Below are 144,179 nucleotides of genomic sequence, written 5' to 3' on the forward strand. Positions count from 1 at the left end.
TGTCTGCTGTGGGATATGTGGATCCTTCAATGTTGGTTGTTTGCAAAGTTGTCTGTTTTTCTTGTGTTGTTTGAATTTCAGATATGGTTGTATCCTCTGTATTTGTTATTTCTAAAGTAGTACTTTCTGCCTCTGTTGTCTCAGAAACATCAGATTCTATTGTAGCAGATATTGTTATTTCATCTGTTTGCGGCGTAGACCATTCTGGTGTTTTTTCTATTGCAGTTGATGATGATTCTCTTGTGGTTCTAGAAGAATCAGGGTTCTGGGATGTGACCTCTACACCTGTAGTGTCTGCTGTGGGATATGTGGATCCTTCAATGTTGGTAGTTTGCAAAGTTGTCTGTTCTTCTTGTGTTGTTTGAATTTCAGATATGGTTGTGTCCTCTGTATTTGTCATTTCTAAAGTAGTACTTTCTGCCCCTGTTGTCTCAGTAATATCATCTGTTGCTGTAGCAGATATTGTTGATTCATCTGTTTGGGCCGTGGAAAGTTCAGGTGTTAATTCTATTGCAGTTGATGATGAATCTCTTGTGGTTCTAGAAGAATCAGGGTCCTGGGATGTGACCTCTACACCTGCAGTGTCTGCTGTGGGATATGTGGATCCTTCAATGTTGGCAGTTTGCAAAGTTGTCTGTTCTTCTTGTGTTGTTTGAATTTCAGATATGGTTGTATCCTCTGTATTTGTTATTTCTAAAGTAGTACTTTCTGCCTCTGTTGTCTCAGTAACATTAGATGCTATTGTAGCAGATATTGTTATTTCATCTGTTTGCGGCGTAGACCGTTCTGGTGTTGTTTCTATTGCAGTTGATGATGATTCTCTTGTGGTTCTAGAAGAATCAGGGTCCTGGGATGTGACCTCTACACCTGTAGTCTCTGCTGTGGGATACGTGGATCCTTCAATGTTTGTTGTTTGCAAAGTTGTCTGTTCTTCTTGTGTTGTTTGAATTTCAGATATGGTTGTATCCTCTGTATTTGTTATTTCTAAAGTAGTTCTTTCTGCCTCTGTTGTCTCAGTAACATCAGCTGTTGCTGTAGCAGATATTGTTGATTCGTCTGTTTGGGCCGTGGAAAGATCATGTGTTGTTTCTATTGCAGTTGATGATGAATCTCTTGTGGTTTTAGAAGAATCAGGGCTCTGTGATGTGACCTCTACTCCTGTAGTGTCTGTTGTGGGATATGTGGATACTTCAATGTTTGTTGTTTGCAAAGTTGTCTGTTCTTCTAGTGTTGTTTGAATTTCAGATATGGTTGTATCCTCTGTATTTGTCATTTCTAAAGTAGTACTTTCTGCCCCTGTTGTCTCAGTTTCATGAGATGCTATTGTAGCAGATATTGTTATTTCATCTGTTTGCGGCGTAGACCATTCTGGTGTTTTTTCTATTGCAGTTGATGATGATTCTCTTGTGGTTCTAGAAGAATCAGGGCTCTGGGATGTGACCTCTACACCTGTAGTCTCTGCTGTGGGATACGTGGATCCTTCAATGTTTGTTGTTTGCAAAGTTGTCTGTACTTCTTGTGTTGTTTGAATTTCAGATATGGTTGTATCCTGTGTATTTGTTATTTCTAAAGTAGCACTTTCTGCCTCTGTTGTCTCAGTAACATCAGATGCTATTGTAGCAGATATTGTTATTTCATCTGTTTGCGGCGTAGACCATTCTGGTGTTTTTTCTATTGCAGTTGATGATGATTCTCTTGTGGTTCTAGAAGAATCAGGGCTCTTGGATGTGACCTCTACACCTGTAGTGTCTGCTGTGGGATACGTGGATCCTTCAATGTTTGTTGTTTGCAAAGTTGTCTGTTCTTCTAGTGTTGTTTGAATTTCAGATATGGTTGTATCCTCTGTATTTGTTATTTCTAAAGTAGTACTTTCTGCCTCTGTTGTCTCAGTAACATCAGATGCTATTGTAGCAGATATTGTTATTTCATCTGTTTGCGGCGTAGACCATTCTGGTGTTTTTTCTATTGCAGTTGATGATGATTCTCTTGTGGTTCTAGAAGAATCAGGGTTCTGGGATGTGACCTCTACACCTGTAGTGTCTGTTGTGGGATATGTGGATCCTTCAATGTTGGTAGTTTGCAAAATTGTCTGTTCTTCTTGTGTTGTTTGAATTTCAGATATGGTTGTATCCTCTGTATTTGTCATTTCTAAAGTAGTACTTTCTGCCCCTGTTGTCTCAGTAATATCAGCTGTTGCTGTAGCAGATATTGTTGATTTGTCTGTTTGGGCCGTGGAAAGTTCAGGTGTTAATTCTATTGCAGTTGATGATGAATCTCTTGTGGTTCTAGAAGAATCATGGTCCTGGGATGTGACCTCTACACCTGCAGTGTCTGCTGTGGGATATGTGGATCCTTCAATGTTGGCAGTTTGCAAAGTTGTCTGTTCTTCTTGTGTTGTTTGAATTTCAGATATGGTTGTATCCTCTGTATTTGTTATTTCTAAAGTAGTACTTTCTGCCTCTGTTGTCTCAGTAACATCAGATGCTATTGTAGCAGATATTGTTATTTCATCTGTTTGCGGCGTAGACCGTTCTGGTGTTGTTTCTATTGCAGTTGATGATGATTCTCTTGTGGTTCTAGAAGAATCAGGGCTCTGTGATGTGACTTCTACCACTGTAGTCTCTGCTGTGGGATATGTGGATCCTTCAATGTTGGTAGTTTGCAAAGTTGTCTGTTCTTCTTGTGTTGTTTGAACTTCAGATATGGTTGTATCCTCTGTATTTGTCATTTCTAAAGTAGTACTTTCTGCCCCTGTTGTTTCAGTAATATCAGATGTTGCTGTAGCAGATATTGTTGTTTTATCTCTTTGGGCCGTGGAAAGTTCAGGTGTTAATTCTATTGCAGTTGATAATGAATCTTTTGTGGTTCTAGAAGAATCAGGGCTCTGTGATGTGACCTCTACACCTGCAGTGTCTGCTGTGGGATATGTGGGTCCTTCAATGTTGGCAGTTTGCAAAGTTGTCTGTTCTTCTTGTGTTGTTTGAATTTCAGATATGGTTGTATCCTCTGTATTTGTCATTTCTAAAGTAGTACTTTCTGCCCCAGTTGTCTCAATAATATCAGCTGTTGCTGTAGCAGATATTGTTGATTCGTCTGTTTGGGCCGTGGAAAGATCATGCGTTGTTTCTATTGCAGTTGATGATGAATCTCTTGTGGTTTTAGGAGAATCAGGGATCTGTGATGTGACCCCTACCACTGTAGTGTCTGCTGTGGAATATGTGGATCCTTCAATGTTGGTAGTTTGCAAAGTTGTCTGTTCTTCTTGTGTTGTTTGAATTTCAGATAGGGTTGTATCCTCTGTATTTGTCATTTCTAAAGTAGTACTTTCTGCCCCAGTTGTCTCAATGATATCAGCTGTTGCTGTAGCAGATATTGTTGATTCGTCTATTTGGGCCGTGGAAAGATCAGGCATTGTTTCTATTGCATTTGATGATGAATCTCTTGTGGTTTTAGGAGGATCAGGGTTCTGTGATGTGACCTCTACAGCTGTAGTGTCTGCTGTGGGAAATGTGGATCCTTCAATGTTGGTAGTTTGCAAAGTTGTCTGTTCTTCTTGTGTTGTTTGAATTTCAGATATGGTTGTATCCTCTGTATTTGTCATTTCTAAAGTAGTACTTTCTGCCTCTTTTGTCTCAGTAACATCAGATGCTATTGTAGCAGATATTGTTATTTCATCTGTTTGCGGCGTAGACCATTCTGGTGTTTTTTCTATTGCTGTTGATGATGATTCTCTTGTGGTTCTAGAAGAATCAGGGTTCTGGGATGTGACCTCTACACCTGTAGTCTCTGCTGTGGGATACGTGGATCCTTCAATGTTTGTTGTTTGCAAAGTTGTCTGTTCTTCTTGTGTTGTTTGAATTTCAGATATGGTTGTATCCTCTGTATTTGTCATTTCTAAAGTAGTACTTTCTGCCCCAGTTGTCTCAGTAATATCAGCTGTTGCTGTAGCAGATATTGTTGATTCGTCTGCTTGGGCCGTGAAAAGATCATGCGTTGTTTCTTTTGCAGTTGATGATGAATCTCTTGTGGTTTTAGGAGAATCAGGGTTATGGGATGTGACCTCTACACCTGTAGTCTCTGCTGTGGGATATGTGGATCCTTCAATGTTGGTTGTTTGCAAAGTTGTCTGTTTTTCTTGTGTTGTTTGAATTTCAGATATGGTTGTGTCCTCTGTATTTGTCATTTCTAAAGTAGTAGTTTCTGCCCCTGTTGTCTCAGTAATATCAGCTGTTGCTGTAGCAGATATTGTTATTTCATCTGTTTGCGGCGTAGACCGTTCTGGTGTTGTTTCTATTGCAGTTGATGATGATTCTCTTGTGGTTCTAGAAGAATCAGGGCTCTGTGATGTGACTTCTACCACTGTAGTCTCTGCTGTGGGATATGTGGATCCTTCAATGTTGGTAGTTTGCAAAGTTGTCTGTTCTTCTTGTGTTGTTTGAATGTCAGATATAGTTGTATCCTCTGTATTTGTCATTTCTAAAGTAGTACTTTCTGCCCCTGTTGTCTCAGTTTCATGAGATGCTATTGTAGCAGATATTGTTATTTCATCTGTTTGCGGCGTAGACCATTCTGGTGTTGTTTCTATTGCAGTTGATGATGATCCTCTTGTGGTTCTAGAAGAATCAAGGTCCTGGGATGTGACCTCTACACCTGTAGTCTCTGCTGTGGGATATGTGGATCCTTCAATGTTGGCAGTTTGCAAAGTTGTCTGTTCTTCTTGTGCTGTTTGAATTTCAGATATGGTTGTATCCTCTGTATTTGTCATTTCTAAAGTAGTACTTTCTGACCCTGTTGTCTCAGTAATATCAGCTGTTGCTGTAGCAGATATTGTTGTTTTATCTGTTTGGGCCGTGGAAAGTTCAGGTGTTAATTCTATTGCAGTTGATAATGAATCTTTTGTGGTTCTAGAAGAATCAGGGCTCTGTGATGTGACCTCTACACCTGTAGTGTCTGCTGTGGGATATGTGGATCCTTCAATGTTGGCAGTTTGCAAAGTTGTCTGTTCTTCTTGTGTTGTTTGAACTTCAGATATGGTTGTATCCTCTGTATTTGTTATTTCTAAAGTAGTACTTTCTGCCTCTGTTGTCTCAGTAACATCAGATGCTATTGTAGCAGATATTGTTATTTCATCTGTTTGCGGCGTAGACCGTTCTGGTGTTGTTTCTATTGCAGTTGATGATGATTCTTTTGTGGTTCTAGAAGAATCAGGGTCCTGGGATGTGACCTCTACACCTGTAATCTCTGCTGTGGGATACGTGGATCCTTCAATGTTTGCTGTTTGCAAAGTTGTCTGTTCTTCTTGTGTTGTTTGAATTTCAGATATGGTTGTATCCTCTGTATTTGTCATTTCTAAAGTAGTACTTTCTGCCCCAGTTGTCTCAATAATATCAGCTGTTGCTGTAGCAGATATTGTTGATTCGTCTGTTTGGGCCGTGGAAAGATCATGCGTTGTTTCTATTGCAGTTGATGATGAATCTCTTGTGGTTTTAGGAGAATCAGGGATCTGTGATGTGACCCCTACCACTGTAGTGTCTGCTGTGGAATATGTGGATCCTTCAATGTTGGTAGTTTGCAAAGTTGTCTGTTCTTCTTGTGTTGTTTGAATTTCAGATAGGGTTGTATCCTCTGTATTTGTCATTTCTAAAGTAGTACTTTCTGCCCCAGTTGTCTCAGAAATATCAGATGTTGCTGTAGCAGATATTGTTGTTTTATCTGTTTGGGCCGTGGAAAGTTCAGGTGTTAATTCTATTGCAGTTGATAATGAATCTTTTGTGGTTCTAGAAGAATCAGGGCTCTGTGATGTGACCTCTACACCTGCAGTGTCTGCTGTGGGATATGTGGATCCTTCAATGTTGGCAGTTTGCAAAGTTGTCTGTTCTTCTTGTGTTGTTTGAATTTCAGATATGGTTGTATCCTCTGTATTTGTCATTTCTAAAGTAGTACTTTCTGCCCCAGTTGTCTCAGTAATATCAGATGTTGCTGTAGCAGATATTGTTGTTTTATCTGTTTGGGCCGTGGAAAGTTCAGGTGTTAATTCTATTGCAGTTGATAATGAATCTTTTGTGGTTCTAGAAGAATCAGGGCTCTGTGATGTGACCTCTACACCTGTAGTGTCTGCTGTGGGATATGTGGATCCTTCAATGTTGGCAGTTTGCAAAGTTGTCTGTTCTTCTTGTGTTGTTTGAACTTCAGATATGGTTGTATCCTCTGTATTTGTTATTTCTAAAGTAGTACTTTCTGCCTCTGTTGTCTCAGTAACATCAGATGCTATTGTAGCAGATATAGTTATTTCATCTGTTTGCGGCGTAGACCGTTCTGGTGTTGTTTCTATTGCAGTTGATGATGATTCTTTTGTGGTTCTAGAAGAATCAGGGTCCTGGGATGTGACCTCTACACCTGTAGTCTCTGCTGTGGGATACGTGGATCCTTCAATGTTTGTTGTTTGCAAAGTTGTCTGTTCTTCTTGTGTTGTTTGAATTACAGATATGGTTGTATCCTCTGTATTTGTCATTTCTAAAGTAGTACTTTCTGCCCCAGTTGTCTCAATAATATCAGCTGTTGCTGTAGCAGATATTGTTGATTCGTCTGTTTGGGCCGTGGAAAGATCATGCGTTGTTTCTATTGCAGTTGATGATGAATCTCTTGTGGTTTTAGGAGAATCAGGGATCTGTGATGTGACCCCTACCACTGTAGTGTCTGCTGTGGAATATGTGGATCCTTCAATGTTGGTAGTTTGCAAAGTTGTCTGTTCTTCTTGTGTTGTTTGAATTTCAGATAGGGTTGTATCCTCTGTATTTGTCATTTCTAAAGTAGTACTTTCTGCCCCAGTTGTCTCAATGATATCAGCTGTTGCTGTAGCAGATATTGTTGATTCGTCTATTTGGGCCGTGGAAAGATCAGGCATTGTTTCTATTGCAGTTGATGATGAATCTCTTGTGGTTTTAGGAGGATCAGGGTTCTGTGATGTGACCTCTACACCTGTAGTGTCTGCTGTGGGAAATGTGGATCCTTCAATGTTGGTAGTTTGCAAAGTTGTCTGTTCTTCTTGTGCTGTTTGAATTTCAGATATGGTTGTATCCTCTGTATTTGTCATTTCTAAAGTAGTACTTTCTGACCCTGTTGTCTCAGTAATATCAGCTGTTGCTGTAGCAGATATTGTTGTTTTATCTGTTTGGGCCGTGGAAAGTTCAGGTGTTAATTCTATTGCAGTTGATAATGAATCTTTTGTGGTTCTAGAAGAATCAGGGCTCTGTGATGTGACCTCTACACCTGTAGTGTCTGCTGTGGGATATGTGGATCCTTCAATGTTGGCAGTTTGCAAAGTTGTCTGTTCTTCTTGTGTTGTTTGAACTTCAGATATGGTTGTATCCTCTGTATTTGTTATTTCTAAAGTAGTACTTTCTGCCTCTGTTGTCTCAGTAACATCAGATGCTATTGTAGCAGATATTGTTATTTCATCTGTTTGCGGCGTAGACCGTTCTGGTGTTGTTTCTATTGCAGTTGATGATGATTCTTTTGTGGTTCTAGAAGAATCAGGGTCCTGGGATGTGACCTCTACACCTGTAGTCTCTGCTGTGGGATACGTGGATCCTTCAATGTTTGTTGTTTGCAAAGTTGTCAGTTCTTCTTGTGTTGTTTGAATTTCAGATATGGTTGTATCCTCTGTATTTGTCATTTCTAAAGTAGTACTTTCTGCCCCAGTTGTCTCAATAATATCAGCTGTTGCTGTAGCAGATATTGTTGATTCGTCTGTTTGGGCCGTGGAAAGATCATGCGTTGTTTCTATTGCAGTTGATGATGAATCTCTTGTGGTTTTAGGAGAATCAGGGATCTGTGATGTGACCCCTACCACTGTAGTGTCTGCTGTGGAATATGTGGATCCTTCAATGTTGGTAGTTTGCAAAGTTGTCTGTTCTTCTTGTGTTGTTTGAATTTCAGATAGGGTTGTATCCTCTGTATTTGTCATTTCTAAAGTAGTACTTTCTGCCCCAGTTGTCTCAATGATATCAGCTGTTGCTGTAGCAGATATTGTTGATTCGTCTATTTGGGCCGTGGAAAGATCAGGCATTGTTTCTATTGCAGTTGATGATGAATCTCTTGTGGTTTTAGGAGGATCAGGGTTCTGTGATGTGACCTCTACACCTGTAGTGTCTGCTGTGGGAAATGTGGATCCTTCAATGTTGGTAGTTTGCAAAGTTGTCTGTTCTTCTTGTGTTGTTTGAATTTCAGATATGGTTGTATCCTCTGTATTTGTCATTTCTAAAGTAGTACTTTCTGCCTCTTTTGTCTCAGTAACATCAGATGCTATTGTAGCAGATATTGTTATTTCATCTGTTTGCGGCGTAGACCATTCTGGTGTTTTTTCTATTGCAGTTGATGATGATTCTCTTGTGGTTCTAGAAGAATCAGGGTTCTGGGATGTGACCTCTACACCTGTAGTCTCTGCTGTGGGATACGTGGATCCTTCAATGTTTGTTGTTTGCAAAGTTGTCTGTTCTTCTTGTGTTGTTTGAATTTCAGATATGGTTGTATCCTCTGTATTTGTCATTTCTAAAGTAGTACTTTCTGCCCCAGTTGTCTCAGTAATATCAGCTGTTGCTGTAGCAGATATTGTTGATTCGTCTGTTTGGGCCGTGAAAAGATCATGCGTTGTTTCTTTTGCAGTTGATGATGAATCTCTTGTGGTTTTAGGAGAATCAGGGTTATGGGATGTGACCTCTACACCTGTAGTCTCTGCTGTGGGATATGTGGATCCTTCAATGTTGGTTGTTTGCAAAGTTGTCTGTTTTTCTTGTGTTGTTTGAATTTCAGATATGGTTGTATCCTCTGTGTTTGTCATTTCTAAAGTAGTACTTTCTGCCCCAGTTGTCTCAATGATATCAGCTGTTGCTGTAGCAGATATTGTTATTTCATCTGTTTGCGGCGTAGACCGTTCTGGTGTTGTTTCTATTGCAGTTGATGATGATTCTCTTGTGGTTCTAGAAGAATCAGGGCTCTGTGATGTGACTTCTACCACTGTAGTCTCTGCTGTGGGATATGTGGATCCTTCAATGTTGGTAGTTTGCAAAGTTGTCTGTTCTTCTTGTGTTGTTTGAATGTCAGATATAGTTGTATCCTCTGTATTTGTCATTTCTAAAGTAGTACTTTCTGCCCCTGTTGTCTCAGTTTCATGAGATGCTATTGTAGCAGATATTGTTATTTCATCTGTTTGCGGCGTAGACCATTCTGGTGTTGTTTCTATTGCAGTTGATGATGATTCTCTTGTGGTTCTAGAAGAATCAAGGTCCTGGGATGTGACCTCTACACCTGTAGTCTCTGCTGTGGGATATGTGGATCCTTCAATGTTGGCAGTTTGCAAAGTTGTCTGTTCTTCTTGTGCTGTTTGAATTTCAGATATGGTTGTATCCTCTGTATTTGTCATTTCTAAAGTAGTACTTTCTGACCCTGTTGTCTCAGTAATATCATCTGTTGCTGTAGCAGATATTGTTGATTCGTCTGTTTGGGCCGTGGAAAGTTCAGGTGTTAATTCTATTGCAGTTGATGATGAATCTCTTGTGGTTCTAGTAGAATCAGGGTCCTGGGATGTGACCTCTACACCTGCAGTGTCTGCTGTGGGATATGTGGATCCTTCAATGTTGGCAGTTTGCAAAGTTGTCTGTTCTTCTTGTGTTGTTTGAATTTCAGATATGGTTGTATCCTCTGTATTTGTTATTTCTAAAGTAGTACTTTCTGCCTCTGTTGTCTCAGTAACATCAGATGCTATTGTAGCAGATATTGTTATTTCATCTGTTTGCGGCGTAGACCGTTCTGGTGTTGTTTCTATTGCAGTTGATGATGATTCTCTTGTGGTTCTAGAAGAATCAGGGTCCTGGGATGTGACCTCTACACCTGTAGTCTCTGCTGTGGGATACGTGGATCCTTCAATGTTTGTTGTTTGCAAAGTTGTCTGTTCTTCTTGTGTTGTTTGAATTTCAGATATGGTTGTATCCTCTGTATTTGTTATTTCTAAAGTAGTACTTTCTGCCTCTGTTGTCTCAGTAACATCAGCTGTTGCTGTAGCAGATATTGTTGATTCGTCTGTTTGGGCCGTGGAAAGATCATGTGTTGTTTCTATTGCAGTTGATGATGAATCTCTTGTGGTTTTAGAAGAATCAGGGCTCTGTGATGTGACCTCTACTCCTGTAGTGTCTGTTGTGGGATATGTGGATACTTCAATGTTTGCTGTTTGCAAAGTTGTCTGTTCTTCTAGTGTTGTTTGAATTTCAGATATGGTTGTATCCTCTGTATTTTTCATTTCTAAAGTAGTACTTTCTGCCCCTGTTGTCTCAGTTTCATGAGATGCTATTGTAGCAGATATTGTTATTTCATCTGTTTGCGGCGTAGACCATTCTGGTGTTTTTTCTATTGCAGTTGATGATGATTCTCTTGTGGTTCTAGAAGAATCAGGGCTCTGGGATGTGACCTCTACACCTGTAGTCTCTGCTGTGGGATACGTGGATCCTTCAATGTTTGTTGTTTGCAAAGTTGTCTGTACTTCTTGTGTTGTTTGAATTTCAGATATGGTTGTATCCTCTGTATTTGTTATTTCTAAAGTAGTACTTTCTGCCTCTGTTGTCTCAGTAACATCAGATGCTATTGTAGCAGATATTGTTATTTCATCTGTTTGCGGCGTAGACCATTCTGGTGTTTTTTCTATTGCAGTTGATGATGATTCTCTTGTGGTTCTAGAAGAATCAGGGTCCTGGGATGTGACCTCTACACCTGTAGTGTCTGCTGTGGGATACGTGGATCCTTCAATGTTTGTTGTTTGCAAAGTTGTCTGTTCTTCTAGTGTTGTTTGAATTTCAGATATGGTTGTATCCTCTGTATTTGTTATTTCTAAAGTAGTACTTTCTGCCTCTGTTGTCTCAGTAACATCAGATGCTATTGTAGCAGATATTGTTATTTCATCTGTTTGCGGCGTAGACCGTTCTGGTGTTGTTTCTATTGCAGTTGATGATGATTCTCTTGTGGTTCTAGAAGAATCAGGGTCCTGGGATGTGACCTCTACACCTGTAGTGTCTGCTGTGGGATACGTGGATCCTTCAATGTTTGTTGTTTGCAAAGTTGTCTGTTCTTCTTGTGTTGTTTGAATTTCAGATATGGTTGTATCCTCTGTATTTGTTATTTCTAAAGTAGTACTTTCTGCCTCTGTTGTCTCAGTAACATCAGCTGTTGCTGTAGCAGATATTGTTGATTCGTCTGTTTGGGCCGTGGAAAGATCATGTGTTGTTTCTATTGCAGTTGATGATGAATCTCTTGTGGTTTTAGAAGAATCAGGGCTCTGTGATGTGACCTCTACTCCTGTAGTGTCTGTTGTGGGATATGTGGATCCTTCAATGTTGGCAGTTTGCAAAGTTGTCTGTTCTTCTTGTGTTGTTTGAATTTCAGATATGGTTGTATCCTCTGTATTTGTCATTTCTAAAGTAGTACTTTCTGCCCCTGTTGTCTCAGTAACATCAGATGCTATTGTAGCAGATATTGTTATTTCATCTGTTTGCGGCGTAGACCATTCTGGTGTTTTTTCTATTGCAGTTGATGATGATTCTCTTGTGGTTCTAGAAGAATCAGGGTCCTGGGATGTGACCTCTACACCTGTAGTCTCTGCTGTGGGATACGTGGATCCTTCAATGTTTGTTGTTTGCAAAGTTGTCTGTTCTTCTTGTGTTGTTTGAATTTCAGATATGGTTGTATCCTCTGTATTTGTTATTTCTAAAGTAGTACTTTCTGCCTCTGTTGTCTCAGTAACATCAGATGCTATTGTAGCAGATATTGTTATTTCATCTGTTTGCGGCGTAGACCGTTCTGGTGTTGTTTCTATTGCAGTTGATGATGATTCTCTTGTGGTTCTAGAAGAATCAGGGTCCTGGGATGTGACCTCTACACCTGTAGTCTCTGCTGTGGGATACGTGGATCCTTCAATGTTTGTTGTTTGCAAAGTTGTCTGTTCTTCTTGTGTTGTTTGAATTTCAGATATGGTTGTATCCTCTGTATTTGTTATTTCTAAAGTAGTACTTTCTGCCTCTGTTGTCTCAGTAACATCAGCTGTTGCTGTAGCAGATATTGTTGATTCGTCTGTTTGGGCCGTGGAAAGATCATGTGTTGTTTCTATTGCAGTTGATGATGAATCTCTTGTGGTTTTAGAAGAATCAGGGCTCTGTGATGTGACCTCTACACCTGTAGTGTCTGTTGTGGGATATGTGGATCCTTCAATGTTGGCAGTTTGCAAAGTTGTCTGTTCTTCTTGTGTTGTTTGAATTTCAGATATGGTTGTATCCTCTGTATTTGTCATTTCTAAAGTAGTACTTTCTGCCCCTGTTGTCTCAGTAACATCAGCTGTTGCTGTAGCAGATATTGTTATTTCATCTGTTTGCGGCGTAGACCATTCTGGTGTTTTTTCTATTGCAGTTGATGATGATTCTCTTGTGGTTCTAGAAGAATCGGGGTTCTGGGATGTGACCTCTACACCTGTAGTGTCTGCTGTGGGATATGTGGATCCTTCAATGTTTGTTGTTTGCAAAGTTGTCTGTTCTTCTAGTGTTGTTTGAATTTCAGATATGGTTGTATCCTCTGTATTTGTTATTTCTAAAGTAGTACTTTCTGCCTCTGTTGTCTCAGTAACATCAGATGCTATTGTAGCAGATATTGTTATTTCATCTGTTTGCGGCATAGACCATTCTGGTGTTTTTTCTATTGCAGTTGATGATGATTCTCTTGTGGTTCTAGAAGAATCAGGGTTCTGGGATGTCACCTCTACACCTGTAGTGTCTGCTGTGGGATATGTGGATCCTTCAATGTTGGTAGTTTGCAAAGTTGTCTGTTCTTCTTGTGTTGTTTGAATTTCAGATATGGTTGTATCCTCTGTATTTGTCATTTCTAAAGTAGTACTTTCTGCCCCTGTTGTCTCCGTAATATCAGCTGTTGCTGTAGCAGATATTGTTGATTTGTCTGTTTGGGCCGTGGAAAGTTCAGGTGTTAATTCTATTGCAGTTGATGATGAATCTCTTGTGGTTCTAGAAGAATCAGGGTCCTGGGATGTGACCTCTACACCTGCAGTGTCTGCTGTGGGATATGTGGATCCTTCAATGTTGGCAGTTTGCAAAGTTGTCTGTTCTTCTTGTGTTGTTTGAATTTCAGATATGGTTGTATCCTCTGTATTTGTTATTTCTAAAGTAGTACTTTCTGCCTCTGTTGTCTCAGTAACATCAGATGCTATTGTAGCAGATATTGTTATTTCATCTGTTTGCGGCGTAGACCGTTCTGGTGTTGTTTCTATTGCAGTTGATGATGATTCTCTTGTGGTTCTAGAAGAATCAGGGTCCTGGGATGTGACCTCTACACCTGTAGTCTCTGCTGTGGGATACGTGGATCCTTCAATGTTTGTTGTTTGCAAAGTTGTCTGTTCTTCTTGTTTTGTTTGAATTTCAGATATGGTTGTATCCTCTGTATTTGTTATTTCTAAAGTAGTACTTTCTGCCTCTGTTGTCTCAGTAACATCAGATGCTATTGTAGCAGATATTATTTCATCTGTTTGCGGCGTAGACCGTTCTTGTGTTGTTTCTATTGCAGTTGATGATGATTCTCTTGTGGTTCTAGAAGAATCAGGGTCCTGGGATGTGACCTCTACACCTGTAGTCTCTGCTGTGGGATACGTGGATCCTTCAATGTTTGTTGTTTGCAAAGTTGTCTGTTTTTCTTGTGTTGTTTGAATTTCAGATATGGTTGTATCCTCTGTATTTGTCATTTCTAAAGTAGTACTTTCTGCCCCAGTTGTCTCAATAATATCAGCTGTTGCTGTAGCAGATATTGTTGATTCGTCTGTTTGGGCCGTGAAAAGATCATGCGTTGTTTCTATTGCAGTTGATGATGAATCTCTTGTGGTTTTAGGAGAATCAGGGTTATGGGATGTGACCTCTACACCTGTAGTCTCTGCTGTGGGATATGTGGATCCTTCAATGTTGGTTGTTTGCAAAGTTGTCTGTTTTTCTTGTGTTGTTTGAATTTCAGATATGGTTGTGTCCTCTGTATTTGTCATTTCTAAAGTAGTACTCTCTGCCCCTGTTGTCTCAGTAATATCAGCTGTTGCTGTAGCAGATATTGATGATTCGTCTGTTTGGGCCGTGGAAAGATCAGGCATTGTTTCTATTGCAGTTGATGATGAATCTCTTGTGGTTTTAGGAGAATCAGGGATCTGTGATGTGACCCCTACCACTGTAGTGTCTGCTGTGGGATATGTGGATCCTTCAATGTTGGTTGTTTGCAAAGTTGTCTGTTTTTCTTGTGTTGTTTGAATTTCAGATATGGTTGTGTCCTCTGTTTTTGTCATTTCTAAAGTAGTACTTTCTGACCCTGTTGTCTCAGTAATATCAGCTGTTGCTGTAGCAGATATTGTTGATTCATCTGTTTGGGCCGTGGAAAGATCAGGCATTGTTTCTATTGCAGTTGATAATGAATCTCTTGTGGTTTTAGGAGAATCAGGGTTCTGTGATGTGACCTCTACACCTGTAATGTCTGCTGAGGGATATGTGGATCCTTCAATGTTGGTAGTTTGCAAAGTTGTCTGTTCTTCTTGTGTTGTTTGAATTTCAGATATGGTTGTATCCTCTGTATTTGTCATTTCTAAAGTAGTACTTTCTGCCCCTGTTGTCTCAATAATATCAACTGTTGCAGTAGTAGATATTGTTGATTCGTCTGTTTGGGCCGTGGAAAGATCAGGCGTTGTTTCTATTGCAGTTGATGATGAATCTCTTGTGGTTTTAGGAGAATCAGGGATCTGTGATGTGACCCCTACCACTGTAGTGTCTGCTGTGGGATATGTGGATGCTTCAATGTTGGCAGTTTGCAAAGTTGTCTGTTCTTCTTGTGTTGTTTGAATTTCAGATATGGTTGTATCCTCTGTATTTGTCATTTCTAAAGTAGTACTTTCTGCCCCTGTTGTCTCAGTTTCATGAGATGCTATTGTAGCAGATATTGTTATTTCATCTGTTTGTGGTGTAGACCATTCTGGTGTTGTTTCTATTGCAGTTGATGATGATTCTCTTGTGGTTCTAGAAGAATCAGGGTTCTGGGATGTGACCTCTACACCTGTAGTGTCTGCTGTGGGATACGTGGATCCTTCAATGTTTGTTGTTTGCAAAGTTGTCTGTTCTTCTAGTGTTGTTTGAATTTCAGATATGGTTGTATCCTCTGTATTTGTTATTTCTAAAGTAGTACTTTCTGCCTCTGTTGTCTCAGTAACATCAGATGCTATTGTAGCAGATATTGTTATTTCATCTGTTTGTGGTGTAGACCATTCTGGTGTTTTTTCTATTGCTGTTGATGATGATTCTCTTGTGGTTCTAGAAGAATCAGGGTTCTGGGATGTGACCTCTACACCTGTAGTGTCTGCAGTGGGATATGTGGATCCTTCAATGTTGGTAGTTTGCAAAGTTGTCTGTTCTTCTTGTGTTGTTTGAATTTCAGATATGGTTGTATCCTCTGTATTTGTCATTTCTAAAGTAGTACTTTCTGCCCCTGTTGTCTCAGTAATATCAGCTGTTGCTGTAGCAGATATTGTTGATTCGTCTGTTTGGGCCGTGGAAAGTTCAGGTGTTAATTCTATTGCAGTTGATGATGAATCTCTTGTGGTTCTAGAATAATCAGGGTCCTGGGATGTGACCTCTACACCTGCAGTGTCTGCTGTGGGATATGTGGATCCTTCAATGTTGGCAGTTTGCAAAGTTGTCTGTTCTTCTTGTGTTGTTTGAATTTCAGATATGGTTGTATCCTCTGTATTTGTTATTTCTAAAGTAGTACTTTCTGCCTCTGTTGTCTCAGTAACATCAGATGCTATTGTAGCAGATATTGTTATTTCATCTGTTTGCGGCGTAGACCGTTCTGGTGTTGTTTCTATTGCAGTTGATGATGATTCTCTTGTGGTTCTAGAAGAATCAGGGTCCTGGGATGTGACCTCTACACCTGTAGTCTCTGCTGTGGGATACGTGGATCCTTCAATGTTTGTTGTTTGCAAAGTTGTCTGTTCTTCTTGTGTTGTTTGAATTTCAGATATGGTTGTATCCTCTGTATTTGTTATTTCTAAAGTAGTACTTTCTGCCTCTGTTGTCTCAGTAACATCAGCTGTTGCTGTAGCAGATATTGTTGATTCGTCTGTTTGGGCCGTGGAAAGATCATGTGTTGTTTCTATTGCAGTTGATGATGAATCTCTTGTGGTTTTAGAAGAATCAGGGCTCTGTGATGTGACCTCTACTCCTGTAGTGTCTGTTGTGGGATATGTGGATCCTTCAATGTTGGCAGTTTGCAAAGTTGTCTGTACTTCTTGTGTTGTTTGAATTTCAGATATGGTTGTATCCTCTGTATTTGTTATTTCTAAAGTAGTACTTTCTGCCCCTGTTGTCTCAGTTTCATGAGATGCTATTGTAGCAGATATTGTTATTTCATCTATTTGCGGCGTAGACCATTCTGGTGTTGTTTCTATTGCAGTTGATGATGATTCTCTTGTGGTTCTAGAAGAATCAGTGTCCTGGGATGTGACCTCTACACCTGTAGTCTCTGCTGTGGGATATGTGGATCCTTCAATGTTGGCAGTTTGCAAAGTTGTCTGTACTTCTTGTGTTGTTTGAATTTCAGATATGGTTGTATCCTCTGTATTTGTTATTTCTAAAGTAGTACTTTTTGCCTCTGTTGTCTCAGTAACATCAGATGCTATTGTAGCAGATATTGTTATTTCATCTGTTTGCGGCGTAGACCATTCTGGTGTTTTTTCTATTGCAGTTGATGATGATTCTCTTGTGGTTCTAGAAGAATCAGGGTTCTGGGATGTGACCTCTACACCTGTAGTGTCTGCTGTGGGATATGTGGATCCTTCAATGTTGGTAGTTTGCAAAGTTGTCTGTTCTTCTTGTGTTGTTTGAATTTCAGATATGGTTGTATCCTCTGTATTTGTCATTTCTAAAGTAGTACTTTCTGCCCCTGTTGTCTCAGTAATATCAGCTGTTGCTGTAGCAGATATTGTTGATTCGTCTGTTTGGTCCGTGGAAAGTTCAGGTGTTAATTCTATTGCAGTTGATGATGAATCTCTTGTGGTTCTAGAAGAATCAGGGTCCTGGGATGTGACCTCTACACCTACAGTGTCTGCTGTGGGATATGTGGATCCTTCAATGTTGGCAGTTTGCAAAGTTGTCTGTTCTTCTTGTGTTGTTTGAATTTCAGATATGGTTGTATCCTCTGTATTTGTTATTTCTAAAGTAGTACTTTCTGCCCCTGTTGTCTCAGTAACATCAGATGCTATTGTAGCAGATATTGTTATTTCATCTGTTTGCGGCGTAGACCGTTCTGGTGTTGTTTCTATTGCAGTTGATGATGATTCTCTTGTGGTTCTAGAAGAATCAGGGTCCTGGGATGTGACCTCTACACCTGTAGTCTCTGCTGTGGGATACGTGGATCCTTCAATGTTTGTTGTTTGCAAAGTTGTCTGTTCTTCTTGTGTTGTTTGAATTTCAGATATGGTTGTATCCTCTGTATTTGTCATTTCTAAAGTAGTACTTTCTGCCCCTGTTGTCTCAGTAACATCAGCTGTTGCTGTAGCAGATATTGTTGATTCGTCTGTTTGGGCCGTGGAAAGATCATGTGATGTTTCTATTGCAGTTGATGATGAATCTCTTGTGGTTTTAGAAGAATCAGGGCTCTGTGATGTGACCTCTACTCCTGTAGTGTCTGTTGTGGGATATGTGGATCCTTCAATGTTGGCAGTTTGCAAAGTTGTCTGTTCTTCTTCTGTTGTTTGAATTTCAGATATGGTTGTATCCTCTGTATTTGTCATTTCTAAAGTAGTACTTTCTGCCCCTGTTGTCTCAGTTTCATGAGATGCTATTGTAGCAGATATTGTTATTTCATCTGTTTGCGGCGTAGACCATTCTGGTGTTGTTTCTATTGCAGTTGATGATGATTCTCTTGTGGTTCTAGAAGAATCAGGGTCCTGGGATGTGACCTCTACACCTGCAGTGTCTGCTGTGGGATACGTGGATCCTTCAATGTTTGTTGTTTGCAAAGTTGTCTGTTCTTCTAGTGTTGTTTGAATTTCAGATATGGTTGTATCCTCTGTATTTGTTATTTCTAAAGTAGTACTTTCTGCCTCTGTTGTCTCAGTAACATCAGATGCTATTGTAGCAGATATTGTTATTTCATCTGTTTGCGGCGTAGACCATTCTGGTGTTTTTTCTATTGCAGTTGATGATGATTCTCTTGTGGTTCTAGAAGAATCAGGGTTCTGGGATGTGACCTCTACACCTGTAGTGTCTGCTGTGGGATATGTAGATCCTTCAATGTTGGTAGTTTGCAAAGTTGTCTGTTCTTCTTGTGTTGTTTGAATTTTAGATATGGTTGTATCCTCTGTATTTGTCATTTCTAAAGTAGTACTTTCTGCCCCAGTTGTCTCAATAATATCAGCTGTTGCTGTAGCAGATATTGTTGATTCGTCTGTTTGGGCCGTGAAAAGATCATGCGTTGTTTCTATTGCAGTTGATGATGAATCTCTTGTGGTTCTAGAAGAATCAGGGTTCTGGGATGTGACCTCTACACCTGTAGTGTCTGCTGTGGGATATGTGGATCCTTCAATGTTGGCAGTTTGCAAAGTTGTCTGTTCTTCTTGTGTTGTTTGAATTTCAGATATGGTTGTGTCCTCTGTATTTGTCATTTCTAAAGTAGTACTTTCTGACCCTGTTGTCTCAGTAATATCAGTTGTTGCTGTAGCAGATATTGTTGATTCGTCTGTTTGGGCCGTGGAAAGATCAGGCATTGTTTCTATTGCAGTTGATGATGAATCTCTTGTGGTTTTAGGAGAATCAGGGTTCTGTGATGTGACCTCTACACCTGTAATGTCTGCTGTGGGATATGTGGATCCTTCAATGTTGGTAGTTTGCAAAGTTGTCTGTTCTTCTTGTGTTGTTTGAATTTCAGATATGGTTGTATCCTCTGCATTTGTCATTTCTAAAGTAGTACTTTCTGCCCCTGTTGTCTCAATAATATCAGCTGTTGCAGTAGTAGATATTGTTGATTCGTCTGTTTGGGCCGTGGAAAGATCAGGCATTGTTTCTATTGCAGTTGATGATGAATCTCTTGTGGTTTTAGGAGAATCAGGGATCTGTGATGTGACCCCTACCACTGTAGTGTCTGCTGTGGGATATGTGGATGCTTCAATGTTGGCAGTTTGCAAAGTTGTCTGTTCTTCTTCTGTTGTTTGAATTTCAGATATGGTTGTATCCTCTGTATTTGTCATTTCTAAAGTAGTACTTTCTGCCCCTGTTGTTTCAGTAATATCAGATGTTGCTGTAGCAGATATTGTTGTTTTATCTGTTTGGGCCGTGAAAAGTTCAGGTGTTAATTCTATTGCAGTTGATAATGAATCTTTTGTGGTTCTAGAAGAATCAGGGCTCTGTGTTGTGACCTCTACACCTGTAGTCTCTGCTGTGGGATATGTGGATCCTTCAATGTTGGCAGTTTGCAAAGTTGTCTGTTCTTCTTGTGTTGTTTGAATTTCAGATATGGTTGTATCCTCTGTATTTGTTATTTCCAAAGTAGTACTTTCTGCCTCTATTGTCTCAGTAACATCAGATGCTATTGTAGCAGATATTGTTATTTCATCTGTTTGCGGCGTAGACCGTTCTGGTGTTGTTTCTATTGCAGTTGATGATGTTTCTCTTGTGGTTCTAGAAGAATCAGGGCTCTGTGATGTGACCTCTACACCTGTAGTATCTGCTGTGGGATATGTGGATCCTTCAATGTTGGCAGTTTGCAAAGTTGTCTGTTCTTCTTGTGTTGTTTGAATTTCAGATATGGTTGTATCCTCTGTATTTGTCATTTCTAAAGTAGTACTTTCTGCCCCAGTTGTCTCAATAATATCAGCTGTTGCTGTAGCAGATATGGTTGATTCATCTGTTTGGGCCGTGGAAAGATCATGCGTTGTTTCTATTGCAGTTGATAATGAATCTCTTGTTGTTTTAGGAGAATCAGGGTTCTGGGATGTGACCTCTACACCTGTAGTCTCTGCTGTGGGATACCTGGATCCTTCAATGTTGGCAGTTTGCAAAGTTGTCTGTTCTTCTTGTGTTGTTTGAATTTCAGATATGGTTGTATCCTCTGTATTTGTCATTTCTAAAGTAGTACTTTTTGCCCCTGTTGTCTCAGTAACATCAGATGCTATTGTAGCAGATATTGTTATTTCATCTGTTTGCGGCGTAGACCATTCTGGTGTTGTTTCTATTGCAGTTGATGATGATTCTCTTGTGGTTCTAGCAGAATCAGGGTTCTGGGATGTGACCTCTACACCTGTAGTCTCTGCTGTGGGATATGTGGATCCTTCAATGTTGGCAGTTTGCAAAGTTGTCTGTTCTTCTTGTGTTGTTTGAATTTCAGATATGGTTGTATCCTCTGTATTTGTTATTTCTAAAGTAGTACTTTCTGCCTCTGTTGTCTCAGTAACATCAGATGCTATTGTAGCAGATATTGTAATTTCATCTGTTTGCGGCGTAGACCGTTCTGGTGTTTTTTCTATTGTAGTTGATGATGATTCTCTTGTGGTTCTAGAAGAATCAGGGTCCTGGGATGTGACCTCTCCACCTGTAGTCTCTGCCACGGGATACGTGGATCCTTCAATGCTTAATTGTTGTAAAGTGTCCTGTTCTGTTTTAATTGTTTTTAAATCAGATATGTTTTTACCCTCTGTATTTGTTATTTTTATAGTAGTGTTTTCTACTTCTTCTAGATGAATATCAATACTTTCTTTATTTGCAATTGATACTTCTTTTGTACGGTCTGGGAATTGTTCATCTTTTTTACCTATTGCATTTGAAAAGTACCATAATTAAATTATCACACTTTAACTGTTGTACTTTGAAACATAACATTTTACAGCAGATAAAAACCATTTGTCCCATCTAGTCTTCCCTACCTTTAGTAATATCCATGTTTGATGTTTCTCATTGTGTGGTCAGGCTTGCTCCGTTTTTACTACCGAGTGCTATTCCCAGAACATAGACACCATCTTGCAGATCCCACAGATATCTTTCCAGATATCTCAGGTCTAGAATGTTTTTGTTTACATATACTGTACATTGAATGTGATCCAAAACATGAGTTCTGGAATGGTCATAGATGCTGTGTACCCTACTGGGATCTGCAATTTCCCAAAGGTTCAGAGCCAAATCTGATCTCTACAGATGGATCCACACTCATTGAGCGTGGATGCATCAACTAGGTGCACCTCGCCAGGTGCACTTAGTCACAGATGGATCCACGATTAGCGTGGCTCCATCTATAGTTCTGTCACTCTTGTAGATTTTCTGTATACACTTAGGGATATTTTTTAAGTACTACGTGTTTGTTAGATATATTAGAGTAGAGGTTCTCAAAGCGGTCCTCCTGGCACACCAAGGTAGAGTTGTATCTATGGGAGGCAATGGAGTCTGCTACCACCAGGCTGCTGCTCTATAGGGGGGCACCTCTCCTCCTTTACCATGACACCATTCAATTAAGTTAATTGATAGCTGCCACTGTACCTTATAAGTCATACCCTCTTTATTATAGATACATGTTTTACAAGTGTCATACCCATGATTAGAACCCACGACCTCTTACACTGGAAGCAGATACAGTACCTTACTGATGGAGCTATTTGCTCCTGTATAGGAAGCATGATAATTTTAACTATATGAGGTTACTGCTCTGACAATTACAACTTCATATAGTTAGAATTCTCTGGCTCCCTATAAAGGAGAAAATAGCTCAATCAGTAAGGTGCCTGTTTCCAGTGTAATAGGTCATGGGTTCTAATCCTAGGTATGACACTTGTAAACTAATTGTCAGAGAAATAATCAGCATTGTGAGTGATTGAGCAGATCTATTTAGTGTGTGGTTACACACTACATAGATCTGCCTAGTTGCCATGACTTTGAACTAACATATATTTGGTATCCAGACTCCAGGTCGACAGCAAAAAGGTCGACACACCTTAGGTCGACATGGACAAAAGGTCGACAGGAACAAGGTCGACATGGAAAAAGGTCGACATGACTTTTTCACAATTTATTTCTTTTTTGGAACCTTTTCATACTTAACGATCCACGTAAACTATGATTGGAACGGTAATCTGTGCCGAGCGAAGCGAAGGCACCATGCCCGAAGCATGGCGAGCGAAGCGAGCCATGCGAGGGGACGCGGTGCACTAATTGGGGTTCCCAGTCACTCTACGAAGAAAACTACACCAAAAAAACATAAAAAACTCATGTCGACCTTTTTCCATGTCGACCTTGTTCCTGTCGACATTTTGTCCATGTCGACCTTTTGTCCATGTCGACCTAAGGTGTGTCGACCAATTGGCATTGACCTAAGGTGTGTCGACCTTATTGCTGTCGACTTTCAGTCCCAGACCCCATATATTTATATATACAGTAGGGGGGGCACCAATATTTATCTTGCGAGGGCAACTGGGATGAACGTACGCCACTGCCCCAAGGGTCTAGGTTTTAAGTTTATCCATGCTTGGCCACAGGTGACTTAATTAGCACCTCAGTCATTTTGGTTCAATCATCTGTGCTGAACCTTGAGGATCACATTTGAGAACCTCTGTACTGCAGACGAAGCACTTACCTTTTGCTGATAAGACGCCCTCCTTCCATCTCTCCCTAGGCAGCCGTAGATCTGCGTCATGCCACCATTTATCACATGCTGGAATGTACAGAGGAGGTAATGTCAAAAATATTGTAAATTCTAAATCGTTTGTGTCTAAATAATATCCTTAGTATTCGGGTTTTGTAGCTGTAGTATGCAGTTTTTCATATCTGTCACATTTCTTAAATACTACCTAGATTAAGAAGTCACTAGGGCCATTGACATCCCTTTGTAATGCAACCTATACAGAGGTGTCCACTTACATCACACCTCCCTGTACAGATGGAGCCCATCTCATCTATCCCTTTAATAGGAATAACAGAGGCTGGGCAGTCGGACTTATCCCCTGCTGTAATGACTTAATCCCCTGCTGTATTGTATTGCAGCTGAGAACAATAGATGAAAGGCTTATGCTAATAAACCTTGGTGCACCTAGGCACAGCAGAGAAGCCTAGATGAGCATGGCGCAATGTGTATGTTAAACAGCCCTTCTATGCATGCCATGCCGTGGCGTTACTCCTTAGCGCCCAGCGTCTTTACATTTTGTTGTGTAAGCTTACTCGTGTTTTAAGAGATGCTATATTTCTCATACGTCCTAGAGGATGCTGGGGACGACATCAAGACCATGGGGTATAGACAGGATCCGCAGGAGACATGGGCACTCTAAAGACTTTTCATTGGGTGTGAACTGGCTCCTCCCTCTATGCCCCTCCTCCAGACCTCAGTTTTAGAAATGTGCCCAGGCTGACTGGATGCACTCTGAGGAGCTCTATTGAGTTTCTCTGAAAAGACTTATGTTAGGTTTTTTATTTTCAGGGAGAACTGCTGGCATCAGACTCCCTGCTTCGTGGGACTGAGGGGGCAGAAGTAGGAACCAACTTTCTAAAGAGTTTCATGGCTCTGCTTCTGGATGACAGGACACCATTAGCTCCAGAAGGGAACTGAACGCTAGCCGTGCCTAGATGCTCACTCCCACAGCACGCCGTCACCCCCCTCACAGAGCCAGAAGTCAGAAGACAGGTGTTTAAAGACAGATCTTCAATCAAGAAAGTGACGGCTAAAGGTACCGCGCGGCTGGCGGGAGCGCAGCGCGCCATGTTGCCCACACATACACAGGCACTGCAGGGTGCAGGGCGCGGGGGGGCGCCCTGGGCAGCATGAAACCTATGGAAACTGGCATAAATAAGGGGCATAAGTTGCTGAGGCACAGTCCTACCCCCGCCAGTATAAAAAATTACCTCATAAAAGCTGAGAAGAAACACACCATTGAAGAGTGGAGCTTCCTCCTCAGTCAGCCAGCATACTGCTCAGCGCCATTTTCTCTCTCTCTCCTCAGGCTGCAGAGACAACACTAGTCCTCCTCCACTACTGAATGAGTATCAGGGTGCAAAACAGGGGGGGGGGGGCCCACAGTGAATTTGGTGCTGTATAACTATGTGATTAACATTATAAAAGCGCTGAATATCAGTGGGCATTTTGTGTTCACCGACATTGTGTTACTGGCACTGGGTTGTGAACTGGCAAAATCCTATCTGTGTCCTTCTGAGAGATTTTACTGTGGGTCTGTCCCCTATAAATCCCGGAGTGTCTGTGGTGTGGTTCTGCACGTGTGTGACAAGTCTGAGGCAGGGAGCTCTTCCCCTGAGGGAGCCATGTTAGGGACACAGAGTTGTAATATGACACCAAGAGCCTGACTGGGTGAAAGGTTACATGATAGTGTGAATCACTACTGAATCTCATACAGAAAATGAAAATAATCTGTTGAAGATGTGATTTTTAATAGTTCTGCCTTTCATCCACAGGGACCTTTCTGGGTCACATACAAATTTACACAAGTAGTACAAACTGATACCGACACGGACTCTGATTCCTGTGTCGACACTAGTGATTCCAGGGGAATAGGTCCTAAGTTAGCAAAAAAGCATTCAAAACATGTTTTAGCTATAAAGGAGGTGTTAGAAGTTACGAAGCCCCCTCTTTTACCACAAGGAGAGGGTTTACTTTAGTAAAGAAGTAATGTAATTTTCCCTCCACCTCAGGTCTGATTTAACCTGAAAAGAAATTTCTGATTCCCAAAAGGATATCAGGCAGCTTACTTTTTTCCAAAAAAGGTGGGAGTCGCCCCGCATTTTAGACAGGGCCCTGTCATAAAAGAGAAAAGGTGTTTCTCCCTGCGCCTGGAATGGCTTCACGTAAGGAGCCGACAGACCGCAAGTGAGTGAGGTGATTTATTGATGTGGCCAATGGGACACTACTCAGGCCTACTATTGTCTGTGAGTGGGTGAGTAGTGCTAATGAAAAGTGGTCAGAAAACTTGTCATTAGACATTGACACAATAGATGGAGACGAGATACTCCTAACGTTAGGTCATATCAAAGATGCTGCTGCGTACGTACAAGAATTCATGAAATATATTGGTTTCTTGGGATCAAGAACTGCTACCATGGCAGTATCGGCTCGGAGGGCGTTGTGGATTCGCCAGTGGAATGCTGATGCAGATTCCAAAAGAAATATGGAGGTTCTCCCGTATAAAGGTGAGGCCTTGTTTGGTGATGGGCTGGATGCGTTAGTCTCGGCGGCTACCGCAGGTAAGTCGACATTCTTGCCTTATGCTCCTACACCGGCGAAAAAGACACATCACTCTCACATACAGTCCTTTCGGCCCAACAAATACATAAAGGCCAAAGGTCTCCCCTTTTTTTGCAGGTAGGGGAAGGAGAAAAGGAAAGAAATCCGCAGCGTCTCCCGGATCGCAGGACCAGAAGTCCACCCCTGCTTCTGCCAAATCTGCAGCATAACGTTGGGGCTCCCTTGCGGGAGTCTGCTCGGGTGGGAGCACGTCTGAAACTTTTCAGCCAAATCTGGATTCAATCTGGCCTGGACCAATGGGTCTTCCAAATAGTGTCCCATGGGTACAAACTAGAGTTTCAAGACGTCCCCCCATGCCGATTTTTCAAATCGACCTTGCCAGCTTCTCTTCCGGGAAGAGAGGCAGTAACAACGGCAATTCAAAAATTATGTCAGGATCAGGACATTGTCCTGGTACCCTGGGCACAGTAAGGAGAGGTTTTTTATTCAAGCCTCTTCATAGTTCCGAAGCCGGACGGCTTGGTCAGACCGATTTTAAACCTGAAAAATCTGAATCTCTACCTGAAAAGGTTCAAGTTCAAGATGGAATTCCTGAGGGTAGTGATTTTTTCCAGTCTGGAAGAGGGGGACTTCATGGTGTCAGCAGAGGTGACAAGTCTTTGGGGAGTTCCTCAAGTAGACATGATGGCATCTCGTCTAAAGAATACGCTTCAGAGATATTGTTCCAGGTCGAGAGACCCTCAAGCAATAGCAGTGGATGCACTGGTGGCCCAGTGGCTGTTTCGGTCGGTATATGTTTTCCCTCCACTTCCATTGATTCCATAAGTTCTCAAAATAATAAGAACAACAAGAGTTTGAGCAATCTTCATTGCCCCAGACTGGCCAAGGAGGGCTTGGTATCCAGATCTTCAGGAGTTGCTTATAGAAGATCCTCGGCCTCTTCCTCCTCGAGAGGACCTACTACAGCAGGGTCCGTGTGTGTATCAAGACTTACCGTGGCTACATTTAACGGCATGGCTGTTGAGTGTCGGATCCTAGCCCGAAAGGGTATTCCCAAGGAAGTCATCCCCACTCTTATTCAGGCCAAGAAAGGAGTAACGTCTAAACATTACCATCGTATTTGGAGAAAATATGTGTCTTGGTGTGAATCCAAGAAGTCTCCTACGGAAGAGTTTGAGTTGGGACGTTTTCTCCATTTTCTGCAGGCTGGTGTGGATGCGTGCCCTAGATTGAGGTCAATCAAGGTCCAGATTTCGGACTTATCAGTTTTCTTTCAAAAACAATTGGCCTCCTTTCCTGAAGTTCAGACGTTCGTGAAAGGGGTTCTGCACATCCAGCCTCCGTTTGTGCCTCCAGTGGCACCATGGGACCTTAATGTGGGGTTGCAGATCCTTCAATCGGGTTGGTTTGAGCCTCTACAAGAAATAGAGTTGAAGTTTCTCACTTAGAAAGTGGTGATGCTTTTGGCGTTGGCATCCGCAAGGCGGATGTCCGAATTGGGGGCCTTGATCTTCCATGAAGATAGGGCAGAGTTGAGAACTCGTCAACATTTTCTTCCAAAGGTGGTTTCCTCTTTCCACATAAACCAACCTTCGCTGAGTCAAAGTCTCTAGATGTGGTTAGAGCTTTGAAAATCTATGTTGCTAGAACAGCTTGTATACAGAAAACAGAGACTCTGTTTGTCCTGTATGATCACAACAAGATTGGCTGTCCTGCTTCCAAGCAGACTATTGCACGTTGGATTAGAAATACGATTCAGCAAGCTCATACTACGGCTGGATTGCCGTTACCGACGTCGGTAAAGGCCCACTCCACTAGGAAGGTGGGCTCATCAAGGGGGGCTGCCCAGGGGGTCTCGGCATTACAACTTTGCCGAGCAGCTATTTGGTCAGGGTCAAACACATTTGCTAAGTTCTACAAGTTTGACACCTTGGTCGATGAGGACCTAAAGTTTGGTCAATCGGTGCTGCAGGGTCATCCGCACTCTCCCGCCTTTACTGTAGCTTTGGTATAGACCCCAAGGCCTTGATGTCGTCCGCAGCATCGTCTAGGACGTATGAGAAAATAGGATTTTGACAACCTACTAGTAAATACTTTTCTCCTAGTGCGTAGAGGATGCTGGGGGCCCGTCCCAGTGCGTACTTTACCTGTAGTTTAGTTATTACAGTTACACAAGTTGTGTTATCTTGGTTTCAGCATGTTGCTGCAATTGGTTCATGCCTGTTGACGTGTGTTATGTTGAATGCCATGTGTGCGGCATGGTTAAGGGTGTGAGTTGGTAGATATCTCACCACTAATTTAAGTAATTCTTTTCCTCAAAATGTCAGTCTCCCTGGGCACAGTTCCTACAACTGAGATCTGGAGGAGGGGCATAGAGGGAGGAGCCAGTTCACACCCAATGAAAAGTTTTTAGAGTGCCCATGTCTCCTGCGGATCCCGTCTATACCCCATGGTCTTGATGTCGTCCCCAGCATCCTCTACGGACTAGGAGAAAAGGATTTACCGGTAGGTTATCAATATCCTATTTTACGGGAGCGCCTCATGGCGTCGTTCCTATTGTTTTGAATTATTGCACATAGGGGTTTGTGAAGGCTCTATTTGTGACCCCACATTTATTGTGAGCGCGGTTGAGACCTTTTTATCTGTTGTATATCTGTTTACTTTACATAGAGTGCAGCCTATCCAGTCACTAAGAATCAGTGATGTCGCATAGAATGCAGCCTATCCAGTCACTAAGAATCAGTGATGTCACATAGAATGCAGCCTATCCAGTCACTAAGAATCAGTGATGTCACATAGAATGCAGCCTATCCAGTCACTAAGAATCAGTGATGTCACATAGAATGCAGCCTATCCAGTCACTAAGAATCAGTGATGTCACATAGAATGCAGCCTATCCAGTCACTAAGAATCAGTGATGTCACATAGAATGCAGCCTATCCAGTCACTAAGAATCAGTGATGTCACATAGAATGCAGCCTATCCAGTCACTAGGAATCAGTGACATCAGTAATATGCAGCCTATACATTCACTAGGATCCAGTGACATCAGTAATATGCAGCCTATACATTCACTAGGATCCAGTGACATCAGTAATATGCAGCCTATACATTCACTAGGATCCAGTGACATTATTATTATTATTATTATTATTATTATTATAACATTTTATTTTTTAGGCGCCACAAGTGTTTTGCAGTGCGGTACAAAGGACAGTACAGGTAAATAACAAAAATGGAGCACAGGTAACAAAGAGCACCACAATTCTCAAGACATAATACAGCTTATATGTAAGCAGCGAGGGCGTAATCATCGTACTACTTGGGGCTGGCGGCCATAGATAGAGAGGAGCCTTTACCAGCAGGAGAGAAAGCGGTAAAGATGGTCGCTGAGTAGGAGAGAGCTGTGCGTAAAATGTGTGAGAAGAGGGCTTAGACAACAAGAGGAAAGAGGGCCCTGAAAAAATGTATGTATTAAAAATAACTAAGGGACAACATCTCATTAAGCCCATATGGGGTTACTGTATTAAATCGGTTAATCCACATTGCTTCTCTTTGTAACAACTTTCTATTCCTATCACCTCCTTGTTTGCTCTCTGGTACGTGATCTATCATTTTATAACGCAGGCTTGCCAGATTATGTCCATACAGCCATGACGTCTCTCCCATAGCGCACAGTGACAGAGCCGGAAGCCGGAGCTCAGTACTGAGCTCCTGCCTCCGGCTGACACTGTGGAGAGAGAGCCGGGCGCCCGCTGGTAACACAATCTCAGCGGGCACCCGTCATCTTCCAGCAGCAGCGGCACACAGCGAGTTAGGTGAGCCGGAGGCAGAACTGCGTTCCGTCTCCAAGTGGAACTGACGGAACGCAGTTCCGCCCCGTTCCGGCTCACTTTAACCCCTGGTAAGAATCATACGTAATAGACTTAAGAAAAAAATCTAAATCCGGCCCCTATATAGAGGATTATTCATAATTAACTCCTTAACCTCCTCTATACCTCTTTCATGTGGTATATTGGTGTATAAACTGACAACGTCTGATGTGCACATCCAGACGTCGTCAGTGACACCCTGCAAATTATTCAGTTTGTGCAGAAATGTAGTAGTTTCTTTCAAATAGGTACTTTCATTTTGTATCACAGGCTGCAGAAAAAAAATCCACATATCTAGAAAGCTGATAAAATACAGATTCCCGGGCGGAAATTATCGGATGCCCAGGTGGTTTGCTATAAACGTCGGCGTAACATTCGGGATCAGATTGTACATGCAGATATTCCAGGATTCTCTGATCATCATTTGGAACATTTTATGACAAAAACCCCCCATGAAACTACAAATGTTTAAGCTGCACCACTTGTGTGTACCTGGAAACAGGCGACACAGTGGTGCATCCTCATACAGGGCATAAATTCAAGATTCGGCATATACTTACCTGCCCCAATCGTTATGTGGATGTATTATATTCTTGCCATGTGGATTTTATTATGTGGGTAAAACCACTTGTTTGTTTAAAGAAAGGATGGCCCAGCACAGGAGTGCAATTAAACAGTCTATTAAAGGAAAGTCAGTCAATCAGCCAGTAGCAAAGCACTTCAGGCTGCGTGGACATAGGGGTTCATTCCGAGTTGACCGCTCGCTGCCGATTTTTGCAGCGCAGCGATCAGGTGAAAAAGCAGCATTTATGCGTATGGGCCACAATGCGCACGTGCGTTGTACGGGTACAAAGCCCGTTGTGGTTGTGCACAGGTTTTAGCAAAGTTTTCAGTCGCACTGACGGCTGCAAGAAGACTGACAGGAAGGGGGCGTTACTGGGTGTCAAATGACCGTTTTCAGGGAGTGTTTGCAAAAACGCAGGCGTGGCTGAAATAACGCAGGTGTGGCTGGGCGTTTGCTGGGCGAGTGTATGACGTCAAATCCGGACATGAATAGGCTGAAGTGATCGCAAGCGCTGGCTAGGTTCAGAGCTACTCTGAAACTGCACAAACTGTTTTTGCAGGGCTCGGCTGCACATGCGTTCGCACTTCTGCTAAGATAAAATACACTCCCCAGTGGGTGGCGGCATAGCGTTTGCACGGCTGCTAAAACTAGCTAGCGAGCGATCAACTCGGAATGACCACCATAATCTGGCAAGCCTGCGTTATAAAATGATAGATCACATACCAGAGAGCAAACGAGGAGGTGATAGGAATAGAAAGTTGTTATAAAGAGAAGCAATGTGGATTAACCGACTTAATACAGTAACCCCGTATGGGCTTAATGAGATGTTGTCCCTTAGTTATTTTTAATACATACATTTTTTAAGTGAGGTACATCTGTGAAGGTAACTGTGAATTTTAATGGCTGTATTGATACCAGGCACAGCTGGAAGAATTAGTGTGTGTACGCTTATTAGGTGTCTGTTCATCTGTATATAAAAGCTCATTGCTGTTTGAGTTACAAAGTGTTAATTGAAACATGAAGCATCAATTCTCAGGAATGTAAAATTGCTGTTTTCATATTGTAAAGCTCTTTTGTATAACGGTTTCTATGGTGATGGAAGTAATTATTCACATGTGTTTGTAATTGATGAAGTCAGCAGGAAATCAATTGCTGATGACACCCAGGGGCGTTTCACAAGAGGTGGATGTTGGTTATAAAAGGTGAAAAAGTTTTTGTATTTGACATGCCTGACGACGGTTGAATAAACCGAAACGTAGCAGTGCAGATGCTTGTCTGTGTGGTCATTTTCTGAAGAATCCGTGGAGTGGCACTCCTTCCTGTGATGTGTGTGTATATATATATATATATAGAGAGAGAGAGAGAGAGAGAGAGAGAGAGAGAGAGAAAGCACCAGTAGGTGCAGCGCTCTGGGCACAGGCAACATAAATCTCCAGGCAGGAATAGCTTCCTATGTTTCGGTAGTTATTAGAAGCGATTCCTGTCTGAGTGCCGCACCTGCGTGCTCTATAACGTTGGGTATGTTTATACTGTGAAGGCACCTAGTAAAGTTATATTTGACTACTGGAGTGCCACCCTCTGCTTATATAGGAACCAGTGACATCATCCTAGTGACTCCTCAGGATGCAGAAGTAATCACCTTACACAAGGGGGACTCTCAGCTTTACTGAAGATGAGCAAATTCTATTTTAAGAACACCTTTCTAAGACAATAAAGGTTGCAAAGAAGATTTGTACCATCAAATGCTAAAAATGAAGAAAAGAGGAACTGTTTTTTTTACTGTATGGAATACCCCTATCAGATTAAGGGGGTAATTCCGAGTTGTTCGGTCATTATTTTTTTCCGCTACGGAGCGGTTAGTCGCAAACTGCGCATGCGCAACGTACGCAGAGCGCCTTCGCCAAGTAAATCAGCACAAAAGTTTGGTATTTTACTCACGGCGTAACAAAGTTTTTTCATCGTTCTGGTGATCGGAGTGTGATTGACAAGAAGTGGGTGTTTCTGGGCGGAAACTGGAACGTTTTCTGGGAGTGTGCGGAAAAACGCAGGCATTTCAGGGAAAAACACGGGAGTGTCTGAAGAAACGGGGGAGTGGCTGGCCGAACGCTGGGCGTGTGTGTGACGTCAAACCAGGAACGAAACTGACTGAACTGATCGCTATTTGTGAGTAGGTCTGGAGCTACTCAGAAACTGCTAAGACATTTCTATTCGCAATTCTGCTAATCTTTCGTTCGCAATTCTGCTATGCTAAGATACACTCCCAGAGGGCGGCGGCTTAGCGTGTGCAATGCTGCTAAAAGCAGCTAGCGAGCGAACAACTCGGAATCACCCCCTATGATAGTCTTGTTTTTTCTCTGTCGTTTGCACTGTTTGGTTTTATGTTATCACTGTTTACAATTATAAAGTGCAACGGAATTTGCTGCGCTATATATCGGAAAAGCAACTTTACAGTATTTAAGATGTGTGGATTAACAAATGGACAGTCAAAAGGTCTACAGTCAATAGATGGACACCATGTGGTCAACAGTCAATTAGTTGATACCATATGGTCAACAGTCAATAGGTTACCACCATACGGTCAACAGTCAATAGGTGGACACCATATGGTCTACAGTCAATAGGACGACGCCATATGGTCTACAGTCAATAGGTGGACACCATATGGTCAACAGTCAGTAGGTTACCACCATATGGTCAACAGTCAATAGGTGGACACCATATTGTCTACAGTCACTAGGTCGAAACCATATGGTCTACAGTCAATAAGTCGGCAGGTACAAAATGTTGACCGGGTCAAAAGGTCGACATGAAAATGGCTGACGCAAAAAAGGTTCAATGCCAGTTTTTTTTTATTTTTGGATGTTATTTTATATGTTTAACCATATTTGATCCAAATTAGCAGAAGTGTGCTGGCCACGTTTTTGCACACTGGCTTTGCGCGCCACAAGGTTACTAAAAGTAATAGTTTGTGACATGGATAGTAAATTCAGCAAATGTTATAAAAACATGAAAAAATAAAATAAAACACGTGTCCACCATATGTGTTTACATTTGTCATGTTGACCTTTTGACACTGTCGACCATATGGTGTCGACCTATTGACTGTAGACCTTTTCACTGTCTCTCTATCATCCTCCACCTCCCATATTTAAGTGTTGGGACAGACCAATCGGTAATGGACTGTCTCAGCAACACAAAAGGAGATTTCTCATGATATCACAGGCTGGAGAGAGAGACAGGTGAGTGTCAGGCCAGAAGCGGCACTCCTCCCTACACTGTGCCTTCCGTCTATCTATCTATCTATCTATCTATCTATCTATCTATCTATCTATCTATATATAAAACACAGTTCCCAGGCGCGCTATAGTAGACGTAGTTATACGAAAGTTTTCGAAGAAAATCCAAGTGGATGTATAATAAACACTGGAGAATAATGGTTCCTGGGGGACCTGAAATAGACAACCCCTCACTAGATAGTTACCCAAACAAGAGGCCCTGCTACTTCCTCACTTGTGGGTGCTTTTGAAACTATCTGGATTTATGTACATTTGTACCAAAGTCTGAGCCAGATCATTTATGATAGTAGGAGTCATATAATTCAATCAGGTGGCTTGTTTGACATTGGAAGATAGCTACCATCTCTCCTGTGGAGAGCTTTAGACAAATTATCATTAACAGACACACAGGAAATGAATTATTTCATCAGCAAGGTTCTGAGAAGGGTCTGTTCTTATGTATATTTCTGTGCGAAATGTCTCAATTTTCTGTCGGGTAGCATGTACAGTAATTCCCTTCCAGCATATTCCACTACTAGGAACATCAAATCTAATCCACATTTACAGTATTTAAAATGACTATTTTCTACAGAAATCAGGTTTGTACTGTTCCTACTGTACCAATCACTGGTAAGTTCCTTATACGGAATCCTCTTGGTACATTTTATTCCCTAATAATGTGATAGGGATATTCCGTATAATAAAAAAATTGATCCTTCGTTATTTTTAGCAATTGGTACAAATCTTCAGTTCTGGTATGAGTGGTCAACCATGTTCAGGTCGACATTGACAAATGGTTGACACATGACACATGACAGGTCGACACATGAAAAGGTCGAAATGGATTTTTTAGAGTTTTTTGTGTCACTCTTTCCATAACATGACCAGGAATCCCAATTAGTGTACCGCGTCCCCTCCGCTTCGGCTGCGTTCGGTACAAGTTACTATTCCCAATCGTAGTCCACGTGGATGGTAAAGTATGAAAAATTGAAAAATCTATTTTTTTTTAAAGCCACGTCGGCCTTTTCAAGCGTCGACCTGTCATGTGTCGACCATTTTCATGTGTTGACCATGTGTCCATGTTGACCATGTCAATGTCGACCAATAGTGGTTGACCTAATGACCGTCGGCCTTAGCATAATCGACCATCCAAACGGATACCCAAATCTTCTATGCCACAATATTTGTCTGTGTTAAAAAGGTGCTTTTTAAATATAATTTGCTCAGACTCAAACCTGAGCGTTTCTCCTTGACTTAAGTTATTACCTCTACAGTCTGTGGAGTTACTAGGATAATATCACTGGTTTCTATATAAACAGTGTACAGCGTGGCACTCCAGGAGTGTAATAAAACTTCAGGGCCGTAACTAGGGGGGGGGGGGCTAAGGGGGCATGCGCCCAGGGTGCAGGATTTGAGGGGGTGCCAAGGAGTTACAGAGGAACAGGGGTTTTTTTTTACTTGTTTTTTTACCGGCAGTGCTGTGCTGCTCCAGTGAGGCACCAGACTGCACCCTTGGCAATGTCTCTGACCCACCTGTCTGCCCACAGCTGGCTCCGCTGCTGTGCAGGTGAGCTCCAGTACCTGGGATCTCTTCTATGCCAGCTACTGTCTTAAACTCTCTTCTTTGCCACACAGTGCTGCGACTAGTGTGCAGTGCACTGTACAAACTATGGAAGCGCACTGTGCTCTCGGTTAGCAGTATCAAGCTCTGCTTTGCCTACCAGATGGGGGATTTGGTGTAGCTTATAGGGGGATGTAGTGTAGTGAATCATGTAGTGTACCATATAGGGTATGTAGTGTAGTAATGTATTGCAGTATATAGGGGCATGTAGTGCACTGATGTGGTGTAGCTTATAGGGAGATGTAGTGCAGTGATGTAGTGTACCATATAGGGTATGTAGTGTGGTCATGTATTGCAGTATATAGGGGCATGTAGTGCACTGATGTGGTGTAGCATATAAGGGGATGTAGTGCAGTGGATAAGGGCATGTTGTGTAGTGATGTAGTTCAGCGTGTAGGGGATGTAGTATAGTGATGTAGTGCAGTGGATAGGAGAATGTAGTGCAGTGATGAAGTGTTATGATATAGTGCAATGTATGGGGGGACACAGTGGATCATGTAGTTGAACGCGCTGCAGGGCATGTGACGCACACTGTAGGGCATTTGAGGCACATAGGGGAATATTGTCCAATAGTATCTCCTTTTTTCAAATGTCCTGGTAATCTGATATTTTAGTCTGACAGAGTTTGTTTTACTGTTGTTGTTGTTGTTGTTGTTTTTTGTTTTTGGGAGGGGGAGGGGGGCGCGCAAACGATTGCCTTGCCCCGGGTGACGAAAATCCTAGTCTCGGCCCTGATAACTTTACTACAGTAGATGCCTTCATAGGATAAACATACCCAACATTATAGAGGATATAGGTGCAGCACTCGCAGTATAAGCCTGCAGACAGGAATAGCGTCCAATAAATACTGGAACATTGGAAGCTATTCCTGTCTCAAGATTTACGCTGCTTGTGCCCAGAGTGCTGCACCTATTGGTGTTCTCTCTCTCTCTCTCTATATATATATATATATATAAGACCAACAGTACCCTTATCTTACGCCTGTACAGGAGCAGCGCTACAGGAGAGATCTCTGTTGATAGACCTCAATTACGTACAATATAAAACACAGTTCCCAGGCGCGCTATAGTGGACGTAGTTATAACAAATTTTTCAAAGAAAATCCAAGTGGACGTATAATAAGCACTGGAGAATAATGGTTCCTGGGGACCTGAAACAGACGACCCCTCACCACATAGTCACCCACACAAGAGGCCCAAGGCCAATTAGTGAAAAATATTGATTTAATATCACAATTTATACACATAAAAGTTAAAAATTATTTTTTACAGTCTTTACATATAAAAGATATAAATGCCAGTAAGTTATATCCAGTATGTTCAATATGTAGTAAGTACTCCCTCACCTTTTTTCAAGGTGTGAGCTGAACAGGGAGTGTTCTCACAGACTGGATAAATAGCTTTTCTCTAACGTCCTAGTGGATGCTGGGGACTCCGAAAGGACCATGGGGAATAGCGGCTCCGCAGGAGACTGGGCACAAAGTAAAAGCTTTAGGACTAGCTGGTGTGCACTGGCTCCTCCCCCTATGACCCTCCTCCAAGCCTCAGTTAGATTTTGTGCCCGAACGAGAAGGGTGCAATCTAGGTGGCTCTCCTGAGCTGCTTAGAGTAAAAGTTTAAATAGGTTTTTTATTTTCAGTGAGACCTGCTGGCAACGGGCTCACTGCATCGAGGGACTTAGGGGAGAGAAACGAACTCACCTGCGTGCAGAGTGGATTGGGTTTCTTAGGCTACTGGACATTAGCTCCAGAGGGACGATCACAGGCCCAGCCATGGATGGGTCCCGGAGCCGCGCCGCCGGCCCCCTTACAGATGCTGAAGCAAGAAGAGGTCCATAAATCGGCAGCAGAAGACTTTCCTGTCTTCATAAGGTAGCGCACAGCACTGCAGCTGTGCGCCATTGCTCTCAGCACACTTCACACTCCGGTCACTGAGGGTGCAGGACGCTGGGGGGGGGGGGCGTCCTGGGAAGCAATGAATTTACCTTAGTTGGCGAAAAATACATCACATATAGCTCCTGGGCTATATGGATGTATTTAACCCCTGCCAGTTTTCCAGAAAAAAGCGGGAGAAGAGCCCGCCGTGAAGGGGGCGGGGCCTATCTCCTCAGCACACAGCGCCATTTTTCCCACACAGCTCCGCTGGTAGGAAGGCTCCCAGAATCTCCCCTGCATCCTGCAACTACAGAAACAGGGTAAAAAAGAGAGGGGGGCACTTATTTGGCAAAATAACAGATATAAGCAGCTATAAGGGATAGACACTTATTGTAAGGTTGTCCCTATACATATATAGCGCTCTGGTGTGTGCTGGCAAACTCTCCCTCTGTCTCCCCAAAGGGCTAAGTGGGTCCTGTCCTCTATCAGAGCATTCCCTGTGTGTGTGCTGGGTGTCGGTACGTGTGTGTCGACATGTATGAGGAGGAAAATGATGTGGAGGCGGAGCAATTGCCTATAATGGTGATGTCACCCCCTAGGGAGTCGACACCTGAATGGATGGCCATAATTAAGGAATTACGTGACAGTGTCGGCACGTTACAGAAAACTGTTGACGACATGAGACAGCCGGCAGCTCAGTTAGTGCCTGTCCAGGCGTCTCAAACACCGTCAGGGGCTATTAAACGCCCGTTACCTCAGTGGGTCGACCCGGACCCAGACACAGACACTGACTCCAGTGTCGACGGTGAAGAAACAAACGTATTTTCCAGTAGGGCCACACGTTACATGATCACGGCAATGAAGGAGGTTTTGCACATCTCTGATACTGCAAGTACCACAAAAAGGGGTATTATGTGGGGTGTGAAAAAACTACCCGTAGTTTTTCCTGAATCAGATGAATTGAATGAAGTGTGTGATGAAGCGTGGGTTACCCCCGACAGAAAACTGCTAATTTCTAAAAAATTATTGGCACTATATCCCTTCCCACCAGAGGTAAGGGCTCGTTGGGAAACACCCCCTAGGGTGGATAAGGCGCTCACACGCTTATCAAAACAAGTGGCGTTACCATCTCCAGAAACGGCCGCCCTTAAGGAGCCAGCAGATAGGAGGCTGGAAAATATCCTTAAAAGTATATACACACATACTGGTGTTATACTGCGACCAGCAATCGCCTCAGCCTGGATGTGCAGTGCTGGGGTGGCTTGGTCGGATTCCCTGACCCAAAATATTGATACCCTGGACAGGGACAATATATTATTGACTATAGAGCATTTAAAGGATGCATTCCTATATATGCGAGATGCACAGAGAGACATTTGCACTCTGGCATCAAGAGTAAGTGCGATGTCCATTTCTGCCAGAAGAGGATTATGGACGCGACAGTGGTCAGGGGATGCGGATTCCAAACGGCATATGGAAGTATTGCCGTATAAAGGGGAGGAGTTATTTGGGGGCGGTCTATCGGACCTGGTGGCCACGGCAACGGCTGGGAAATCCACCTTTTTACCCCAAGTCACCTCGCAGCAGAAAAAGATACCGCCTTTTCAGGCTCAGTCCTTTCGTCCCCATAAGGGCAAGCGGGCAAAAGGCCACTCATATCTGCCCCGGGGCAGAGGAAGGGGAAAAAGACTGCAACAGACAGCTTCTTCCCACGACCAGAAGCCCTCCCCCGCTTCTGCCAAGTCCTCAGCATGACGCTGGGGCCTTACAAGCGGACTCAGGCACGGTGGGGGCCCGTCTCAAGAATTTCAGCGCGCAGTGGGCTCACTCGCAAGTGGACCCCTGGATCCTGCAGGTAGTAGCTCAGGGGTACAAATTGGAATTCGAGACGTCTCCCCCTCGCCGGTTCTTGAAGTCTGCTTTACCAACGTCTACCCCCGACAGGGAGGCGGTATTGGAAGCCATTCACAAGCTGTATTCCCAGCAAGTGATAATCAAGGTACCCCTCCTACAACAGGGAAAGGGGTATTACTCCACGCTGTTTGTGGTGCCGAAGCCGGACGGCTCGGTGAGACCCATTTTAAATCTGAAAGCCTTGAACACTTACATAAAAAGGTTCAAGTTCAAGATGGAGTCACTCAGAGCAGTGATAGCGAACCTGGAAGAAGGGGACTACATGGTGTCTCTGGACATCAAGGATGCTTACCTCCATGTCCCAATTTGCCCTTCTCACCAAGGGTACCTCAGGTTTGTGGTACAGAACTGTCACTATCAGTTTCAGACGCTGCCGTTTGGATTGTCCACGGCACCCCGGGTCTTTACCAAGGTAATGGCCGAAATGATGATTCTTCTTCGAAGAAAAGGCGTCTTAATTATCCCTTACTTGGACGATCTCCTGATAAGGGCACGGTCCAGAGAACAGTTAGAGGTCGGAGTAGCACTATCGCAAATAGTACTACGACAGCACGGATGGATTCTAAATATTCCAAAATCGCAGCTGATTCCGACGACACGTCTGCTGTTCCTAGGGATGATTCTGGACACAGTACAGAAAAAGGTGTTTCTCCCGGAAGAGAAAGCCAGGGAGTTATCCGACCTAGTCAGGAAACTCCTGAGACCAGGCCAGGTGTCAGTGCATCAGTGCACAAGGGTCCTGGGAAAGATGGTGGCTTCTTACGAAGCGATTCCATTCGGCAGATTCCACGCAAGAACTTTTCAGTTGGATCTGCTAGACAAATGGTCCGGATCGCATCTTCAAATGCATCAGCGGATAACCCTGTCTCCAAGGACAAGGGTGTCTCTCCTGTGGTGGTTACAGAGTGCTCATCTCCTAGAGGGCCGCAGATTCGGCATTCAGGATTGGGCCCTGGTGACCACGGATGCCAGCCTGAGAGGCTGGGGAGCAGTCACACAGGGAAAAAATTTCCAGGGCTTGTGGTCAAGCATGGAAACGTCACTTCACATAAATATCCTGGAACTAAGGGCCATTTACAATGCCCTAAGTCAGGCAAGGCCTCTGCTTCAGGGTCAGCCAGTATTGATCCAGTCGGACAACATCACGGCAGTCGCCCACGTAAACAGACAGGGCGGCACAAGAAGCAGGAGGGCAATGACGGAAGTGGCAAGGATTCTTCGCTGGGCGGAAAATCATGTGATAGCACTGTCAGCAGTGTTCATTCCGGGAGTGGACAACTGGGAAGCAGACTTCCTCAGCAGACACGATCTTCACCCGGGGGAGTGGGGACTTCACCCGGAAGTCTTCCATATGATTGTAAACCGTTGGGAAAAACCAAAGGTGGACATGATGGCGTCTCGCCTCAACAAAAAACTGGACAGATATTGTTCCAGGTCAAGGGACCCTCAGGCAATAGCTGTGGACGCTCTGGTAACACCGTGGGTGTACCGGTCAGTGTATGTGTTCCCTCCTCTTCCTCTCATACCAAAAGTACTGAGAATCATAAGAAGGAGAGGAGTAAAGACTATACTCGTGGCTCCGGATTGGCCAAGAAGGACTTGGTACCCGGAAATTCAAGAGATGCTCACGGAAGACCCGTGGCCTCTACCTCTAAGACAGGACCTGCTCCAGCAGGGACCATGTCTGTTCCAAGACTTACCGCGGCTGCGTTTGACGGCATGGCGGTTGAACGCCGGATCCTGAAGGAAAAAGGCATTCCGGATGAAGTCATCCCTACCCTGATCAAAGCCAGGAAGGATGTAACCGTACAACATTATCACCGTATTTGGCGTAAATATGTTGCGTGGTGCGAGGCCAGGAAGGCCCCTACGGAGGAATTTCAACTGGGTCGATTCCTGCATTTCCTGCAAACAGGACTGTCTATGGGCCTCAAATTAGGGTCCATTAAGGTTCAAATTTCGGCCCTGTCGATATTCTTCCAAAAAGAACTAGCTTCTGTACCTGAAGTTCAGACGTTTGTCAAGGGAGTACTGCATATACAGCCTCCTTTTGTGCCTCCAGTGGCACCTTGGGATCTCAATGTAGTGTTGGGATTCCTAAAATCACATTGGTTTGAACCACTCACCACTGTGGACTTGAAGTATCTCACTTGGAAAGTGGTAATGCTGTTAGCCCTGGCTTCAGCCAGGCGTGTATCAGAATTGGCGGCTTTATCCTATAAAAGCCCTTACCTAATTTTTCATACGGACAGGGCAGAATTGAGGACTCGTCCTCAATTTCTCCCTAAGGTGGTTTCAGCATTTCACTTAAACCAACCTATCGTGGTGCCTGCGGCTACTAGGGACTTGGAGGATTCCAAGTTGCTGGACGTAGTCAGGGCCCTGAAAATATATGTTTCCAGGTCGGCTGGAGTCAGAAAATCTGACTCGCTGTTTATCCTGTATGCACCCAACAAGCTGGGTGCTCCTGCTTCTAAGCAGACGATTGCTCGTTGGATTTGTAGTACAATTCAGCTTGCACATTCTGTGGCAGGCCTGCCACAGCCAAAATCTATAAAAGCCCATTCCACACGGAAAGTGGGCTCATCTTGGGCGGCTGCCCGAGGGGTCTCGGCTTTACAACTTTGCCGAGCAGCTACTTGGTCAGGGGCAAACACGTTTGCTAAATTCTACAAATTTGATACCCTGGCTGAGGAGGACCTGGAGTTCTCTCATTTGGTGCTGCAGAGTCATTCGCACTCTCCCGCCCGTTTGGGAGCTTTGGTATAATCCCCATGGTCCTTTCGGAGTCCCCAGCATCCACTAGGACGTTAGAGAAAATAAGAATTTACTTACCGATAATTCTATTTCTCATAGTCCGTAGTGGATGCTGGGCGCCCATCCCAAGTGCGGATTGTCTGCATTATTTGTACATAGTTATTGTTACAAAAATCGGGTTATTGTTGTTGTGAGCCATCTTTTCAGAGGCTCCTTCTGTTATCATGCTGTTAACTGGGTTCAGATCACAAGTTGTACGGTGTGATTGGTGTGGCTGGTAATGAGTCTTACCCGGGATTCAAAATCCTTCCTTATTGTGTACGCTCGTCCGGGCACAGTATCCTAACTGAGGCTTGGAGGAGGGTCATAGGGGGAGGAGCCAGTGCACACCAGCTAGTCCTAAAGCTTTTACTTTGTGCCCAGTCTCCTGCGGAGCCGCTATTCCCCATGGTCCTTTCGGAGTCCCCAGCATCCACTACGGACTATGAGAAATAGAATTATCGGTAAGTAAATTCTTATTATGACTGACAAACCCAGGAACCTTTATTCTCCAGTGCTTATTATACATCCACTTGGATTTTCTTCGAAAAATTTGTTATACAGTAACTACGTCCACTATAGAGCGCCTGGGAACTGTGTTTTATTATATTGTACGTAATTGAGGTCTATCAACAGAGATCTCTCCTGTAGCGCTGCTTTACAGGCGTAAGATAAGGGTACTGTTGGTCTTATAAGAGAGAGAGAGAGAGAGAGAGAGAGAGAGAGAGAGAGAGAGAGAGAGAGAGAGAGAAAACACCAATAGGTGCAGCACTCTGGGCACAAGCAGCGTAAATCTTGAGACAGCAATAGCTTCCAATGTTTCAGTATTCCTGTCTGCAGGCTTATACTGCGAGTGCTACACCTATTTCCTCTGTAATGTTGGGTTATGTTTATCCCATGAAGTCATCTACTGTAGTAAAGTTATATTACACTCCTGGAGTGCCACGCTGTACACTGTTTATATAGAAACCAGTGATATTATCCTAGTAACTCCACAGGCTGTAGAGGTAATAACTTTAGTCAAGGAGAAACGCTCAGGTTTGAGTCTGAGCAAATTATATTTAAAAAGCACCTTTTTAACACAGACAATTATTGTGGCACAGAGGATTTGGGTATCCGTTTGGATGGTCGATCATGTTAAGGCCGACGGTCATTAGGTCAACCACTATTGGTCGACATTGACATGGTCAACATGGACACATGGTCAACACATGAAAATGGTCGACACATGACATGGTCGACCATGTGAACGGATACCGATGACAATCGGGTATGTAGGTGGCTGATGGGGGAGAAGGAACACAGAATATGCGAGGCCCGTATAGCTCAAGACAGGGCTGGAGACAAAGGTGTGAAAATCAGATACAAGACATTCCAACCTCAAATTGTCAGGATTCATCCTGTCTGGATCCTTGGACAACTATGGGCACAGGAGCTGGGACCACTGGGCTATAGATGAATCTGAAGTAAGAATTGCTAGGTACTTTAATTATGCTTCTTGATGGAGAAGACTCTGGGGTAATGCTGGAATCCTGAAAACTGGACTGATACCAGTGGAACTGCACAAAAAACAGGACTGGTGGCACTTGGACTGAACACTGGACTTGCACCAGGGGGAATGGACACTGGGCTGGAACCATTGGATGAGGACTTGGCACTGGGCAAGAACTGGTGGAACTGGATACTGGGCTGGGACCAGTGGATGAGGGCTGGACACACTGGGCTAAAACGAGTGGAACTTGGCACAGGGCTGAAACCAGTGGATGAGATCTGGACACCAGGCCAGAAGTAGTGGAATTGAACACTGGGCTGGAACCAGCGGATGAGAGCTGGATACTGGGCTTGTACCAGTGAATGAGGGCTGGACACTGGGCTTGTACCAGTGGATGAGGGCTGGACACAGTGCTGGTACTGGTGGTTCTAGACGCTGTACTAGGACCAGTGGCTGGATTCTGTACTGGATTCAGTAGTGCTATGGAGCAGGTTAAAGCTGGGCTTGGACTGGAAATGTAACCTCTGGACACTTGAAGACTGAGTCTGTGTTTCAAGTGCTTGCACTGTGGCATGAAGCTGAAGAAATGCACACATATTACTGTATGCTTGCTGCAGGAGAATGCTAGAAAAAGCAGGGAAACGATGTACAGTACTAGCAGCACAGGACTGAGATGATAATGTCCTTTAGAATGAGCATTCAGTAGAAGAGTGCAACTTGCACATGAAGCAGATGAATAACTTGCTTGCATGAATATATGAAACTCTCAGGTGGAAGCACAATTTGGAGAGAGAGTGACAGCAGAAATAAAATGCAAGCATATAAACAAGGCTGGTGATTTCAAGAGCTGATTCCAGCAGAGCTGTTCTTGAGAATAATGAAGAGATTTGTAATTAGTAATGTAAAGCTGGAAGCAATACTGACTTGTGAGGCAGATGAACAGATAATACACTGTCTGTAGCTTGGAATACTGAGGCTTAGCTAATTAGATGCACTGGAAACACAGGAAAAAACAGTGGTTTGGAAAGCTTCAGCAGTGCTGATGCTTGCAGATGGATAACCCAGCAATACTGAGGCACTTTAGTGAACTAGGATCTGCAGACTTACTGCTAAACAGGTGCCAGGATTCAGCAACGTGACTTATTGCTCTGACCATCAACTAAAGAGCAGGAAAGGTTTACATAGGAGCTGTAAGTCACAGATTGGCTGCTAGAGTCAGCTGAGGCAAGGAGCCCTCTGACTGGAGGAGATGCGGTCAGCTGACAAGATCCAACATGGCAACATCTGTGCATAAGCTCCACAACACAAGTGCAATAAGAAAAGCTGACCTGCTAAACAGGTATGTGAGAATTATTTATTTAATTATTAACAGTTTCTTATATAGCGCAGCATATTCCGTTGCACTTTACAATTAGAACAACAGTAATAGAACAAAACTGGGTAAAAATGGACAAACATAGAGGTAGGAAGGCCCTGCTCGCAAGCTTACAATCTATAGAGAATCACTTAGTACATGAAAGTAATGTTGAAAGTCAGACTCTTGACACAAATAGTGATAGTGAGTATATGCTGTTACTTGTCCCTGAGAGGCAGAAAATACTATAGTAGGATGTCTACCCACAGGGTGCATGCAATCAGTTTTTAAGCTTGCAATCACATTGAAACTTTCCCTCTCTTAAGGCCCATACACATTACACACTGGGCGATTTTGAGCTCAAAGTAGCTCACTTTTGGCGTGTTGAGCTACTTTGAGCTCAAAATCTAGTGTGTATGGCCGGGCGATGATCGGTGAGCGCTGATGCGCGCTCCCGCCTCATCGCTGGCCGCCGCCGTCCATCTGCTTGTTTTACAAGCCGAGTGACTCACCCCTGTGAACATCACTGGGCCAGGGTGAAAATCGCTCAGTGTGTATGCACTGAGCGTTTTTCCGCCCAGCGATGTTCACATCATCACTCTGCATACACGCTTTTTTCCCAGTGTGTACAGGCCTGCCATCAGCGAGGTGCTGCTGGCACAGATGTCCCGAGCCCGGCCTCTCTAACAGAGAGGAGAGGGCCCGGGCCGCTCATGTTGCCGTCCCCCCGCCGCGACGCTTCGCCCACTTTTCATTACCGAGTTCTGGCATTGTCAAAGGAGGGGGAGAGGACGCTGCAAGCTTCTATTGTAAACGTCCCTCCAAAAATGGCCACCGCCTCAGAGGAGACAGTTATTAAAGATACTGGAGGAGGCTTCTCTAGTATCTTTAATAACTGTCTCCTCTGAGGCAGTGACCATTTTGGCAGAGACTTTTCAATAGAAGCTTGCAGCATACTCTCCCCCCTCCTGTGACAGTGCCAGAACGTGTCATGAAAAGGGGGCGGAGCTACATGAACGGAGGGGGTGGAGCTTCACGGGACTAGGCTGCTACAGCTTCGGCCAGCCTGTGATAGGTAAGTTGAGGGAGAGTGAGTGGGAGAGAGAAAGTGTGTGTGTGTGTGTGTGTGTGTGTATGTATGTGTATATATATATATATATATATATATCCTTCCAGTGTTAGCCGGCACTCATATCCATCCATTAGTCAGCTTGCTCCGGTGCCAGTCAAAATAGCATGATATACATCCAGGCGGAACGGCACTCGGAGACCATAAAAAGTGTAGAAATTTTATTCCATCATTAACGTTTCGGAGCAGCAAGCCCCGTCCTCAGAATGAACACATCATAACAACAAGTGAAAAACACCCATTTAAATAGAACCTATGCCGCCGGCGTCCTCCTCCACCGCTTCCGCCATCGCGTCTCCCTCCCCCTGCTGCATCCGTCACGTCACTTCCGTGTCCCAAACAAGCGGTTGCCAGGGGAGCGCAAGCATGCGTTCCACCGCCGGTCAGCGCTGCGTTCCACAGTAGACAGGCGTGGAGGGCTCAGTCAGGGAAGGCTCTGCGAAGAGAAAAAGAAGGGGATCGGAGGCGCCCGCATCAAATAACAGTGCAATTAATATGTCCCAAGCAAAATGCATAGGCACATACCCACACAGACAATAAAAACGTGATATACACAAATTTTGAGAAAGAGTGCAAAGATATATATCGTTTTTATTGTCTGTGTGGGTATGTGCCTATGCATTTTGCTTGGGACATATTAATTGCACTGTTATTTGATGCGGGCGCCTCCGATCCCCTTCTTTTTCTCTTCGCAGAGCCTTCCCTGACTGAGCCCTCCACGCCTGTCTACTGTGGAACGCAGCGCTGACCGGCGGTGGAACGCATGCTTGCGCTCCCCTGGCAACCGCTTGTTTGGGACATGGAAGTGACGTGACGGATGCAGCAGGGGGAGGGAGACGCGATGGCGGAAGCGATGGAGGAGGACGCCGGCGGCATGGGGTTCTATTTAAATGGGTAAGTGTTTTTCACTTGTTGCTATGATGTGTTCATTCTGAGGACGGGGCTTGCTGCTCCGAAACGTTAATGATGGAATAAAATTTCTACACTTTTTATGGTCTCCGAGTGCCGTTCCACCTGGATGTATATATATATATATATATATATATTTATTTTGTATGTTTTTTTTAATATATATATTTTTTTTTAGAAGTTTTTTTTTTGGGGGGGAAGCCTGCCTATTTTGTGGGTCCCGAGCCCCAGAATATTGTGATGTTTGCCACCTGTCAGGAACCCGGCTGTCAGGATACTGACACAGGAATCCCGACACCCGCTGACACACTGGCAGTCGGAATCCTGACCACTGACCACTGGCTGAAATCCTCACTCGGGTGGTGGCCCACACCACCACCCGAGGTCGCCACCGGGCCCGAATCGTGGCGAGAGCAGCGATCCCGCGAGGGGACAGGATGCGCTCGCCGCCGGTATCCTGGCTGTCGGGATCACACTGATCCCAGCACATCACCTCTGGTAGTTTGCTATTTAAGGTAAGATGTTTCACTTTGTATACATCTTACCCTGATAAACGAATGTGAACGCACTCTGAAACGTTGGTGATACAGTGATAAAGTGATTATTGCAATATTCTTCTTACTTGACTCTCACCACTACAATCTATTCTGAATGCAGCTGCGAGGCTAATCTTCCTCGCTAGATGTTCATCGTCTGCAGATCCGCTCTGTCAGTCCCTCCATTGGTTACCAGTATTCCATACCTCCCAACATTGAAGAACTTGAAAGAGGGACATCTCGGCGCGTGCAGCGCACCCAGAAAGGGGGAGTGGCCTACGGGAAAGGGGGCGTGAATTCTTGGAGGGTCCATGATCGCGAGCCACGCCCCATTTTCGTCAGTGAGGGGGCATGGCCCCCTCTCCCTCTGTCAATCGTGAATAGACGCTTCCGCACAGCATCTATTCACCGCTGCTCTGCTAAGCAGGGCAGCGAGAGACAAAGCCTCCCATCTGCCCCCCAAACCGCAGGACACTGCGGCCCGCGGGTGGGACAGCGGGACAGTCTCAAAAAAACTGGACTGTCCCGCGAAAATCGGGACAGTTGGGAGGTATGGTATTCTACCGTATTCAATATAAAATACTTTTACTCACACACAAGGGGGGTCATTCCGAGTTGTTCGCTCGCAAGCTGCTTTTAGCAGCTTTGCACACGCTAAGCCGCCGCCTACTGGGAGTGAATCTTAGCTTATCAAAATTGCGAACGAAAGATTCGCAATATTGCGATAAGACATCTCTGTGCAGTTTCTGAGTAACTCGAGACTTACTCGGCATCTGCGATCAGTTCAGTGCTTGTCGTTCCTGGTTTGACGTCACAAACACACCCAGCGTTCGCCCAGACACTCCTCCGTTTCTCCAGCCACTCCCGCGTTTTTCACAGAAACGGTAGCGTTTTTTCACACACTCCCATAAAACGGACAGTTTCCGCCCAGAAACACCCACTTCCTGTCAATCACATTACGATCACCAGAACGAGGAAAAAACCGTGAGTAAAATTCCTAACTGCATAGCAAATTTACTTGGCGCAGTCGCAGTGCGGACATTGCGCATGCGCACTAAGCGGAAAATCACTGCGATGCGAAGAAATTTACCGAGCGAACAACTCGGAATGACCCCCAAGGTCATTAACCAAACTACACCAATGTACATCTCTTCTCTTATCTCAAAATATCTCCCAACCTGACCTCTCCGCTCTTCATAAGAGCTACGTCTCTCATCCACACTCATTACTTGCTCCCATGCACGATTGCAGGACTTTCTTTGGGCTGCACCCACTCTGTGGAATGCCCTACCATGCACAATAAGACTCTCCCCTAGTCTCCAAACCTTCAAACGTTCCCTGAACACTCACCTCTTCAGGCAAGCTTATCTCATTCCAGAACTGCTCACTCAACCTTCATAAGCTTTCCTATCCGATTATATCCCCACTGTACAGTCCACACATATCCTCACATATTTTATCTTTCTTCACTTTCCCTTCCTTTTGACCCTGGTTCATCATTGCTGTGAGGCCATCTCATGCAGCCCACCAAGAACCTTTGCAGTCTAGTGAAAAATTATGCAATAGATAGCACCTTTCCTTTTTATCAGTAAATATTTCCCCATAGAGTGTAAGCTTGCGAGCAGGGCCCTCCTACGTCTATGACTGTTTGTTATTACCCAGTTTTGTTTTATCATTATTGTTTCCAACTGTAAAGCGCAAAGGAGTTTGCTGCGCTATATAAGAAACTGTTAATAAAAAAATAATAAATAAACCCTTTAATTCTATGATGACATTGAGTTTGCCCATTATATATATATATATATATATATATATATATATATATATATATAATAAAACTGGGTTGTGTCTGTACATAGCAGTTTTTTTTTTAAATATACAGTACTTCTAGGGACTGTTTATGCACTATGAAGATGAAAATAAAATCAGTATTGTTGTCTGTCTGTTCGTTCCGGCATCATGCAAAAACTACTGGATGAATTTGGAAGGCATTTTCACTGGTATCCGGATGATAGAAAGACAGTGTCTAGTTAGACAGTCAATAGATAGACAACATATGTTAGACAGACATTAGGTCGACGGGGTCAAAATGTAGTACACATGGTTGATAGGGTCAAAAGATAGAGAGGGTCAAAAGGTCAACATGAAAATGGTCGACATAAAAAAAGGTAAACACTTTTTAAAAATGTTTTTTTACATGTTTTTAGACTTTTTCATACCTTCTCTATCCATGTCAGCATAGAGTAGGATCTAAAACTTGTGGTGAGCCACCGAGGCCCGCGAGGGGATGCCTTTCTACAATTAGGAGTCTAAGATGACAAAACTATCCGCACAAACCCCAAAAATGCATAAAAAATAGTGTCTACCTTTGACCCTGTCTACCTTTTACATTGCCTATTTTTCTCATGTCTACCTTTTGACCCTATCGACCTTTCAACCCTGTCGACCTTTTGACTGTCTAATATGTGGTGTCTATTGACTGTCTAACTAGACACTATTATACCACATCCATTTTTACTATTGTATACAGAGGGAGCCACGTTAATCGTGGCTCCGTCTGAGCTGCAGTGCGCCAGGCATAGTGCATCATCGCGACTGAGCTGGGATGCACGTGCTTCTGAGACGCTCACGCACCCCATTTGCATGAATAGGGCGCGTGTGTCTGAGACGGGCATGCGCCCCATTCACATCAATGGGAGCATCTCCGTGCACTCCTGTAGCGCGGATAGGCACTGGATCGCCTTGTCGCGTCTGCAGTGCATGACCTAGAAAGAAACTGAGGTATGTACAGATGGAGCCACGCTAGTTGTGGCTCCGTCTGTGCCTAGGCGCGCCTAGAACTTGGCGTCTCCGATGGAGACGCGCCCCATTCACTTGAATGGAGAGCGTCTCTGTCCGTGCGCCCGGACAGAGACACTCTGAATGGGAGCATCTCTGTGCACTCCTGACGTGACTAGGCAGACGGATCGCCTAGTCACGCCGGCAGTGCTCGTTTGCGATGGAGCCGCCTCAGATGAGCATGGCTCCATCTGTATGATCTCAATGACATCATGGAAAGGAGCAACAGGCAACAGAAAGGCAAAAACTACTTGACACTCGGAGCATGCAGTGTGCAGGCTCCTCAAGTCCAAAATGACTATATGTATATATATATATATAATTATAAATAAATATATATATATATATATATATATATAAAATCCAGAATGACCCGGCACTCTTATGCCCTTTGCATAAAAGTAATTTGCTCACGGTGCCTTCCCTCCAGCTGGTAGCCCAGGAATGTATAGGAACAGAATGGGCGGCACTCCAAGTCTTGATTCAAGTAAAGTAAAGTGCAACGACTTTTATTAGTCAAACACACATGATCTACGTTTCGGGGTCGCAGCCCCGTCGTCCTGACGACGGGGCTGCGACCCCGAAACGTAGATCATGTGTGTTTGACTAATAAAAGTCGTTGCACTTTACTTTACTTGAATCAAGACTTGGAGTGCCGCCCATTCTGTTCCTATATATATATATATATATATATATATATATAGAAGGCAGTAGCCCAGAACTCCCAAATGAGTTCAAATAAGCAATGGCTGCCGTGCCCTCCGTAGGTCCATCAGCATGGCCCAAGATATTGTGTTCGAAGAGAGCGACACTCCAGCAGACTATGCGAAAGTTGAAAAAGTATTCTTTCTTATTCCAACGTCGTTTCTGGGACAAATTCATTTTACGTAGTGTTATGGGTTTTGTTTGTTTATCAGTGTCTCCTAGCAACAGTAGTAGCGCCTTCTCTGTGAGCCGCTTGTCCGGCGCTGTCATCTGACGTCAGAGTCCGCTGCTTTCGGTCAATGAACGCGGGCTGGGTGAGGATGGCGGTGGTGGACAGGTGAGCATCATAAACAATGTAATTACCTGTATGAGGGCTATATAAACTGGTTATGTATGTGAACGCTTGTCCCTGACGACTGGGTTTGTCCCCGAAACGTCATTGGAGAATAATAAAGAATACTTTGTTAAATCTTCATAAAGTCTGCTGGAGTGCCGCTGTCTTCACACAGTATATCACTATATATATATAGGCTGAGATAGTGAAACCTTTGTTTTCTGTTGTATCAATGTACACAAACTGTGTTTAATACACAAAGTTATTAAAAATATTGTGTTAAATTACCTTTAGGCTGTGTGTATAAGGTGTATATGGAACATAAATGCATTCTGTGCTTAGACCTGAGTCCCATCGCCATGTTATCTCATTATGGTATGCAATTATTCCAAACTACGGAAAAATCCGACATCCAAAATACTTCTGGTCCCAAACATTTTGGATCAGGGATACTCAACCTGTATAACCATGCTAGCTAAGCCAGAAAATAATTTTTCAGCCAAGGCAGAAACCAGCACACCACCAGTTAAATGTTCATAAAGTGCTTGTATTCAAAAAAAGATCATAGCAACATACATGAAAAAAACTATTGCAGTCTGGCAAGGGTTAACATGCTGGCTTTCATACATTACATGTCCCTCCAGTTGATGGCCCAGAGGAAGGTGCTGTCACCGAAACGGCCGTAGGGCACAAGGAGCAGAGTCTCCATGTCTTATCAACTGGAGGGACATGTAATGTATGAAAGCCAAACTGGTGGTGTGCTGATTTCTGCATTGGCTGAAAAATTATTTTCTGGCTGAGCTAGCATGGTTATATATATATATATATATATATATATATATATATAGTGTATGTCATGGTCCGCACAACACTGTCCACATCTCATGCAGGGTGCCCGGTTTGGGGTCATTCAAATTAGATACTACCACACCATGAGGCTCCAACTGGGGCTTATGTTGTAGAAGAAACCAGCACTCCTTCAATATCCAAAAAACATTTTTATGCCATTTTAAATGATATGACAAACTTTTGATGCAAAGCAGCAGCTTGGAAATACAGTTCCATCAATAGTACATGTCTTACATATCCTGAGTCATGCTGGGGATACACATCGGACCCAGCTGGGTCTCCCTACAGCTGTTTCGGCTACCGAAATAAAAACGTTTTTTGGATATTGAAGGAGTGCTGGTTTCTTCTACAACATAAGCCCCAGTTGGAGCCTCATGGTGTGGTAGTATCTAATATATATATATATATATATATATATTATTTTGCATGAAAATCCAACTATGGCCCTCATTCCGAGTTGTTCGCTCGCTGTAGGCGGCGGCTTAGCGTGCGCAAAGCTGCTAAAAGCAGCTTGCGAGCGAACAACTCGGAATGAGGGCCTGGGAGTGAATCTTAGCATAGTAAAATTACGAACGAAAGATTCTCAAAATTGCGATTACACACCTCTTAGCAGTTTCTGAGTAGCTTCAAACTTACTCGGCATCTGCGATCAGTTCAGTGCTTGTCGTTCCTGGTTTGACGTCACAAACACACCCAGCGTTCGCCCAGACACTCCTCCATTTCTTCAGCCACTCCCGCGTTTTTCCCGGAAACGGTAGCGTTTTTTCGCACACACCCATAAAACGGCCTGTTTCCGCCCAGAAACACCCACTTCCTGTCAATCACATTACGATCACCAGAACGAAGAAAAAACCGTGAGTAAAATTTCTAACTGCATAGCAAATTTACTTGGCGCAGTCGCACTGCGGACATTGCGCATGAGCATTCGCGACTAATCGCTCTGTTGCGGAAAAAAAATAACGAGCGAACAACTCGGAATGACCCCCTATATACAGTATCAATCACTAATCAGGCAGGTTATCTTTACTCCTGAGGTGTTGGTTTGCACGTCAATCCAGTAGATGGCGCAATAAGACAAATACTACACTATGGTTATGCACAATGCAAGTTAATTTATACTTGTATTATGGAGCTGCTGATCATGTTACTTGCAACCTTTCAGCGTTAGGTTAAGTAGCAGCAGATTGGCACTGCTATCTTTGTAAAATTAGTTCCACTGAGCAATAACAGATATCCACGCGCAGTGTTGGACTGGGGCATGTAGGGCCCACCGGAGGGATACAGTGGTAGGGGCCCATGTTAGGGGTGTGGCCAGTCTGCAGAGGGGGTGTGGCCTGCCACCTCATTGGTTTGACTAACCATTAGAGAGTGCAACGTCTGGGCCCCTTCATAAATATATACAGTAACTTCAGCTGCTGCATGCATGATAATGTACCAGATTAATAACAGCAATGCACTGTAGAAATACACTATAGTCCAGTATAAGGTAACATATGTTACGTATAATGTATAATTCAAGTGCACAGTCTGGAACCTGATCCTTAGAGCAGGAGGTGGGCCCCCAGGCAGTAGGGCCCACCGGTGGTTTCCCCTGTACCCCTGTGGGCCAGTCCAAGCCTGTCCACGCGAGTGAAGCTGCGGCCCAACGCTAGTGTGTGTATATACAGTATATATATATATATATATATATACACGCTAGTGTGTATACACTATTATATTCCCCCTCGGGTGTTGGCGAAAACCGGGGTGGCGGGCAGCATTTCGATCGTCTGTGTTTTGACTGCTGTCGGGGGTTCCGATGTCGGTATTTTGACCTCTGGGATCCCGACTGTCGGGAACTTAACTGCATCCCCTTTTAAGACCCCATGTTTTTAGCTGAAATAACTTGAAAGATTTTTTTATTCAACATAATATTTTAAATATTCAAATGAAAAGTCCATGGACAAAAATGATCAGATCCATAACCTAATACTTTGTTGTACAAACTTTAAAGGCAATCACGGCAGTCACACAATTTCTGTGGCTCTCAGTGACACTTCTGTACTTGTCAGCAGCTAGTTTGGCCCACTCTCCCTGAGCAAACTGCTCCAGCTGCCTCAGGTGTGACGGGTGTCTATTCCAGACTGCATGGCTCAGCTCTTAACATAGGGGGTCATTCCGAGTTGTTCGCTCGTTATTTTTTTTCTCGAAACGGAGCGATTAGTCGCTAATGCGCATGCGCAATGTCCGCAGTGCGACTGCGCCAAGTAAATTTGCTATGCAGTTAGGTATTTTACTCACGGCATTACGAGGTTTTTTTTTCCGTTCTGGTGATCGTAATGTGATTGACAGGAAGTGGGTGTTTCTGGGCGGAACCTGGCCGTTTTATGGGAGTGTGTGAAAAAACGCTACCGTTTCTGGGAAAAACGCGGGAGTGGCTGAAGAAATGGAGGAGTGTCTGGGCGAACGCTGGGTGTGTTTGTGACGTCAAACCAGGAACGACAAGCACTGAACTGATCGCACTGGAAGAGTAAGTCTCGAGCTACTCAGAAACTGCACAGAGAAGTCTTTTCGCAATATTGCGAATCTTTCGTTCGCAATTTTGATAAGCTAAGATTCACTCCCAGTAGGCGGCGGCTTAGCGTGTGCAAAGCTGCTAAAAGCAGCTTGCGAGCGAACAACTCGGAATGACCCCCATAGATGTTCCATAAGATTCAGATCTCAGACCTCATAGAAGGCCACTTCAGAACGGGATGTAGTTATGTGACCGGCAGTCAGGAGACCGCCATTCACAATACGGGCACCTACATCCCGCCCCCATCACATTCCTGACAGTCGGCATGCCAACTAGCAGCGACTATTCCCACTCGCGGGTGTCCACGGGCCTGCAAGGGGCGTTGTTGCGCTTAGGAGAAGCTACTGGAAATAAACAACCTGAGTCTGTCAGCTTCAAAATGAATGACCTGTATGGTTATAGTCTCAGAGAGGACACAGGATTAGCCGCCCTATCAATTTGTTGGGTGAGGTATGGAAGGTCGACAGTAACTAGGTCAACAGTGTCTAGGTCGACCACTGTTTGTTGACAGTAACTAGGTCGACAGGGTCTCTAGGTCGACAGGGTCTAGGTCAAAAGGTCAACACGAGTTTTTTATGGTTTTTTTTTGTGTCGTTTTCTCCGCACAGTGACCGGGAACCCTAATTAGTGCACCGCGTCCCCTCGCATGGCGAGCGAGCTTCGGGCAAGGCGCCTCGCTCCACTACCGCTGCACTCGGCACAGGTTACTATTCCCAATCGTAGTCCGCGTGGATCGATAAGTATGAAAAAGTTCAAAAAAAGAAAAAAATTCTGACCTGTCAACCTAGAACATGTCGACCTAGAGACCCTGTCGACCTAGTTACTGTCGACCTAGAGACCGGGTCCTCAATTTGTTAGCAACAATGGCCCTCATTCCGAGTTGATCGCTCGCTACGGATTTTCACAGCGATCATGGCAGAACGGGGCTAATCTGCGCATGCGTATGCACCGCAATGCGCACGCGCGTCGTATGGGTACAATGAGCGACGTGGATTTGCACAGGTTCTAGCGACGCTTTAAGTCGCACTGCCGAACGCAGGGAGATTGACAGGAAGTGGGAGGTTCTGGGTGGCAACTGACCGTTTTCTGGGAGTGTTTGGAAAAATGCAGGCGTGGCCGGGCGTTTTCTGGGCGGGTATCTGACGTCATTACCGTGTCCTTCGTCGCAGCAATCATCGCACTGAATAAGTAACTTCAGGGCTGGCCTTGTTCTGCACAAAATGTGTTTGCAGGCGCTCTGCTGCACAGGCGTTCACACTCCTGCAAAGCGAAAATACACCCCCCCGTGGGCGGCGACTATGCGTTTGCACGGCTGCTAAAACTAGCTAGCAAGCGAACAACTCGGAATGAGGGCCCATATTCTGAACAGATTCAGTCAAAACTGAACAGTAAAACTGTCCCTACTATTAAGGGGTATATTCAATTAAAGTTGGATCCATTCCGACATGTATTTGTTGGAATGTATCCGACAACCCCTATTCAATCCCATCTAAAATTCGACTTTTTCAAGTCGAATTTTAGATGGGATCCAGAGGAGGAGAAGGGGGGCGAGCCCCGGGGGGACAGCCGGCGGCAGCCAGAGGAGATCAGCGCTACGGAGTAGTGCTGCAGCAGGATGTCACTCACCCGCCCGACCTCACGGCAGCTTCCACCCGGCTCCAGCAGGGTGCTGGAGCCGGGTGGAAGCTGCTGTGAGGTCGGGCGGGTGAGTGACATCCAACTGCAGCGCTGCGATCTCCTGTATGGCCGCCGGCTGTCCCCCCGTCTCCCTGCAGCTCCCCCCCCCCCCTCGCCTCCTCCGGGTCCATCTCATTCCGACATCATTTTGATGTCGGATTGAGATAGTCGAAAAGGGGGCCAAAACCTGTCGGATTTGGCCCCGTTGTCGACATCAACACGTGGATCGGCAGCTATTACGCTGATCCACGTGCTTTTCCACAAGTCGAATGCCTCGACTTGTCGAAAAGCTCTGAATAGGTTGAATCAGGATTCGACCTCAAGAAGTCGAAAACTGCCGTCTTTTCGACAGACGTCAGTTTTCGACTGCAATTGAATATACCCCTAAGTGCTTTACCCATATACCAAAGGCTTATGAAAGGTAGCACCAGGATGTTTAGAGTTCTCAGTATTTGCAGAGAATAGAAACTTGCTCACCTACAGGAGCAAATGATACTTTATTGCTAGTCACCTACAGTAAATCACAAACTAACAGTGGAGAGCACACAAGGGAGATACATTTGTTTCTTTTGAAGGAATCTATTCGCTTGTCAGAAAAAGGCAAATTAATGCTAGTCAAAAAACTGCACCCTGTTAATTACTTAATACTGTATATAAAACAACAGGAGTATCACCCAGAAAGTGCACCAACACTTTTACAGGTATCAGCTGTACTGAGTAACTTCAGTTGACGAAGGCACAGTAAATGCACTCTTTAAACATACAGTATATTGATGTTTTGATGTGTTTTCTATCCTCTTTATAGTTTAATGGTTTAACATAAACAAGACTATATTAATATTTAACATAGATAATTGTATAGTTTTGTTGATAACTCTGTTTACATGCTTGTAGTGGTACTGTATTGTTGAAGTGCATAACTGTATGTGCAAAATGTCTGAAGGCATGGTACATCAGATCTGATTGAGCCAGGTAAATGTTCACTGTTCCAGCAGACGAAAGCTCCAGGACGCAGAGTTCCAGATTAATAAAACAAGTTTATTATAGTTCATGTGTAACTTATTGATGACTGTATTGAGCTGTAATTGAGACCTCAGTTGGAAATCATTAGCGGCAGTTCTCTCTGATGACTCACATTCCTTATCTCTCTGATGTAGATCTGAGGAACCTGTACCTAGGGTTTAGATGACGACAACTCGGTAAGGTGGTCAGCTTATCAAGGCACCCCATGCCAAGCACAGCAAAGCAGCACCAAAACATAATTGAGCCTCCTCTATGTGTCACAGTAGGTATGGGGCTCTTTTCTTGTACAGCTTATTTTTTTAATCTGTGAACATAGAGCTGATGCGACTTGCCAAAAAGCTCCAGTTTTGACTAATTTGTCCAAAGGACATTCTATCAGAAGCATTGTGCCAACATGCATTTTAGCAGGTTTCAGTTTGGCTTTTTTTTAATGTTGTTTTTCAAAAGTGGTGTCCTACTGGGTCTTCCTTCCATGGAAGAACTCAAAAAGTATTTTTTACCACTGTCACTATCTACCTGTTTAATATGGGGTAAATTTTCTTCTTGCGGCCGCGTCCAAAGAGGTTGGCTACAGTCCCACGCACTTTAAACCTCTTAATAATATTTTCAGTGGTAGTCACAGGAACATCAAGCTGCTTGGACATGGTCTATAATTTATCTTTAATGTTCTTGTCTAGAATTGTCTTTCTTATCTCCTCAGACAACTCTCTTCTTTGCATTCTCTGGTCCATGGTCAGTGTGGTGCACATGATGATACCAAACAGCAGATTGATTACTTTTAGCCATTTAAATAGTCTGAATGACTGATTAGAAGAATGAAGACATGTGATGATAATTCAAGAATGCAATTAGTGTGAAATATCACTTTAATCCAATTATTTATTATCTTTTCTAAAGGGTATCAACAAATGTGAAGCCATTTAAAAATATTTTTGGGAGAATAAGCAATAATGTATCTCTTGTCTCAATTTATTATTTTCTTTATTCTATGAAATTGCAAAAAAAATGCAGGCATACATGAGATACAGATGTGTCCTTTTAGATTGTGACGCATCACCAGCACACAAGTCGCTGCATAGCAGGGCATACACTATGTGTACGCTCCCGCTATGCATTCACTGTAATAGAAGCCAGGGGGCGCATGCGCATTGAAGTCTATGGGAACTAGTTAGCAATGTGTACGGGGTGGAATGCCTTGCTGCATATGCATCGTGGCACCACTGCAGAACATTGCTATATGCAGCAACAATTGAAACCACTTGCCTAATATTTTGTAGCTCCTCCTCTTGCCACCAAAACAGCTGTGACCTGTCAAGGCATGGACTCCACAAGACCTATGAAGGTGTTGTGTGCTATAAGGCACCAAGATATTAGTAGCAGACCCTTTAAGACCTGTAATTTGCGAGATGGGGCCCCCATGGCTCAGACTTGTTTTTCCATTACTGTACATCCCTCTGTTAGAATCCAGAGCAAACGTGTCAAAAACACCTGGTAATGTTAGCTCTGTTACCTTCAGTCAGTCCCCAGGCATCCAGCTACAGTACTGCAGCTGTGCAAACTAGGTGTCGCCATTCTGAGGAGCATTCTGCCTCCTGATCAGGGGGCTTCTTACATCTGTGCTCAGAGCTGTGCTTAGCTGATAATGATTGGCTACTCATATTTTATTGGGCTTCCTGTCTGACTCCTTTGTTGGTTGTAATTAGTACGTTTCTATCTGCCCTAGTGAACAATTGCTACCTGCCCAGCATTGCTATAGCATCCAGCTACGTGTGATATCCAGAGATCCTGCTTGGCATTCTTCCACAGTATTTAGGTTGCAGGGTCATTATGGGATCCGGTCAGGATTCCAGGGGTCGGGATCCGAACAATCAAAATCCCAACGCCGGCAACCCAACACTGAACGGAATGCTGTTGCCATCATCCTGACGGAATCTAGACCACAGGGAACCTGAATGAGCGTTTAGCGGGGCTGCGACCGAGTAAGGCACGGAGGGGGTGGGGGGGTTCAGGTTTAGGCTGCAGGGGGAGGGTTAAGGTTAGACTGTCGGGGTGAGAGGGTTAGGCAGCCGGCAGATGGGGTTAGGTTTAGGCACCTCTATGGGGAGGGATAGGGTTAGCCAGCGGGGTAGAGATGGTTAGGTTTAGGCTGTGGGTAGGGGGGTTAGGTTTAGGCACCACCGTAGAGGGTTAGGCAGCGGGGTAGGGAGGTACCTGCTCACTATTGCCACACCATCCTGCTTCCAATGCCATTCTAATGAAACCAGGTACATTTATCTAGTACACGAAGCTGTTGTTTGCAGTGCCCTTAAACCACATGTGTTAGTGATCTTGAGATTGTACTATTCAGACCATAGTTCCTGGGGGCAACTGAGCACTTTGGAATGTTAGTAGTTCTGCGAAAGGGAGCTTCTACAGGTGAGGAGCAGAGCAGGTTGGTCCTGCAGGTTCAGAATCATATTAGTCATGCATTACACCCACAGAGCTTGACCAGATTTGTATCTGAGGAATTTGGAGACCAATTCAACACCTTGAACGCTCTGTCGTGTTCCTCAAACCGTTCCTGAACAATTTTTGCAGTTTGGCAGGGCTCGGTATCTTGCTGAAAGAGGCTGCTGCCATCAGGAAACACATGGAGGGGTGCCACAATGTTCCAGTAGATAGTACTTATCAAATTAACATCCACATCATTACCGGGACCCATGGTTTCCCAGCAGAACTTTGCCCAGAGCATCACACTGCCTCCTTTGGCTTCCCTTCTTTCCATAGTGCATCCTGGTGCCATCTCTTCCCCAGGTAAAGGATGCAATGACCTTTGGCAATCCACATGTTGTATAGGTAAACATGATTCTGTCAGACCCGGATGGGTCTGTGGATCCGAATCAGGTTTTTTGGAAACTGGTTGGACTGTTTCTTTAAACAGAAGTCGGTCAGGACGAATGAAAGTCTTATTCATAGATTTATTAGTTAGTACAGAAAATACCCTGCACTGCAGGTATCAATCAGAGCTGGGGTTCCACAAGGACGAGCCTTGGGGAAGCACTGAGAGGGCTAAAACACACGAGCCGGCTTTTACCGGCCGGGAAAAAGCCGGACGGCTTTTTCCTGTGCCGGCATTGTAGTTAACAGTGTGAGGGGTAGGGTCCCTTCACACTGCGCGGCCCCGGCCCGGCTGCCGGGTTGCAGCCGGAACTATCCACTGGAAGGTCCGGCTGCCGGGCCGTCTTTGAAGCCAGTAAACCGTGTGTGTGAAGGGGAGCTTTCACACACAACGGTTTTTTCTCAAGCCGTGTCTAATGCTGCGCATGCGCACAGCATCACACACGGCTCAAAGCCGTCCTGTGTGACAGACTCTGCCGGTTTCTCCCGGATGGCAATGTCCGGCTTTTTGCCATCTGGGAGAAACCGGCCAGTGTGTTACAGCCCAGAGGGTCACTCTGAGAAGGTTGGTAACTGTGGCAAGACATCAGTAAGGTCCTAAGGCAAGCTGTGAAGTAACTCGCTGGATGTAGACAAATCGGATCGGCTGATGCTGCTGGAAGGCCCGTCTTACTTCACTGGAATGGACTTAGCAGTGACGACTGTGACCAGAACAACATGGATCGGTTACCAACTGCAGAAGCTCTCTGAATGCTAAAAAAGCAATGCTGAAAAGCACATAGTTGCCACACTATTGCAGTGTGAGCAGAGCCATTGCACCAACAATCTGTACTCTCAAACTGACCAGCTAAATACCTGCTGGTTGTTACTGTTTGGCCTAAGACCAGCCTCACAGCAGCTGATTGGCCCTGTCAGTCACATGTCCAGAATCCAAGATGGCGACGCCCATGACCCGGCACTACAGCACTCCCTCAGCCAGCCTGGAGCGAATGCCTGTCCCTGCAGCCTGCTCCGCTCCCAGAGGGACCCAGTCACAGGGACCAGATGGGTAAGTCCCGGCAGCCCCAGAGCCCTGATCCCCAGACTGTGACAGATTCATTGGACCAGGCCACCTTCTTCCTTTGCTCCATGGTCCAGGTCTGATGCTCACTTGTCCATTGTAGGTGCCTTTGGTGGAGGATACGGGTCAGTATAGGCACTTTGACTGGTATGCGACTTCTCAACCCAATACACAGCAAGTTGTGATACACTGTGTGTTCTGACACTTATCTGTCATAAAGAGTAGAAAGTTTGATTCCGCACAGGAAAATCATTTAGATCAGATAATATTTATAGACCAATCATTTTTTAAGATTAAGGAGACAGTTGATGGTGCGTCATGGAATAGAATGCAAGTGTACAGTAGCTCATTCAGTAGATGGATCAAAAGAACAATTCCATCTTGGTGCTCAGTTAAATAATCAGTTTCTTAATTAGAACTTTTAATGATTTAATAAAAATTGCTAGTCACACAAAAAGTAACCCTACACACAATAATACAAATATTTCTGCTGCGGGGTACACTAGGCTCCACAAGGATTAACATCGGGGTGTAGAGTAGGATCTTGATCCGAGGCACCAACAGGCTCAAAGCTTTTGACTGTTCCCAAGATGCACAGCGCCGCCTCCTCTATTACCCCGCCTCCGTGCACAGGACCTCAGTTTGTAAGTTGGTGCCATGCAGTAAGCAGGCACTTGACAGGGCTATTGATAGCTTAAATTGACAGAAAAGAAGAAGATTTTTCTACAAAGACTTCAAGGGCTGCAGCAGGCAAAGTCTATTAGACTTTTCTGCCTGCAGCTCCATCACCCCCAGCGGCGCTGTATACTCCCGTGCCCTGGTTGCCGGGTCACTGCAGCAGAGGCTCCGGTTCCTTCCTACACTTCAGTCACACACGCCGCCGTTCTCCTAGATCGTGGGGCAGCAGGAAGGGGAAGGTAAGGGGTCTCGTGCAAGGCGGGCTGCGCACGCGCTGGCGTGGACACTGTTATTGGGCACCCACTCCACTAGCCACCAGGGATGATTATAGGGCACAGGTCTGGGTTTTTTTTTAAGTTAAATTACCCCGTTTTGTAAGGCCTGCAGCGCCCGGTGGGGATGCCAGCAGGGGGAGTAGGCCTGACCTGTAGCCCCTCCCCCGGCCCCAGGGCGCCATTTCTGCAAATGTTCTCGCCCTGGAGCTGCATTTCTCTCCTTCAATCCTGGTCAGTAGCCATCAAAGACAGAGCTGAACTGTTCCTGGGAATGCTGGAGCAAATCCTCTGTAGAGCTGCCTGATTACCAGCGCTGTGCCTCATACAGGACACTTAAGTATTCTATCTGTCACTGGGACAGTGTTAGTTAAGAAAGAGTGCATACATTCAGGGCTGTGTGGTACAAACACCCTGTGATATACATCCAGTATCTACTGTGCTTTGTTATATCTATTATTGACACATATAGCCATACTGAGTATTACTTTGTATTGCTAGTCCAGTGCAGTTTTATGGTGCATAATTTCTGCATGGTACACTTGTGACAATGGGGGTAATTCTGAATTGATCACAGCAGCAAGTTTGTTAGCAATTGGGCAATACCATGTGCACTGAAGGGGGGGCAGATATAACATTTGCAGAGAGAGTTAAATTTGGGTGGATTATATTGTTTCTGTGCAGGGTAAATACTGGCTGCTTTATTTTTACACTGCAATTTAGATTTCAGTTTGAATACAACCCACCCAAATTTAACTCTCTCTGCACATGTTATATCTGCCTCCCCTGCAGTGCACATGGTTTTGCCCAATTGAATTAGGCCCAATATATGTGTGCGTGCATGTAGCTGCTGCGTGGCTACCTTAATAAAGGGTATTTCATTCAGTGGGCTATTCCTATATATTTTTATACCTGAGGGGCCTAAGTGTATCAGGTCTTTCTGTATGATATAGGATTTGTATCACAAGTAATACTTGCTGTGTATTTTTACTTGTGATTTATAGTCACCATATAGATTTATATCTCCTGAACTCACGGTCTGTGCTGTCATAGTCGCACTTCACCGAGTGTTCTTGCTAGGTATATTGCTGCTGAACACCTTGTACCAGGTTGCCCGATATTGTGCACATTGTTATGTCTGCTACACGTGGCAACGATGCTGGGGATTCTCCCACATTGCGTGGTAGTGAGGCCGCGGACGTGATAGAGGATAATATGGCAGCTGAGTGTTCAGGTTCAGGGGGTTCCTTACCCCCCAGTGGGTCGGTAGCACCTGGGGCTTCACAGGACCCACCTTGGGCTACATTTTCCACGCTGTTAAACACGCTTGTAACTATACTGGCGCCCCCTGTGGGACCACCTGTGCCACTGCAGCAGTTTATAGTCCCTGCTATTAATCCGCCATGGCAGATCAAATCTCCACGCAGTTACAGCATTTGAACCGGTCATTGACTAAATCTAAGTGTCACTCTCGCCCGCCTAAGACTAAGTCGTCTTCTAAACGGGCCATTACCTCCTCCCAATCCACTGCTATCCCAGATACGTCCTCTGACGAGGATTGCGCATATACTGATCCCACATACACTGACACAGATGTTTCTGATGGGGAAGGGAAGTCATTGGTGGATGTCCCGGATTTGTTTTAAGCTATTAGGCTCATTCTTCAGGTGTCTGATGATCCTGAGCCTGAGGCTGTCTCTAAGAAACCGGATAGGTTTAAACGTAAGAAGGTGGTTAAACAAGTTTTACCTCATTCTGAACACCTGGTTGACATACGTCAGGAATCCTGGGAAAATCCGGGGACAAAATTCACACCGAATAAGAAACTGTTGGCTCGCTATCCTCTTTCTGTGGAGGTATGTAAGAATTGGGAAACTCCTCCGCCCGTTGATTCTCATGTGACGCATATGGTTGTTTCCTCTGCTCTGCCAGTAACTACCATCACCTCTCTGAAGGAACCGACGGATAGATGTGTGGAGGGTTGTTTAAAAGTGATTTATACCCTAACGGGGGCTGTGCATGGGCCAACCATTGCAGCAACTTGGGCTGCTGAAGCTGTTGAGGCGTGGGCTCAGGAGCTTGAGGCAGAACTGCCTTCCAACGCATCTGAGCATGCTCCACAATGTCTCTCGTATATTACAATGGCTTCTCTGTACCTTAAGGATGCCGGGGTGCTCGTGGCCAAGGCTGCTACTACGTCCGTCTTGGCCAGATGTATCCTTTGGTTGAGATCCTGGTCCGTGGATATGGATTCCAAGAAAACGCTGGAGGTGCTTCCTTTCAAGGGAGACATTCTCTTTGGAGAAGACCTCAATAAGATTGTGGCTGATCTGGCTACTGCTAAAACAGCTTGCCTACCTAGTACGGCTCCTTCCGCACAGAAAGCTGAAAGTACTTTACCTCTGCCCTTTCGTCCTCCAGGAAAAGCAAAAGGTCAGGCGTACCCAAAGCAAACTTGTGCTTCCAGACCTGCCAAGCCCAGTCCGAAGCGTGCCTTGGCCGCCCATCAGCCAGCTTCTAAAACTGACAAGCCTGCCCCATGACAGGGCGGGGCTCCCTCTGGGGGATCCCAGGGTGGGGGTCCAACTTCTAGGTTTTGCCCAGGAATGGTTGAAGACCACTTCAGATACCTGGGTGAGGGAAATCGTCGCTCGAGGTTACGCCATACCCTTCAAGAATCGTCCCCCGCATCGATTTTGCCTGACAGATGTGCCTCTGGATCCGGCAAAAGCAAAGACTTTGCACTCGGTGGTACATTCCCTCCTGACCACAGGAGTGGTAGTACAGGTGCCTCTGGCTTAGAGAGGCAAGGGGTACTATTCACTGCTGTTCCTAGTCCCAAAACCGAACAGGTCCTCACGGCCCATTCTAAATCTGAAGTCCTTGAACAAGCATGTGCGGGTCTCCAAGTTTCGCATGGAAACGCTGTGCTCTATTGTTCTGGCCTTGGAGTCTGGGGACTATATGGTCTCCCTGGACATACAGGATGCCTACCTACATATTCCTATTGCGGTATCTCATCAGCAGTACCTGAGGTTTGCGGTGGGCAACCTTCATTACCAATTTCGGGCGTTACCCTTTGACAACGGCTCCCCGAGTTTTCACCAAAGTTATGGCGGTCATGACGGCTACACTCCGCCATCAAGGGGTCAGGATCCTACCGTACTTGGATGATTTGTTGATCCTGGCAAATTCCCCAGAACTTCTCCAGTGTCATCTCGATCTGATGGTCCACTGCATGAAAGCCCACGGGTTGCTGATCAACTGGAAGAAATCCTCCCTGGTTCCTGCTCGAAGCATGTTACATCTGGGAGCGTTATTGGACACTCACAACCAACGGTTGTTCCTGTCTCAGGAGAAAGTCCGGACAGGATTCGATGCTTCCTATCTCGTCCGCAAGTGTCGATACATTCGACAATGCAAGTGCTGGGTCTCATGGTGTCGGCTTTCGACATGGTGGAGTATGCTCAATTTTCCCTCTCGCCCTCTGCAGAGGTTAATTCTGACCAAGTGGGACGGCCTGCCTCACCGGATCATATCTCACATGATCTCATTGTCTCCGGAGGTCCGCCTGTCACTGTGTTGGTGGCTTCAGGATCAACGATTGAGCAGGTGCCGGCCCTTCTGCATATCCAACTGGGTCCTTCTGACATCGTATTCCAGTCTGAGAGGTTGAGGCGCGGTGTTGGAACAACACTCTCTTCAGGGTCGGTGGACCAAGGAGGAGTCTCTGCTCCCGATCAATATTCTGTAACTGCGGGCAGTGTTCAATGCATTGACAATGGCCCAGCGTCTAATACAGAACAGTACAGTCGGACAATGCCACCACGGTGGCGTACATAAATCATCAAGGCGGCACTCAAAGCCACATGGCAATGAGGGAAGTATCATGGATTCTTCAGTGGGCAGAGCACCATCTGCCGGCCATATCAGCCGTGTTCATTCCTGGCATCCTGAACTGGGAAGCGGACTATCTCAGTCGTCAGGACGTGCACGCCGGAGAGTGGAGCCTCTATCCGGAGGTGTTTCAACTTCTCGTGGACACGTGGGGTCTTCCAGATGTGGATCTAATGGCGTCTCGACACAATCACAAGGTTCCGGTCTTCGGTGCAAGGACAAGGGATCCTCAAGCTATGTTCGTGGACGCTGTGGTAACTTTCAGCTACCGTATGTGTTCCGTCCAGTGTCACTCCTGCCCAGAGTAATACAGAAGTTCAAGCAAGAAGGAGGAACCCTGCTTCTGGACGCTCCAGCGTGGCCCAGACGGCACTGGTTCTCCGATCTACTGGGTCTCTCGTGGGATCGTCCCCTTCTACTTCCACAACGACCCAACCTCCTCGTTCAGGGCCCTTGTGTTTACCAGGATTTGTCCCTTCTGGCTTTGATGGCATGGCTCTTGAATCTTCCGTCCTGAGGGCCAAGGGTTTTTCTGAGGTGGTCGTTCAACTTGAAGGCCCGTAAGCCGGCTTCTGCTCGGATCTACCATAGGGTCTGGAATGTTTACTTTACTTGGTGTGCATCTCACAATCATGACGTTTTCAAGTTTAGTACGGCCAAACTATTGGCCTTTCTACAACAGGGCCTGGACTTAGGCCTGCGTCTGGCCTCCCTCAAGGTTCACATCTCTGCCTTGTCGGTTTGGTTTCAGAGAAAAATTGCTACCCTACCTGATGTCCATACATTCACTCAGGGTGTGTTGAGGATTCAGCCTCCTTATGTGCCGCCTGTGGCCCCTTGGGACTTGTCGGTGGTTTTGGAGTCTCAGTTTGAGCATCTTGCCTCTGCTGACCTTAAGTGGCTTTCCCTTAAGGTCCTTTTCTTGCTGGCAATTGCTTCAGCTAGAAGGGTATCAGACTTGGATGCCTTATCCTGTAAGTCTCCCTATTTGATTTTTCACCGTGACCGAGCGGTTCTTAGAACGTGGCCAGGTTATTTCCTAGGGTGGTGTCTTCCTTCTACCTTAACCAGGAGATTGTGGTTCCGGCCTTTAATTCTCCTGAGTTGTCTTCCAAAGAGCGGTCTTTGGATGTGGTACGTGCTCTCCGTATCTATGTGAAGAGAACTTCCTCCATTAGGAAATCTGATTCTGTTTTTGTATTGTTTGGTTTTCATAAACGTGGCTGGCCTGCTTCCAAGCAGACTTTGGCCAGATGGATTAGAATGGTGATTGCACATGCTTATGTACAGGCTGGTCGTCCGCTTCCTGCTACCATTAAGGCCCATTCTACTCGGTTGGTCGGACCTTCTTGGGCGGCCCACTGTAGTGCGACCCTTGAACAATTGTGCAAGGTGGCAACGTGGTCCTCAGAGAACATGTTTATAAGGTTCTATGCCTTTGATACCGCCGCTTCCCAGGATGCTTCCCTTGGACGCCGGGTTCTTGTGCCCGCTACAGTGCGTCCCCTCCCATAAGGAACTGCTTTAGGACATCCCCGATGGTAATCCTTGTGGAGCCCAGTGCACCCTGCAAGAGAAAACGAGATTTATGGTAAGAACTTACCGTTGTTAAATCTCTTTCTGCGAGGTACACTAGGCTCCACAAGGCGCCCACCCTGATGCACTTAGCTTCTTTGGGTTGGTATTGGCATAGCCGCTGACACCCTCTCCTGTCGTGAGAGTGTGGTATAATTGGCTACGAGCGACTGTCGTCTCTGGTGCCTGCTACTGCATTGGTCTGGTTAACGAAACTGAGCTCCTGTGCATGGAGTCGGGGTTATAGAGGAGGCGGCGCTGTGCATCTTGGGAACAGTCAAAAGCTTTGAGCCTGTTGGTGCCTCGGATCAAGATCCTACTCTACACCCCGATGTTAATCCTTATGGAGCCCAGTGTACCTCACAGAAAGAGATTTAACAACGGTAAGTTCTTACCATCACTAATTAGAATTGTAATACTTTTTGCAATTAGAGTTTTTTTGCATAATCATGGCCAAAATGATGGGCTTATGCACCACGTCCGGGTAACCACATCATCAGGTAAGTCCCTAACATTCTAAGGGTTCATTTCTAGGTCGTGTGACACCCCCAAACCAGCCCAACCAAACCACCACAAGGCATCACAGTGGTTCCAATATGAACCAATTGAAATAAATAAATGCATCATAAAATAAATACATACATAAATTCCAAGTGATTAATAAGGATAGAGTAAGGAGTAAAATCCTATAGCCTTATGTGGGTCACTGCATCTTCTGTTAGAACATGTTCTAACAGCAGTGAAGGATCTAATGACAGTGCGTGTCGCTAGACATAAGTAGAAAAGAGAACCCTTCTGTTTTTTGACCCCAGCCCATCGGAATTCAAGATAAAAAGTAACATTGCAGAGGACTCTTAGGGTAGGCACAAAGGGTCAACATGAGTTCTTAAAGAAAATAATAATAATAAATATATATATATATATATATATATATAAAAAGAATGGAGAATGAAGAGAGTGCGCTCATAGTGCAGATCAATTTTTATTTAAAAACACAAATTAAATAAAAACATCAGGTAATTCTACAGGACTCGTACTCTGAATAACCCACACCGTGGGCAGGTTAGCAGATGGTATAATACATTCCACAGTGGCAAAACTGCATACCGCTGACACATGGACCCGGGACCTTACCCCGCGCTGGCTGAATATCAATGCCTCCTGATGAAGTAATCTACGAAACATGTTGATGCTGTGCTTGCCAGACGTTTGATCTTCTCCACTCACACTGCACAGGCTCCCTGAGTTCGTGACGCGGTGTCCTGACGGGTACGGTCTGGAAAATATTCAGCCGGCGCGGTGTAAGGTCCCAGGTCCATGTGTTAGCGGTATGCAGTTTTGCCACTGTGGAATGTATTATACCATCTGCTAACCTGCCCACAGTGTGGGTTGTTCAGGGTACGAGTCCTGATGTTTTTGTTTCATTTGTGTTTTTAAATAAAAATTGATCTGCACTATGGGGGTAATTTCAAGTTGATCGCAGCAGGAAATTTTTTAGCAGTTGGGCAAAACCATGTGCACTGCAGGGGAGGCAGATATAACATTTGCAGAGAGAGTTAGATTTGGGTGGGTTATTTTGTTTCTGTGCAGGGTAAATACTGGCTGCTTTATTTTTACACTGCAATTTAGATTGCAGATTGAACTCACCACACCCAAATCTATCTCTCTCTGCACATGTTATATCTGCCCCCCCTGCAGTGCACATGGTTTTGCCCAACTGCTAAAAAATTTCCTGCTGCGATCAACTTGGAATTACCCCCAATGAGCGCACTCTCTTCATTCTTCATTCTAGCTATTTAATGCTCATAAGAGTCCTGAGCCTTATAAGGTGAGTTGCTGCGGTGTTGATGTACACCTGTGCTACAGCCCAGAGTGGACTGAGAACTATTACCTTTTAACTACCAGCGCACCTGCACACACTGCTTTTTGGATATATATATATAACTTTCATACTTTAGATTAGGAACGGTAACCCGTGCTAAATGCAAGAGGACGTGGTGCACTAGTTGGTGGTTCATGTGCTCAAACTTAAAAACTGACATCCCAAAAACTGGAGAAAAAAAAACCTCATCTCATGTCTACCTTTTCGAGTGTCGACCATTTTCATGTCGACTCTTTGCTTCTTTTGACCGGTTTCTCATGTTGACCTTGTGCAAGTCTACATTGTGGAGTCGTCATAGACACTGGCGACCTTTGTACTGTCGAGCCAATGATCCATACCCCTTGTGTTAACCTTGTGATGCATCAGTAGATATCCGTCATAAATGAACAATGGACGGTATCATACAGATACACACTGTAATTGAACCTGATTCAAAATATCAATAGCTAGAAAAGACCAGGTTACAAAGGGCAAATTTAATTAGCAAGACTAATAGAATATGTATATAGAATGACAGAATCTCTGTTAACAGGGCCTGTAATATAGTATTCATTCTAGCACCCTGCACCTTTCAAATCCTGTGCAGTTCCTCTTTCCTGCCTGGGGTGTCACTCTCTGCTCTGTATCACAGCACTGAGTAACAGATCAGAGTGTACTGAGAAGCACCACAGCAGAGAGCGACACCCCAGGCAGAAAAGAGGAACTGCACGGATTTTGAAAGGTGCAGGGTGCTAGAATGAACACTATAATAGTGATGCATTTGGCATCCCTATTACAGGCACTGTTAACAGAAATTCTGGACCTCATTCAGTATCAGTAGCATATTCTGCAGGGGGGAGGGTTAGGCACATGGGGGGTTAGGGTTTGGCACTGGGGGGGTTTAGCCATACTGACACTCCTGTAGGGTTAGCCCTAGCTTACACCCTGGAGGGTAAGGGAAGGGTGAGAGGTAAAATATTAACTCCCATGCGGTGTCGGGATTCTCACTGTCAGGATGCCGCAGTTGGTCATGCAACCACCAGAAAGACAACCGCCGGCATTTCATACCCAAACCCCCCCCCCCCCCCCCCATATATAGACTGGAGCAATCTCAAAAATGACGCAGAGAATCAATATAGTTGGCGAAAGATCATTCAAATATACAGTACTGTGAAGTGAGGGGGACGACAGATATATGACATCAACTTAAAGCTAACGATGATGAAATAGCTGTCATAAAAAGATAAAAAGAGGACATAAAGTAAAGGACTTCATCCTAGTGACAATACACAGTATGTTATGGTGCGTGGTATACGCAGATCAACTAGAATTGCAGGTGATAAGGTTTTCTGGGGAAAGTGACAAAGTCTAGTGTAAAGAATAAAGGATTAGTAATTAACTGATTTCTGTATGGCTGCTGATCAATGCATGTAAAGACAGTATACTGGGAACATGACAATGCTGATTACAATATATAATGTGATCTTGTTTCTATAATTGGCCATTACCACAGTGTGCTTGGTATTAATGTGTTCATACAGTATGCTCTGCATGTCAGACAGGGATGTGACCCTGACTTTACTAACTGTCTTAAAGCGGCTTTGTACTGAATGGTTACCCACGTTGGATGACCATCTCCCACTCATAGATATCTCACTGCCAAGTTTATTGCAAGATCATAATCTGATCGTATCATTGGCCAATGTTTCATAATCCTGTCTCTTGATTTCTCTCCATTCTTGGCAAAAATCAATCAGGAGTCTTATTTCTGTAGGGTCTTCTGGAGAATAGATGGTGAATCACTGATAATTGAGCTCATGTGAATCTCAATTATCAGTGATTCGTCTTTTATTTCATAATTTAAAAATATTTGCATTATAGGGAGGGTATTCAATTAGCTCCGATCATTTGAGAGCTATTGAATTCGCCCCTCTGTCTATTCAATTGCGGGCCGTTTTCGCCCATTTTTACGTCATTTTCGCCAATGCCTTTTCACTTTTTTTTAAGTGAAAGGGCATTTTGTGGACTCGCCATTCCACATGTTTTCTGCCCCTGCTGCCTAGACGAAAAAATGGCCCTGCAATTGAATAGGGCGAATCCCCATTGATCCTAACAATATACTGAAAAGGACCTTTTTTTCACTAATTGAATACTAATTGAATAATTGAATACCCCCCTTTGTGTGTATGTTTACTTTTCTGTGACTAGCAAATGGTTAATTAAATCATTAAAAGTTATAAACTGTTAATGTTAATGTAACCAAAAGGGAATTCTTGTTTTGGTCCATCTAGTAGATTATCTCCCTACAGTACCTTTCTATTACACCCAACATTTCCTTTTCAGCAGTCTGTAGCTCTTCTGTGGGATAGGACTGGATGGGCTAGCCTTTGCTCCCCATGTGCAATGAGCCTTGGGCGCCCATGACCCCGATGGCAGTACCAGCTGTCTTTTCTAGGACCACTTTTGTTTGGTACTAACCACTGCGTACCGGGAACACCCCACAAGTCTGTTATAGAGCTGTTCTGACCCGTGTATCTAACCACCACAATGTGGCCTTTTATCAGTGTCGCCCTGATCTTTAATCTTGCCCATATTTCCTGCTTCCAACACGTCAGCTACAAGAACTAGTGTTCACTTTCTGCCTAATATATCCCACCCCTTGGCAGGTGCCATTGCTGTGGGATAATCAGTGTTATTCACTTCGCCTGTCAGTGGTTTTACTGTTACAGCCGATCGGTGTGTTTGTGTGTGTATATATATATATATATATATATATATATATATATATAAAATTATTCAGAGGTGATTGGTATTTTTCTAAACTCACTAACAGCGCATGTGCTGTGATCACACTGCGCATGCGGGACCCTTCACAGTGCGATCCCATCCCGGCATGATGCAATCGCATTGTGACTGACATGCGACGGGTGGTCGGCAACGCAGGGTTTTATTTGGGGTGGCCGATTGGCATCGCCTGCGACGGGAAACATGCCGCCGAACCACCTTCACACGCAGTCTGGCTGCATATGCAGGGGGTCTACCTCAATTTTATGATTCCTGCAATGCGATCGTATTTTAAGTGCAATCCCATCACGGGTGGCGCTACACATCCTGGGTGTCCTTGCCATGTGCTGAGCCACTGACATATCAGGTGTACACACACACCGACCCGCTAGCAATATATTGCCTGTTCGCACGAAAGGACAAGGGCCCTCATTCCGAGTTGTTCGCTCGTTAGCTGCTTTTATCAGCATTGCACACGCTAGGCCGCCGCCCTCTGGGAGTGTATCTTAGCTTAGCAGAATAGCGAACGAAAGATTAGCAGAACTACTACTAAATAATTCTTTGCAGTTTCTGAGTAGTTCCAGACCTACTCCTGGATTGCGATCAGCTCAGTCCGTTTAGTTCCTGGTTTGACGTCACAAACACGCCCTGCGTTCGGCCAGCCACTCCCCGTTTCTCCAGACACTCCCGCGTTTTTCCCTGACACGCCTGCGTTTTTTAGCACACTCCCGGAAAATGGCCAGTTTCCGCCCAGAAACGCCCCTTTCCTGTCAATCACTCACCAATCAGCAGAGCGACTGAAAAGCGCCGCAGAATCCACAGCAACACTGCTAAGTTTTTAGTTAAATAACTAAGCGCATGCGCCCTGCGTGCCTTGCGCATACGCAATTAGCAACAAATCGCAGCATAGCGAAAATCGGCAACGAGCGAACAACTCGGAATGACCCCCAATATGTCTCTCAGAGTATACCCAGAATTAGAAACATGCTCAGTAAAAAAAATTGCACAACTCTGTCTGACATAGCGTGCCATACATGTGCCTCTACCAAGTATAATTACAGTATTATTGTAATTCATTAACAAACCATTATATAATTGTAGTTACAGTAACTCATTGGGAAGGGGGAAATGTATCAAAACTTCAAAAGAGATAAAGCTGATAAGTTGCCCACAGCAACCAACAATTACTTACTAGTGCCCCTTCAATATAAGTAATACATAATATTGCTCTCTTAATAAAATGAACTGATAATTTTTCCACTAATATAATATATATAATACATTTTGGATAAGGGATACTCAACCTGTATATAAAATATAATATAATAGTTTCTCCTTCATATGAGAATTACCAATGTAACAGTGTCTGACTTCTCCAATATATAATCATTGCCTTTATTATAAGTGTCTATCTATTCCTCTCCGGCCAGATAGTACATACATGCTTTTGAAGCCGTCTTCCCTATCACAGTCATTACATTTGTGTGAGCGGGTTTGTTGGAGGTATATCTTTGCCACTTTCTAAAGCTGAGATTTAGTAAATACTTACTAATTATTTCTTGTAATGTTAAAAATGATGAGCCAATGCTCTATTCTAAAGTCTGATCTTTCAGGGGATTCCCGTAGGTTTGGGCTTTAGTAAAATCCAGATTGCAAACCTGCCAGAAATCCCAAAACCGTCAGTCACTGTAGTAAATATACCCCTAACAGAGTTCTTACTTTGATTTCCTATATTCATATTGAAGCATGCAGCGACTATGAAAAGGCTTAGTATATTTACTTATAACTTCGCTCCATTCCTCTTAAAGGAAAACTCTACTTTTGTTAACTAAGTATTTAGCATAGACCCACTCACAGCTGCAATCTTCCCCCCATTGCCTGAACAGATCATTCACGTGCACTTGTCATGACAAGGTCCACCTTGGCATACGTGACCAGCGGGTGTGAGAGGGTTAATCAAAATCAAGCCATCTATTTAAAAAAAAGACTGACACCACCACCACTACCTCATCCCCACCCCACGGAAAACCACCACTGAGACCCAATTCTAGAGCCCTCTGATGTCTTCCGTTAAGTCTTCAAACAATGCAATCACTATCCACATTGCCAGAACTACTGTAAATGAAATAACACCAGCCGTTATAAAACCAAGACAGATGACTGCTTTGAGAACGAAGAGGCAGTACGTTCTAAAAAGACATTTCACATGACAAGAGCGAGCTACAGTATTTATATCATGTCTTACACAACAACCACAACAATCAGCTCAATAATTAATTATCGTCAGTGGTCTATTCAGTTTCTGCTTAAATGAATTCTAAATAAAATGTTAAAATATTAGAGAAATAGCCATAAAATGGCAACCTACCAGCTTCCAGGAAAACGAGGTATAGTACCGCCGCAATTATAGCGGCTTTCATGTTGTGAGCACCCAGTAGTGTAATCCAAAAAGAAGACGCTATATGTACACAGGTATTCTAGATTCTACGTCCAACTCAAGACTGAAGATCAGTAATGACTGGAGACTCATTATAGTTATCTGACTTTTGTCCTCTTGTTTGTTTATCTTCTCACGTACAATTTTAAAACTGCAGAGATAAAAAAAATAAATCCGAGTCACTGTACATTATATGGTGCAATTTACCTGGACACACCTGTTTCATTTTTGGTTACACCCTGCTAACATGCATTTGTTTTAACGTACTATCATATTCCAGAGACTGGCGTACTGTACTTTATTTTTAGTTTGATGTGCACTGCTTTTTTCATAATCTAAGCAAACTTTAACCCCTTTGCTGTGAAGGATGAGTGGGTGTCATCTTCTGGATGTACCTTAAAGCTTGGGTGGATGAGTCCTACTTGTTCTCCACATTGAGTGGATGAGGACAAAAAAAGTTTTCCACTTTTCTCTCGCCTTTGGGCATTCCACCAATGTTAATCAGGAACTGTTGTCAGCATATGCCAGGATGCCATTGCCACCTTTGTAAAAGATGGAGGCACCCTCGTGGAGGCACCCTCGTTTGAAAGAGGAAAGTCCCCTCTTTCAAAGCCGGTGGGGGAAGAAATCACCCAACCTTGATTCTATAAAATCAGTGACACATTTATTCCACCCAACTCCTTCACTTGTACATGCAAAAATAGCTCCATCATAAAGATATCATCTTGTTTGGCAATTCGATGCGTTTCGTCTGAGAATTTAGAAACTTCACAATGAGCATCATCTGCCCCTGTACTTTTGTGCATCTTGAATTAAGTTTAATTCCAATTTGTAAATTGTTTTAATAAATATTAATCTATCCTTAGCCTCTATAAACTGAAGTGGATAATAACAACCAAATAAGACAATATGCAGGATACAAAATCAAACCTATCCAGAAATAAATTGCCTCAGAAGAAAATGATAAACACAGGGGGTATATAGGTATATATCTGCTGCAGTAAGGAAAATAGGTGATGCACTGATACAACTTTATTTGGAAGAAGCCTCTACTTAGATTGGTGTAGTTATAATATCACATACAGGTCCTGTGGGGATGCAGTGAATATGCCAGCTGTCGGGATCCCATCAGCCGAAATACTGATGCTTAAGTTAGGCTGTTTGGGGTAGGGGGGGTGGAAGGTTAGGATTAGGCTGCGGGGATGGAGGGGTAGGGTTAGGCACCCCTAGGGATGTTAGGGTCAGGCTACGGGGCAGAGCCGTTTCTTGGGGCGGGCTAGGCATGCATTCGCACAGGGTGCCCGCCGCGGCTCTTGCTGGCTCAGTTTGTGCTCCCCCTCGTTATTACTACTCTGCTCGGGGCGGAGTTTCATGTAATGACGTGTTTGCGTCGTGATGTCACGACGCAAACGCGTCATTAAATGAAACTCCGCCCCCGAGCGGAGTACTGATGACGGGGACGAGGGGGAGCAAGGACACGGCGTGCAAGCCAGGAGGAGGGAGAGGCGGGCAGGCGCAGGCCGAAGAGTGGGATGGAAGAGGACCTCTGGCTGTTGGATGCTGCTGCAAATGTGAGTAAAACACACTCTTTCTCTTTTCTCTCTCTCTCTCTCTTTGTAGAAGGGGACTCTACCTGCTATAATGTGTAAAATGGGGACTCTTGCCTGCAGTAATGTGTAAAATGGGGACTCTTGCCTGCCGTAATTTGCAAAATGGGGGCTCTTGCCTGCCGTAATGTGTAAAATGGGGACTCTTGCCTGCCGTAATGTGTAAAATGATGACTCTTGCCTGCCGTAATGTGTAAAATGAGAACTATTGCCTGCCATAATGTGCAAAATGGGGACTCTTGCCTGCAGTAATGTGTAAAATGGGGACTCTTGCCTGCCGTAATGTGCAAAATGGGTACTCTTACCTGCTGTAATGTGTAAAATGGGGACTCTTGCCTGCCGTAATGTGTAAAATGGGGACTCTTGCCTGCCGTAATGTGTAAAATGGGGACTTTTGCCTGCCTGGGGGGGGTGTCATATTTTTTTATGTTGGGGGGGGGGCGCATTTTTAAATCTCGCACTGGGAGCCAAATTGGCTAGAAACAGCCCTGCTACAGGGGAGGGAGAATTAGGTTTAGGCAGCAGGGATGGGAGGTTACGTTTAGGCACCTCCGGGGGTGGTTAGGTTCAGGCACTAAAGGGGGAGGTTATGTATAGGCTACGCGACCAAAGGGGTAGGGGAGAGGGGCAAATACTCTTGACTCACCCCTGTCGGGATTTTGAACATCGGATCCAGGCGTCGTATTATGAACGCCGGGATCCCGGATGCGAGTCATACATACTGATCCTGTCCCATGAGACTTTGCTAACATTGGATGACATTTTTGAGTGTTTTTGCTTAAACTGTGTCTTAGCCATAACACAATGCAACTAGGAAACACCAGGAAACTGTACTGAGTACTTTGATATGTGACACTTGTATATCTGCATGAGACTCTTCAAATAGGGGAGGCGCACCAACTGCCACCCCAAACGTTGCCAAACATCGCCGACTGGGACTCACTGGCAGTTGGTGCAGCTCCTCTTTTTGAATTTTGGATTGTGCCCTAGCCCCACCTTTGAAGCCGCCCCTGACTCTAACCATCCTTCTTTCATCCTTACATGCAACATCTGCTGGTCGCTACCGTAAGCTGAATTCTTCTATAACTTTTGTTCTATTTGACATCATCCAGCAACCTTGGTAACATAACATTCATACAATCCATATTTACTCACAACGGCAATTAGTGGAAAATATCTTATCTACTGTAGCTATATTTTTCTAACCTGTTTTCGTGTTAAAAAGGCCAGTCGGCTCCACCCATCTAAATGACTGTTTTAATATATTTATGACTTATTGCACAAATGTACAGTAACTAGATTAAAGTACAATTCTTGGTTGGAGGTGGATGGTAGATAGGCAGCGAAAAAGTCTACAGTCAATGGGTCGACACTATATGGTCGACAGTCAATAGGTTGATGGGTACAAAGGTCGACAGGATCGAAAGGATGACATGTAAAAGGTAGACAGTACAAAAGGTGGACATTAGGTCAACAGATTCAATAGGTCAATGTGACATTGGTCGACACGCACACATTGCATCTGGCAAGATGAGGACAAGGTGCAATGTCCAATTCTCAAATGAAGAGAACTGCGCCCTGGTCCTTACCATGTTGCAGGTATTTCCACAGCTTCTGGGTGCCCAGGTGCAGAAGGCCACTGCGTCTAGGAAGAAGGCACTGTGGAGAGTGGTCCAACGCAGTCAGCTCCTGCCGGCAGGACATAAAAAACATCAAGAAAAGCAATGGGGACATCAAGGGGTTCCTCAAACACATGATGGCAGTGGAGCGCCGCGAGGGTCGCAGGACTGGGAGAGGATGTCCAGCACCGATCCACTACACCACCTTTGAGTAAGGCATTGAAGCAGTTGATTCCTCTTGAGGTGCTTCTAGGAGTACATGTAGTGGACACGGACTGTCCAGCGTTCCCACCTTGTCCTGGTGAGTAAACAAAAAAATCAGCGTTACAACCTAAATCAGGGTCAACTGTCAACTTTGTTTACTCCTTACGGACAAAATAATATGTTACACATAATCATTTTTCATTTTACAAAATCATTTTTTATTTTTTTCCCTATGACTATAGTTTAAAAAAGGGCCCATATTATTCAAAATATTGTTGGAAAAAAAAAAAAAAAGGAATTAAACTTATGCATAAATGCCATTATAAAATATATACACTATCCCTGAAGAGGTTAAAACTCTGTGTGTATGTAAATCCTGTAAATGTTATCTTTAGTAATGTACTGTATGACTGTGTGACATCCGGGGCAGGGTCAGTAAGGGTTATATGGTAACCTGTGCTATGTGCAGAATACAGCCAACAATCAGTATTTGTGTCGGCAAGGCCATTACCACATTATAGATGGACTAATTTTTACTTTAGAATGTATCTTGTTTAATGTTTTCTAATACATCTTTTAAATATCACTGAATGTTTTCATTTCATTTTCCCCAGCTGCTGAGCTATGGCATACAGCTGCACCGAAGAGGTGTCAGCAAGAGGCAGGCAGGCTGGTAACAAAAAAATCACCAAAAAAGAGGCAGGCGGGCTGGTAACAAAAATAATCACCAAAAAAGAGGCAGGCGGGCTGGTAACAAAAATAATCACCAAAAAAGAGGCAGGCAGGCTGGAAACCAAAAAAATCACCAAAAAAGAGGCAGGCAGGCTGGTAACCAAAAAACTCACCAAAAAAGAGGCAGGCTGGTAACAAAAAAAGAGGCAGACAGGCTGTTAACAAAAAAAAATCACCTAAAATGAGGCAGGCGGCTGGTAACCATAAAAATCACCAAAAAAGAGGCAGGCAGGCTGGTAACAACAAAATCACCAAAAAAGAGGCAGGCTGGTAACCAAAAAAGAGGCAGGCAGGCTGTTAACAAAAAAAAAATCACCTAAAAAGAGGCAGGCAGGCTGGTAACAAAAACAATCACCAAAAAAGAGGCAGGCTGGCTGGTAACAAAAAAAAAAATCACACACACTCAGGGCCACCACCGGGGAGGGGGGGGGGGGGAGGGTCTGCCGCTAATGGCATCCCGGGCCTGGCCACCCTGCAGAATGGGGGGGCCCGTTCGTGCACCACTACCGCTCGCACCTACCGCTACTGTCTGCCCGCCCCTACCATGGTCCCTTTGCATAAAAAGTGAAAGTGGAGCAGCGCTTACAGGCACGCCGCCCGCTACTACCACTTGGCCCCGCAGCCCGCCCTTGTGGCCATTTAGATAAAGTTTTTTTTTTGTTGAGCCGGCATAATTATGTCACTCCGCTCAAAGAGAAAGGACGGAGCCACCCCGCATGAGGAGCAGCGCCGGGAAGGCACTGGCAGCCCAGAACACAGGACTGGGGGATGAAGGAGCTACACACCTCCATTTTTCCAAAACGGAGCACATTGCCAACCCCGAAATGGCATCAGACTGTCAATCAATGACAGTCTGATGCTGGCCTGCATCTTATGCCGCAGGACCCGTTCGCGCAGAACGGGTCCAGCGCTTGCGCAGAGTACAGGAAAATCACTACTTTGCAATGATGGGCACAGAGACTGGGAGAAAGCTATGTATGCCAGACAGAATTATAGCTCAGCTGTAGATACTGTAGTAAGAGGAGCAGACAGAAATAGCAGATAGCTTTTATTCTGGTAGTGTGTGACAATGGGGGAGATGCATCAAATCTTGGAGAGAGATAAAGTGGATGAAGATAAAGTACCAACCAATCAGCTCCTAACTGCCATGTTACAGGCTGTGTTTCAAAAATGACAGGAGCTGGTTGATTGGTAGTTTATCTCTTTCCACTTTGTCTCTCTCCAAGGTTTGATACATAACCCCCTGTGAATGATCATGTCTGGCGATCTATAAGGGTGAGGGTGGAGGGCCATGCCTATTTTGTCTGTGTCAGGCCCCGCAATTTCTGATGGCAGGGCCGGTTCTACACCTTGTGGCGCCCAGTGCGAAAGTTTCCATTGCCCCCCCCCCCCCCCCCCCCCGCACGGCAAAACAATTAGTCGTGCGTCAAAAAGTAGGGGCGTGGCTTCATAGGGGAGGGGCGTGGCTACAGTTATGCCCCCAGATTTGCCCCAAGTAGTTGTGCCCATAGCAGCGCCGCACAGACACTATAGGTCAAAACTGACCTCTAGTGTCTGTCACTGGAGCCGACTGCAGCGGACGCCCACACAGCCCACGGCATCTGCTGCACCCGGGGAGCGGGGTGCTGGTAGACGGCGGTGCCTGCGGCCGCGCCCCGGGCTCCGTCACTGCTTGCTCGCACCAAGAACCGCTCCTGCCCTGCACACACATTACACACATGTCCATGGATCTTCAGGCCCCGCTGCCGGCATTCTGCCGGGTGGTATGCCGCTGTCAGAATACTGACAGTCGACATCCCGCGTGGCGGAAGTACTCCATTGTGACAAGCAGGCCTGCAACCATTACAGAAAGCAATTTTGACACAACCATGTCAGTGAATATTTTTTAGTGTCCCTCTTAAAACACGCTGATATGTGTGGTAGTCATTTCAATTAAAACGGGCCTCTGAAAATGGGGGGGCAGGGAGAGGATGAGTATTCCCCCCCCCCCCCTCCCCCCCATTTTTCTTGTTTTTTGTTTGGTTTTGTTTGGTTGGTTGGTTGGTTGGTTGGTTGGTTGGTAAATGCTATTTTTGTTACAGTAAAGTGTTTAAAAAACATTTGTGTTAGTTTCTTTTAATGTAAGTTAATTTGTTAGTATACACTGGAATTATTTGGCAATGGGGTTTTTAATTGTATATATAAGTATGCACACTATTTAGGGGGTACATTAAGGTAAATGATTAGCTGAGGGCTGAATAAGCACAAGGCCATATAAGAACCACATTTTTTGTGATTGGTTGTTTATGACAAAGCAGTTGCTAGGTGGTTTTTCCAAGGGAGCTTGGAAATTTTTCATAGGTTGTTTTCCTTGTCCATCAGTATTTGTGGGTGTAGGCTTCAGTGCATATAAAAGCTTGGGTCATGTGCTTCATACTTCCTCTTGCCATTTGGACAGCCCCTCCCACCCTCGCTCACATTTTTTCTCTGATGTCCCTTTTTGTGCTCTGGTTTTTTTCTCTCCTTTTGACGGCTATTAAAAGCCAGATAGGTGGGAAAGTCACTACCAGCCAGCAGTTATTAAGGCCTAAGTGGTCATTGTGGGGCACCCTCTTTTGTAAATACAGCGAGTGTGTCCTTACCCTGCGGGTGGACAATCGGACGCTCTCGTGCGGGAGCATCCATATTTGCCGAAGGAAAGGGTGGTGAGTCCTGCACAATGTGGGTTAGGCATGTAGGAGGTGGTTGTTTGGTAGTCCCCTCGTCAGTTTTGGTGGATTAATTATATGACTGGAGCTGGCGTTGGTAGCGCCTTTCTTTTGCCATCCTCCAACATAAAATCTAGTTTAAAGATTCAGGTCAGCTATCAATAACTACCGTCTGACCTTTTAAATCTAGCTATTGGTTTCCATGTCTTTATTTGTAGTGCTAAGCTTGCTTAAAGTTAAAGTGTAAGTTATCATAATAAAATTATGGGCGCCTTATCATTTTTAAACACTTACATGTAAGAACACTATTTAGGGAGGACAATTTATCTATCTATCTATCTATCTATCTATCTATCTATCTATCTATCTATCTATCTATACATATATATATATATATATATATATATATATATATAGCTTACTGTAATGTGTTTTTTCACATGCATGTACGTACTTGTTTTTCTTTGGGGGGGGTTAAAATATTGTATTTGTTTTTTTAACTTAGATACATTTGTAGAAATGTTTATTTATTGTAAATGTAGTTTAAATGTATATTTTTCATTGTTTTTCCAAAGTGTCACATACAACTCACCAATTTTAACCACCTCTATTTTTTTGAGAGTTTTTAGTAATAGGTACGAGTTTCAAACTCAGAACCTATTACATTGGCTGAGTTATATGTGCAAACTGGAAAAACATCTGGATCCAAAGTTTGAACTGTGCGAGTTTCGGAAGTCTGGAAAACATGCAAGTTTGCTTGTTCTTGTACCCTATTACATTGCTTGAGTTAACAAAATATGCACATTTTGAAAAGTCGGACCCTATTACATCTGGCCAACAATCTGTGTTATTATATTTACACCTATTTGCAGAAATATTAATCACAATATCCTGACAAAAAATATATTGCATTTTAATTAATCAAATAAAAAAACACCAATCAGCACTAAAATGAATGTCTAAAAACAAATAATTTTATATATATATATATATATATATATATATATATGCAGATCTGAAAAACAATTACAGTGGTGCTTGAAAGTTCGTGAACGCTTCAGAATTTTCTAGATTTCTGCTGAAGTTTGGCCTAATACTACAGTTCCTCAGATTTTCACAGTCCTAAAAGTAGATAAATAGAACCAAATCAAACAAATGAGACAAAAAAATTAGACATGCTAATTTTTTATTATTGAAGAAAATGATCCAATATCACACATCTGTGAGTGGCAAAAGGATGTGACTCTTTAGGCTTAGCCTATACTTTGAAGGTGAAATTAGAGTCAGGTATTTTCATTCTCTGGGATGACAATCAGGTGTGAGTGGAAAACCTGTCTTTTTAAAGGAACAGGGATCTATCAAAGTCTGATGTTCACAACACGTTTGTGGAAGTGTATCATGCAATGAACAAAGGAGATTTCTGAGGACCTCAGAAGAAGTGTTGTTGATGCTCATCAGGCTGGAAAAGGTTACAAACCACCTCTAAAGAGTTTGGACTCCACCAATCAACAGTCACACAGATTGTGTACAAATGGAGTAAATTCCTGACCATTATTATCCTAATAGGCGTCTAATAGTCTGCAAGGTCACAAAGGAACTCATGGTAACCTCTCAGCAACTGAAGGCCTCTCTCTTATTAGCTAATATTAACGTTCATGAGTCCACCATCAGGAGGACGCTGAACAACAATGGTGTATGGTAGGATTGCAAGGAGAAAGCCGCTGCTCTCTAAAAAGAACGTTGCTGCCCATCTGCAGTTTGCTAAAGATTACCTGGACAAGCCAGAAGGCTATTGGAACAGATGAGTCCAAAATAGAGCTTTTATGTTTAAATGAGAAGCATCATGTGTGAATAAAGGAGAACACTGCATTCCAACATAAAAACGTCATGCCATCTTTGAGACACAGTGTTGGTGGTAGTATCATGGTTTGGGCCTGTTTTGCTGCATCTGGCTCAGGATGACTTACCATCATTGATGGGACAATGAATTCTAATTTATACCAGAATATTCTAAAAGAGAATGCCAGGACATCTGTCCATCAGCTGAATCCCGAGGGAATGTGGGTCATGCAGCAAGACAACGACCCAAGCACACAAGTCATTCGACCAAAGAATGGTTTGAGAAGAATACATTTAATATTTTTGAATGGCCAAGTCAAAGTCCTGACTTTAATCTAATTGAAATGTTGAAAGACCTGAAGTGAGCAGTTCATGTGAGGAAACCCACCAACTTGCACCACAAGCAGTCTACCAAACCCAAACCTGTTTACATGACTTGACATTTTCACATTACACCTCAACAAGTTGGCTATAAATTTCAGCTGCTGATGTGCCCTTAAAATGCGGAAATCTGATCACACTATGAACCTAAATAATTGACCATGTTTCTGCCAGTCCCTCCATCTTACAACTGATATTGGTACAGAATGACTGATATTAGGCACAGTCTAATGGTTGTGAGGTAAAAAAATTGTCTACCTGCTCTGGCCTGGTGAGAAATTAGAATGAAATAGAAAACATTACACATGTGAGAGGTCTTGTTTCTTTAATTATTAAACTACTCTCAGAATATATGACAAACACACTTCTCGAAACAGCAAATTACAGGCCTCAAGTCAGTACGCTACTCAGACCTGTCATTGCTTCTGCGTGGGTAAATAGTGCTATCGAAAAGTGGGCAGACAACTTGTCTTCTGAAATAGATACCCTAGATAGGGATAGCATCCTCTTGACACTGGGTTATATCAAGGACACTGCAGCATACCTTAAGGAAGCTGCGAGAGATATTGGTCTTTTGGGATCATATGCCAATGGAATGCTGATCCTGATTCCAAGAAAAGTATGGAATCTCTACCATATAAAGGTAAGGCCTTATTTGGCGACGGCCTTGATGATTTGGTATCAACAGCTACCGCGGGTAAGTAATCCTTTTTACCTTATGTTCCTCCACAACAAAAGAAAACGCACCACTATCAGATGCAGTCCTTTCGGCCCAATAAATACAGAAAGAGCCGAGGTTCTTCCCTCCTTGCTACTAGAGGAAGAGGTAAACGATCACCAGCCTTGTCAGGCTCCCAGGAGCAGAAGTCCTCCCAGGCTTCTGCCAATTCCACCGCATGACGTTGGGGCTCCTATGCGGGAGTCTGCACCGGTGGGGGCACGTCTCAAACTCTTCAGTCAGTTTTGGGTTCATTCGGACCTAGACCCATGGGTTTTACAAATAGTTTCCCAAGTGTACAAGCTGGAGTTTCAAGACGTTCCCCCTCGCCGGTTTTTCAAATCGGCCTTACCAACTTCTCTTCCAGACAGGGGGGTAGCTTGCGACGCAATACAAAAGTTGTGTCAAAATCATGTTATCGTCAGGGTTCCCCAGTCACAACAGGGAGAAGGTTTTTATTCGAGCCTGTTTGTGGTCCCGAAGCCGGACGGCTCGGTCAGACCAATCCTCAACCTGAAATCCCTAAATTTCTTCCTAAAGAAATTCAAATTCAAGATGGAGTCTCTCCGAGCAGTGATCTCCAGTCTGGAGGAAGGGGATTTTATGGTCTCGGTGGACATAAAGGATGCCTACTTACATGTTCCCATTTATCCTCCGCATCAGGCTTACCTGAGGTTTGCAATACAGGATTGTCATTACCAATTTCAAACGTTGCCGTTTGGTCTGTCCACGGCTCCGAGGATTTTCAACAAAGTGATGGCGGAGATGATGGTTCACCTGCGCAAGCAAGGAGTCACGATTATCCCGTACTTGGACGATCTCCTGATAAAGGCGAGATCCAGGGACCAGTTGGTGCAAAACGTTGCACTCTCCCTGACAGTTCTTCAGCAACATGGTTGGCTCCTAAACTTGCCAAAATCACAGTTAATTCCGACGACGTGGTTGTCCTTTTTGGGAATGATATTGGACACAGAACTACAGAGAGTATTTCTTCCAGTGGAAAAGGCTCTGGAACTTCAGAGTCTGGTCAAACAAATTCTGAAACCAGCAAGAGTGTCAATCCATCAATGCATTCGGTTGCTGGGGAAGATGGTTGCGGCCTACGAGGCCATTCAGTTTGGCAGGTTCCATGTCAGAGTGTTCCAGTGGGACCTGTTGGACAAGTGGTCCGGGTCTCACCTACACATGCACCGGAGGATAATCTTGTCTTCCAAGACCAGGGTATCACTCCTGTGGTGGCTGCACAGCTCTCACCTCCTAGAGGGGCGCAGGTTCGGGATACAGGACTGGATCCTAGTGACCATGGATGCAATTCTCAGAGGCTGGGGGGGCAGTCACAATGGGAGAAAACTTCCAAGGAAGATGGTCAAGTCAGGAAACTTGTCTCCACATAAATGTTCTGGAGTTAAGGACCATTTACAACGGCCTTCTGCAGGCGGAACATCTTCTTCGAGATCTGCCTGTACTGATCCGGTGTAGTATGTCAGGAGACCGCAGGTCAGCATACCGACGCCGGGATCCCGGCAGCATACCGACGCCGGGATCCCGGCGGGGAGGGGCGAGTGCAGCAAGCCCCTTGCGGGCTCGGTGGCGACCTGCGGTCGCCACGGGTTCTGTTCCCACTCTATGGGTGTCGTGGACACCCACGAGTGGAAATAGTCCCTGTTGGTAGGCATGCCGACCATCGGGATAGTGAGGGGGCGGGATGCCGGTGGAGGTCATGTGACCGTCGGTAACCCGACCGCCAGTCACATGAATACCACCCATTCAGTTGGACAATGTAACAGCAGTAGCGTACATAAACCGTCAGGACGGAACTAAAATCAGAGCGGCAATGGCAGAAGCCACAAGAATTTTCCGTTGGGCGGAAAAGCATACAAGCGCTCTGTCAGCGATCTTCATTCCATGAGTGGACAACTGGGAAGCAGACTTCCTCAGTAGACACGATCTCCATCCAGGAGAGTGGGGCCTCCACCAAGAAGTTTTCGCAGAGGTGACAGGTCTTTGGGAAGTTCCTCAAGTAGACATGATGGCATCTCGTCTCAACAAGAAGCTTCAGATATATTGTTCCAGGTCAAGGGACCCTCAAGCAATTGCAGTGGATGCTCTGGTGACACCGTGGGTTTTTCAGTCGGTGTATGTATTCCCTCCACTTCCTCTCATTCCAAAAGTTCTAAAGATCATAAGAAGAACAAGGATCCGGGCGATCCTCATTGTCCCAGACTGGCCAAGGAGGGCTTGGTATCCAGATCTTCAGGAATTACTCATAGGAGATCCCTGGCCTCTTCCTCTGCGCGAGGACCTGTTACAACAGGGGCCGTGCGTATATCAGGACTTACCGCGGCTACGTTTGACAGCATGGCAGTTGAGCGCAGGATCCTAGCCCATAAGGGTATTCCCAGTGAAGTCATTCCCACACTTATTCAGGCCAGAAAAGGGGTAACGTCTAAACATTACCACCGTATTGGAGAAAATATGTTTCTTGGTGTGAATCCAAGGGGGCTCCTATGGAAGAGTTTCGGCTAGGACGTTTTCTCCATTTTCTACAAGCAGGTGTGGATGCGGGCCTAAAATTGGGCTCAATTAAGTTACAGATTTCAGCCTTATCTGTTTTCTTTCAGAAACAACTGGCCTCCCTTCCAGAAGTTCAGACTTTCGTGAAAGGCGTGTTGCACATCCAACCTCCATTTGTGCCTCCAGTGGCACCGTGGGATCTTAATGTGGTGTTGCAGTTCCTTCAATCACATTGGTTTGAACCTTTACGGAAGGTGGAGTTAAAATTCCTCACTTGGAAAGTAGTCATCTTGTTGGCCTTGCCATCTGCAAGGCGGGTGTCTGAGTTGGCGGCCTTGTCTCACAAGAGCCCTTATTTGATCTTCCATGAAGATAGAGCTGAATTGAGGACATGTCAACAGTTTCTACCGAAGGTGGTTTCCTCTTTCCACATGAACCAACCTATTGTGGTACCTGTGGCTACTGATGCCTTCGCTGAGTCAAAATCTCTGGATGTGGTCAGAGCTTTGAAGATTTATATCGCCAGAACGGCTCAGATTATGAAAACAGAGGCTCTGTTTGTCCTGTATGCTCCCAGCAAGGTTGGGTGTCCTGCTTCCAAGCAGACCATTGCACGCTGGATCTGTAACACGATTCAGCATGCTCATTCCACGGCTGGATTGCCGTTACCGGAATCGGTGAAGGCCCATTCTACTTGAAAGGTGGGCTCATCCTGGGCGGCTGCCCTGGGGGTCTCGGCATTGCAACTTTGCCGAGCAGCTACTTGGTCGGGGTCAAACACATTTGCAAAGTTCTACAAGTTTGACACCTTGGCAGATGAAGACCTTAAGTTCGGTCAATCGGTGCTGCAGAGTCATCCGCACTCTCCCGCCCGTTCTAGAGCTTTGGTATAACCCCATGGTTCTGATGGTGTCCCCAGCATCTTCTAAGACGTATGAGAAAATAGGATTTTAATACCTACCGGTAAATCCTTTTCTCTTAGTCCGTAGAGGATGCTGGGCGCCCGTCCCAGTGCGTACTGTATCTGCAGTTATTAGTTGTGGTTACACACATGTTGTGTTACGTTTATTGTCAGCATGTTGCTGCAATTGTTCGTGCCGTTGGCTTGTGTTCTGTTGAATGCCACGTTGTGCGGCATGCTTGAGGTGTGAGCTGGTATGAATCTCACCTTAGTTTAACAATAAATCCTTTCCTCGAAATGTCCGTCTCCCTGGGCACAGTTCCTATAACTGGAGTCTGGAGGAGGGGCATAGAGGGAGGAGCCAGTTCACACCCTTTCAAAGTCTTAAAGTGCCCATGTCTCCTGCGGATCCCGTCTATACCCCATGGTTCTAATGGTTTCCCCAGCATCCTCTACGGACTAAGAAAAGGATTTACCGGTAGATATTAAAATCCTATTTTTGCCCCTACAGAAGAAAATATTTTGGTTGTTTGATTAAACTAAAGGTGGGTATACACTAGGCGATGTGCTCTATGTGTTCCCTTCCCTTTTGGGGCGGTCGGCGGCAGTGCTTACACACTGAGCAATATGACAACCATATCACTCAGTGACGTCACGCCGCGGCCAGGACATGCATGCAGTTTTTGGGACGAAAGCCCAAATTGAGCTGAATGCACATTAACGACCCGCGGGGCCACACATCGCTTGGCGGCGGCATACACACTGGCCAATATAGTAAACAATGTCTCTCAGGAAAGGTGAAAATGAGCGATGTCGTTTACTTTCTCGGCAAGTGTGTATGCACCTTAAGATACCAGTAGGCTTAAGGCAATCCGTGGTCATCAAAGTTGAAGATGTCACCATACTCATCATCTACCTCATCACTGTTAATGTCATCAGCACCCAATATTAGCTTGGAATCCACAATTACAGTCTCTGTAATTGTTGGCAAAGGTATTCCTCATATAATTTGTAGTTTATGTTGATGAACATCAGTTTTTCCACATTTTTTGGAAGTAGCCTCCTGTGGCAATCACTCACAAGGTTTCCGGCTGTGCTAAACACTCCGCCTGAGAACACACTGGAGGGTGGCCTCTTCCTGGGCACCATAGCTAATTTGTACAAGGGGCTCCAATATTTTGTTTTCTCTTAGTATTCAAAGTAACAGTGAGATCATTAAAGTGATCCCCCACTATTCTATTGATGCTTACTACTTCAGATTGAGTTATGGTAGAGGTCAATATACAGTATGGGGATGTAGTTATGATCCCAGCAGTCAGCATACTGACACCGGGATCCCGGCCACCAGAATGCCAGCACTATTCCCACTCATGGGTGTCCATGATACCCATAGAGTGGGAATAGAACCTATGGTGAGCACAGCGAACCATCAAGCCTGCAATGGGCTTTGTTCCGATCGCCCCCTTGTCGGCATTCTGGCGGGCAGGATCCCAGCGTTGTTGTGCTTAACGCTGGTATACCAACCGCCGGTAACCCATTCCCAACCCAATATATGTGGGCATTTATTTTAAGCCTGACCAGACGTCATAATCTTGTTTCACTCTGGTTCACTAAGTTGACTCGTCAACATTAGTGGGTCTCCTGAAAAAGGAGAAACTGAAGTAGGAGACATGTTGAGGGTAGATTAGATGGGCCAAGTGGTTCTTATCTGCGGTCAAATTCTTTGTTTCTATGAAGTGGTACATGAAACATAGAAATTTACTATGAATCGTGTTTTCTGGAATCTTGTTTTCTGAATGCATATGGACTTGTGTTTTTAGCGCCAAGTTTTCTCGAAGCCTTGCCAAACTGTCCTGATTCTTTCCAATTTGATCCACATTAGTAGAGTGGGCATGATGGCGGATTAAACATTCATGTGGCCTGGGCCTAGGTGGTCTCAGCCCAACATGTGCGCTGTTAATAGCACCCAGGACATTAGGCATGCAATTCTACAAAAAGCTAACCTGACTACATGCCACTGTGACTCCTGACTGGGGAAGCAGATACAGGTTTCAATCAGGGGTTTGAATGCTGCCATAACATGGCCGAGGTAACGGGATATGGTGAATTGTGATATCCCTTGCACTCTACCAGTGACAGACTGGAAATTCCCAGTAGCCAGAAAGCACAACACACCCAGAAGCGTATGCAGGCCTAAGAGTGTGTGTGTGCTGTCTCAGTGTCTAGGTCTAGTTTTACAAAGTCATACAGACGGAGGAAGTTGGTACGATTGAGCTGGAACATCTACTGTCTATGACCTCGCCATCAGACAATGCATTCAGGTTCAAATGCCCCATGAAAAATGTGGGCTGTGCAGCCTCTGTGGTACCTGCATATCCTGATGACCCTATTCAGTTTCTTGCCCCTCAGCCTCTGATACCCCAGCCATGTTCTCTAGAGAGTTTCTAAAGCAAACTCTGCCATCTTCCAAACACACAAATGAATGCAGCTGATTTGGCCCTTTTTGTACAGTATGCATTACAATTGTGTGCTCATTCATTTCAACTATAAACCCATGCAAACATGCTGCTATTGAGGTGGTTTATTTTAAACTTCTATTTTGGGCAGATTTTGCATCATTCTCGGGCGTGTTTGCAAACACGACTCTTGTCAAATTTCCATGTTGTATCCTTTGAATAAAAAGTACTTGCGAGTTAGTTTAATGGTGTATTGAATTCTATTTGCATGTTTGGGTTGTATTGCAGTTCAAATCGTGTTTTCACTCCTGTGTTTGACATTAGTAAATCTCTGAGATTGAAAAACTGCCCAAACACACACAAGAATGCAAACTAGGGCCAACACTAATCTATGTAAATTTATACCATCATTTGCTCCTTGAGCTGACAATTTGATTTCTAGGAGCTCTTGCATCTTGAGATCTTTATCAGCTGGAAAGAATGACATTAAATAGGATTTAAACCTAGGAGCATGCATAGTTGCCAAATTGTAGTGATTAAATTGCAAGATGTTTCAAACCCTTTGGTCCTGGCAAAGCGAATAAAGAACTTGATCTACAAGTCCGACATACATAGCAGATTTATTTAGTTTTATCTCCTTCAGCTTCTCTAGCTGCTTTTCCAGTAGTTTAAGATTTATGACCTGACTCAGACTTGCAGGGTCTGAACTCATTTCATAGGTAACAACTTCAAATATTTTCAGTAGGTTGCATAAAACCAAAGTATTCTCCAGTGTTGCGGACTAAGGTAACATGCCCCCTCTCCCTATCTCATAGCTTGCTGTGTACATCATGATAGAGTATTGCTGTTCCTCCAGTAGCTGAAGAATATAAAAGATGGAATTCAACCTTATCACATCTCTTGCTTCAGTTGGTGGTATGGCAAATGTCTCTTTTCTTCCAGCTATTGTAGTCTTCTACATACAGTTGCTGAATGCCTGTAATGCCTAGCAATTTTATGGGCCACTGCCAGCATCTTCTGCATGTCATTGAAAAAAAGAAAAATCGGAACCATCAAGTTTGTTGTGTGAAGTATGGTATGTGTTTTTAACTTCACCCAGTACTAGTACTCATACAATGGGGGTCATTCCGAGTTGCTCGCACTTAGCAACTTTTTGCTGACCATGCGATCAACTAGACGCCACCTATGGGGGAGTGTATTTCTGCATAGCTGTGATGCGAACGCTTGTGCAGCCCTGCTATGCAAAAAAAAAGATTCCTTTAAAACAAGACCAGAGTAAGAGTTACTTACCCTGTGCGATCGATCCAGCTATGCAGGTCTCGGAATTGACGTCAGGCATCCGCCCCCCAAACGCCTGGACACGCCTGCGTTGGACTCGCCACTCCCATAAAACGGTGAGTATCCGCCCCGGAACGCCTCCCCGCTGTCAATCTTCTTGCGATCGCGTTAGCAATCACTTTCTTCTTTCTTCTGGTCGCTGGGCAACGATGCGTGTGCGCCTTGTGGGCGCCGCGCAGGCGCTGTCCCGACCCTTTCCACCGCTGAGACAACCAGTTTCGTGCGAATGAGTCAGAATGACCCCCTATGTTAGTTCTGTTACTGGGAATGGCAAATCCTGTGCAGAGTATTAGCCGCGTAAGTGGTTTTGCTATCTGCTTGTTAATGAGCGGGCATTGTTTGTTAGATACTGCTGCTGAAGGCAATACACCCACCCAGTGGGCTGTCACAGTCATGTAATCTTAGTTTGACCAGTACCACTTGTCCAAATATCTGTAGTTAAGTGGATAGACAATACAGTGGCATTTTCTAGGCAAAGAATAACTTTTCTCTAACGTCCTAGTGGATGCTGGGGACTCCGAAAGGACCATGGGGAATAGCGGCTCCGCAGGAGACTGGGCACAAAAGTAAAAAGCTTTAGGACTACCTGGTGTGCACTGGCTCCTCCCCCTATGACCCTCCTCCAAGCCTCAGTTAAGATTTTGTGCCCGAACGAGAAGGGTGCAATCTAGGTGGCTCTCCTGAGCTGCTTAGAGTAAAAGTTTAAATAGGTTTTTTTATTTTCAGTGAGACCTGCTGGCAACAGGCTCACTGCATCGAGGGACTAAGGGGAGAAGAAGCGAACTCACCTGCGTGCAGAGTGGATTGGGCTTCTTAGGCTACTGGACATTAGCTCCAGAGGGACGATCACAGGCCCAGCCATGGATGGGTCCCGGAGCCGCGCCGCCGTCCCCCTTACAGAGCCAGAAGACTGAAGAGGTCCGGAAAATCGGCGGCAGAAGACGTCCTGTCTTCACTAAGGTAGCGCACAGCACCGCAGCTGTGCGCCATTGCTCTCAGCACACTTCACACTCCGGTCACTGAGGGTGCAGGGCGCTGGGGGGGGGGCGCCCTGAGACGCAATAAAAACACCTTTTTTGGCAAAAAATACATCACATATAGCTCCTGGGCTATATGGATGTATTTAACCCCTGCCTATTTTTACATAAAAAAGCGGGAGAAAGGCAGCCGAAAAAGGGGCGGAGCCTATCTCCTCAGCACACTGGCGCCATTTTTTCCTCACAGCTCCGTTGGAGGAAGGCTCCCTGACTCTCCCCTGCAGTCCTGCACTACAGAAACAGGGTAAAACAAGAGAGGGGGGGCACTAAATTGGCATAAAAATATATACAGCAGCTATATTAGGGAAAAACACTTATATAAGGTTATCCCTGTATATATATAGCGCTCTGGTGTGTGCTGGCAAACTCTCCCTCTGTCTCCCCAAAGGGCTAGTGGGGTCCTGTCCTCTATCAGAGCATTCCCTGTGTGTGTGCTGTGTGTCGGTACGTTGTGTCGACATGTATGAGGAGGAAAATGGTGTGGAGGCGGAGCAATTGCCTGTGTTAGTGATGTCACCCCCTAGGGAGTCGACACCTGACTGGATGGTCTTATGGAAAGAATTACGTGATAGTGTCAGCACTTTACAAAAAACTGTTGACGACATGAGACAGCCGGCAAATCAGTTAATACCTGTACAGGCGTCTCAAACACCGTCAGGGGCTCTAAAGCGCCCATTTCCTCAGGTCGATACAGACACAGACACGGACACTGACTCCAGTGTCGACGGTGAGGAAACAAACGTATTTTCCAGTAGGGCCACACGTTACATGATCACGGCAATGAAGGGGGTTTTGAACATTTCTGATACTACAAGTACCACAAAAAAGGGTATTATGTGGGGTGTGAAAAAACTACCCGTAGTTTTTCCCGAATCAGATGAATTAAATGAGGTGTGTGATGAAGCGTGGTTTTCCCCCGATAAAAAACTGCTAATTTCTAAAAAGTTATTGGCATTATACCCTTTCCCGCCAGAGGTTAGGGCGCGTTGGGAAACACCCCCTAGCGTAGATAAGGCGCTCACACGCTTATCAAAACAAGTGGCGTTACCGTCCCCTGATGCGGCCGCCCTCAAGGAACCAGCTGATAGGAAGCTGGAAAATATCCTTAAAAGTATATACACACATACTGGTATTATACTGCGACCAGCAATCGCCTCAGCCTGGATGTGCAGTGCTGGGGTGGCTTGGTCGGATTCCCTGACTGAAAATATTGATACCCTGGACAGGGACAATATATTATTGACTATAGAGCATTTAAAGGATGCATTTCTATATATGCGAGATGCACAGAGGGATATTTGCACTCTGGCATCAAGAGTAAGTGCGATGCCCATTTCTGCCAGAAGAGGATTATGGACGCGACAGTGGTCAGGGGATGCGGATTCCAAACGGCATATGGAAGTATTGCCGTATAAAGGGGAGGAGTTATTTGGGGTCGGTCTATCGGACCTGGTGGCCACGGCAACGGCTGGAAAATCCACCTTTTTACCCCAAGTCACCTCGCAGCAGAAAAAGATACCGTCTTTTCAGGCTCAGTCCTTTCGTCCCCATAAGGGCAAGCGGGCAAAAGGCCACTCATATCTGCCCCGGGGCAGAGGAAGGGGAAAAAGACTGCAGCAGACAGCCTCTTCCCACGAACAGAAGCCCTCCCCCGCTTCTGCCAAGTCCTCAGCATGACGCTGGGGCCTTACAAGCGGACTCAGGCACGGTGGGGGCCCGTCTCAAGAATTTCAGCGCGCAGTGGGCTCACTCGCAAGTGGACCCCTGGATCCTGCAGGTAGTATCTCAGGGGTACAAATTGGAATTCGAGACGTCTCCCCCTCGCCGGTTCCTGAAGTCTGCTTTACCAACGTCTCCCCCCGACAGGGAGGCGGTATTGGAAGCCATTCACAAGCTGTATTCCCAGCAGGTGATAATCAAGGTACCCCTCCTACAACAGGGAAAGGGGTATTATTCCACGCTGTTTGTGGTACCGAAGCCGGACGGCTCGGTGAGACCCATTTTAAATCTGAAATCCTTGAACACTTACATAAAAAGGTTCAAGTTCAAGATGGAGTCACTCAGAGCAGTGATAGCGAACCTGGAAGAAGGGGACTATATGGTGTCTCTGGACATCAAGGATGCTTACCTCCATGTCCCAATTTGCCCTTCTCACCAAGGGTACCTCAGGTTTGTGGTACAGAACTGTCACTATCAGTTTCAGACGCTGCCGTTTGGATTGTCCACGGCACCCCGGGTCTTTACCAAGGTAATGGCCGAAATGATGATTCTTCTTCGAAGAAAAGGCGTCTTAATTATCCCTTACTTGGACGATCTCCTGATAAGGGCAAGGTCCAGAGAACAGTTAGAGGTCGGAGTAGCACTATCTCAAGTAGTACTACGACAGCACGGATGGATTCTAAATATTCCAAAATCGCAGCTGATTCCAACGACACGTCTGCTGTTCCTAGGGATGATTCTGGACACAGTACAGAAAAAGGTGTTTCTCCCGGAGGAGAAGGCCAAGGAGTTATCCGACCTAGTCAGGAACCTCCTAAGACCAGGCCAAGTGTCAGTACATCAATGCACAAGGGTCCTGGGAAAGATGGTGGCTTCTTACGAAGCGATTCCATTCGGCAGATTCCACGCAAGAACTTTTCAGTGGGATCTGCTGGACAAATGGTCCGGATCGCATCTTCAAATGCATCTGCGGATAACCCTGTCTCCAAGGACAAGGGTGTCTCTCCTGTGGTGGTTACAGAGTGCTCATCTCCTAGAGGGCCGCAGATTCGGCATTCAGGATTGGGTCCTGGTGACCACGGATGCCAGCCTGAGAGGCTGGGGAGCAGTCACACAGGGAAGAAATTTCCAGGGCTTGTGGTCAAGCATGGAAACGTCACTTCACATAAATATCCTGGAACTAAGGGCCATTTACAATGCCCTAAGTCAGGCAAGACCTCTGCTTCAGGGTCAGCCGGTGTTGATCCAGTCGGACAACATCACGGCAGTCGCCCACGTAAACAGACAGGGCGGCACAAGAAGCAGGAGGGCAATGATGGAAGTGGCAAGGATTCTTCGCTGGGCGGAGAATCATGTGATAGCACTGTCAGCAGTGTTCATTCCGGGAGTGGACAACTGGGAAGCAGACTTCCTCAGCAGACACGATCTTCACCCGGGGGAGTGGGGACTTCACCCAGAAGTCTTCCACATGATTGTGAACCGTTGGGAAAAACCAAAGGTGGACATGATGGCGTCCCGCCTCAACAAAAAACTGGACAGATATTGCGCCAGGTCAAGGGACCCTCAGGCAATAGCTGTGGACGCTCTGGTAACACCGTGGGTGTACCAGTCAGTGTATGTGTTCCCTCCTCTTCCTCTCATACCAAAAGTACTGAGAATCATAAGAAGGAGAGGAGTAAAGACTATACTCGTGGCTCCGGATTGGCCAAGAAGGACTTGGTACCCGGAAATTCAAGAGATGCTCACGGAAGACCCGTGGCCTCTACCTCTAAGAAAGGACCTTCTCCAGCAGGAACCATGTCTGTTCCAAGACTTACCGCGGCTGCGTTTGACGGCATGGCGGTTGAACGCCGGATCCTGAAGGAAAAAGGCATTCCGGAAGAAGTCATCCCTACCCTGATCAAAGCCAGGAAGGATGTAACCGTACAACATTATCACTGTATTTGGCGTAAATATGTTGCGTGGTGCGAAGCCAGGAAGGCCCCTACAGAGGAATTTCAACTGGGTCGTTTCCTGCATTTCCTGCAAACAGGACTGTCTATGGGCCTCAAATTGGGGTCCATTAAGGTTCAAATTTCGGCCCTGTCAATATTCTTCCAAAAAGAACTGGCTTCTGTTCCTGAAGTTCAGACGTTTGTCAAGGGAGTACTGCATATACAGCCTCCTTTTGTGCCTCCAGTGGCACCTTGGGATCTCAATGTAGTTTTGGGATTCCTAAAATCACATTGGTTTGAACCACTCACCACTGTGGACTTAAAATATGTCACATGGAAAGTGGTAATGCTGTTAGCCCTGGCTTCAGCCAGGCGTGTCTCAGAATTGGCGGCTTTATCCTATAAAAGCCCTTACCTAGTTTTTCATACGGACAGGGCAGAATTGAGGACTCGTCCTCAATTTCTCCCTAAGGTGGTTTCAGCTTTTCACTTAAACCAGCCTATTGTGGTACCTGCGGCTACTAGGGACTTGGAGGATTCCAAGTTGCTGGACGTAGTCAGGGCCCTGAAAATATATGTTTCCAGGACGGCTGGAGTCAGAAAATCTGATTCGCTGTTTATCCTGTATGCACCCAACAAGCTGGGTGCTCCTGCTTCTAAGCAGACGATTGCTCGTTGGATTTGTAGTACAATTCAGCTTGCACATTCTGTGGCAGGCCTGCCACAGCCAAAATCTGTAAAAGCCCATTCCACACGGAAAGTGGGCTCATCTTTGGCGGCTGCCCGAGGGGTCTCGGATTTACAACTTTGCCGAGCAGCTACTTGGTCAGGGGCAAACACGTTTGCTAAATTCTACAAATTTGATACCCTGGCTGAGGAGGACCTGGAGTTCTCTCATTCGGTGCTGCAGAGTCATCCGCACTCTCCCGCCCGTTTGGGAGCTTTGGTATAATCCCCATGGTCCTTTCGGAGTCCCCAGCATCCACTAGGACGTTAGAGAAAATAAGAATTTACTTACCGATAATTCTATTTCTCATAGTCCGTAGTGGATGCTGGGCGCCCATCCCAAGTGCGGATTGTCTGCATTACTTGTACATAGTTATTGTTACAAAAATCGGGTTATTGTTGTTGTGAGCCATCTTTTCAGAGGCTCCTTCTGTTATCATGCTGTTAACTGGGTTCAGAAGATCACAAGTTGTACGGTGTGATTGGTGTGGCTGGTATGAGTCTTACCCGGGATTCAAAATCCTTCCTTATTGTGTACGCTCGTCCGGGCACAGTATCCTAACTGAGGCTTGGAGGAGGGTCATAGGGGGAGGAGCCAGTGCACACCAGGTAGTCCTAAAGCTTTTTACTTTTGTGCCCAGTCTCCTGCGGAGCCGCTATTCCCCATGGTCCTTTCGGAGTCCCCAGCATCCACTACGGACTATGAGAAATAGAATTATCGGTAAGTAAATTCTTATTTTGTTTAGCATCCCAATACAGGTGAGGAATTGCTGTTCTGGAAAATTTGAATTGAGATGGAATGTGGTAGTGGTGACATGATCTCATCTAATTGACTAAAACTAGATGCATTGGTGGCAGATATTGGAGGATGATTTAAAACCAGCATAGCCATGATGGCTTCAGTGATCTGTTGTAGAACAGGGTGGCAGCCTTCATAGTTGGTTCCACTTGCAAATGATGGCTTCACAACATTGTTGTTTAAAACTAATGCCCTTCTTGGTCCCCTTCTGTGATGAGATTTCACCCCCAGCAGCAGAAGCCCTAGCACACAAAGATTTTTCTTGGCAATCTCGAATTGCATTTATGGATTCATTTTGCCTTTACAAATTGGGTGCAGGAGCACAAAGCTCCGAAAAGTATTGAGGAGTTTTATCATGAAGGTGCTGGTGGTGGAGATTGCATGTGCTGGTATCTATCCATGCTTCTGGTAGCTGAAGCTGGACTGCTTGTTATTATACTGTATATGCTTTTCCAGATTTAGATAAACAACTTTCATGAATTTGCTGCAAATTAAGTAATAGGGAGGAGGTGCCTAGATGGTTATTGCCCCGGGTGTGGCATAGAAGATCTATACTGAATAGATAGACAATCAATAGGTCAACATCATATGGTTGACGTGCATTAGGTCGACAGGTACAGAATATCAATAGTCAATAGTGGTCAAGGTCAACAGGAACAAATGGCCGACAGGGTCAAAAGGTTGACATAATAATGGTCAACACAAAAGTGTCACGGCTGAGGTTATTTGTGAACCCGGACTAGTACTGGACACTGGGTTTAGTCTTGAGCACAGTGGCCAATATCGGGCTGGCTTAGTCAATGATCCGCTCATCCAGACGTGGCAGTCAGGCAGTGTACTCTATGAGGAAAGGTGACCAGCCATGGGTACTGGAACACTGGTGGTGGAAGCCACCAGTGCAATGGGTAGCTGGGTAGTCACCTAATGGACAGTTACTTGAGAACTGGTGAGTTGACGGAATGCTGGGAGGATCAGCAATGCAGGAAAGTCACAGATCACTGTCTGGAACCAGTGTGATAGCTATCGACGAGGCTGAGGACATCAGCAATGACTGTAGCCGAAGCTGAGAATGTTGGCAGTACTTGTAGACGAAGCTGAGGATGTCGGCAGTACTTGGAGATGAAGCTGAGGATGTCAGCAATATTTGAAGAGGAAGCTAAGGATGTCAGCAATGGGATCTGGTCTGTTTAGGTCGACCAACATAGGTCGACAGTCACTAGGTCGACAGAGATGGAAGGTCGACAGGGTTTCTAGGTCGACGTGTGCTAGGTCAAAAGGTCGACATGAGGTTTTTTACATTTTATTTCTTTTTTTGAACTTTTTCATACTTAACGATCCACGTAGACTACGATTGGAACGGTAACCTGTGCCGAGCGAAGTGGTAGCGGAGTGAGGCACCTTGCCCGAAGCATGGCGAGTGAAGTGAGCCATGCGAGGGGACACGGTGCACTAATTGGGGTTCCCGGTCACTCTATGAAGAAAACAACACACACAAAAAAAACCTCATGTCGACCTTTTGACCTGTCGACCTACCACACGTCGACCTAAAAACCCTGTCGACCTTCCATCCCTGTCGACCTAGTGACTGACGACCAACAGTGGTCAACCTAAACATTGTTGACCTAAATACTGTCGATTTCATGATCCACACCCATCAGCAATACTTGTAATCGAAGCTGAGGACGTCGGCAATGCTTGTAGCAGAAGCTGAGGATGTCGGCAATGCTTGTAGCAGAAGCTGAGGACGTCGGCAATACTTGTAGATGAAGCTGAAGATGTCAGCAACACAGGTCTCCATATGCTGGACAGCTGAGGTAGCGCAATGGGGGTTCCGTATGCTGTGCAGTGCAATGTCGACACTGCTGGTTTCCCTGTAGCTGTGATGTGGTGGTTCTGCACAATGGATACTGCAATGTTGTAATCAGCAGTGGCAGGTTTTCTGGATACTATGGTGTGCTACTTTGCGCATTGGAGAACTGGAAGCTGGCAAGAACCAGCAAAGTCTCTAAGACCGCCAGCAAGTAGAGCCGCAGGAAGCCCAGCATCAGACGCGGCACGCCCAGTCAGCCCCCAGGGTCCCCTGCGCACTAGCCGCGGGAGCATGACTACGTCACAGTCACACTCCCAGCAGGATAGGAAGTGGAGGTGGAACACAGCAGTTATAGTGTGATGCGTTCCGGCGTCTGGATTCTTAACGGTACGCCGTACCCTAGCGTAACGCCTACTTGCAAGCCTGGTTATAGTTAGACTAGTCAGAAAACGGGATTCCCTGTGAGGTATGCTGTAGATCAGGACACATTGCTATAATATATGAATGATAATTGCCACTCTGCATCTCAACATGGAAATCCCTGAAGAACCCACACTTTACAGTCAATAATCTGATCTACAGCTACTGTATATGTTACAAGGAAATGGGGGGAATTCTCTGGATGAGATGTTAGTTAAACCTTAGCATGGAATGATTATACCTAGGAAGTGTTTCTTACACACTCCTGTGACGTCGTCTTTGTAATGGAGTAAAGGGATTATTTAAATATCAATCTCAGCACAGCACCCTTACACAATTCATGAAGATATCAGTTATATGTGATTATGTGTAATACGGATCTGTGGATAGAGCGATCAGCCTGTATGTGCCTAACTCATAATAATTACAGACAGTAATGGGCTCATTTATCAATGAGTGATACATTTCACTGTGAGTGATAAATTGCACCTGCCAATCAGCTCCTAACTGTCATTTTTCAAACAGAACTTGTGACATGGCAGTTAGGAGCTGATTGGCTGGCGCAATTTATCACTCACAGTGAAATGTATCACTCATTGATAAATGAGCCCAGAAATACCTATATCTGTTTTATGGTGCATACACTTCTGATCCCAACAATATATTTATTTACTTAGCTCAGCTTTTATACGCTGAGCCCGAGTGTCTGATACCGTGGGTAATGATAAGCGATACAGATGCTTTTTGATTGAAAAGGATCTTTGCACTATTATTGAATTATCCACCTGAACAGCAATATTGTGCCTGATATAAAGGCTAATGACAGAGATGCTGTGTATTATAACACTATACTGAACCCAGTAAATGAATGAGCAGTATGTGTACATTCCATATGAGAAGGATTTGTGCATAATCGCCAATAATCAGCCTGTATATTGTACCTTAATAATAAGGCTATTTACCGACAATCAAAATCCCGACAGTCAAATTACCAACAAGTGTAAAAAAAACGACATGGTCAAAATACCGACATTTAAAATACCGACATTTAAAATACCGACATTTAAATTACTGACAATGTCAAAATACCGACATTTCAAATACCGAAATTTAAATTACCGACAATGTCAAAATACCAACGCAGGACAGTGCCGCATTTCTCAAAGAGGCACGTGAGACAGAAAACCCCAGGGACACGCCCCGTCCACAGAAAACTGGCACCTAATCGAGGCCCGAAAAATTGCAGGGGATATGGGCGCAGGGGAAGAGGCGAAAACATGACCCAACGTATGACTTAGCCAAAAGGGGGGTACCCGGCCCATAGCCTGAAACAAAACGCAGAGTCCCTAAAAGACTAACCCTCTCTATGCGCACGGTATCGGACACGGAGCATGAAAAGAAAACCCCGTGAGGATTAAGACAAATGCCCAAGCCGGTTCTGCGCCCACCTTCCGCCGGACCTGACGCGGGACATCGTGAGCAGACATAAAAAACACCGGCGCGCCACCACGGGCAGGTTATCCGTTCGCGGCTGGGGCACAGTCACTGGCCGGGCGACAGGTCTCACAAAGTTGCATGAGTGACGAAAACTGGGGCGGACGCCTGTGGTATACTAGCCCCTGCCACAAGCGAACCCCCCCCCCCAACCACGGGGCGCAAAACAGAAGTGCCAACTGCGAGGGGCCTGCGACCTGGGACCCCACTGTGCGGTCCGGCCTGCCAGGTGACCCCAACCACACAACCAAGGAAAACGACGTTCCCACCCCGACCATGATGGCCTTCACGTGGTAATCTCCCCAAGCGGAAACCTAGGATTTCAATTGCGGGCGCTGACACAAAAACTGCACCATGTGGGGATACGCGGCAGGTCGTGACCCGATGCCGCAATCCGTAAAATCAATCCAAAACCGCAACTACAGATGAAAGTAAGGAAAGCTTTCGCCCCAATGCCCCCTTCCCCTGTCTGGATTCTTCGCGACCCGCAGGGGGTGGAGGGAACCGTAACCGCCGGTGCCTTGCCTTTCCTAGACGTCTAACGCCACGCGCCGCGCAATGAGCCTAGCCAACTAACGCGGGCGCCAAGCAGAACCAGGGGAACACTACAGAAGTTAACGCACTGTAAATAAGGTGAAAACAAGAGCATGCTCACCGGTGCCTGACGTACCTGGAATACCATCAGCTGCCGCCACCGATTCCGGCGGTGCGTCTTCCCCTGCCATCGCATCCCTCCTCGACCTCCGGTTCCTCCGTGCTGACGCCCCGATTCCTCCGGACCCGTAGACACCTGCGCAGAAAAAACAGAGGGGACAACAAGCGCAGGAAGCTCCTGCGCACCAACAACAGAAACAGGACCAACTTAGTAGACTGGAAGGGCAAAACCGGGCCTGTGCGGCCGCAACCGGGTGGCTAATGCCGGGATACGAACCCCCCGTTACTCCCGACCAACGCAGAAAGCAGGGAGGAAGGCCAGGCAAGGGCAGGAGGCTGCCAGGGAGGACTGTGCCACCTAATGTGCAATACATGTATTTGTGCCCTTTGCATTGCCCTTCCAGGTGCTCGTACTAAAATGAACAGTACTATAAATGAACTAAATATAATAGTCCCAATAGCAAAATTAATTTCAATGTACTGCAGCTGCATGGTGTAATGTGCCTGTGGCAGCACCAAATTTACCACCTAAACGAAACCGCATCCCAGAAAACCGTATAACCTTGGGCCAATACAGCAATTCTGCCATGGTGTGGGTGAAAACACCACCACGAAGGTCCGCTGCATCAGCCCTTATATATAAATAAAAAAGAGAAAGAAAAAAAAAATTAAACTGAAAACAAAACAAAACAGAAAAAGGTAAAAATAAGAAATACTTTTAAACACACCACATGTATATATGGTGGGGCTAAAACCCTCACCCAGGAACACTCTACCAGGCAAGGCCAGGAGAGGTCGCCACCCGCACACAGTCCCGGCCGCCACACGCTGCCGCCCGTCCCACCCTGTAGCCACCCCAGGGGCCGCACGGCACCACGCGGACGCCGTAGCCACCAGCCAAAGCGGTAAGGAGGAGAGAGCCGCGCGCGGAGACGCCGGCCGGGAGGAGAGGGGAACTGCAGCGTCGCAGGCGCCGGGTAATACACCCGCGTCCGCGCGCCGTCCAACGCCCGCTGCTGCCGCTGCAGGGGCACCCGTCCCACCCTCCGACAAACAAGACAGGGGAGAGGCGCGGACCGCCGTGCAGGGCCCCCGACGCGACCCGCCGGCCAGAGCGGGGCCGAGGCAAGGGAGACCACAGGCCGGGCGGTGCAAGCGACGGCCGCAGCCAAAATGCCGGGAGTGTGGAAGGGGGGGGAGGGGGGCAGACCAGTGGGGATGCGCATGAGAGATAGTGAAAGCAGCACCACTTAGGGACCCCAGGGAATAATAACAGACAAATGACGGGGAAACCGATCCCTAAACAAAGAATCAAAGCAAGCCACATGAAAAAAAAAAGCACAGCATAACATACAGTATGTGTACTCAGCCTTCCTGGGCCATTCCAAAATGGCAAGAGGAAGTCTGAGTCATATGACCATGGCTTATATATTATTCCAAGACCAACCCCTACCCTCTTGATGGACAGCCCTATAATATGGGAAAAATACCCAAGAACACACTGATCTGCCTAGCAACTGCTTAGTCACCAACAACCAATCACAAAAAATTGGACTCTTATATGGCTTCAGGCTTATGCAGCCTTCAGCTTATCTAATCAGGGCTGGTTCTTGGCCTTGTGGCGCCCGGGCAAAATATAGGGGCGTGGCTTCAAATGGGGGCGTGGTCACGACGCTGAAAGAAAAAATTAAATAAAAAAAAAGTATATTTACCATCCCCATTCCTGATCCAGACCCGCTGCAGAACCCCTCCGCCGGCGGCGCCGCTCTTCTCCTCTCCTCTCTTCGATCTATGGGAGAGACGTTATTACGTCTCTCCCATAGAACAGCATAGACACTTGAGGTCAATTATGACCCCTAGTGTCTGTGCCACTATGCTGTGCGGTGCGCGATGACGTCATCGCGCATCGCACAGCAAAGGTCCTCTACATGAAGGGAAACTAGACCGTAGCGTCTAGTTTCCCTTCATGGAGAGGACCTTTGCTGTGTGGTGCGCGATGATGTCATCGCGCACCGCACAACTAAGGTCCTCTCAATGAAGGTAAACTAGACGCTACGCGTCTGGTTCCCTTCAAAGCGGGGGGGCACAGCAGGGCACTGCGGGGGGGCACAGCGGCGGATCTTGCCCTGGTGCGGCGCCCTCCGGAAGGCGGCGCCCCGGGCAAAAGTACCGCTTGCCCGTGGCGAGAACCGCCACGGTATATAATACAGGAAGAAATACACAGCAGGACACTGTAATCACCACTTTGTGTGTAAATCTTTTTATTTTTCTCTACATTGTGTCCAGTTTTGGATGTTTTGTATTAATGTAGTAAAAGTGAAGTTATAGTTATGTGTGCCACGCCAAAACAACACGTACAGTACACTGAGATGAGGAAATGAGGGACTGTCACTTTTACCATGCACTTCTATTAAAAGACTTGAGAATATTTTTTTAAACCAGAAAAAAGTCTTCTTTCAGCCTTTATTATATTGGTGGGCATCTGACGGGGCCAAAACACCCACTAAGTACAGTAACATACAAATGGAGCTACGCTCATCTAGACTTCTCTGCTGCGCCTAGGTGCACCAAGGCTTATTAGCATAAGCCTTTCATCTATTGTTCTCAGCTGCCATACAATACAGGGAGAACAATACAGCAGGGGATAGAGGGGGTCATTCCGAGTTGATCGCTAGCTGAGGCAAAAAAATGGCACTTCTGCGCATGCGTACTATTACAATGAACTATGTAGTTTCACACAAGGTCTAGCGAAGCTTTTCAGTCAAACTGGTGGCCGCAGTGTGATTGACATGAAGTGGGCATTTCTGGGTGTCAACTGACCGTTTTCAGGGAGTGTGCGGAAAAACGCAGGCGTGCCAGGAAAAACGCAAGCGTGGCTGGGTGAACGCAGGGCGTGTTTGTGACGTCAAAACAGGAACTGAACAGTCTGCAGGGATCGCAAGCGCTGAGTAGGTCTGAAGCTTCTCTAAAACTGCACAAAAAAACTTTGTAGCCGCTCTGCGATCCTTTCGTTCGCACTTCTTCTAAGCTAAAATACACTCCCAGTGGGAGGCGGCATAGCGTTTGTACGGCTGCTAAAAACAGCTAGCGAGTGATCAACTCGGAATGACCACCAGAGTCATTACAGCAGGGGATTAAGTCTGACTGCCCTGACTCAATTAATACTATTACACATCTGTACACTGCATCTTACCTTGAAATATCTAAAAATAAATCTAAAAATTAAACCAGAAAAAAATATATCGTCTTTCAGAGTTTCTTATTTTCAGGGTACAGATGACGGAGCCACATCACTGAATATGTAAAGTATGTGACCCCTACCTGCCTGATATTCACTGCCCCTCAATCACACACAATCTTCCATGGAAATATATATAAATATATATTGTAAAGTTTTATCAAGATCCTTGACTTTTTTTTTTTAAACCATAAAACTTTTTTCTTTCAGCTCTTGTTAATTTGGGGTGCGGCTGACGGAGCCACAACAGCCAGTAAGTATAGTATTTGACCCAGGTTTGGACTGGCCCAGGTGGTACAGGCAGGCCCGGTGACAGGGGGGGTCAAAGGGGACACCTGTAACGGGCCCCGACGTTGTGAGGGGCCCCAAGGTACTGAGGGGCAGTATGCATGGTTGCAGCAGAGCGGCACCTAGTAATAGATTTTAAATGAAAGGATCGCGCTGGACGCCCACCTGCTTGGAAGGGAACTGGAGTCTGTGGCACAGATAGGCATAAAATACATAGTTAACAACTCGAATCCCCTTCTGGTAACCCCCTGGTAATCTGTCCTGTCCGGATCCCCGTACTGCGTATATGACATCACGAGCCGCATGACAATGCACCCGCCCACTTGCCTGCTCTGCAATGTTCTACAGTGTCTTCCTAAGAGCAGCAGGAGGAACAGCTGCAACATTGAACCTGCACAGGATAGCGGCATTACCAGTGTGTTAGTAAGTCAAATGACAGCGTAGAAGTTTCATTCTCTTAAGAGAATTGTGAATAAGCAACACTGAATATGCAATGCATGCAATATGAATATGGAATATTGAATATGCAGATATATATAAAAATATGCACAGCAAGTTCAGTAGGTTCCTCCTGTACACTTAATACAGCATCCTGCGTGTCTGGGGGAAGGGGATGTTTGAGGGAGGAGGGGGGCCCAGAGATATCAGTGTACTGGGCCCCAAGATTTCTGTTGCCGGCCCTGGGTACAGGTGAAACCCCCGGTGGGCTTCATTGCTTGAAGGCCCACTCCCTCCTCTAGGGATAAGGTTCCAGACTGTGCACTTGAATTATAGGGGGTAATTCCAAGTTGATCGCAGCAGGAATTTTTTTAGCAGTTGGGCAAAACCATGTGCACTGCAGGTGAGGCAGATTTAAGATGTGCAGAGAAAGTTAGATTTGGGTGTGGTGTGTTCAATCTGCAATCTAATTTGCAGTGTAAAAATAAAGCAGCCAGTATTTACCCTGCACAGAAATAAAATAACCCACCCAAATCTAACTCTTTCTGCACATGTTATAGCTGCCTCCCCTGCAGTGCACATGGTTTTGCCCAACTGCTAAAAAAAAATCCTGCTGCGATCAACTTGGAATTACCCCCATACTTGTTACCTTATACTGCACAGGACTATGGTGTATTTTCTACACTGCATTGCTGTTATTAACCTGGTACATTATCATGCATGGATTATATTTATCAGGGGCCCAGAGCATACATGCTCAAATGGTTAGCCAAGCCTCTGTGTTGGCTGGCCACACCCCCTCTGGAGGCTGGCCACACCCCTAAGCATGGGCCCCTACCACTGCATTTACCCAGAATACCCCAGTCTGACACTGATTTGACCGCTTACTGGCAGATACCCACTGCCACTCAAACACACGCAATCTTCCCTTGAAATATCTAACTTAAATTAAAATTCAAATTTGGGGTGCAGCCAGGGGGGCCGCAGGGGCCTGGATCAGTTACACATTGGGCAGGAGAGAACAGGAGAATGTTGCGACTCAGTGGCAGCAGCCTCTCTCCCTATCCCAGCACACACTGTTGTGTGCTGAGCTGCAGAGGGTCCAGGGAAGCTGCTACCACAGCGCAGTAGCAGTCTCCTCTCTCTCCTTGTATGATGTCACACTTCCGCTGCACTGCCATGCAGTGGCCAGTTGTAGTGGGCAAATATGAGGTGCTATAGGCAGTGGTGATCGCACTGATCACCCTCCCTCCTGGATCCACCGCTGGGTGAGGGGGGTGAATATCCCCCCTTGATGCATGCGGAACCCCCTTGTTTTGTTTCCTTGACATTTTTCTTGCGGGATCATGGCCACGCCTCCCTGATTTGGCCACACACCACAGTACCGGGTCTGGGACCACTTTTGATTGTCTTTGGCATGGCTAACATAGCTACAACACCCAGTAACTAGAGTATTTTACCCCTTCCTGGCAGATTTACAGTGCGTATTAAACACATACAGTATTGCATAATTTCATCTGTAATAATTGAAATAAAAGATGAGAATTTATTTTCAGATCAGAAAAAGATGTCTTCTTTGGGTTACGTATCACTCACCCACACACAGTACAGTATTTTTTGGTCAGCTAAGCTTGCAATCACGGTATTGTCTCTGCCCCTCATGCACAGGATATATACCGTTTAAATGTGTACTGCAACAAGGCTCCACCCCCTTTCCCATGAGGAACCACCCCTTGTCAAGGTGCATGAGCCCTCTGTGCATGCAGGGTCCTAATTCAAGACACAGCAATGTTGGGAGGTATGAATGCAGTGTCTGTCCTTTTATCTCCCCTTGACAAGCACAGTTTAACAGATTGTGCTTTTTTGCCCACCAAGACACAACACTAAGCAAACTTGGGCCCCCATTTATCAAGCCTTGGAGAGTGATAAATAGCACGGTGATAAAATCTCAGCTCCTAACTGCTGTGTTACAGGCTGAGTTTGAAAAATGACATTTAGGAGCTGATTGGCTGGTACTTTATCACCGTGCTATTTATCACTCTCCAAGGCTTGATAAATCTGGAGCTAAATCTCTGGTCAGCTACTGTAAGCTTGAAATCACATTACTGGCTCTGCCATTATGCACCATATACTGTATATTGTAGATACAGATGGGTCCATGTTTATCTTGACCTTTAATAGGATTAATTGAGCCAGGTCAGTCAGACTTAATCCCCTGCTGTAATGACTATGGGGAACATGTACTAAGCAGTGATCAAAGTGGAGAAGTGAGCCAATGGAGAAGTTGCCCATGGCAACCAATCAGCTGCTCTGTATATGTTTGTAGTATTCAAATTATAAATGTTACGTCAATGCTGATTGGTTGCCATGGGCAACCTCTCCACTGGCTCACTTCTCCTCTTTTATCACTGCTTAGTAGATGTACCCCATAATCCCCTGATGTATTGTTCTCTCTGTATTGTATTGCAGCTGAGAACAATAGATGAAAGGATTATGTTGATAAACCATGGTGTGCCTAGGCGCAGCAAAGAAGTGAAGATAAATGTGGACCCATCTGTAATTACCTTTGTGAAACAATTGCATACCTCCCAACATTGTGAGACAAAAAAGAGGAACACTAAGGCGTGGCAAAGCCGCGCCCGTCTGGAAAGGGGGCGTGTCCTGTAGAAAAGGGGTCGTGGCTTTGTGGGGTTCCGCAATCGCGAGCCACGCCCCCGTTTTCTTTACTATGGGTGCTTGGCCAGGGCTCTGTGAGCTGCTGGCATGCCCCCTGTCCCTCCGTCTCTAGTGAATAGACAGCGTCTGTTCACCGTTGCTCTGTTAGGCAGAGCAGTAATTGACAGGAGCCTCCCAACTGCCCCCCCCCCCCAACACCGCGGGACACTGCGGCCCGTGGGTGAGACAGCGGGACAGTCCCAAAAAAATGGTACTGTCCCTCGAAAATCAGGATAGGTGCTGAACTTTGCTTTTCTCACATATTCTCACCTACACTTTCTAAAAATGACCAGATTGGACATTATAACTACAGCCAATAAAGATTTATGAGTCTACAAGACATAAAGAAAAAATACATTACTTATAAACTGTTATAAACTCAATATTGCTTATGTATGGCATAATTTATGGTTTCTCTTTCTCTCTGACCTCAACGCACTATAGCAGTGCAGGCTTTAAAGATATCCATGTTGGTGCACAGAGGGCATAATGAAACTGATTGAGGTACTAATTAAGTCATTTGTGCTTAAACAGGGATATACTGAAAACCTTGACTGCTAGAAAGATCTGAGGACCGAGAATGGAAACAACTGGCTTAACCTTTATATCTAAAATGTACAAATAAATGTTTTCTGGTCGGAATATCGAATTTCAAAATGTTGAAGGTCAGAATGTCGACACTAGGTTGCAGCGTCAACATTCAGAATGTCGACGTGGATGATAAGTCAAACATGTAAAATGTCAACATCCGTTAATGTTGGCAAGGTCAAATTGTTGATATGTTATATTGTCCATATTTTGTATGTCGACACCGAAATGTCAACAGTACATTTTTGTGTTATTGTTATGGTTAGGTTTATGGTGAGTTATGTATCATTTGAATAACTTTATTAAAAGCGTTTGCATTATAGCAATGTGCCCTGTAGCAGTAATTTCCCAGAAGCTACTGATATGGGGGGTAATTCAGACCTGATTGCTGCCGTGCGTTTTCGCACAGCAGCCGATCAGATCTGAACTGCGTATGCGCCAGTGCGTCGGATGACCAAAAAAAAGCAAGCGGGATCTGGCGTCTTCAGGGAGGGTGTCTGACGTCATCTCCGGCCCCGATCAGCAGTATCGCATCGCAGCGGCAAAGTAAGTCCTGGGCAGCGCAGAGGCAGCTCTGCTCATGAAGCACAGCATCCCCCCCCCATAGGCGGCGACTATCTGATCGCAGGGCAGCAAAAAATGCAGCCCTGTGATCAGGTCTGAATTACCCCCATAGATGGGTGTTTTCTTATTGCTTCTTATCAATCAATAGTATAAGCATTTGGATTTATTATTATTATTATTATTATTATTACGATAACGATGATGATTATTATTATTTTATTAATACAGTGCTTTACTCCAGCAGGATTCAAAGAAGGGTATCCAATTAGTCATGATAACGCAATTACGGCTAATGTTATCGCATCTATCTCCCTAAAAATTGGGTATCACACCCTGCTCGCTCCCGTTCATCACAGCTATCCTATTTCAAAATGTCGATAACGGGATTCGCACAATAATTCTAGCTGGCAAAAGCTGAGCTACGTAAAGGAGAAAGTGGGGACATGTGTCTGTACCCCTAAAAAAGCAAAACTAACATAGGAAAACATTATAGAAGTCTATTAGTGGCCATAATAAAACTATTTGGTGTCGTTAAATTGGGTCAAATTTCTGTTATATGCATTTTTTTTTAAATGTGGAAACATGATAGAAAGCTATTTTTTTTTTTAGCAAAATAAGTACTGTCATTAAATTTGCGGTACATAAAAATGGGTATAAGTATATATTTGGCTCATATAAAACAGAAAAATACAGTCTCACTTTCTGCGCTCCAAATGTCCCCTTGTTTTTAAACGATCCTCACAGCGATGTCATATTGTTCATGAAAAAAAGACAAAAAAATATAATAGTGTAATCCTGTATGAGCATAAAAGTTCTTTCCACTGTGTTAAGGGAGAACTAGGTGATGAAGATGGTCCCAAAAGAGAAATGAGCCGTCTACCTTCTTATAGGGTCACCCAAAGTGATTCCGTGAAGATACGGTAATAGATCCTTATGTGTATGCTTACTTGAAAATGGAGGATAGAAAGCACATAAAGGTTTCTTTTCCGTAAGGGTTTTTTTCCTCTGTGACACCGTATATTGAGTATGAATATCACTCATATGGTGAGTATGCAATTGAAAAAGAAAGGGGAAAGCCAATTAGGGCCAAAAGAACCCTCCTTTTATTAAAATATACAATTAAAACATAAATAGACAACCAGCCGTACCAAATAGGGGGCAGAGATGGAAATCAACTGACATGAAGTGATCCGGATATCATAAATGTCATATGCCCCCTTCAATGGATGTACTGGTTTAGGACATCAATATAGCACTGTATCAACGCGTTTCGATGCTCTGCGGCGTCTTTGTCAAGATTTAACAGTGTGTTTCACTATAATAATATACAGAAAATCCAATAAAACACTTTCCTTATTTGCAAAAAATAATCATAAAAACAATCATAAAAACAAATGTGGACATAAAACATACCACCAATATGCAGCCTCTCCTGTGTGGTCAGCTGAATGAAAAACTCCCAGTCTGACCTCCCTTAAATAGCAGAACCTTAATAGGTTTAATCCTAATCAACCAATAAGCTGACCACCAGCATGATAGACATTCACAATAGCCAATAGTTTGCAATTCACAAGGGACCTGAATTTACAAATTTGGCGCCAAAAGGATTCAAAGATCCCCTTCATGGCACTGCCCCGCATCTCATTTCCATGGCAACACGCCCGGGCCGCAATCACATAATCTAACTAGTTCCTGTTTCCTCTAAACTGCGTCCCGTTCCCTTGGTAACACATTCGGTGCACAGACCAATACTATGGCTAGCATTACTTCCTCCCATTACCATCGTAACATCCTGCCAGCTGTGCGTCCCGTTCCCTTGGTAACACTTCCGGGGTCTAGACCAGTCATGCGGCTTACACGTGCTATCCTAACAGCTAAAAACGAAAGTAATCTAAACCACATTTACATTACTAACATGTTGGAACAAAACCTGGTCCTGGGAACCAATACCCCGTAATCTCGCCTCAACGTCCTATACTCACTGCAGTCGCGGGCACGGAATTAGGATGTAGGGCAAGTTCTCAACTTTGCCCTTTTCCAACATGGTTCGCCGTGACTTCCGCCCACTTAATACGTCACTGATGTTCTCATAAACGGACCCGCTTGTTTCTTCACATATCCCCTCCATACTGAAGGCCAGCGTCCTGTTTCCATAGTGACGCATCAAGGACACAGTTACTTCCTAGTAACCAAAACGGAGTTATCTGTACTCCGCCTCTGGTACAAACATTTTATAACAGAGCGCCATCCTGGAAACAAGTATAATTTGAAAGTCCTGGGCCAACTGCGTATAATGGGGGGAACAAAACTATACATATTACCCATATCCTACATTCTAAATAGACCCGGGCACACAACCTATGCTACAGCCCCCTATGCACAGGGAAAGGTATTATGAACGTAATTAACATGGCAACATAATGGTTACTGCAATGTACATTTTACATAAATAAACTCACATTTACATATGAATTTCTTTGAACACATATAATTACAATAATGCTGGAAAAAACTCCCTATTTAGATAGAAGAACACTTGGGAATAATCCCAAAATTTCAAAAAGGTATAAGCCCTAGTAGAATGAACCTAACATCACTTTACAGAAACCACCTAATTCCAAAATCGTGGTTTAGACCATGAGGTCTAAGGCTGTTGAATTCATAGATGTTCCTCATTTCCGCCTTGGCTAACCTGTTATCCCTATCCCTTGTCCTCAAGTTATTTTGTATCCATTTGATTGCACAGAAGCTCTTTAGACCCTTAACTGATTTTTCATGTTTCTCTTTAAAATGCAAGGAAAAGGGATGATTAACGTGTGTTTTGGCTTTCACAGAACTAGGGTCTGTTTGTGTTCCTAGAGTATTATTAACCTCAATAACATCCATTCCCAGTCATTTCCAGTCAGTTTTAACCACCTCACAGCTCACAATATTGTTCACCAACACGCCTGGCTGGATAACTAAGCAACACAGCAGCGGCACAAACACACGGCAGTTATTTCTGTTTAAAAATGTTTTAGAAATTAGTAATGTATTGCAGAGGTGCCGGCAGTGTCGGCAGTGCAGGTGTCCCAATGGTGTCCTCAGTGCAGGGGTGCCAACCGTGTCCTAATTGCAGGAGTGTCGGCAGTGCAGGTGTCCCAGTGGTGTCCTCAGTGCAGGGGTGCAGACAGTGTTGGCAGTGCGGGTGTCTCAGTGGTGTCCTCACTGCAGGGTGCCGACAGCGTCCTAATTGCAGGGGCGCGGGCAGTGCGGGTGTCCCAGTGGTGTCCGTAGTGCCAGGGTGCAGACAGTGTCGGCAGTGCAGGTGTCCTAGTGGTGTCCTCAGTGCAATGAGGTGCCAATGGTGTCCTCATTGCAGGGGTGCCGGCAGTGCGGGTGGCCCAGTGATGTTCTCAGTGCAAGGGTGTTGGCAGTGTCGGCAGCAGGGGGAGGGGTTTGGCGGTTTCTGCAAAGGGGGGGGTGATGGCCATCCGTGTTGGCAGTGTGGCCGGCGGTGGGGCTGCCATATTGTCCCCATTGATGCTACTGTATTACATCTCACCTATGAAGTGCATGGAGAAGAACATTGGAGTTGAGGATTTGGTCAGGATTAATGGTGTTGTCAATGCTGAGAAATACAGGCAGGTAATTATCCATCATACAAAATTACCAGGGATGCATCTGATTGGCTGCAAATTTATTCTGCAGCAGGACAATGACTCCAAACATACAACCAATGTAATTAAGTGCAATCTTCAGCATAAAGACGAACAAGGAGTCCTGGAACTGATTATATGGCTCCCACAGAGCTCTGATCTAAACATCATCGAGTCTGTCTGGGATTACATGAAGAGACAGAAGGATATGAGCAAGTCTACATCCACCAAAGATCTGTGGTTAGTTCTCCAAGATGTTTGGAACAACCTCCCTGCCGACTTCCTTCAAACACTGTGTGCAAGTGTACCTAGAAGAATTGATGCTGTTTTGAAGGCAAAGGGTGGTCACACCAAATTTTGATTTGATTTAGATTTCTCTTGTGTTCATTCCCTTTGTATTTTGTTAATTGATAAAAAAAAACTATTAACACTTCTATTTCTGCTGCGGGGTACACTGGGCTACACAAGGAATAGACATAGGGGTGTAGAGTAGGATCTTGATCCGAGGCACCAACGGGCTCAAAGCTTTGACTGTTCCCAGAATGCACAGCGCCGCCTCCTCTATAACCCCGCCTCCCTGCACAGGAGCTCAGTTTTGTAGTTGGTGCTGCAGTAAGCAGGCACATAACAGAGGGGCTACTCCAGGCAGCCCTAAGAAGAGCTTTTTTTGAAGAAAAAAGTGAAGACTTCAAGGGCAGCAGCGGTGGTAAATGTTAGAAGACATTCACTGCTGCAGCTCCAGCACTCCCCAGCGGCGCTGTACACTCCCGAGCCCTGGTTGCCGGGTAACTACAGCAGGAGGCTCTGGTTTTCTTCACGTCAGGTACACACGACTGGGGCTCTCCGGGATCGCGTGGCCGCGCTTCGGGAGGTGGTGAGTGGGTCCCACATTCGGGACACGGTCTTTATCGCGATCCGGCACGGTCAGTGGGAGGCGAGCCGTGTGCTGGCGGTGGACACTGTGGCAGTACAGGCGATCCCACTAGATCACCAGGGCATGGGTGCAGGTCAGGTTTTCTCTCTAAACCATTTTCAGTAGCCCACAGTACCCGGTGGTTTTGCCAGCAGGGGGATAAGGCTTAGACCTGAAGCCCCTCCCCCAGCCCCAGGGCGCCATTTCCTGCAAATGTTCCCGCCCTGGAGCTGCATATCTGTCTCCCTCACTCCCTGTCAGTGTCTGGGCACCATTATCCCTCAGTTTCACTGTTCCTGGGACTGCTTGGGCAAATCCTCCTGTGTAAAGCTGCCTGGATGTCAGTGCTGTGACTTTACATGACACTTAAGTATTCTACCTGCCTTTTTAGACAGTGCTAGTTAAGAAAGAGTGCATTTAGTCAGGGTTTTCTAGTACAATTACCCTGTGATATATATCCAGTTCTTACTGTGCAGTGTTATATCTATTGACTATATAGCTATATATATAAGCTGGTCCAGTGCAGTATTATTGTTAGTAATAACCTCTGCATTGTACAAACGGGATCGGTATGAAATACCTCCAATCAAAATCCCGACGTTCAAAATCCCGACACCAATTGACCGATGGTCAAAATCCCGACAAGGTCAAAATCCCGACATGGACAAAATACCGACATTTAAAATACCGACAAGGTCAAAATACCGACATGTAAAATGCCGACAGGTCAAAATACCGACATGCGGGGTTTTTGTTGGTTTTTTGTGTGTATGTCGACATAAGTCAACATGGACACCATATAAAGTGTACCGCGTCCCCTCGCATGGCTCGCTGCGCTCGCCATGCTTCGGGCACGGTGCCTCGCTGCGCTCGGCACACTATTATATTCCCCCTTCAGGTCCACTGGGATGGTAAAGTATGAACAAGTCGGTTTCAATGAAAAAAATCATGAAAAACTCATGTCGGTATTTTGACCTGTCGCCATTTTACACGTCGGTATTTTGACCTTGTCGGTATTTTAAATGTCGGTATTTTGTCCATGTCGGGATTTTGACCTTGTCGGGATTTTGACCATCGGTCAATTGGTGTCGGGATTTTGAACGTCGGGATTTTTATTGGAGGTAAACTGACTGCATCCCGTACAAACTGTGACTATATGTGTGTGCATTATATAGCTGAGTGGTGTCCATTTCATGTCTTTCACTCAACTTGCTATCCCTATATTCTATAACCTGAGGGGGCTTGGTGCGTCAGGTTTTCTATTGATATAGGATTTTCACAAAGATATACTTTGATACGTATTTTTCTCTGTGATTTAGTCACCATATCTCTCCTTTATCTCTGCTAGTGCTGACTACACTGCGCAGGGGTTTGGGTAAGAGGTATTGTGCTGCTGCCAATTGTACTGTGTTACCTGATACTGCAAGTTATATCATGTCTGCTTCTGAGGGTAACGGTTCTGGGGCTGAACACACTGCCGGTTTTGCTGAGTGTCACTATGAGGGGAATATAGCAGCTGTGGGCTCTGGTTCTGGGGGCTCCTTGCCCCCCAGTGGGACTGTGGCAACGGAGGTACATAATGACCCACCATGGGCCACTTTTTCTGCATACGCTAGTTCATAAACTAACACCCCCTATGGGACCTCCAATGCTAGTACAACCGTATGTGGTCCCTGCAGCTAACGCGCCGTGGGCGGACGATTTATCTGCTCAATTGAAGAAGTTGAACCAGTCCCTGACTACAAGCAGTGCCAGATTAAGGTCCACATGGGCCTGGAGCTGAAATTTATGAAGGGCCTATTATATGCCACCGCAGAGGAAGTGAAAAACGTTGTGGGGGTATGACTAGTAATGGGGGGGTGTGGTTGATGTTATAAGGTCTGTCTGCACAGGGGATGTGGCCTGTGCCATAGGGTGTGACTAGCGCCTACCTTGAAAAACTTCAATCTCCCTCCCTTCTTCTCTTATATCAATAGTGTAATGTGACAATCTACAAATGGACAAAGGAAAACATCTTGTTAACATGACCATAATATGAAAAATATAGTGATGACGTAAATATGAAACCTCTTAACGAAAGAGGCTACGGGTTGCTTAGTGATGTCATACTGTAAATGTGAAATCTTTCTATATGTAAAAAAAGACCTTACCTTTTTAATAACAGCTATGCTAAGAAGAGATACGTATCAGGACTGGTGGATAGATGGAGTGGGGTTGGAGAGAGGGTGTCGCCTGGACAGGGCCAAACAGGGGGAAGACTGACTGGCTACATCTGTACATGCATGCGTCCGAATGTGCGAGGATTGAGACACCTATTGTCACACACATTCTCTCCCTACTGGAAAATAATAAAACAGCACCTACTGTACATGGAAAAAGAAACAGGATTAGATAGAAACCGGAACAGTTCAGACCCTGGAAAGCCGGACCGGACCCGCTTCCTGGAGCTTGTAGTGCTCGTCTCTGTCCAGGGGGTGTCCTACCTGTGGGGAGCTGTCACAAGGGAGTTGGGGAGGGAAAGATTACCATTCCCTGTATAATCCAGAGATGGGGTAATAGCCGTAATGGTTGGAATCATACAGGGAGGCTGTAATCTCTCCCTCACTGCCTCCCTGGTGACAGCTGTCACAAGCACCCTCCTGAACATAACACCACCCGGATGAGGACAAATACTACAAGCTCCAGAATGACAGTTTGCTGCAGGGAGCAGGTCCTGTCCGGCGTTCTAGGGTCCGGACCATTCTGGTTTTTACCCAATCCCCACAAAAAACTTACAGGAAATAACACTGTCCCCACTACAGGAAAAAAAACGAATATAATGGCATCAATAGGAATAAATAAAAAACATTGGCCACTACAGGTAAAATAAGACACACTGAACCCCAAAGGGGGGGAAACAAAACTTAATAGCTGCAATAGGAAAAAAATATTGGCCCTACACTCTCTCCCCGGCACCCTATCACACTCACACATTCCGTCCCCCTGCACCCTATCACACTCACATTCCCTCCCCCTGCACCCTATCACACTCACACATTCCGTCCCCCTGCACCCTATCACATTCACATTCCCTCCCCCGGCACCCTATCACACTCACACATTCCCTCCCCCCGCACCCTATCACACTCACACATTCCCTTCCCCTGCATCCTATCACACTCACATTCCCTCCCCCGCCACCCTATCACACTCACACATTCCCTTCCCCTGCATCCTATCACACTCACATTCCCTCCCCCGGCACCCTATCACACTCACACATTCCCTCCCCCCGCACCCTATCACACTCACACATTCCCTTCCCCTGCATCCTATCACACTCACATTCCCTCCCCCGCCACCCTATCACACTCACCCATTCCCTTCCCCCGCACCCTATCACACTCACACATTTCCTTCCCCTGCACCCTATCACACTCACACATTTCCTCCCCCCGCACCCTATCACACTCACACATTCCCTTCCCCTGCATCCTATCACACTCACATTCCCTCCCCCGCCACCCTATCACGCTCACACACTCCCTCCCCCCGCACCCTATTACACTCACACATTCCGTCCCCCTGCACCCTATCACACTCACATTCCCTCCCCCGCCACCCTATCACACTCACCCATTCCCTTCCCCCGCACCCTATCACACTCACACATTTCCTTCCCCTGCACCCTATCACACTCACACATTTCCTCCCCCCGCACCCTATCACACTCACACATTTCCTTCCCCTGCATCCTATCACACTCACATTCCCTCCCCCGCCACCCTATCACGCTCACACACTCCCTCCCCCCGCACCCTATTACACTCACACATTCCGTCCCCCTGCACCCTATCATACTCACATTCCCTCCCCCTGCACCCTATCACACTCACACATTCCGTCCCCCTGCACCCTATCACACTCACATTCCCTCCCCCTGCACCCTATCACACTCACACATTCCGTCCCCCTGCACCCTATCACACTCACATTCCCTCCCCCGGCACCCTATCACACTCACACATTCCCTCCCCCCGCCACCCTATCACACTCACACATTCCCTTCCCCTGCATCCTATCACACTCACATTCCCTCCCCAGCCACCCTATCACACTCACACATTCCCTCCCCCCGCACCCTATCACACTCACACATTCCGTCCCCCTGCATCCTATCACACTCACACATTCCGTCCCCCTGCACCCTATCACACTCACATTCCCTCCCCCGGCACCTGCGCTCTATCTTACTGATGCTCTCCCTCACCCTGCAGCCTGCGCTCTATCACACTGACGCTCTCCCTCACCCTGCAGCCTGCACTCTATCACACTGACGCTCTCCCTCACCCTGCGCTCTATCTCACTGACGCTCTCCCTCACCCTGCAGCCTGCGCTCTATCTCACTGACGCTCTCCCTCACCCTGCGCTCTATCTCACTGACGCTCTCCCTCACCCTGCAGCCTGCGCTCTATCTCACTGACGCTCTCCCTCACCCTGCGCTCTATCACACTGACACTCTCCCTCACCCTGCAGCCTGCGCTCTATCACACTGACGCTCTCCCTCACCCTGCAGCCTGCGCTCTATCACACTGACGCTCTCCCTCACCCTGCAGCCTGCACTCTATCTCCCTGACGCTCTCCCTCACCCTGCACTCTATCTCACTGATGCTCTCCCTCACCCTGCGCTCTATCACACTGACACTCTCACCCTGCAGCCTGCACTCTATCACACTGACGCTCTCCCTCACCCTGCGCTCTATCTCACTGACGCTCTCCCTCACCCTGCAGCCTGCGCTCTATCTCACTGACGCTCTCCCTCACCCTGCGCTCTATCTCACTGACGCTCTCCCTCACCCTGCAGCCTGCGCTCTATCTCACTGACGCTCTCCCTCACCCTGCACTCTATCTCACTGATGCTCTCCCTCACCCTGCGCTCTATCACACTGACGCTCTCCCTCACCCTGCAGCCTGCGCTCTATCACACTGACGCTCTCCCTCACCCTGCAGCCTGCACTCTATCTCCCTGACGCTCTCCCTCACCCTGCACTCTATCTCACTGATGCTCTCCCTCACCCTGCGCTCTATCACACTGACACTCTCACCCTGCAGCCTGCACTCTATCACACTGACGCTCTCCCTCACCCTGCGCTCTATCTCACTGACACTCTTCCTCACCCTGCAGCCTGCGCTCTATCTCACTGACGCTCTCCCTCACCCTGCGCTCTATCTCACTGACGCTCTCCCTCACCCTGCGCTCTATCACACTGACGCTCTCCCTCACCCTGCAGCCTGCGCTCTATCTCACTGACGCTCTCCCTCCCCCTGCGCTCTATCTCACTGACATACTTCCTCACCCTCGTGCTATATTTTACCCTACTCCCTGCAGAAGTTCACAATCAAGACACACACACACACACACACACACACACACACACACACACACACACACACACACACACACACTGTGTCCTCCTCCATTCACTCTTACCTTACACACTACAGCAGAGTGCAGCTCCCCCTTGTGTTGTGACTCCTCCCCCAGACGGAAAAGGTCCCTTAGCCCACTTGATTCTAGCATCTACCCAGAGTGATGTCTCACAGGTTGGGCCGTCCCTGGATGATGTGCAGCAGCTTCTCCTCTCCCCTCTCACAGCATGTGAGCAGCAGCCTGCCCTGAGTCCCGTGTAGCTCCGCCCCCGAGTCCCGTGTAGCTCCGCCCCCGAGTCATGTGTCCGGCTGTGACTGTTCCTGACCTGTATCCCCTGCGCTGCCAGCAGCCCTGCCTGCGGCTGCCAGAGCGGCTCCCAGAAGCGTGGGTATGGCTGGCTGCTGGCATCTACGCTGCTGGCAGGAGGGGGCGGCTCTTGCTGTAGCACTGTAGCAAGGAATAAAATTCCCTGGCTGCAGCAAAGCAGATCCTGTGGGCCTATTTTGATGGGGGGCCTGGAGCTGCAGCTCCACTCGCCCCATTGTTAATCCGGCCCTGACTACAAGTAAGTCTGAACATCGCTCGCCTAAATCCAAGAGGTCCTCTAAGCGAGCGCTTGTCTCCTCACAATCCACTGCTGTCACTGACACCTCGTCTGATGAAGATGGCACTTACACTGACCCCACAGGTTCTGACTCAGATACTGCTGATGGGGAGGGTAGTTCACATGTGGATGTTCCTGATCTTTTGGAGGCTATTAAGTTAATTATACAGATTACGGATGATATTTTGTTTGGGGAGGACTTAAGTAAGATAGTGGCTGACTTGGCTACTGCCAAAACTGCTTGTCTGCTAAGTACCGCTCCTTCTGTGTCAAAGGCTAAAGGTACTTCCTTTCGCCCCTTTCATCCTTCAGGTAAAGCAAAAGGTCAGTCGTACAACAAGCAGGCCCGCACTTCCAAACCTGGTAAGCCAAAGCCAAAAAGAGCCTGGGCGGCCCGTCAGCCAGCTTCCAAGGCCGATAAGCCTGCCGCATGACGGGGCGGGCCTCCCCCTGGGGGATCCCAGGGTGGGGGCCGGCTTCTAGGGTATACTCAGGAATGGTTGAAGACCACTTCAGATGCCTGGGTACGGGAAGTCGTCACTCGAGGTTACGCCATAGCCTTCAAAAACCGACCCCCTCATCGATTTTGACAGACAGACGTCCCGTTGGACCAGACAAAGGCAAACACTCTGCAATCGGTGGTACAGACCCTCCTGGATACAGGAGTCGTAGTACAGGTGCCTCTTGCGCAGAGGGGCAATTCTCCGCTGTTTCTAGTCCCGAAAACCGAATGGGTCCTCCCGGCCCATTCTCAACCTCAAGGCATTGAACAGGTTTGTGAAGGTTTCCAAGTTCCGTATGGAAACCCTTCGCTCTATAGTTCTGGCCTTGGAACCTGGAGACTACATGGTCTCCCTGGACATACAGGATGCTTACCTGCATATTTCTATAGCAGCGTCACATCAGCAATACCTGAGGTTTGCTATTGGCAACCTCCATTACCAGTTTCGGGCGTTACCTTTTGGTTTAACAACGGCTCCGCGAGTCTTCACCAAAGTTATGGCGGTGATGACGGTGGTACTCCACCGTCAAGGGGTCAGGATACTGACCTGATCCTGGCAAATTCCCCAGAACTTCTCCACCGTCATGATGACGGTGGTACTCCGCCGTCAAGGGGTCAGGATACTGACCTGATCCTGGCAAATTCCCCAGAACTTCTCCTGCGTCATCTGGATATGACGGTCCGGTTTCTACAAGCCCCCGGGTGGCTCATCAACTGGAAGAAATCTTCCCTGATCCCTGCTCAGAGCATGGTGCATCTGGGAGCGCTATTGCACACTCACAACCAGAGGTTGTTCTTGTGTCAGGAGAAAGTCCTGAAGCTTCAGGACAGGATTCGTTGCTTCCTTTCTCGTCCGCAAGTGTCGATACATTCGGCGATGCAGGTGCTGGGCCTCATGGTATCAGCATTCGACATGGTGGAGTATGCTCAATTCCATTCTCGTCCCCTCCAGAGGCTGATTCTAGCCAAGTGGGACGGCCTGCCTCACCGGATCAGGTCTCAAATTATCTCATTGACTCCGGAGGTCCGTCTGTCGCTGCTCTGGTGGCTCCGGGACCAACAATTGTGCAGGGGCCGTCCCTTCTGGATATCCATCTGGATCCTGTTGACGACAGATGCCAGTCTAAGGGGTTGGGGCGCGGTGCTGGAGCAACACTCCCTTCAGGGTCGGTGGACCAAGGAGGAGTCCCTCCTCTCAATCAACATTCTGGAATTGCGGGCGGTCTTCAATGCATTGAACCTAGCCCAGCCAGCATTTAATTCAGAACCGTCCTGTTCAAGTGCAGTCGGACAACGCCACCACAGTAGCTTACATAAATCATCAAGGCGGCACTCGAAGCCATTTGGCAATGAAGGAAGTCTCACGGATTCTACATTGGGCAGAACGCCATCTACCGGCCATATCGGCAATATTCATTCCGGGAGTCCTGAATTGGGAAGCGGACTTTCTCAGTCATCAGGACGTACATGCCGGCGAGTGGGGCCTCCATCCAGAAGTGTTTCAACTCCTAGTGGAAAAGTGGGGCCTTCCAGACGTGGATCTGATGGCGTCTTGACACAATCACAAGGTTCCGGTCTTCGGAGCAAGGACAAGGGATCCTCAAGCAGCATTCGTGGATGCGCTGGCGGTACCGTGGAGGTTTCAGCTGCCGTACGTGTTCCCTCCGGTGTCACTCCTGCCCAGGGCATTTCGGAAGTTCAAGCAAGAAAAAGGAATTCTGCTTCTCATAGCTCCAGCGTGACCCAGACGGCACTGGTTCTCAGACCTGCAAGGCCTATTGTCAGAGCGTCCAATTCTACTTCCACAACGCCAAGACCTCCTCGTTCAGGGCCCCTGTCCTAGCCCGGCTGTCTTTGACGGCGTGGCTCTTGAAGCTTCCGTCTTAAGGGCTAAAGGGTTTTCTGAGACGGTCATTCAAACTATGTTACGGGCCCGGAAACCAGTTTCGGCTCGGATTTACTATAGGGTCTGGCATTCTTACTTTCTTTGGTGCGATTATGATGCTTCCAAGTTTAGTATAGCCAAGTTGTTGGCTTTTCTTCAGCAGGGCCTCAAGGTTCAAATATCTGCCTTGTCGGTGTGGTTTCAGAGAAAAATTGCGACCTTACCTGATGTGCATACCTTTACTCAGGGCATGTTGCGTATCCAGCCTCCCTATGTCCCGCCTGTGGCTCCTTGGGACTTGTCGGTGGTTTTGGAGGCGTTACAAGAGTCTCCGTTTGAACCACTTGGTTCAGCTGACCTTAAGTGGCTTTTCCTTAAGGTGGTGTTTCTGCTGACTATTGCTTTAGCTAGAAGAGTGTTGGATTTGGGTGCCTTGTCCTGTAGTTCCCCATATCTGATATTTCACCGTGACCGGGCGGTTCTTAGGACTGGTCCCGGATATTTACCTAAGATGGTTTCTTCGTTCCACCTTAACCAGGAGATTGTGGTTCCGGCACTTGTTTCTCCTAATCTGTCTCCCAAAGAGCGGTCTTTGGATGTGGTACGGGCTCTCCGTATCTATGTGAAGAGAACTGCTTCTATTAGGAAATCTGATTCTCTCTTTGTGCTGTTTGGATTTCACAAACAGGGCTGGCCTGATCACAAGCAAACTTTGGCCAGATGGATTACAATGGTGATTGCACATGCTTATGTGAGGGCTGGTCTGCCAGCTCCTGCTCACATTACGGCCCATTCTACTCATTCTGTTGGACCTTCTTGGGCAGCCCGCCGTGGTGCGACCCTTGAACAATTGTGCAAGGCGGCTATGTGGTCCTCTGTGAATACGTTTATAAGGTTCTTTGCCTTCGATACTGCCGCTTCCCAGGATGCTTCCTTTGGACGCCGGGTTCTTGTGCTGGCTACAGTGCGTCCCCTCCCATAAGGAACTGCTTTTGGACATCCCCTATGTCTATTCCTTGTGGAGCCCAGTGTACCCCGCAGCAGAAAACGAGTTTTATGGTAAGAACTTACCTTTGTTAAAACTCTTTCTGCAAGGTACACTGGGCTCCACAAGGCGCCCACCCTGACGCACTTAGCTTCTTTGGGTTGGTATGGCATTAGCCGCTGACACTTCTCCTGTCGAGAGAGTGTGGTGTATGTGGCTACTAACCGTTGTCGTCTCTTTTCCTGCTACTGCATTGGGCTGGTTAACTAAAAACTGAGCTCCTGTGCAGGGAGGCGGGGTTATAGAGGAGGCGGCGCTGTGCATTCTGGGAACAGTCAAAGCTTTGAGCCTGTTGTTGCCTCGGATCAAGATCCTACTCTACACCCCTATGTCTATTCCTTGTGGAGCCCAGTGTACATCGCAGAAAGAGTTTTAACAAAGGTAAGTTCTTACCATAAAAAACGTTTTTTTCAGAGCCGGCCATAGGCATAGGCAAACTAGGCAATTGCCTAGGGCATTTGATAAGCCTAGGGGCATCAGCAGCTTCTGCTGATTAAAATGATATGCAGCATGCCTATATTCTGTGTGTAGTATTTCATACAGTGGCGGTTCTTGCCACGGGCAAGCGGTACTTTTGCCCGGGGCGCCGCCTTCCGGAGGGCGCCGGCGCCATCCGGAGGGCGCCGCACCAGGGCAAGAACCGCCACTGTGCCCCCCGCAGTGCCCTGCTGTGCCCCCCGCTTTGAAGGGAACCAGACGCGTAGCGTCTAGTTTCCCTTCATTGAGAGGACCTTAGTTGTGCGGTGCGCGATGACGTCATCGTGCACCGCACAGCAAAGGTCCTCTACATGAAGGGAAACTAGTCGCTACGGTCTAGTTTCCCTTCGTCTAGAGGACCTTTGATGCGCGATGACGTCATCGCGCACCGCACAGCATAGTGGCACAGACACTAGGGGGTCATAATTGACCTCTAGTGTCTATGCTGTTCTATGGAAGAGACGTAATAACGTCTCTCCCATAGATCGAAGAGAGGAGAGCAGAAGATCGGCGCCGCCGGCGGAGGGGGTCTGGATCAGGAACGGGGATGGTAAGTAGAGATGAGCGGGTTCGGTTTCTCTGAATCCGAACCCGCCAGAACTTCATGTTTTTTTTCACGGGTCCGAGCGACTCGGATCTTCCCGCCTTGCTCGGTTAACCCGAGCGCGCCCGAACGTCATCATGACGCTGTCGGATTCTCGCCAGGCTCGGATTCTATCGCGAGACTCGGATTCTATATAAGGAGCCGCGCGTCGCCGCCATTTTCACACGTGCATTGAGATTGATAGGGAGAGGACGTGGCTGGCGTCCTCTCCATTTAGATTATAAGAGACTGAGAGAGATTTACTGGAGCTGACTAGGAGGAGTACTGTTACTGTAGAAGTGTAGAGACTGAGTGGAGAGAGTTTACTAGTGAGGACAGTGCAGTTTACTTTATAATCCGTTCTCTGCCTGAAAAAAGCGATACACAGCACACAGTGACTCAGTCACATACCATATCTGTGTGCACTGCTCAGGCTCAGGCCAGTGTGCTGCATCATCTATTATCTATATATAATATTATATATATCTGTCTGACTGCTCAGCTCACACAGCTTATAATTGTGGGGGAGACTGGGGAGCACTACTGCAGTGCCAGTTATAGGTTATAGCAGGAGCCAGGAGTACATAATATATTATATAGTGAGTGACCACCAGACACACAGTGCAGTTTATTTAATATATCCGTTCTCTGCCTGAAAAAAGCGATACACACAGTGACTCAGTCAGTCACATACCATATCTGTGTGCACTGCTCAGGCTCAGGCCAGTGTGCTGCATCATCTATTATCTATATATAATATTATATATATCTGTCTGACTGCTCAGCTCACACAGCTTATAATTGTGGGGGAGACTGGGGAGCACTACTGCAGTGCCAGTTATAGGTTATAGCAGGAGCCAGGAGTACATAATATATTATATAGTGAGTGACCACCAGACACACAGTGCAGTTTATTTAATATATCCGTTCTCTGCCTGAAAAAAGCGATACACACAGTGACTCAGTCAGTCACATACCATATCTGTGTGCACTGCTCAGGCTCAGGCCAGTGTGCTGCATCATCTATATATATTATATATCTGTCTGACTGCTCAGCTCACACAGCTTATAATTGTGGGGGAGACTGGGGAGCACTACTGCAGTGCCAGTTATAGGTTATAGCAGGAGCCAGGAGTACATATTATATTAAAATTAAACAGTGCACACTTTTGCTGCAGGAGTGCCACTGCCAGTGTGACTGACCAGTGACCTGACCACACTGACCACCAGTATAGTTAGTAGTATACTTATATTGTGATTGCCTGAAAAAGTTAAACACTCGTCGTGTGACTTCACTTGTGTGTTTTTTTTTTTTTTATTCTATAAAAATAAAACTCATTCTGCTGACAGACAGTGTCCAGCAGGTCCGTCATTATATAATATATAATATATACCTGTCCGGCTGCAGTAGTGATATATATATATTTTTTATATCATTTATCATCCAGTCGCAGCAGACACAGTACGGTAGTTCACGGCAGTGGCTACCTCTGTGTCTCTGCACTCGGCAGGCAGTCCGTCCATAATTGTAATACCACCTAACCGTGGATTTTTTTCATTCTCTTTTTATACATACATAGTTACATAGACATCTTCTCTTTATCAACCAGTCTATATTAGCTGCAGACACAGTACAGTACGGTAGTTCACGGCTGTGGCTACCTCTGTGTCTGCACTCGGCAGGCAGTCCGTCCATAATTGTATACCACCTAACCGTGGTTTTTTTTCATTCTTCTTTATACATACATAGTTACATAGACATCTTCTCTTTATCAACCAGTCTATATTAGCTGCAGACACAGTACAGTACGGTAGTTCACGGCTGTGGCTACCTCTGTGTCTGCACTCGGCAGGCAGTCCGTCCATAATTGTATACCACCTAACCGTGGATTTTTTTCAGTCTTCTTTATACATACATAGTTACATAGACATCTTCTCTTTATCAACCAGTCTATATTAGCTGCAGACACAGTACAGTACGGTAGTTCACGGCTGTGGCTACCTCTGTGTCTGCAGTCGGCAGGCAGTCCATAATTGTATACTAGTATCCATCTCCATTGTTTACCTGAGGTGCCTTTTAGTTGTGCCTATTAAAATATGGAGAACAAAAATGTTGAGGTTCCAAAATTAGGGAAAGATCAAGATCCACTTCCACCTCGTGCTGAAGCTGCTGCCACTAGTCATGGCCGAGACGATGAAATGCCAGCAACGTCGTCTGCCAAGGCCGATGCCCAATGTCATAGTACAGAGCATGTCAAATCCAAAACACCAAATATCAGAAAAAAAAGGACTCCAAAACCTAAAATAAAATTGTCGGAGGAGAAGCGTAAACTTGCCAATATGCCATTTACCACACGGAGTGGCAAGGAACGGCTGAGGCCCTGGCCTATGTTCATGGCTAGTGGTTCAGCTTCACATGAGGATGGAAGCACTCAGCCTCTCGCTAGAAAAATGAAAAGACTCAAGCTGGCAAAAGCAGCACAGCAAAGAACTGTGCATTCTTCGAAATCCCAAATCCACAAGGAGAGTCCAATTGTGTCGGTTGCGATGCCTGACCTTCCCAACACTGGCCGTGAAGAGCATGCGCCTTCCACCATTTGCACGCCCCCTGCAAGTGCTGGAAGGAGCACCCGCAGTCCAGTTCCTGATAGTCAGATTGAAGATGTCAGTGTTGAAGTACACCAGGATGAGGAGGATATGGGTGTTGCTGGCGCTGGGGAGGAAATTGACCAGGAGGATTCTGATGGTGAGGTGGTTTGTTTAAGTCAGGCACCCGGGGAGACACCTGTTGTCCGTGGGAGGAATATGGCCGTTGACATGCCAGGTGAAAATACCAAAAAAATCAGCTCTTCGGTGTGGAGGTATTTCACCAGAAATGCGGACAACAGGTGTCAAGCCGTGTGTTCCCTTTGTCAAGCTGTAATAAGTAGGGGTAAGGACGTTAACCACCTCGGAACATCCTCCCTTATACGTCACCTGCAGCGCATTCATAATAAGTCAGTGACAAGTTCAAAAACTTTGGGTGACAGCGGAAGCAGTCCACTGACCAGTAAATCCCTTCCTCTTGTAACCAAGCTCACGCAAACCACCCCACCAACTCCCTCAGTGTCAATTTCCTCCTTCCCCAGGAATGCCAATAGTCCTGCAGGCCATGTCACTGGCAATTCTGACGAGTCCTCTCCTGCTTGGGATTCCTCCGATGCATCCTTGCGTGTAACGCCTACTGCTGCTGGCGCTGCTGTTGTTGCCGCTGGGAGTCGATGGTCATCCCAGAGGGGAAGTCGTAAGCCCACTTGTACTACTTCCAGTAAGCAATTGACTGTTCAACAGTCCTTTGCGAGGAAGATGAAATATCACAGCAGTCATCCTACTGCAAAGCGGATAACTGAGGCCTTGACAACTATGTTGGTGTTAGACGTGCGTCCGGTATCCGCCGTTAGTTCACAGGGAACTAGACAATTTATTGAGGCAGTGTGCCCCCGTTACCAAATACCATCTAGGTTCCACTTCTCTAGGCAGGCGATACCGAGAATGTACACGGACGTCAGAAAAAGACTCACCAGTGTCCTAAAAAATGCAGTTGTACCCAATGTCCACTTAACCACGGACATGTGGACAAGTGGAGCAGGGCAGGGTCAGGACTATATGACTGTGACAGCCCACTGGGTAGATGTATGGACTCCCGCCGCAAGAACAGCAGCGGCGGCACCAGTAGCAGCATCTCGCAAACGCCAACTCTTTCCTAGGCAGGCTACGCTTTGTATCACCGCTTTCCAGAATACGCACACAGCTGAAAACCTCTTACGGCAACTGAGGAAGATCATCGCGGAATGGCTTACCCCAATTGGACTCTCCTGTGGATTTGTGGCATCGGACAACGCCAGCAATATTGTGTGTGCATTAAATATGGGCAAATTCCAGCACGTCCCATGTTTTGCACATACCTTGAATTTGGTGGTGCAGAATTTTTTAAAAAACGACAGGGGCGTGCAAGAGATGCTGTCGGTGGCCAGAAGAATTGCGGGACACTTTCGGCGTACAGGCACCACGTACAGAAGACTGGAGCACCACCAAAAACTACTGAACCTGCCCTGCCATCATCTGAAGCAAGAAGTGGTAACGAGGTGGAATTCAACCCTCTATATGCTTCAGAGGTTGGAGGAGCAGCAAAAGGCCATTCAAGCCTATACAATTGAGCACGATATAGGAGGTGGAATGCACCTGTCTCAAGTGCAGTGGAGAATGATTTCAACGTTGTGCAAGGTTCTGATGCCCTTTGAACTTGCCACACGTGAAGTCAGTTCAGACACTGCCAGCCTGAGTCAGGTCATTCCCCTCATCAGGCTTTTGCAGAAGAAGCTGGAGGCATTGAAGAAGGAGCTAAAAGGGAGCGATTCCGCTAGGCGTGTGGGACTTGTGGATGCAGCCCTTAATTCGCTTAACAAGGATTCACGGGTGGTCAATCTGTTGAAATCAGAGCACTACATTTTGGCCACCGTGCTCGATCCTAGATTTAAAGCCTACCTTGGATCTCTCTTTCCGGCAGACACAAGTCTGCTGGGGTTGAAAGACCTGCTGGTGACAAAATTGTCAAGTCAAGCGGAACGCGACCTGTCAACATCTCCTCCTTCACATTCTCCCGCAACTGGGGGTGCGAGGAAAAGGCTCAGAATTCCGAGCCCACCCGCTGGCGGTGATGCAGGGCAGTCTGGAGCGACTGCTGATGCTGACATCTGGTCCGGACTGAAGGACCTGACAACGATTACGGACATGTCGTCTACTGTCACTGCATATGATTCTCTCAACATTGATAGAATGGTGGAGGATTATATGAGTGACCGCATCCAAGTAGGCACGTCACACAGTCCGTACTTATACTGGCAGGAAAAAGAGGCAATTTGGAGGCCCTTTCACAAACTGGCTTTATTCTACCTAAGTTGCCCTCCCACAAGTGTGTACTCCGAAAGAGTGTTTAGTGCCGCCGCTCACCTTGTCAGCAATCGGCGTACGAGGTTACATCCAGAAAATGTGGAGAAGATGATGTTCATTAAAATGAATTATAATCAATTCCTCCGCGGAGACATTGACCAGCAGCAATTGCCTCCACAAAGTACACAGGGAGCTGAGATGGTGGATTCCAGTGGGGACGAATTGATAATCTGTGAGGAGGGGGATGTACACGGTGATATATCGGAGGGTGAAGATGAGGTGGACATCTTGCCTCTGTAGAGCCAGTTTGTGCAAGGAGAGATTAATTGCTTCTTTTTTGGGGGGGGTCCAAACCAACCCGTCATATCAGTCACAGTCGTGTGGCAGACCCTGTCACTGAAATGATGGGTTGGTTAAAGTGTGCATGTCCTGTTTTGTTTATACAACATAAGGGTGGGTGGGAGGGCCCAAGGACAATTCCATCTTGCACCTCTTTTTTCTTTTCTTTTTCTTTGCATCATGTGCTGATTGGGGAGGGTTTTTTGGAAGGGACATCCTGCGTGACACTGCAGTGCCACTCCTAGATGGGCCCGGTGTTTGTGTCGGCCACTAGGGTCGCTAATCTTACTCACACAGTCAGCTACCTCATTGCGCCTCTTTTTTTCTTTGCGTCATGTGCTGTTTGGGGAGGGTTTTTTGGAAGGGACATCCTGCGTGACACTGCAGTGCCACTCCTAGATGGGCCCGGTGTTTGTGTCGGCCACTAGGGTCGCTAATCTTACTCACACAGCTACCTCATTGCGCCTCTTTTTTTCTTTGCGTCATGTGCTGTTTGGGGAGGGTTTTTTGGAAGGGACATCCTGCGTGACACTGCAGTGCCACTCCTAGATGGGCCCGGTGTTTGTGTCGGCCACTAGGGTCGCTAATCTTACTCACACAGCTACCTCATTGCGCCTCTTTTTTTCTTTGCGTCATGTGCTGTTTGGGGAGGGTTTTTTGGAAGGGCCATCCTGCGTGACACTGCAGTGCCACTCCTAGATGGGCCCGGTGTTTGTGTCGGCCACTAGGGTCGCTAATCTTACTCACACAGCTACCTCATTGCGCCTCTTTTTTTCTTTGCGTCATGTGCTGTTTGGGGAGGGTTTTTTGGAAGGGACATCCTGCGTGACACTGCAGTGCCACTCCTAGATGGGCCCGGTGTTTGTGTCGGCCACTAGGGTCGCTTATCTTACTCACACAGCGACCTCGGTGCAAATTTTAGGACTAAAAATAATATTGTGAGGTGTGAGGTATTCAGAATAGACTGAAAATGAGTGTAAATTATGGTTTTTGAGGTTAATAATACTTTGGGATCAAAATGACCCCCAAATTCTATGATTTAAGCTGTTTTTTAGTGTTTTTTGAAAAAAACACCCGAATCCAAAACACACCCGAATCCGACAAAAAAAATTCGGTGAGGTTTTGCCAAAACGCGTTCGAACCCAAAACACGGCCGCGGAACCGAACCCAAAACCAAAACACAAAACCCGAAAAATTTCAGGCGCTCATCTCTAAGGTAAGTATTCTTTTTATTTATTTTTATTTTTTCTTTCAGCGCATTGACCACGCCCCCAATTGAAGCCACGCCCCCATATTTTGCCCGGGGCGCCACAAACCTTAGAACCGGCCCTGATTTCATATGCAGATACAGCCACAGTCTCACATAGTATATAGGCATGCTACATATCATTTTAATCAGCAGAAGCTGCTTGTGCATCCTAGCCACATAGCAATGCAAATAAGCTGCATTTTCATAAAAAAGGTGCCGACATTAGCATTGAGGCAAGATTTATGAGGACACATCTGTATCCAAGCAGAGGCAGAAGTCACAGTGTTAGTGGCAGTGTGAGTGCTGTGTGCATGTGAGTGGGTTGGTTGTGCAGCAGTGTTCGGAATATGTGTAAGGAGCATTATGTGAGTCATGTAAAAATGCATTAATAATGTGCAACATATGTGTAAGGGGCACTATGTGTGTCATTATGTGTATAAGGGCATTAATAATATGCAGCATAAGTGTAACAGCGTACTACTGTATGTGTGTCATTATGTGTATAGGGGCACTAATAATGTGCAGCAAATGTGTAGGGGGCACTATGTGTGTCATTATGTGTATAAGGGCATTAATAATGTGCGGCATATGTGTAAGGGGCATTATGTGTAAAAGGGCATTAATAAAGGTTGTCATAATGTGTAAGGCGCATTATGTTTATAAGGACATTAATAATGTGTCTCATATGTGTAAGGGGCATTACTGTGTGGTATTATGTGTATAAGGTGCTCTATTATGTGGCGTTGCGTATAGAGAGGGCACTACTGTGTCGTCTAATGTGAATAAAGAGCAATAGGGTGTGGTGTAATGTGAACAAGGAGCAATTCAGTGTGATGTAATGTGAATAAGGGGCACTACTGTGAGGAGTAACGTTTATAAGGTAAAGTGATACTACTGTGGGATGTAATATGAATTATGGACACTATCGCATTATCAAATGTAAATAAAGTTGCAGTACTGTGTGGTGTAATTGGAATTGGGGTTACTATTGTGTGGCCATGCTCCTTGCCAGCAAAAACACAACCCTTTTTGGGCTGAGCACCAAATGTGCGAACTGTTCCTATTTAAAATATAGGGGGTACAAACACCAAAATAAGGACTGCTATGGGTGAGGGGTGATGGTGCTGGGAAAGAGGTGCAAGGTTAGAGGCGGAACCAGTGGTGGTGGTAGGGGGCACCAGCCAAATTTTTGCCTAGGGCATCATATTGGTTAGGGCCTGCTCTGCGTTTTTTTAAACCATTCTTAAGGTGTGTATACACAGTGAGATTTATTCTTGCGATTTTGACTATATAGTCAAAAATCGCAAGGATGGTTTCAAGATATTCCAGTGGCGTGCGGTGAGGTCAGTTGCTGGTGAGGCACTACAGCCATAATGTCCGCCGCATCCTGCCGATGACCCCTACCGCCGCCGAGCCAATGCCCGCTACTGCCTCTGAGCCGATGCCCGCTGCCACCGCCAATGGCTTACAAACTAGCCCACCATCAACTGACCCAGCCCTCCGACACTCATTTGCATCTCAGTCCGATGCCGCCAATGCCCGCTGCCTGCCTGCTCATCATACTTGTGATATATTGTACATTTTTATTGAAAAAAAACAAAAGATTAGTGTTTGGGACTGGGAAGGGAGTGGGAGGAGGGCATGAATGCAATTTTGTTGTCCAGGGCTTCCATTAACTTAATGGAGAAGGGGCTGAATGGGTTAAAAAAATGTAAAAAAAAAATGTAAAAAAAAAATGCGTGAGGTCCCCCCTCGTAAGTATAACCAGCCTCGGGCTCTTTGAACCGGTCCTGGTTGTTTACATACTGGGAAAAAATTGGACAGGGGTTCCCCGTATTTAGACAACCAGCACCGGGCTCTTAGTCCGGTCCTGGTTCCAAAAATACGGGAAACAAAAGATGTAGGGGTCCCCCGTATTTTTAAAACCAGCACCGGGCTCCACTAGCCAGAGACATAATGCCACAGCCGGGGGACAAATTTATGTAGGTCCCTGCGGCCGTGGCATTACCCCCCCAACTAGTCACCCCTGGCCGGGGTTCCCTGAAGGAGTGAGGACCCCTTAAATCAAGGGGTCACCCCCCTCCAGGCACCCAAGGGCCAGGGGTGAAGCCCGAGGCTGTCCCCAGCACCCCTGGGCGGTGGGTGCCGGGCTGATAGCCATGTGTGTAAAAAAAAGTATTGGTTTTTGTTGTGGAACTACAAGGCCCAGCAAGCCTCCCCCGCTTGCTGGTACTTGGAGAACCTCAAGTACCAGCATGCGGGGAAATAACGGGCCCGCTGGTACCTGTAGTTCTACAACAACAAAAATACCCAAATAAAGACACAACTCACACACCGTGAAAGTAAAAATGTATTAAAACACACTTACACACTCACACATACTTACCTACATCCCACGCCGGTCACGTCCACTTGTCCAGTAGAATCCAATAGGGGTACCTGTAAAAATGAGAGACAGAATACTTACCTACATCCCACGCCAATCGCGTCCACTTGTCCAGTAGAATCCAATAGGGTAGGGGTACCTGTAAAAATTAACATTATACTTACAAACTGAGAGAGAGAGAGAGAGAGAGAGAGAGAGAGGGCGGGATGTACTAAGCAGTAATACAGCAGTAAAACCTGTTGCCAGCCCGATCTCTTTTCCCCGTATGTTCTATTAATCCTCAGCCTACTGCGCTGTCAGTTGCTTCCGCATCTCTTGTTACACGTGACTTCTTCGGCACGGTACCTGCTATCATAGGTAGCCTATTGTTCCACCACGGGCACTGTATGTACGAACGTACAGGACCCGTCACCTCCAGGCATATGTGCCATCGTTTAATGATCGGAGGTGATGGGTCCCGTACGTTTGTATATACGGTGCCCGCGGTGGACCAATAGGCTACCTATGAGAGCAGGTATCGTGCAGAAGTCACGTGTAACAGGTGCAAGTGACAAGCTGGGGGTTAATTAAATACGGGGAAAAGATATTGAGCTGGTAGGACACCCCCCCCTACCTGCTGCTGGGGAGAGCCTCCCGCTGCACACACACACACCCCTACCTGCTGCTGGGGAGAGCCACACGCTGCACGCACACACCCCTACCTGCTGCTGGGGAGAGCCACACGCTGCACACACACACACCCCTACCTGCTGCTGGGGAGAGCCACACGCTGCAGGCACACACCCCTACCTGCTGCTGGGGAGAGCCACGCGCTGCACGCACACACCCCTACCTGCTGCTGAGGAGAGCCACACGAGACCGACACACACCCTACCTGCTGCTGGGGATACCTGCTGCTGGGGAGAGCCGCATGAGACCGACCCCCCCCCCCCCCCCCCACCTGCTGTGGATACCTGCTGCTGGGGAGAGCCGCACGAGACCGACACACACACACACCCCTACCTGCTGGTGCACCCCCCCCCCCTCACCCCCTACCTGCTGCTGCACCCCCCCCCCCCTCCCTCCTACCTGCTACTGGATACAATAACCTGCTGCTGCTAGACATCCCCCCCCCCACCCCCACCTGCCTGCTGCTGCTGGGGACACACACACGCAACACACACTACCTCTGCTGCACACACACCTCCCTCCTACCTGCTGCTGGATACAATAACCTGCTCCTGCTGCTGGACATCCCCCCCCCCCCCCCCGCTGCTGGTCACACACACATACGCAACACACACACACACTAACCCCCCCCCCCCCCCCCCGCCCCGCTGCTGCTGGACACACACTACCTCTGCTGGAGAATGCCGCACCGGAGGAGAGAGAGCCGCTCCGGTCAGCGGGAGGAGGGGGAGAGCCGCACACCACGGCGCTTGAGTCAGCAGGAAGACGGAGGAGGTCGGGGGAGAGCCGCACTCCTGCCTACCTCCAGCGACACTCACCGCCGGGACCCGCCGCCTCCAGCGCCGCATGTGTAGGATTGGACAGCGGATCCAGCACTGGATCCGCTGTCCAATCACAGGTGCCTCGCTGACATGGGAGTGGTGTCCCTGTCAGCGAGGCACTTGTAGAGGTGCCGCTTTCCCCATCTATTTGAATGGGCTTTTACAGCCCAGTGCTAGGCTCCGCCCCCCGCTCAGTCCCGTTTCCATTATGTTTGGGAGGCACCTGCTATCAGTGCCTCCCAAACACATTTAAACCAGGGAAATTATTATAATTACATAAAGAATATACTTATGACACAGAATATGTGTCATAAGTATCTTCTTTATATTATTTTAATAATTAATCACAGGGGAGGCACTGCCTCCCCTGCCTCCCCTGACTGCACGTCCCTGAGATATTCAGAATCTTATCCGAGCATTTGTTTGGGGCAGCAACACACCTAGATTTAAACATGACATACTATTTTGGAGAAAACACCAGGGAGGACAGCAGCTGCCACACATCCCCAGCTATTACCATGCTGTACATTTAAATATAATTCTAGAATGGACACGAGCAAAGGACTGTAAACAATGGGTACTTCTGGAAGAGAGATGTCTGCCACACTATATAGAAATCACGCCGTGGCTTCCCAACCTCCCGAAGGTTTCCCACCCCACAGTCTCCCCCACGCTTAAATTATGGAACACGCTTAGGCTGAGGGGCCACATATCCTCCAAATGGTCACCCTTAACTTCCTTTCTTTCTAATTCTGAATTTATTCTGGGTCTTCATGGAACGGCCTTCACCTTATGGGCAGGGGTTGGGCTTTTCAGAGTCGGTCAGCTGGTGAGTTCGGGCAGGGTGCGTTCATTTTCAGATATTCAATCTCTTTGGAATATATCAAATCCCAATTTTTGGAAATTTCTTCAGGTTCATCATTTCTTAACATCTTCCAAGAATCTCTCTGACATAACTAGAAATCTTACCGCTTTTGAAAAACTGTGCGTTTCCCCTTGACCTCCCACACACACCATATCCCAAATCTATGTGCTTATCATGGAAGACCTCTTCCCACAACCCCCTACTTTCATGAGTACTTGGGAGAAGGAAATTACGAAGCTGGCGATACAATCTAATTGGGAATCTATATTCCGTAATACCCAGGCTAGCTCTTTATGCTTATCTACGATGGAAACTCTTTATAAACTCATATATAGATGGTACAGGACCCCTCTGGTGCGTAACAAGATGTTTCCTACTCTCTCGAAACCTTTGCTGGCGATGTAGGGGAGCCCCGGGGAGCTTTTTGCATATATGGTGGGAATGCCCTCTTATAGTTTCCTTTTGGATGGAAGGTTTTAAATGTTCAGAATTGATAATGGGAGATGTAGTTCCTAAAGACCCGGCGTTTTGGCTCCTCAACCTCACTTCGGTAGGTGCCCACACCTACAAGAGCTCACTACTGAGACATCTTAGCAATGCGCCTAAGGCCGTTATACCGACTCTTTGGAGGTCAACCTCACCTCCTTCGATCAAACAATGGTTTAACACGATTGATTACTTTTTAGATATGGAGGACCTTATCTCCTTCTCATTGGGAAGATCCATTAACTTTACAGCCACTTGGTTTCCCTGGTATGACTTCAAGGGGTCACCTGTATATCGTACTTACATGTCTATTTAGACTTTTTCCCACTAATAATCCTGATAATTTCCCAGCACATTTCAGACCACCTACCGGTTTTACCCTTCCTCTAATTTACTGTGAGGCCCATTCGCTCATCTAGGATAAGCTTACCTACTCCTAATTTTTGCGTCTCTACCCTCTCTCCCCCCTCTATTCTTTCCTTTCCTTTTTCTTGCTTCTCTTTTTTCTTAGTCTTTCTTTTTCCGTTGTCTTATCATAATGTTATCTCTGTATATTTGCTTAAGATTGAAAATAGACAACGCTTTTCTATATTTTAGGAGACTAAGGGGTAGATGTATTAACCTGTAGAAGGCATAAGGAAGTGATAAACCAGTGATATGTGCAAGGTGATAAAGGCACCAGCCAATCAGCTCCAATATGTAAATTAACAGTTAGGATCTGATTGGCTGGTGCCTTTATCACCTTGCACATATCACTGGTTAATCACTTCCTTATGCCTTCTGCAGGTTAATACATCTGCCCCTAAGTTATGATTTATTGCTATATTTGACCTGCAATGATTTTGTCTCCTATTGTCAGAAATTTGTTGTTCAACATGTTTGTCTATTGTCGCAATAAAAACAGTTTACGTAAAAAAAAAAAATCGCAAGGAAAGTTAGTGCAAATCGCACTGTGTACACAGGTTGCAATACCGATGCGCACTCCTGCAGGGTCGGTATCGCAAGGAAAGATAGAATGTGTAGGCAAGTCAATCTTGACTATATAGTGAACTATCTAGTACAAAGTATAGTCAAAATCGCACATATTGAAGGTACAGATAGTCAAAATCAGTGCTTCTGGGAATTCAGGGGAAATCGCAAAGTCAAAATCTCACCGTGTGTATGCGCCTTTATTTTTGCAGCATTTTTTCCGCACCTGCCTAAAACTGAGGTTAATATGGAGCCACAGGTGTGTGCAGAGATGGAGCAATAAACAGCATGGGGTAATGAGATGCAGTCCAGGTTTTCCTAGAACAAACAACGCTAATTAGCAGCACGTGACATCTGCCTTTAAAGTTGTGTCAGTGCAGATCCACAGGGCTTCCGATGGTGAACCAGTTGCTCGGGCGATAGGCTGGGGGTGTGGGATTACGACAGGAAGTCACGTGGATGTGTTACCAACTTGCTTGTGAACTGTAAACTGCCATGCTGTGAAGTGTATACTGTCCAAAGCTAACCTGGCGCTGTTTACCTACCTGACAATAAAGACTACGGCGCACGCTGCCCCTGTTTTACATAGAGGGGGGGGGCTCCGATGCCGTTTCTTGTACACGTCGCTAAAATGTCTAGTTACGGCACTGTTGCTAGGTATCCTGAGCAGGTCCCCCTCACCAGATCCTCTCCAGGGGTGAGGGGGTGGACTTGGATGGGATGGGGGGGCCCAAAGCATTTTGTCGCACCTGGGCCCACCGCTCGCTAGTTCCGCAACTGAATCCAGCATATGTGATCCTTTCAATATATATATATATATATATATATATATATCGCATTTTCAAATGACAGGTCAATGTAAAGATCATCCTTGTGATAACAGTAGTAAAACAATTTATCATATGATCAGTGGCCGTGGACCATGGACCAGCCGATGGAGAAAACAATAAACATAGTTACGTACAACCACTAGCAACCAAGAAAATGGTCTGTCGTGTTCAGTGATATAAGACATGCTATGTTCCGCTGCTATATACATGAAACAAGTCAATGGTAGAGATGAAAATGAACCAAAAGTAACAGATTCATAAACAGACTAGAATTATCCCTTGATCGTGGTCATGCCAAACAAATAGACAAGGGAAAAACACATAAGGAAAGGTTGGGGAAGGGAAGTAAGAACTAATATATTTCCTATGTTTAAAATATGAGAATTGAATAAAGCACATCAGCACCTGCACTCAGAGCCGTCTTAACAGCAGTGTAGGCCCCTGGGCACAGCAATGCACTGGGGCCCCTACCCACCCATCATTGGTAGGGGTGGGGGTGCTATCAGCGGCAGCTTTGATGTCCCGCGGGGGTTAGGGGGGTTCTATCTTTTGCTCAGCATTTAGGACCTGGAGAAATAATTTCTGCTAATTACACCTTTACTGCACAGATGGGGCGGGAAGGAGAACACTAACCTGTAGAAGGGGACATTGTGCTGAATGAAGGGGCCCCGGTACATGACTTCCAGGGTGGTAGGGGGTGTTTAATGCACAGGGGAGGGGTGGATAGTGGAGTGGGCTTAATAGTCATCATTTTCCGGGGGTCAGGACAGCTTGCTTTACTGCAGATATCTCCAGTTCCTGGAAATAGATTTCTTAGTTTTAATGGGATAAAAAAAAACCTAGGGAGTCCCACCTTTCAGGAGGTACTGGGGACTTGGGGATCAGACTTCAGGAACCAGAGCAATCCACCAACAAATATATAAAACTGCATATTAGGTGTGTGGAGCTGGATCAGGGACCAGCTGCTTGAAGGCTGATATCTCTGGTTCTGGGCTTAGTAGAGACAAGCTGCCAGTGTTCACTGAAAGAGGAGAGTCCCAGCTTTTGGAGTATACCCTCAGAAAAACGCTAAGTCAGACAGAACTTGATATATCTGGCTGGGAAGAACAATTAACAGGCTTGGATGGGGACCACTGCTTTGAAGTCGGATATCTCCAGTTCCCCTGGGCCGATTTTCAAAAATCTGGTGCCCCTGGAAAGAGGGGACCCTCAGCTATAAGCCTAGGGCCCTTTTTCTCCTGGGGCCCTTGGGCAAGAGCCCATTGAGCCCATATGAAAAGACGGCCCTGCCTGCACTGCCACTACATACTGCACCTACCAGTGGCATTTTAACAGAGGAGGGGGCCCGTGTGCACCTCCAGGTGGGCCCCCTCCTCTGTACGGCGCACTAGTGTCTGGCATTGTGCCGGAGTCTACTGCGCATGTGCTGGTCTCCGGAAACATGGCGCCCGTCATGTTCCGGAGACCAGTTTGACTACTGCGCATGTGCAGCTGCCATTTTGGCTTGATTTTTGGTGCGACAGCAGCACCCAATGTTGGATTCTGGAAAGGTAAGTATTAAGATATGGGAGCGGTGTGGGCGCTCCCTGGACCCCCCATTATAGAAATACCTATGGCATCTCCATAACCCTGTACTGCCCATGGGCCTCTTCTTTTGAAAACTTTCTATGGTGTAGTATACACAGTCGTTTATAAAACTGCCCTCCTTTCTGCCACCGCTGTGCCGCAATGCTTCCTAGACGTGCTATATTCTTTTAAACTGCCGTGTGTTTGTGCCGCTGCTCTGTCAATTCATATAGCCAGCCAGCCATTGGCCAATATTGGTGAACAATATTGTGAGCTGTGAGGTGGTCAAATATGACTGGAAATTAATGTTATTGAGGTTAATAATACTATATGAACAAAAACAGTCCCAAATGACATGGTCTTAGCTGTTTTAGTAAGAGCAAAACACGTGAGGGGGGTTATGCCTAAGCCAGAAAATGAAAACAAAACATAGAGGACGGTTTTGGCAAAATCAAAACGTAGGGCTCCATGCACATCTCGAGTTTATGTACATTATAAAAATATAGGGGTTGTCTGCATTAGTGTATAGGGATGTAGTTAAAATCTAAAAAATCTAAATCATCTAAAAAATATTTCCAGGATCAGACCCTTTCTGACCCAGGATGCTACTAAGACTCTTATACACTCACTGGTCATCTCCAGACTGGACTACTGTAATCTGCTCCTGACTGGCATTCCTGACAAATACCTCTCTCCACTCCAATCTATCCTCAATGCTGCTGCCCGGCTCATTTTCCTCACCAAACGCACTACGTCCACCTCTCCTCTCTTACTAGACCTTCACTGGCTCCCCTTCCCTTTCAGAATCCATTTCAAGCTTCTCACACTCGCTTACAAAGCCCTCACCCACTCCTCTCCCATCTACATCTCTGATCTTATCTCGCTTTACACTCCCACCCGTCCTCTTCGCTCTGCTAATGCTCGCCGACTCTCCTGCCTACGGATTACTTCCTCCCACTCCTACCTCCAAGATTTTTCACGTGCTGCACCACTTCTCTGGAATTCCCTACCTCTCTCCCTCAGACTCTCCACCTCTCTACAAAACTTCAAACGGGCTCTCAAGACCCACTTCTTCACCAAACCCAGCCAAATCTCATCCTAAACCACTGTTCCACGCTCTCTATGTACCCCATCTGTCTCACCCCTGTCTGTCTACCCCTCCCCTTTAGAATGTAAGCTCTCACGAGCAGGGCCCTCTTCCCTCATGTGCTTACCCTTTTCTTACTTTAATAATCTTCAGCTGCACCAAATCCAGCAGTCTTCTGCCACCTGATACTTATTCCAGTGTCATCTGCTGATGTAGCTATGTTTATTTACCCTGTACTTGTCCTATATTGTAGTCAACTGTAAGTTGCTGTTTTCCTGGTTGATTATTTGTTTATGTACTCTGTAATTGGGCGCTGCGGAACCCTTGTGGCGCCATATAAATAAAGGATAATAATAATAATAATAATAAAATGGCAGCTGTCAGGATCCCGGCGTTCAGGATACCAACGCCGAAATCCGGACTGCCTACAGCCGGTATCCCGATGCAACAGGGCTATTCTCACACGTGGGTGTCCATGACACCCATAGGTGGAAATTTACTCCCAATTTGATTCGAGATTGCATTTTCATCCGACAATGCAACTCGGAAATTTACTAAACACAAATCACGGCAGTGTTGGCCAATTCATATTGAGATACACAGCCGTCCACACAAATATGAATCAATAGACCATCGGTCAAACACAGTGGTTTGTTCACATACACTTCATACAACACGGGAATTTACTAAAGATTCGTATTCTGAATCACTGCCGACAATAGCCAAACACTGGCAGGAAAGCTGTCACAAAGGGGACGCTTACCGCTGTAGGTCCCGGGGTCCGTCCATTACCGGTGCAGCTGCTTGAGGTGCTGTGTGCCCACGTGGGGGGACGCAGCACGATCGGGGTCGGGGATGATGCGGCTTCCGGGAGCCGGGAGTGTGGAGAGCTAGTGGCCTAGAGCGCTCCTGTGTGTCTGCAGCATAGGGGGCGGCCATGTTGGAGACCAAGTGTGCACCAATGAGCATGATGGGTGAGTGTCAGCCAATCCTGTTTTCCTGCTGCCTATAAATAGGCTGGGATTATTGCATTCTGTGCCAGTGCTTTGTTGTAGATACTCTGTACTAGCTCTGTGCTTCTGCAGATCATATCTGCGCGTTTCCAGTTGTTTGGGTCCTATCTCCGCTCTCAGTGGTTGCCCGCCGTCTCCCGCTGCAAGGATCTCACCAGTCCTCCAGTGCGCGGTCACGGTCAACCGCTCTCCCACCGGTACCTTCGGATACCATAGGATTCCCGAGGTGGTTCGCTCGCTTCAGCCTGTGCTCTTCATTCACGTCTTCGCATCATCCAACAACCAGTCTTCACAGTTCTTCATTCACGTCTTCGCATCATCCAGCAGTCAGTCTTCACAGTTCCACATTCACGTCTTTATATCATCCGGCACACCGTATTCAGAGTTCTTCAGCCTTGCCTTCGCATCACTCAACAACTCAACTCCACGATTCTTCAGCCACCAACTAAAGCATATTCTTCACTGTTCTTCAGTCTCGGCCTCGTATCATTCAGTGACTTCCTTTCCTGCAGTTTTCCAATCCAGAACTAATTAGTCTCAGTCTTCCTACAGTCTCATTCTATCTATTATCCTTAATAAATATATGAGAAGGAATTATCTTCGTCCTCCTTGTTTCCAGAACTCAGGGGCATCTGCTCCTTTGGTTGGTCAAAGTTCAACGGATCCACAGGAACACCTTGCTGTGACAAAAGCATTCACACAGAAATAGAACTTTTAAACAAACCTGCATCTGGCTGGCATGTTTGGAGAATCATGCACGGACAAGTGAGATCATTGGATGCTTCTCTGTGTAAAAGTATGTGAAATAGTTAAATAAAAAAATTGCGTGGGGTCCCTCCTACTAAGCATAACCAGCCCCGGGCTCTTTGAGCCGGTTGTTAAAATACCGGGGGGGAAATTATGTAGGGTTTTCCCAGTATTTATACAACCAGCCCTGGGCTCTTGGACCAGTCCTGGTTCCAAAAATACGGGGAGAAAAAGATGTAGGAGTCCCCGGTATTTTTGGAACCAGTACCGGACTCCACTAGCCAGGAAGGTTGTGCCACAGCCAGGGGGCACATTTATATACTGGTTCCTGCGGATGCAGCATCACCCCCCCAACTAGTCACCCCTGGCCGGGGTTCACTGGGGGAGTGGGGACCCCCCAATAAATGGGCCCCCCCCTCCAGGCACCCAAGGGCCAGGAGTGAAGACCAAGGCTGTCCCCAGCACCCGTGGGTGGTGAGTGCCAGGCTGATGGCCATAAAATGTGTAAAAATAATAAAGAAATCAATATGTCGTGGCACTTCCTGATTTGCTGGCTGGTCCCCAACTGACAGAGGTCACGAGGGGTCCCACCATTTGGGGAAAAGGCATCCATGTGTAAACATGGATCCCCTTTAGTGCGGTGGACCGGGATTCCTACATGGAAAGAAGAGGACCGATCTACGCCAGATATTAGGTGAGTATAATTTTTTTTTTTTTACAGGTACCCGTGGATTCTACGGGACAAGTGGACATGATTGGCTGCATGGGATGTAGATAAGTATATGTAAGTGTGTATTAATAAAATTATACTTTCACGGTGTGTGTGTGTGTGTGTGTGTGTGTGTGTCTGCGTGTGTGTGTTTATTTGAATATTTATTTTGTTGTGGAACTACAGGTACCAGTGGGCCCTTTAATGCCCCGCATGCTGGTACTTGTGGTTCTTCAAGTACCATCTTGCGGGGTAGGCTTGCTGGGACCTGTAGTTCCACAACAAAAGACAATATTGATTTCTTTATTAATTTTACACATTTTTGGCTATCAGCCCAACACCCACCACCCACAGGTGCTAGGGACAGCCTCAGGCTTCATCACTGGCCCTTGTGTGCCTGGAGGGGGGTACCCCTTTATTGTAGGGGTTCCCAATCCCCCAGGGAACCCCAGCCAGTGGTGACTAGTTGGGGAGGTAATGCCACGGTCGCAGGGACCAGTATAAAAGTGTCCTCCGGCTTTGGCATTATCTCCTTGGCTAGTGGAGCCCGGTGCTGGTTTAAAAAATACGGGGAACCCCTACGTCCTTTGTCCCCTTTCTTTTTGGAACCAGGACTGGTCCAAGAGCCCGGTGCTGGTTGTTAAAATATGCGAAACCACTCTGCAATTTTCCCCCTGGTATTTTAACAACCATGACCGGCTCAAAGAGCCCATGGCTGGTTATGCTTAGGATCCCCCTCCATGCAATTTTTTTACATTTTTATTTAACTATTTAAATACTGTACACAATGAATCCCTACACTGATCTCACTGATCCGGCCGGGCTTCATTGTGTTATGTCCGGCAGTGGTTTACTAATCTTTCCTGTAAAACACTGCCAGACAATACGAAGGACATCGAATTGAAAAAACACGGTAGTTTAGTAAATTACCGTGAGTTTTTTTTCTCTCAAAAAGTTGCAACCTCAAACGGCCGATGTCAGCCGAGCGCA

The 144,179-nt window shown here is 45.9% G+C and overlaps 1 protein-coding gene across 1 annotated transcript; it reads right to left on the reverse strand.

Annotated features, from left to right (window-relative positions):
• Positions 1 to 2,730: 2,730 nt before the first annotated feature.
• On the reverse strand, positions 2,731 to 90,417 carry LOC134934223 (mucin-3A-like). Its single transcript, XM_063929708.1, has 22 exons — positions 90,317 to 90,417; positions 90,111 to 90,208; positions 20,491 to 20,871; positions 20,200 to 20,373; positions 19,909 to 20,100; positions 19,036 to 19,500; positions 18,753 to 18,918; positions 17,581 to 18,287; positions 16,126 to 16,449; positions 13,798 to 14,994; positions 12,637 to 12,987; positions 12,055 to 12,519; positions 11,182 to 11,505; positions 10,018 to 10,341; positions 8,854 to 9,177; positions 7,399 to 8,154; positions 6,526 to 6,990; positions 5,071 to 5,826; positions 4,788 to 4,953; positions 3,907 to 4,613; positions 3,034 to 3,789; positions 2,731 to 2,804 (listed from the first exon to the last, which is right to left on the reverse strand). The coding sequence occupies exons 1-22, from the start codon at positions 90,415 to 90,417 to the stop codon at positions 2,731 to 2,733; spliced, it is 9,273 nt and encodes a 3,090-aa protein (XP_063785778.1).
• Positions 90,418 to 144,179: the final 53,762 nt, after the last annotated feature.

The sequence above is a fragment of the Pseudophryne corroboree genome, chromosome 6 (genome assembly GCF_028390025.1).
Source record: "Pseudophryne corroboree isolate aPseCor3 chromosome 6, aPseCor3.hap2, whole genome shotgun sequence".
Taxonomy (NCBI): Eukaryota; Metazoa; Chordata; class Amphibia; order Anura; family Myobatrachidae; genus Pseudophryne; species Pseudophryne corroboree.

What these genes read in the sequence shown, in the direction of transcription:
- LOC134934223 (XM_063929708.1), bottom strand. Translation starts at nt 90,417, where the DNA reads ATGAGTTCAGACCCTGCAAGTCTGAGTCAGGTCATAAATCTTAAACTA. An exon ending in TGAGACAACAGAGGCAGAAA is followed by an intron (nt 14,995 to 16,125) that starts GTACTACTTTAG and finishes CTGCTACAATAG; the next exon opens with CATCTCATGAAACTGAGACA. An exon ending in GATATTACTGAGACAACAGG is followed by an intron (nt 4,614 to 4,787) that starts GTCAGAAAGTAC and finishes TGATTCTTCTAG; the next exon opens with AACCACAAGAGGATCATCAT.